This window comes from Girardinichthys multiradiatus, chromosome 24, assembly GCF_021462225.1.
Source record: "Girardinichthys multiradiatus isolate DD_20200921_A chromosome 24, DD_fGirMul_XY1, whole genome shotgun sequence".
Lineage (NCBI taxonomy): Eukaryota > Metazoa > Chordata > Actinopteri > Cyprinodontiformes > Goodeidae > Girardinichthys > Girardinichthys multiradiatus.
In genome coordinates, this window is record NC_061816.1 from 3,784,165 (window position 1) to 3,928,343 (window position 144,179).

Here is a 144,179-nt window from a genome sequence, read left to right on the forward strand (position 1 = left end):
AAGCTATCAGCTTCTTTTGTTAGCTCAACTGCTAACCGGTAAGAACACGTGCTTGCTACTAAAGAGTATTTAACAGAAATGTTACTCTTCAATCCAGTAAATAATAGTTCCCTAAACATCATTTACTAGATTTGATAACTAAATAAACAACATTAAGCCCCATTTCGCCAGAAAGATTTGGTTCTTTTCCAAAATACTCCCTTAATAATATTTCTTCAAATATTATTTCAATAAATTAAGGCAGCTAATTAGACACCATTGAGAAATGGTCATCCAGAAAGTTGGTTTTATTCAGCAGATCATTATTTAAAACATTATTTTATTAAAATAATATTTTACCTGATCTTGCTTTGTGAATGGTTGTCTAAACGTTTGCTGATTATTGTCTAAGTTGGTTCCAAGACTAACTTAACTTCATTTCCAGATCCTTCAAGATAATCCTTGGTTCTCAAACATAAACATTGCATGGTAATGTTGCATCACTCTTTTGGTCATGATTTCCAATCATCTTTAATCAACTTGTTTATATTGTACATAGCCCATTAGTCTTCATTATTCTTTCATTCTGCTTGGTAGTTTAGTTGGATTGTTTTAGCATAGTAAAGAGTTTGTTGATTGAAATGTTTGACTTTGAGTGGACTTATTTTTGTTAATAAATTCTTGTATTTTAAGAAATTGTGTGAATTCATTCCATGTGTGTGCAGAGTTTATGCTGTTCAATGATGTCAGAGCTCATCTCACACCTTTCTATTTTGTCCTAATACCACCGCCTTACTGGGCTGGTATTCACAGGACAACCCTTAACAGACCGAAATATTATTTGATAAAATATTAATATTAAATATTAATTAATATTCTCAGATTCATAATCCCAACATCTAGGAGAGAGAAAGGGTTAAACACTGAAAGACAGGGCCATGTGGGTCATCGGTAGAGGGTGAGCATCAAGTTGTTGCCAGCAGAAGCTCGGACGATGCCCCTCTCCAGAAAAGTGTCACAGGTAGACAGAGCCAGGCCAGGTGTAGCTTCTAGGAAGAGAAAAGAGAGAGAACAAGGTTAAAAGCTGAAATAACAACAAATAATGCAAAATTGGAGAGTAGTGTGAGAATGTAGCGAAGAGGGTGAAAGTGGTCTTTATGTCCTCCAGCAGCCTAAGCCTATATCAGCATAACTACAGAGATAGCTCAGGATAACCTAAGCCACTCTAACTATAAGCTTTATCAAAAAGGAAAGTTTTAAGCCTAGCCTTAAAAGTAGACAGTTTGTCCATCTAGATCCCACTGATGGCCATTGTTATACTAAAAACCACAACGATTGGGATACCTCTCTCTGTCAGATTGACCATAACCATTGGAAAAGAGAGGGGGTCATACAGGTAGCAGAAATGGAGGGTGTGTTTGCACCTCAACCATAACTGAGCCGGATTTGGATACAAAAAGATTTTCCAAGCTTTAAACATATCAAGGAGCACTGTGCAAACAATCATATTGAAATTGAAGGAGTATCAGACCACTGCAAATCTACCAAGACCCGGCCGTCCCTCTAAACTTTCATCTTGAACAAGGAGAAGACTGATCAGAGATGCAGCCAAGATGCCCATGATCACTCTGGATGAACTGCAGAGATCTACAGCTGAGGTGGGAGAGTCTGTTCATAGGACAACAATCAGTCGTACACTGCACTAATCGGGCCTTTATGGGAGAGTGGCAAGAAGAAAGCCATTTCCCAAAGATATCCATAAAAAGTCTTGTTTAAAGTTTGCTACAAGACACCTGGGAGACACACCAAACATGTGGAAGAAGGTGCTCTGGTCAGATGAAACCAAAATCGAACTGTTTGGCCACAATGCAAAACGATATGTTTGGTGTAAAAGCAACACAGCTCATCACCCTGAACACACCATCCCCACTGTCAAACATGGTGGTGGCAGCATCATGGTTTGGGCCTGCTTTTCGTCAGGAGGGACAGGGAAGATGGTCAAAATTGATGGGAAGATGGATGGGTCCAAATACAGGACCATTCTGGAAGAAAACCTGTTGGAGTCTGCAAGAGACCTGAGACTGGGACGGAGATTTATCTTCCAACAAGACAATGATCCAAAACATAAAGCCAAATCTACAATGGAATGGTTCACAGATAAACGTATCCAGGTGTTGGAATGGCCAAGTCAAAGTCCAGACCTGAATCCAATCGAGAATCTGTGGAAAGAGCTGAAGACTGCTGTTCACGAATGCTCTCCATCCAACCTCACTGAGCTCGAGCTGTTTTGCAAGGAAGAATGGGCAAGAATTTCAGTCTCTCGATGTGCAAAACTGATAGAGACAAACCCCAAGAGACTTGCAGCTGTAATTGCAGCAAAGGGTGGCGCTACAATGTATTAACGCAAGGGGGCCGAATAATATTGCACGCCCCACTTTCAGTTTTTTATTTGTTAAAGTTTGACACATCCAATAAATTTCATTCCACGTCACGATTGTGTCCCACTTGTTGTTGATTCTTCACAAAAACTTTGAATTTTATATCTTTATGTTTGAAGCCTGAAATCTGGCAAGAGGATGAAAAGTTCAAGGGGGGGCGAATACTTTCGCAAGGTACTGTATTTATCTTTTATGCGAGACCAACACAATGTTGATCTTAATTGTGAAGTGGAAGAAACATGATGCACGGATTGTTTTTTTCTAATTTTGTATAAATAATAATCTAAAAGACTGGCTGTCTGTGTACTTTAGAGTCCATTTTAAAGTCCTTCTGTTTGTTTTTAAAGCTTTACACCGCCTTGCTCCGCCTTATTTAACCGAGCTTCTCCACCTCTACATTCCCACTGGGTCACTTCGGTCCGCTGACCAGCTGGTTCTGGTCATTCCTGGTTCTGAGCAGAAGCTTAGAGGGGATAGAACCTTGTCTATTGGGGCCCTTAGGTTCTGGAATGCTTTACCTTCATTCAACTGGAACCTTTATGGTCCATTTTTAAAACTTGTTTAAAAACGTATTTTTACTCATTGGCCTTCAACACAACTGGGACTTTTCACTCAGATTTTATAGGTATTAAGTTTATTTGTTTTATTGTTTGGTTTTTACTATGTTTGTATTGAGTTTTTAAGTTATTTAAATTGTTGTTTGCTTACCTTTGTTATTTTATTTGATGCTCAACACTTTGTTTCAGCTGTGGCTGCTGTTAAAGCAATTTATAAATAAAGTTGATGATGATGATGATATAAAGTGTGGCATGAATTCACATTCAGCTTCCCTAAAGTTTATTGTCAAAGTGTGGACTTTGACTAGGCCATTCTAACACATAAACATGCATTGATGTAAACCATCCCCTGGTAGTTCTGGCTCTATGTTCAGGGTTGTTGTTCTGCTGGAAGGTGAACCTCCATCCCAGTCTCCAGTCTTCTGCAGCTTTAAAGAGGTTTTCTTCCAGGATTGTCCTGATTTATCTCCATCCATCTTCCATCAACTCTGACCTGCTTCCCAACAAACAAATGTTTCTTTGTTTTTCTTTCAGCAGAGAATGATGAAGATCCTGCATTTTTCCTGCTTGTCTGTTTGCTACCTCTGCAGGTCATTGCCTTCCAGTCCATGAATAAATCCTGGACGCCTGAACTCAGGTGAGATGAACTTAAACGATATTAGAAGTTTAAAAGACAGCAGGTAGATAAAAAAGGACTGAAGCAGTGATGAAACAGAAGAGCATCTACAACACTGACAACAGCTGCTAGAAGACAAACACCTTTATTCTTGATGCAAAGGAAGTCAGATCTGTCTGTGAGGGTCAAGGTGTTCATCATAATGATTTCATTTAACAGAAAAGTTCAGCGTTGTATGAAAAATAAAGAATGAAGCCAGGAAACCTAAGTATGAGGACAAGGGAAAACTTCTCACTAACAGAATCATTGTGAGTTACCAAGGAGGTTTACCTGAGCTCTATGAAACAGAGCATTGATAAACCAAGGTGCAGGAGCATAAACTAAATGTTATAAAGACTATAAATGTACAACTGGAACTGTTTACTGATTTACTTTTTATTTATATCAGAAACATAGTTATATGTTTGGTTAAATAAGAATGCATAAATAGCATAGATGCAAAGCTGATTTAAACAGAATATAATTAGTTTTTGTTTCATATGTAAACTCTTGGATTAAGTGATCAGTTCAACATGTTTAGTTTTTACCAGATGATGTGGGCGGGCATACGGGGAGAGGAGTGAGACTTCCAGACAGACAAGATGGAGAGTTGAACCCAACAGTCTTTTGACCTCCCTCTCTCTCTCTTTATGTCCTCTGTGTTTCATTAGTAACTCGTGGATAATCACTTCTCCCTTCTTTTTTTTTTACTGTACATGTTTGATTTATTTATTAAACAGTAAAACTTAAACCATCTCTGAGAGTTTATTATTCTTTTTTTTAATTTATTCTTCTATTGTATTTCTCTTCTTTCATCCATTGACGGCACTTGTTGTATTTAAATGAGCTCAAAAATAAATTAGATTATCTTTATCCAAGCTAAACTCCTGTTATTGAAACCTGTTGTCTGGATGCAGTTGCTGTGTTTGTCCACTAGATGGAGACATCTCACCAGGGTTCAGAGTGCAGTTCTCTGTTCAGCTGTCAGGGTCATTAAACCCAGAGAAGCTTCAGTCTGAAGGCTCAGAGAGTTTCTGGGGAAGGTTCATCTTTCTCGGGTTATTAATAATGAAACCATGTCAGAGCTGATCAGGGCGGAGCCATCCTAGTGGGAGGAGCCTAAATATGACACACCTGTTGTTTTTGTCCACATTCTGTCATTCTGTCCTGGATCAGACAGAGGACAGTCTGCTGTCTCTGATTGGACAAACCGGAGGACTTATTTGCTGTCTGGAGGACACAAACTCGAGGTTCTGGTTCTGGAGTGATCCATAATCTCTGCACTGCTTCAAAGGTTGGTGTCTGATCTCTGTCAGATTCTGCTGAGAATAAAACGTCGGATCAGCTTGTAAACAGCATCAGAAGTTTGGTTCCTAAATTAGTTTGGGTGAGATGAGATCCAGACCTTCATGGATCTTAATTTCTGAATAACGTCATTCAGCAGGTTAAACAGGAATATCTGAGTTATAGAGAAGCTGGTTGTTCTTCTTGTCAGCCTGATAGGTCCATGATCATCTTATAAGTTCTACAGCTCTGCACTGAAACTCCATGTTCTGCTTCAAGCTCTGCCACAGATTTATTTCACACCAGCCATTAATTCAGTGGAGATCAAAAATCAGGCTTAGAGTTTTTCATCCAACACAACTTAATTCCTGGCAAGGCAGCAGAAGGTAGAACATCAGCTGAGGATGGAGAACAGAGAGATCCAAGAGCTGCAGGAGCATCATTTCTACATTGTTGGAGGCAGTTTTAAAACACGTCAGTGATCCTGATTTCTGACAGAAAGATCACAACTTTCAGAAGTTCTGGAGGCAGACAGAGTTCATGACTTCCTCTGCTGCATCACCTCTTAGATGGAGATGGAAGAAGTTTTCTGCCAGAAATCTGTTTGCTCTCAGGAGGTTCTACACCTTAAAGATCACAGATATCTGGTCATAGACAGTCTGTCAGAGATATGTCTGTTACTGTCTTAGAAAGGTGAAGATCAAACAAGACAAACTGGTTCCGATCTTTTAGGAGGAAGATAAAAACAAAATGAGGTGAACTACATTTACAGTGGTGTAAAATGTGTTTTCCTCATCCCTGATTATCACACTTAAGTGTTTTTGATCATCCAACAAAATTTAAATATTAGTTGAAGACAAGGCAAGTAAACACAAAATGCAGGTTTAAAAAGAAGGTTTATATTATTAAGGAAGAAATAAAGTCCAAACCTACAAGGCCCTCTGTGAAAAGTGATTGCCCCCCCCACCACCATTAAAACATAACTGTAATTTATCTCAGCTGAATTCACTTTCTCTAGCCACACCCAGATCTGATTACTGCCACACCTGTTCTCAATTAAGAAATGACTTAAATATGACCTGCCTGAGAAATGGAAGTAGACCAAAAGATCCTCAAAAGCTAGATATCATGCTGAGATCCAAATAAATTCAGGAACAACTTAGAAATTAAGAGAGATCTATCAGTCTGAATCGGATCATAAAGTTATTTCTAAAGCTTTGGAACTCCAGCGAACCACAGTGAGAGTCATTATCCACAAATGGAGAAAACATGGAACAGTGGTGAACCTTCAGCCAATCCAAAATTACCCCAAGAGCGAAGCGACGACTCATCCAAGAGGTCACAGAAGATCACACAACAACGTCCAAAGAACTGCAGGCCTCACTTCCCTCAGTTAAGGTCAGAGTTCATGCCTCCACTATAAGGAAGAGAGTTCTAAGACAAAGACCACTGCTGAGCAAAAAGAACATTGAAGCTTGTTTCAATCCTTAAAACATCTTGATGATCCTCAAGACATCTGGGAAAACTTTATGGGCTTAACTTAACTTTGTGGAAGGTGTGTGTCTGACTAGATGTGGCATAAAAGTAACACCTCATTTCAGAAAAAGAACATCAGAATCAGAATCAGAAAAGCTTTATTGCCAAGTACGTTTTTGGACATACAAGGAATTTGTTTTGGCGTAGTCGGTGCAATACAGTACAAATTAAACAGTATAAACATATCTACAATATAATATAAATATATGTGCACAGTTTTAAGTGAGTGAGAGTAAATATAGAGCAGTATAAGATGCAAGAGCAATACAACAGTGCAGGTGATCATTGTGCAAGTAAAGCAGTGCAAGTAAAGCAGGAGTCCAAGCTGAGCGTTAATGTAACTCATAGAGTTACTAGTTACAAGTGTCCTGTCAGCAAAAACAGGGGGGTTGTGGGGGAAAGGGAGAGTGTCAGGGTGGTTTCCGGGCTTTGTTAACCAGGCTGGTGGCAGATGGGAAAAAACTGTTCTTGTGGCGTGAGGTTTTGGTCCGGATGGACCGCAGCCTCCTGCCAGAGGGGAGAGTTTCAAAGAGTCTGTGACCGGGGTGGGAGGGATCAGCCAGAATCTTCCCTGCCCGCTTCAGGGTCCTGGAGGTGTACAGTTCCTGGAGCGACAGTAGACTGCAGCCAATCACCTTCTCAGCAGACCGAATGACACGCTGCAGCCTGCCCTTATCCTTGGCTGTAGCAGCGGCGTACCAGATGGTGATGGAGGAGGTGAGGATGGACTCAATGATGGTTGTGTAGAAGTGCACCATCATAGTCTTTGGCAGGTTGAATTTCTTCAGCTGCCGCAGGAAGAACATCCTCTGCTGGGCTTTCTTGATGAGGGAGCTGATGTTTGGCTCCCACTTGAGATCCTGGGAGATGATGGTTCCCAGGAAGCGGAAAGATTCCACAGTGTCAATTGTGGAGTCACAGAGGGTGATGGGGGCAGGTGGGGCTGGGTTCTGCCTGAAGTTCACAACCATCTCCACTGTCTTTAGAGCGTTGAGCTCAAGGTTGTTCTGGCTGCACCAGTCCAACAGATGGTCCACCTCCCATCTGTACGCAGACTCGTCACCATCAGAGATGAGTCCGATCAGGGTGGTGTCGTCCGCAAACTTCAGAAGCTTGACAGACTGGTGACTGGAGGTGCAGCTGTTGGTGTACAGGGAGAAGAGCAGAGGAGAGAGAACACAGCCTTGGGGGGAACCGGTGCTGATGGTCAGGGAGTCAGAGACGTGCTTCCCCAGCCTCACGCGCTGCTTCCTGTCAGACAGGAAGTCAGTGATCCACCTGCAGGTGGAGTCGGGCACACTCAGCTGGGAGAGCTTCTCCTCCAACAGTAAAGTATGGTGGTGGTAGTGTGATTATCTGGGGCTGTTTTGCTGCTTCAGGAAGCCTGGAAGACTGGCTGTGATAAATGGAACCATGAATTCTGATGTCTACCAAAACATCCTGAAGGACAACATCCTGCAATCTGTTGGTGACATTAAGCTGAAATTAACTTGGGTTCTGCAGCAGGACCATGATCCAAAACACACCAGCAAGTCCACATCTGAATGACTGAAGGAAAACAAAATGAAGACTTTGCAATGGCGTAGTCAAAGTCCTTTCCTGAATCCTATTGAAAAGCTGTGACATGACCCTCAAAAGGTCATTCATACTTGGATACCCTCCAATGTGGCTGAATTACAACAATTTTGCAAAGATAAATGGGCCACAAATCCTCCGCAGCGCGGAAAAAAGACTCATTGCAAATTATTGCAAACGCTTGTTTGTAGTTGTAGCTGGTAAGGACCCAACCAGTTATTAGGTTTAGGTGGCATAATCAGGAAGGGGGCAAATACTTTTTCACAACACTGTACTTCCATCACATCTGAGTCTGAGATGTTTGTTCTTCTTTCAGTTCCTGTTCTTCAATCTTAAACTTTAACATGAAACCATGAAAGAGGATCTGGGAGTTTGGGTCATGTTCTCTATGATCTATATTATAAAACACTGATGGTCCAACAGAAAACAGCAGAACTTTAACAAACACCAGAGACACTGTCAGCTTTATAAAGACTCTGTTCTTCAGAGTCTGAATCCAGCTTCAGAAAGCACCAATGTTTCCAGTTAAAGGTTTCTTCAGCTGAATTAGTGGAACCTTCTCTTCACGGTTCCTCTGTTATTCTGTATTTGGACCCATGTAGCTCACAGCAGGATCATGCTGACGAAGTCGCTGATGGTGGTTCCCAGAGTTTGAGTTGGTCTCCCTCTTCAGCATCTTTTGATACCAGACCCGAATCACACAATAAACCAGAATATTTCCCACTTCTTCACTGAAGATGGTCTCAGTTTCATGTTCAGGAAAAATCTTTTTCTTTGGCTTCCAGTCAGAGATAATAATATAAATCCTGTAAAAATATGGCTCCAATAAATCAGGATTAGACATTTCTGCTCTGTCTCTCTGGAGTCGTTCCCTCACACTTTGTTAGCTTTAAAAGCAAACTGAGGTCGACCCAACTACTGAGCAAACATTGTTCTGTCAGCATCAGTCTGACCCAGGCTCAATAAAACCCAGTTCCAGCTGGAAACCATTAAAATGACTGAAAGAGCAGAACAGTATCTGACTGTGAGGTTGTCACACCTTCACAAAGTCTGAACTGATCAGATGCTGCATCAGCAGGTCTGATGATGTTCAGGAGGAAGTGATTCAGGAACAGAAAGTGTCTCAGCCTGGGTTAAACCACAGCTAGTCTGCCAGTCCAGTCCAGATGGTCTCACAGAGAACTGGGTTCAGTCCAGTTCATCAATCACATCATCTAAAACAATGAGTCATATCCAGGATGGAAGAACAGAGAGCAGATCAGAGGTTCTGGAATGAGGTGTTATTGGGTCAGGGTTAGAACATACTCAAGCAATTATAGGGCTTTCTAAGGTACATCATATATGTGCTCATTCTTGTTTATTATTTAGAATTTACATTTAAGTTATAAAAATCCAATAAAATGGTTCCTGAAGTTGGACTCTGAAGGTCAGAGGTCGCAACCAACCCTGAACTCCAGTTCAATATAAAACATTCATTCTGCAGTGTTGAAAGCTGCAGGAACAAACTGTTTATTTGTGCTTCTGATGGTTTGTATCATTTTGAACCAGTGGTGCAGACAGTACTGGACCATCTTTGACTATGAACATGTTCCTTTAGTGTTTGAATGCTTGAGATAGAAAGATATGCTTTATTCTTGGATTGATATTAATATTGTTTATCCTGTATTAAATGCAGACTGTTGGCATTTTATTCTCCCACAGAATTGAGGAACTGTCTCTTTCAGTGTTGCTCAAGTGCTGTAGTAATGAGTCTGCATCGTATTCATGCAGGAGCATGTAGCAATGGGTGGAGTAGGCTGGGGTCTTCTCACTGAAACGTAGCTTTAATGTTCTCCATCAACAGACATGTATGGAGATGCAGCGCTTAGAGGCAGCAACACTGTGACCATATAGAGCTGAAACAAACAGAGATGTGTCAATGTGAAAATCAATGTTTAGATGAAGGAATGAAGTGAAGCTGTCAGTGAAAGGTGTCACCTCCTCCTGTTCTCCTTTCACTGCTCCTCATCATCTCTAGCCAGGTTCTCTGTCTGAAAACTGAAAAGGAGCAGACCCACTTTTCACATGAATCCCAACTAGAACTTTATCAAAATAACTAAATATAAATAAAACTTTCTTTTAGGAAAGTTGGACTTTCTGCTCTTGTTTGAATTATGTTATAACAAAGAGAAAAACCTGCAGTCATTTAGTTTTATCTTTGTTTCTGTTCTGACCGTTTTCTCAGCAGCCAAATTCAAAGTACAAGTCCAAACAACAGAATCCTAAAGCCTCTTTGTCTCATTTATATAATTGTGAGTAAACTGAAGCTGAGTTTTCTTGTGCTTTTGGTCCAGTAGTCGTGTTTCTCTTGGAGTTCAAACATGGAGCCTTTCAGCATTTACAAGCCCAATTCCTAAAAAGTTGTGACGATGTATAAAATGCAAATAAAAATAGAATAGAATGATTTGCAAATCCTGTTTAGCCTGTATCCAGTTGAATCCACTACAAAGAGAAGATATTTAATCTTAAAACTGATAAACTGTATTGTTTTTTTTACTGCAAAGTTTCATTCATGTTGAATCCGTTGCTTGCAACACGTCCCAAAGAAGCTGAGACAGGGACATGTTTACCTCTGTGTTACATAACTTTTCTTTTTAACAACCCTCAATAGGTGAAGGAACTGAGGACACTAATAGTTGAAGCTTCGTAGCTGGAATTATGTCCCACTCTTGCTTGATGTACAACTTCAGTTGCTCAGTAATCTGGAGGTTTCTGTCGTCGTATTTTGCGCTTCATAAAACTCCACAACTTTTCAGTGGGAGACAGGTCTGGACTGCAGGCAGGCCAGTTTAGTACTTGTACTTTATTTGAAATATGGACTCATCAGACCACAGGACACTTTTCCGTCAGTCCACCTCGGATGAGCTCAGGTCCAGAGACGCTGACATCACTTCTGGGTGTTGTTGATATCTGGCTTTGACTTTTCATGGTAGAGTTTTAACCTGCACTTGTAGAGACAAACTGTGTTAGCTGACTGTGGTTTTCTGAAGTGTTTTTGAACCTACGTAGTAAAATCCATTACAGAATGATGTCAGTCTTTCATGCAGTGCCTCCTGAGGGGTCAAAGTTCAAGGGCAATCAATATTAGTTTCTTGCCTTGCCACTTACAGGTCCTTCTCAAAATATTAGCATATTGTGATAAAGTTCATTATTTTCCATAATGTAATGATGACAATTTAATATTCATATATTTTAGATTCATTGCACACTAACTGAAATATTTCAGGTCTTTTATTATCTTAATACAGATGATTTTGGCATACAGCTCATGAAAACCCAAAATTCCTATCTCACAAAATTAGCATATCATTAAAAGGGTCTCTAAACGAGCTATGAACCTAATCATCTGAATCAACGAGTTAACTCTAAACACCTGCAAAAGATTCCTGAGGCCTTTAAAACTCCCAGCCTGGTTCATCACTCAAAACCCCAATCATGGGTAAGACTGCCGACCTGACTGCTGTCCACAAGGCCACTATTGACACTCAAGCAAGAGGGTAAGACACAGAAAGAAATTTCTGAACGAATAGGCTGTTCCCAGAGTGCTGTATCAAGGCACCTCAGTGGGAAGTATGTGGGAAGGAAAAAGTGTGGCAGAAAACGCTGCACAACGAGAAGAGGTGACCGGACCCTGAGGAAGATTGTGGAGAAGGGCCGATTCCAGACCTTGGGGGACCTGCGGAAGCAGTGGACTGAGTCTGGAGTAGAAACATCCAGAGCCACCGTGCACAGGCGTGTGCAGGAAATGGGCTACAGGTGCCGCATTCCCCAGACCTGGGCTACAGAGAAGCAGCACTGGACTGTTGCTCAGTGGTCCAAAGTACTTTTTTCGGATGAAAGCAAATTCTGCATGTCATTCGGAAATCAAGGTGCCAGAGTCTGGAGGAAGACTGGGGAGAAGGAAATGCCAAAATGCCAGAAGTCCAGTGTCAAGTACCCACAGTCAGTGATGGTCTGGGGTGCCGTGTCAGCTGCTGGTGTTGGTCCACTGTGTTTTATCAAGGGCAGGGTCAATGCAGCTAGCTATCAGGAGATTTTGGAGCACTTCATGCTTCCATCTGCTGAAAAGCTTTATGGAGATGAAGATTTCATTTTTCAGCAGGACCTGGCACCTGCTCACAGTGCCAAAACCACTGGTAAATGGTTTACTGACCATGGTATCACTGTGCTCAATTGGCTTGCCAACTCTCCTGACCTGAACCCCATAGAGAATCTGTGGGATATTGTGAAGAGAACGTTGAGAGACTCAACACCCAACACTCTGGATGAGCTAAAGGCCGCTATCGAAGCATCCTGGGCCACCATAAGACCTCAGCAGTGCCATAGGCTGATTGCCTCCATGCCACGCCGCATTGAAGCAGTCATTTCTGCCAAAGGATTCCCGACCAAGTATTGAGTGCATAAATGTACATGATTATTTGAAGGTTGACGTTTTTTGTATTAAAAACAATTTTATTTTATTGGTCGGATGAAATATGCTAATTTTGTGAGATAGGAATTTTGGGTTTTCATGAGCTGTATGCCACAATCATCCGTATTAAGACAATAAAACACCTGAAATATTTCAGTTAGTGTGCAATGAATCTAAAATATATGAATGTTAAATTTTCATCATTACATTATGGAAAATAATGAACTTTATCACAATATGCTAATATTTTGAGAAGGACCTGTACATGTAGAGATTTCTCCAGATTCCTGGAATCAGGTAATAATATTATGGACTGTAGATAATAAAATCTCTAAATTCCTTCAATTGTACATTGAGAAATGTTCTTAAACTGTTGGACTATTTGCTCACTCAGTTGTTCACAAAGTAGTGAACCTCGTCCCCTCCTTGCTTGTGAACAACTGAGCCTTTCAGGGATGCTCCTTTTATACCCGATCATGACTCTCACCTGTTTCCAGTTAACCTGTTGACCTGTTTTTGAATGTTCCAAGCAGGTGTTTTTGAGCATTCCTTAACTTTTCCAGTCCTTTGCCAGTCCTATTTTGTGGAATATGTTGCAAGCATCAAATTCAACATATTGTCAGAATAAACAATGAAGTTTACCACTTGGAACATTAAATACCTTACTTTATGGTGTATTCAATTACATATCGGTTGAACAGGTTTTTCAAATCTACGTATTCTGTTTTTATTAATGTTTTGCACAATTTCCCAACGTCATTGGAATTTAGGTTGTAATATGATCCTTAATGTGGAAACTGAAACCTCAGTGGCAGCTGCTACAAGTCTTCCTGCAGGTGTTTTATGGTCAGATGAAGGTTTTGGACCAAATGTTCCTCAGGAATCTAGTGGCAGCTCTTGATAACGTCGTCTTTCTGCCACATCCAGGTCTCCAGCTGTAGCCACTGTTTCTGTGTTTTTCTTTCGATGTTTCCTGACCTGGTAGCTGCGGCATCAGAATGGGGGATAAAATGAGATGTTAGACAATCACCACCATAGTTACTGGTGTGTGGACACTAATGGTAACGAGATGAATCTGTTTCTCGGCTATATTTTCATAATCAAGCTGCTTGTGGGGAAGAAGTCTAACTGGGAGGAGGAGTGGTGGACTGGTCAGAACAAGATGGATTCTTTAAGTGTTCAGTAACAACAACAACAAGCATCACAATGACTAAAATCATTCAGGTTCTGCTTTACCAGCTGTGATAAGTCAATGTTCTGCTGGATTTCTCTAAATCTGGATTGAGGACCAACTTTTATTCTCCTCCTGCTGTGAATGAGCTGAAAGAACATTGAAAGGAGAGGTTGTTAGTATTCAGACCATAAACATCACCAATGCACCTGGTTACATAATTAATGATCCTCCTAATTCTTCCAGATCTTCCCTCAGGGTCAGAGATGATTAACTTCAAACTTGTGAACTTTGCTTCCAGCTGAATCTCCAGGAACATTCAGGGTCTCTGCTGTCTTCTTCTGTCCTTGTCCATGTTTATACTTCAGCAATGATCTAATGTTATGTATGTGCACGTATTTTAGTCTTTTTATATTCTTGAAGTTAGAATTGGGATTATTTTTCTTACACTTTAATGCTGAATGAAATTTTATTTTGAGAGCAAACTGGTCCATGAGTCTGAATGAAACATGATAGATTGTCATAAAATTTACATCTAAATTCTGATAAAACCATATTAGGAGGGCTGCACGGTGGTGCAGATGGTGGGACTGTTGCCTTGCAGCAAGAAGGTCCTGGGTACACCCGGCCGGTGTTTCTGCATGGAGTTTGCATGTTCTCCCTGTGCATGTGTGGGTTCTCACCAGGTACTCCAGCTTCTTCCCACAGTCCAGAAACATGACGGTTAGGTTAATTGGTCTTTCTAAATTGCCCTTAGGGGTGTGAATGAGTGTGTGGTTGTTTGTCCTGTATATCTCTGTGTTGCCCTGCGATGGATTGGCAACCTGTCCAGGGTGAACCCTGCCTCTCACCCATAGACTGCTGGAGATAGACACCAGCTCCCCCGTGACCCACTATGGAATAAGTGGTAAAGAAAATGACTCACTGACCATATTAGGATTTTATTTCTTCTGTTTAAATATGTTAACAGGAAATCTATTTTTGTTTTCCACAAAAGGGGTTAGTTGTTGAATTCCTTCTGCTCTGCTGCCTCAGAGTCTGTTTTGTTCAAATCTTCTTCTGTTCTCTGTCTTGCTTAAAGAAACCGTAAGTTTACTTTGTTTCATAGTTAAAGTTGATTTGAACTTTAATCATTTAACAGTGTGTTTCTGCTCTCTGGTGTTTGGAGAACATGTTCTCCTCTAATTTCAGAACCAAGTTTTAGTTTTACTGTATATGAAGGAACATCTACAGGATTATTAGATTATTGTCTGAAACAGTCAACACGATGAGCAGCTGATGTTAGTTTTTCACTAAACTAACAGCTTCGTTTTCAGGTCATTAAATCAAACTTTAATTTTCACCTTTAAAGTCACAGAACAGCTGCTTCCTGTCAATCCTTTCAAAATAAGATGACATCAACGTTGTTAAAATGTTTCATGTTATTAAATGGTGTGAAGCTTTAATGGAACATATAATCCATCTGTATAGTTTGATGACTGAGAAATCCAGCAGGTCCAGATGTTCAGAGTTTGTTCTGCTTCATTTTGTGGAGCTGCAGCAGAATAAGTTTGACTGATCAATATCTTCACATCATGCAGTGTTTCAGTCTGCAGCTCCTTCACTTTACAGTCAAACTGCAATAATTTCATTCATTGAAACAATCTTTTCATCTCTAACAAACGTCCAACAATCTGTTCTTTCTATTATTAATGTTAAATATGGTTTAGTGTCACAATCTTTGTTTCTGGAATAGAGGAACAACAACTACCTAGACTGTTCATTTGGAGTCCTGAAGGCGGGTCGCTGTGTTTGGAGCGAGAATCAAATCATATTTTTGATGGATTTGGAAAATTGTTGTTGAGTTTATTGAGCAGATCGATGCTGAAAGATTGTTTTTGGAAGTGGTGGTAAGAGGCATAAACTGGTATGTGAATGGTTCAGAATGGACACACAAGAGGACAATATGGACTTTAATGACTGGATTCCAGTAAGTAGTGGAAGAGGAAGAGGACGGGGAAGACGTAAAGCAGAAGAAGGAAAGATATTAGACAGCCAGAGAAGTAAAAGAGAGCTGGAAGAAAACAGTTCTGAAGAAGAGAGAGAAGTTAGGAGGAAAATTGGAAGGGAAGAATGTAAAATAATATTAAAACTAAGAAAAGATGAAGAAATGAGAACCTGAGCAACATCACATTATCTAGAGAAATAAAAAAAGGTAGGAGATGTTGACATGGTGAAGGTATTGAGAGACGGAAATTTACCGGTGACGTGTAAAACCGAAGAACAAAGAAGAAAGGCTTTACAAGTTGAAGACGTGCAAGAAAACGGTGACAGAGAGGAAGATTATAGAAGATAAATTGCTTAATCGCTAGTGGACAGGGATTTAAATGGTATATAGATGGAATTGATGAAAAACCAGAAATTATATGTCTACAGGAGACGTGGTTAAAGCCGAACCTAGATTTTGTGTTTAAAGGTACAATAGTATCAGAAGGGATAGACGAGGAGGATGTAGAATATTTATAAAAGAATGAATACAATATCAGATATTAGGAAAGTTTACAGAAGTGGAATACATAGTAGTTGAAAGTTTTGGAAAAAAGAAAAATGTAAGAAAATACATTTTTATAATCGGTGTAAAACATTATTACTCAATGTATAAGTTAGTGGTGTATTTAGAAGGAAAGATGTGGAGATTTTAATGCTATTTTTAATTACGGGGAAATGTAATGATAAAATGGACAAGTTATTGAAGAAATATTAGAAATGAGAAATTTGGTTTGTATAAATGATGGAAGAGGAACAAGAATTAATGTAAGAACGGGTACAGAGTCTGTGATTGATTTAACATTTATATCAAATTGTTTAGCTAATAACTGTGAGTGAGACATTGACAAAGATACAACAGTAGGTAGTGATCATTACCCCATTAAAATCCTAACAGGAATATTAAGAAATAACAGGAATACAGGATTATATAAAAGATGGAACTTTAATAAGGCTGATTGGGAAAAATTAAAATATTTAAGTAAAAATAAATTGGAAGAAATAGATGTGTTAATAGATCTAAATAGTTTAGATATAAATATCTGTAAAAAAAATCTTACAGGCTGCAGAAGAATCAATAAAATAAGGAAGAAGAAAGAACGATAAAAAAATTGTGCCATGGTGGACAAAAGAATGTAATGAAGTAATAAAACTATGAAATGAAGCATTTAAAGTACTAAAAAGTAAACCAGTTTCATCAGAATCTCATTGAGCACAAAAGAAAGCAGCAAATGTGAGAAAGATCATTAAGAATGCAAAAAGAGAATATTGGAGAAACCTTTGTAATATCGTAGGAAGAGAAACAAAAATTGATCAAATTTGGAAAACAATTAAAAGAATCAATGGAGATAAAAAATAATATGGATATCCTATATTAAAACTAGATTATACAACTATAACGGAAGATAAAGAAGAGGCTGAAATATTAGCTAAAACATTTAGTAAAATTCATAGTTCAAGTAATATTAGTGAAGAGGGAAGGAAGGGCAGGAAAATCACAAAGATGAAATATAAAGACTTAATATGAAATAATGTAGAAACAAATCATTTAATAAATAAGCCATTTACAAAAGGAGAATTGAACTTTGTAACCAGGAAAACAAAAAATACATCATCTGGAAAAGATCAAATTTACTCTGCAATGAAAGAACATCTCAATGAGAAAATATTATAATTATATAATAAAGTCTGGGAGGAGGGAGAGCTGCCACAGAGCTGCAAGGAAGCAATAATTATTCCAATAGTTAAACCAGGAAAAGACCAGAAAATTATAGACTGGTAGCATTAACATCAAATATATGTAAAATAATGGAAAAAATGACTAATAATAGATTAACATATTATTTAAATATTAATGGGTATATATCTAGATATCAAAATGGTTTTCGAAAAGGGAGAATCACAAATTACTCGGCATTATGTTTAGAATATGAAATTAGGAGAGCACAAATAAAGAAAATGTAGTAGCTGTATTTTTCGACATAGAAAAAGCTTATGACATGATGTGGGTTGAAGGATTATTAATTAAATTAAGTAAAATGGGTATTAATGGAAAATTTTTAACTGGATTAAAGATTTTTTATCAAATAGAAAAATACAAGTAAGAATTGGTCAAGAATTGTCCGATAAATATATAGCAGAAAATATTACTCCTCTATGAAGTATTATAAGTCCAAAATTGATTCCTATAATGATGATAAATGATGTATTTAAAAATATTGGTAAAGAAGTTGGTTGCTCACTATTTGCAGATGATGGAGTTATATGTAAAAGAGGTCGTAATATCAAACTTATTGAAAAGAAAATACAGAATGAGATTATTAAATTAGAACAATGGGCAAATCAATGGGGATTTAAATTCTCAGTGGAAAAAACAAAAGTAATGGTGTTTACACAGAAAATAAAAAGAGAAAATATAATACTAAAATTATACAATCAAGTTTTAGAACAAGTATTAAAAGAAAAAATAATATGGAAAGTACATATAAAGAAAGTCATAGATAAATACAGAAAAAATATTAAACATTATGAGATGTTTGGCTGGTATTTATACAGGATTAAATAGCTCAAATATTGATTATGGAAGTCTAATTTATGGATCAGCAGCAAACACACATCTTATTAAATTAGACAATATGCAACATCAAGCTTTAAGAATTAGTACAGGAGCAATCAGAACCGGTCCAATAGCAGAACTTCAGGTAGAGATGGAAGAGATGCCATTAGATCCACGAAGGAAACAGTTAGCAATAAAATACTGAATAAAAAACTAAATTAATAAATAGAATTTGATTACTGTAATAGTAAATAAGAAAATTTAAAACCATGAAGATCCACACAACATACCAGTCGGTGGCTGTAATGCACACCTCAGTTATTTACCAACCACCAAAAAAAATAAAACAACAACAAGAAGAAAAAGACTGTTCATTTGTAGCTACAGGTGTGTGTCAGTGAATGAAAATGTATCTTCATCATGTGTGTTCTTGGCTGCAGCTCCATGTGTGTGAGCTGATGTGAACTGAGCAGCATGGTTCAGTGTGAGGACAGAGAGGACAGAGTCCCTCCCTCTAAAACCACTCTGTGTGGAGAACATGAGGACCAGAGCAAAGTTCAGAGGTCAGATCACCATCTCTAACTGTCCAGGACTCTTCTCCATGTCAGAGCTCAGCTCTCACATCACCAAACCATCTTTATTCACAGGAAACGATCAGAACCAGAACCTGGACCTGAACCCAGCTGTGTGTCCTTGAAGAGCAACAGGTCAATGGGTAAACCTATTAAATTTAAATCAGCTCAACGTTCAGCTGCAAACAGGTGAGCTGTTTCTAAATGTTCAAACTAATTAGTTGAAACTAACTTCATTCCAACATATTAATGAGAAAACAACTCTTTCTCACACATGTCTGTGTTCACATGTGAAGCAGTGTGTGATGGATGCTAAATCATGGAAATAATCAAACCATTGTATTATTGTGATGATATGAAATGATCTTGTTAGATGATATTGGAGCTAAAATCAGTTGTTCTTCCATCCAGTTGAATCATTCTGTATCACCTTGTGTCACATTAGTTCATCAGAGTTGGTGCTTCTGCAGAGCTTAAGGTGACTGCACATGTAGGCAAGTCATGATGCTGATTCAAGGATTAGATGTCAACTAAATAATCCAAACTAAATCTGATGGAAAACATGATCTCTCACTGTTATCTGCAAACATCAGTGAAATCAACAACTTCTAAAGTACATTTGTGTTCATTCAAAATGATCATCAGTCTTATTATCAGCAAACTGCTCCACAGTCTCCTTCAGCAGCCACTAAATGTCATCAACAATACAAGATCATCTACGTGCTGCTGTGATGAAGTCTGATGATGAGAACAAGATCAATGTTTTAGAGGACATTTAGTGTGGATTACTTGATTTATGAAAGGTCCTTGAATGCACCACCATGGCCTGTATGACCATAAAAAGCTTTCCAGAAGCTCAGAAATGATGAGCTGAGAATAAAGCTGCTGCTCTAAAGGGGTTCCATCATCAGTTTAAGACTAGAACAAGTAAAACAAACGACAAGAAGATAAATGAACTTGTTTCTCCATCAGCAGTTCTGACTCTGATCCAAAGGAAGAAAGTTTGTCAGGATAGAAGATCAGAACACATCAAACACTGTTCTACAGAAAAACATTCTGATTATTGTTCAGTTCCTGCTACCAAACCAAACCATCATCCCTTATTAATGATCATCAGAGCTAATTATTAATCCATCATTAATATACGGTTTACAGTGAAACCAGGAATATTTGGATCCTCTTCAAACAAGAGCCACTGTGAGACACTTTAGAGTTCTGAGCTTCAGGGTTTAACTTTAAATACATTATTAGACTAAGTTTGAATTCAGTGTTTTTCCTTCAGGATCCAACAGACCCTCAAACCAGAACCAGAACCAGAACCCAGCTGTGTGTCCTTAAAGAGCGATGATTCATTTGGTCGTGTTATTGATTTTAAATCAGATCAATGTTCAGCAGCAAAGAGGTGAGCTCTGTCTAAATGTTTTAACTGTATGAAACTGAACTGATTCAGTTTGAAATGTTTTGATTCCACATTTTTCCACATTTTTATTTCCATTTATGAAACTGTTTGTTTTTGCTGGAAGCTTTTCCACAAATTCAGTCTCCAGTGAGTTCAGGGTAAACATTGTTGTAGGTGTTTCTAAGTGTCTGTAGTTCACCTGTTGGTCCAGTAGGGGTCAGGCTGATTCCAGCTGAAGACATAATTCAGGTTCACCATTTTAAAGAAATAATCAATGACAAAATAAGTGTGTTCCCAGTTCAGACTCTAGTGGATTGTTTTGTTCCTGAATTTGTGCTTCTGATGTTTTTCTCCCTCAGTTTTAATTCATATGTTGAATCAGACGACTTTTAAAATGAAGAACTAAAGGAGGGCAGATAATACAAGATAAATGACCAAATTAACAACCAACCCTTTTTATCTGATCATATTTAACTCGTAGGTTTAAGTGTGAGACTGTAAATAATTAGAAATGCACAAATGTTTAAAGCAAGATTTTTACTGGTGGTGAAGATATGGAGCAAAAACAAAATAATTCACCAGTAAAAACACCTGAACATTATTTACTAAAGTCGAGTTCTATAATATTGTCATTTAAAGCAAAGAAACGACTTGTTGCAGCCACCTTCTTACCTCACAGCAACATTATTTCTGGACATGAATCCTCCTGTTAGATCTCTGCAGATGTTGGACGATGTTCATCATGAAGCACACAGATTCATCTCAGGATGTAAACCTCTTACCTACCTTTGGACTTTGTTCTGTCTGATTAACTTGCCTTCATTGTTCTCACACAGACTGTTGCACTGGAATATTTTCATTTCCAGATCAGTTATTGGCTTAATAACTGTGTCTCCAGCTTACTGTCAGTCATTGAAACAAAGCAGCTGCAGCCTCTGATCACAGACTTGTATTAGATTTACTGTTCCTTCAGTAGGGTTAGGGATGCTAAAGGTTGGGAAAAACTCATTTTCTAACAAACTACAACAGGAGCTGGAGCTGTGCAGCTTAATGTAACTGAAGGATTTGAAACACATTTTAAGGACAATAGAAAAATCACTGAATGTATTTTCTTGTTTTTAATGTTTTATTTATATCTTCTGTTTATATTTGATATTTCAGTTAAACTATTGTATGTATTGTTAAACCTATTATATCTAATTGAATTAGTGTCATAATTATAATAATAATTAAAATGCATAATTGTATCCTGGTTCCTCCACAGAGTGGACCAGCAGAACTCAGAGGTTCCCAGTGGTCCGTCTGCCCAGCAGCATCAAACACAGCTGGACTCCATATTTATGGTCTGTACATGTACTACTTCTCTATCGGTTCTGTTCACAGTCATCTCCATGCTGCACCTTGTAGACCAGAGGACTGTCAGTCTGTCCAACATGGACCTGATGTTTGGCTCCATGATCTCAGTCTGATGTGTCCTTCATATATTGTTCTGTTCCAGCTGCTGGAGGACAACATTGTTACTTTTGTGAAGAACGAGCTGAAGAAGATCCAGAAGGTTCTGAGTCCAGATTACCCAGAAAGTTTAGAGAGTCAGTGGGAGGATGAGGAGGTGTTTGAAGGTGAGGATGAAGAGCAGAGGAGGAGAGGCAGAGAGGCTTTTGTGAAGATCACACTGAACTTCCTGAAGAAGATGAAGCAGGAGGAGCTGGCTGAACGTCTGCAGAGCAGTAAGAGGATTTCTCTACAGATTAAAGCTGGAGATACAATCATGTGCTTAGTGATATATTATGGATGCAGAATTACATAATTAATATCCTTTTCAATATTAATTTAAAATGTGTTTAACTTCTGTCTCAATACAGAACATGTTGCATCCATTTGTCAACATCAACTTAAATCTGGTCTGAAGAAGAGGTTCCAGTGTGTGTTTGAGGGGATCGCTAAAGCAGGAAGTCCAACCCTTCTGAACCAGATCTACACAGAGCTCTACATCACAGAGGGAGGGACTGGAGAGGTCAATGATGAACATGAGGTCAGACAGATTGAAACAGCATCCAGGAAACCACACAGACCAGAAACAACCATCAGACAAGAAGACATCTTTAAAGTCCCACCTGGAAGAGATCAACCAATCAGAACAGTGATGACAAAGGGAGTGGCTGGCATTGGGAAAACAGTCTTAACCCAGAAGTTCACTCTGGACTGGGCTGAAGACAAAGCCCACCAGAACATCCAGTTCATATTTCCATTCACCTTCAGAGAGCTGAATGTGCTGAAAGAGAAAAAGTTCAGCTTGGTGGACCTTGTTCATCACTTCTTTACTGAAACCAAAGAAATCTGCAGCTTTGAACACTTCCAGGTTCTGTTCATCTTTGATGGTCTGGATGAGAGTCGACTTCCTCTGGACTTCCACAACAAGGAGATCCTGACTGATGTTACAGAATCCACCTCAGTGGATGTTCTGCTGACAAACCTCATCAGGGGGAAACTGCTTCCCTCTGCTCTCCTCTGGATAACCACACGACCTGCAGCAGCCAATCAGATCCCTCCTGAGTGTGTTGGCATGGTGACAGAGGTCAGAGGGTTCACTGACCCCCAGAAGGAGGAGTACTTCAGGAAGAGATTTAGAGATGAGGAGCAGGCCAGCAGGATCATCTCCCACATGAAGACATCAAGAAGCCTCCACATCATGTGCCACATCCCAGTCTTCTGCTGGATCACTGCTACGGTTCTGGAGGATGTGTTGAAGACCAGAGAGGGAGGAGAGCTGCCCAACACCCTGATTGAGATGTTCATCCACTTCCTGGTGGTTCAGACCAAAGTGAAGAAGGTCAAGTATGATGGAGGATCTGAGACAGATCCACACTGGAGTCCAGAGAGCAGGAAGATGATTAAGTCTCTGGGAAAACTGGCTTTTGATCAGCTGAAGAAAGGAAACCTGATCTTCTATGAATCAGACCTGACAGAGTGTGGCATCGATATCAGAGCAGCCTCAGTGTACTCAGGAGTGTTCACACAGATCTTTAGAGAGGAGAGAAGGCTGTACCAGAACAAGGTGTTCTGCTTCGTCCATCTGAGTGTTCAGGAGTTTCTGGCTGCTCTTCATGCCCATCGGACCTTCGTCAACTCTGGTGTCAATCTGATGGAATACCAAAAAAACATTTATTCGTCTAACCACATTCTGTCTTGGTTGAAATTATTTTACGAGCAAAATCTAACAAGTTTCCATCAGAATGCTGTGAATGTGGCATTATCGAGTTCAAATGGACACCTGGACTTGTTCCTCCGCTTCCTCCTTGGTCTTTCAGTGGAGACCAATCAGACTCTCGTGCAAGGTCTGCTGACAAAGACAGGAAGTAGCTCACAGACCAATGAGGGAACAGTTCAGTACATCAAGGAGAAGATCAATGAGAATCTGTCTGCAGAGAAAAGCATCAACCTGTTCCACTGTCTGAATGAACTGAATGATCGTTCTCTGGTTCAGGAGATCCAACAGTCTCTGAGTTCAGGAAGTCTCTCCACAGATAAACTGTCTCCTGCTCAGTGGTCAGCTCTGGTCTAGCTCTGGTCTTCATCTTACTGTCATCAGGAGAAGATCTGGATGTGTTTGACCTGGAGAAATACTCTGCTTCAGAGGAGGCTCTTCTCAGGTTGCTGCCAGTGGTCAAAGCTTCAAACAAAGTTCTGTAAGTTCTGACAGAATTTGGGTTTTGACACCAGGAGCTAAAACCAGGAAAGAGTGACTATTATCCTGGGTGTTCTGCTCAACAACTAAGGATTTATTAGAAAGTATAAAAGTTCATGTTTGACTGTCAGTTCTCTCAAAATGTGTTTAATTAAAATAAAAATTTGTCAAGTTGCTTTAGAAACTATTTAACATTTTTATCCCACAAGACCCGACTGACACTTAGAATCTGGTACCAAAATGGTTCCTCTCATAAAAGTGGAATAAAAGTGGTTAAATTTAGTTATTTCTTTTTAACTTTTAACATAAATTATGTCAAACTTTTTTAGACCCCAACACTGTTTTAAACACTTTTTCTATGGTTTGTCATTAAAACCTCTGATTTATTTCAAAGTGAAAAACATGAAATATTCAATATCTTCCAGTGTTTTATATAATCAGCCTTTAAACTAAGATTAAAAAACTAAAATAATCCAAAATGGTCCAGTTTGGATCCATAGGTTCCTCAATGGTGAAACAGGCTGACATTATCATAGAACTGCTGGGGTTAAAGGTCACAGCACAACTTCCTGCTCCAGAGGCAACATTTTTCCTGAAAATAGTGACTAAAATTTAAAATAACAGAATATTGCAGCTTGGTTCTGATAATTAATAATCAGATTTCTGGTTGCTGTTCAGTTCTCTTAATGTTCTTCTCTTTAGTAATAACTTTCCTTCTATTTCCATCATGATTTTTATTTTACTGCTCGTCCCACAGTGTTTGAAGGAGGAGTAAATATGGATCAGAACATGTGGTCCAATCTGGAATAGTGTTATGTGGAAACATCATTTAGTTTTCCACAATTTGCAAATAGCTGCAGGATATTTTCACTAAAACAACAACAGGCCATGTTTGCAGCTCAATCTGTACAGATTAAAACATAATTCAAAGTTTAAGTGGGTCACAGAACATATAAATTTGTCTAGATCACATTTTGTTCTGTTTCAGGGTTCTGACATGGATTGCATTGCTTTAGAGTTTCTGAGTTCTTATTTCATGAAGCAATTTCATCTGTCTTGTTTAATACTATAAGATGTTTTTATTTAGTTTTATTCCATCAGAATTATTCTTATTCATTTTGATCTCTGTCTCTACAGATTGAAGAACTGTAACCTCTCAGAGAGAAGCTGTGAAGTTCTGGCCTCAGTTCTCAGCTCCCAGTCCTCTAATCTGAGAGAGATGGACCTGAGTAACAACAAGCTGCAGGATTCTGGAGTGGAGTTGTTGTCTTCTGGACTGAATAGTCCAAACTGTATACTGGAAACTCTCAGGTCAGAACAGCATTAATGACTTAATTACTCTGAACATCAATTAGTTTCTGATTCCAACAAAACTTTTTTTTCTACCTGAAAACATGCAGAATGTTTATGTGCAGAACTAAGTGTTCAATGCAATGTTCTGTAGGGTAACTTTAAAAAGTGACACCAAAACAAAAGATTGAGAACTGCCAGTTATAACTAAACTCTGCTATTTGTGGCAGAGTTCTGTCCCCTTTAAGGTTTTTCCTGCAGCTACAGTGGAAAAAGGACTGAATTAGAACTTTGTCAGTCTACCTATTTCAACAGCAATAAGGTTCATAGCTGCTCTGCACTGAACTGAATTCCTCTCCTTAAACATCAAGCTGAATGTAAACATCACTGGTTCTGGAGAAAAATCAGCTGAGGTCCAAATGGCTCCCTGTAGCATCCAATCAGCCCAAACTCTGTACATCTCATGAAATACAAGTTGGAGGAATCTCTGTCATTGACAATTTTACCAACATCTGTTCATGCTGCATTCAGGTACAGTTGGGATTCTGGGCTGTTAAAATAGCAAAACTCTGAAGTGATTTAAACCATTTAATTCTCAAATATGGGCCCAGTCATCAGAAATGTCAAACCCATTTCCAAGTGGTTCTAATCATATATAATCTATCCAGCCACTGACTATGCCTGCTTATACTACTTTATTCATTGAAACAAATCCAACTAAGTGTCCAGTCAATTCTACACTTTCTACTTTTTTTAGTTTTAGAACATAATGGGCTGCATGGTGGCGCATTTGGTAGCACTGTTGCCTTGCAGCAAGAAGGTCCTGGGTTTGATTCCCAACCATGGGTCTTTCTGCATGGAGTTTGCATGTTCTCCCCGTGCATGCGGGGGTTCTCACCGGGTACTCCGGCTTCCTCCCACAGTCCAAAAACATGCCTGTTAGGTTAATTGGTGAATCTAAGCTGCCCTTAGGTCTATGAATGAGTGTGTGCATGGTTGTTTGTGTGTTGCCCTGCGATGGACTGGCGACCTGTCCAGTGTGTACCCTGCCTCTCGCCCATAGACTGCTGGAGATAGGCACCAGCTCCCCTGCGACCCACTATGGAATAAGCGGTAGAAAATGACTGACTGACTGATGAAAATCTAATTTCAGAAATTAAAATAAGTTCTTCATTTACTGCTGATTGAAAAAAAAAAAAAAAAACTTTTTGTCTTATTTGAAGCAAACTGAAAACATACCAAACTGATTTTTGTTTAACGTCCCTCCCTTGATATAAATACTGAAATTTTATCATGACTTGTTCTGTAACAGATTGAACAAAGAACCTGAAATTTCAGCCGGACACAACAGGTGAATATTAAGAGGTTCATTGAAATCTGTCGTTGTCGTTCGGCAGAAAACCAGCAGCAGGATCAGGAACCTCTGAGGGCAGACAGGTCTATTAGTGGCTGGACAGAGAAGCAGAGCAGAGTAATCCAGGGGGTAAAAACAAGATCAAGATCAGGCAGACAGGGTAGGAAGAACGCTGGACATTTACTACATAAGGCTTTCAATAATCTGGCGCTGTTTGTCAGCCAGAGAGCAGCTTATAAAGCCAGGTAAACAGGTGGAGCAGGTGAGGCATGAATAGGGAGCTGGCCGGGGAGGAGCAGGTGAAAACAATCCTCTGAAATCCTTCAGCACAGCCGATGATCAGCAGGCAGACAGAGACGGTGCAGAGAAACAGACCAGAATCATAACATGTTCTGACTGCATAAAACAAGGTTGAGACAATTTCTTGGGTACAAATTATTTTGTTGCTACTGTTTGCTTTTGCCTTAATAAATAAATATGTTTAATTATTATAGCGGTATTTGTGCTTGTCGGGCTCTTGTGGCTTGCTGTGACAGTTTCATTAGGACTGTAATGATTTTTGAATATTTTTATCATCACTTTTATTGTTATCACAATAAATGCCACAAAATATTGTCACAAATTGTAAAGTCCATATTCCCCATGCATAGTGTTCACTACAGTAGCCTGCATGGGACACAAGTCTCTGCTCTTTTGCTCTCACTTTGAAGACTTTTGTTAAAATAATGTAGCACAGTTGGTGGTGTCATATTCCAGAACTTTCTCTTTTTATTCTTCCTTTACAGAAACACATCAGGCATCTCTCAGTAACTGAGAAATGTGTAGAATAGCTAAATGCTATTAGCTAGCAGTCAGCCCCATGTGATTGGCTGATTGTGGTCACATGGTACAGATGAAAGCTGGCTGTGGAGTAGAGGGTGACACGGGAGTGGATTTTCTCTCCTGTCCCATCCCGCTCCCACAGAAAAATGTCTTGTCCCATCCCAATCCCAGGCCAGCTTAACGAAAAAAATCCTGTCCCGTCCCACTCCTGGTAAATTGACTCCCGCTCCCATTCAGAACGACTCCCACTCCTGTGCCACTCCCATTTTTGTTTTCTTCATTTAGTCTTTTGGCAATTTCTTTCTTTAAAGGACCAGTTAGGTCCCTGTTTTAGCTGTAGTAAAGGCCAGTTAAAGTAAAAAGAATAATAATGAAGAAATAATAAAATATCAAACAAGGAAACGGATCTTAGTTGAATAAACAAAATGTACCTAGTTGTATTTTACTTATTTATTAAGTGATCGTTTCCTTTGAACAATGACATCACTTTTATGTTTCAAGTTGCTGGAACGAAAGAAAAATGCACCTAGTAAGAGAACTGTACTTGTTGAACAAAAGGGCAAAAAGGCATTACCTTCATAATTTAGAAACTGTACCTCAATGGTTCACAGCCCTGGTCCTCAGGGACCCCTTCCCTGCAGGTTTTAGATGTGTGTCTGCTCCAGAACACCTGATTCAAATTCTGACATGACCTCCTATACAGGCATCAAGAATGGAGGGTCAAACTGGACACAATTAATACAATAAAATCATCATGAAATAAATAAATGTTGTGAATGTCCCATAAGTGAAGTAAATGTAACATGAAAGAAATGTAACATTAAATGTGCCATTAAATTAAAGGTACCATTTATTTATTTAATACATCATTAGAAACAATAAATGTACCATTAGATCATGAAATGGACTATTATGCAATTAAATGTGCCAATGAATAATTAAGTATAATTTTAAAGACAACATGACGTAATTAGTGGTACACTTAATATTTAATGATGTATTAAATAAATTGTACATTTAATGGTACATTAAATTTTTTTCTATTTCACAACATATTTATTTAATATCTTCCCTTGATGAAGCCTTTCTACGGAGCCCGCAAGGGGACAAGGGGGGATTTTTTTCTTTTTTGTGTCCCCACGCAATAGTCTTTGCGTTATTTCGCAATACTTTGTGGGATAGTTTTTAAACCAGATAACTGCAAAAATGAAACACACAGTACACCCGTTTTGAGATTTATTGAGTTTTATTTTGAAATCAGCCTTAAATAAAATTATCTTCAATCAGACTAAAAGACAGTTTTTATCCACAAGCTGTCAAACAAACTACTGAACTCTGGACAATAATACTGCACAAAACCACATCTGTGACACTTTGTTTGCTTATTACTGCTGCATGATGTGGACTTTTTTGTGTCGTGGGTTGCCTTTAGAGCTTTTTTTTAGCTTGTTTTCATAGAGCTGGTTGCTTGTTTCTCTTGCAAGATTTGACAACATTGCTTAAAGCTTAAAATCGCGGTTGCAGCAATATTAAGATCACCAAAAACATTTACTGCTTTTTACTCTGCTTTTAACCAATAACAATATTAGTTAAATATTATTATTGTAATCCCTAGGTTATATATAACCCTTTTCTCTTACATACTTTGAGCATTTCCTTAAATATAATGCATTGTAGGCCTTTTTCCACCTTAGATTGTAATAATGACCTTTCTACTTAACATTGTTAGTGTATTACACTACATCTAGTAAAAATAAAATTTTTACTAGACATTTTTGTTGTTGTGCTGTAGATATCTGACAAGAGTTTGTCTGATGATAATAAAAGTAAAATAAGTGTTAATCAGTGTTTAGTAGTTATTGAGGTTGTAAAGCAACAACTCTGGCCTGGTGCAGGTTGGTATGAAATTAAACATAAACTAATGATTTAAACTTTTCCAACTTATGGATCCAGTAAAACTTAAGGATTAATGGAAGGTTTTAATTAACTGTGTAACTCTAAAGCTGCTCATCATCTTCTATCATTTATCAGTTGAAGCAAAAAATAAGTTATTAGCTAAAGATCTTTTAAAAATAGTAAAAGCCATCTGCTGGACTGAAGGTGTAGTGCAGTTTTATTTAAAGTCTAAAGTCTTTTGTTTCATTTTGTCTCTTAGACTTAGATCCTGTAACCTCTCAGGGAGAACTTGTGAAGTTCTGTCATCAGTTCTTAGCTCCCAGTCCTGCTGTCTGAGAGAAGTTGACCTGCAGAACAACAACCTACAATATTCAGGGGAGAAGTTGCCGTCTGGTTCAGACTGTACACTGGAAATATTCAGGTGAAGATTCATCAAACTGGTTCTTCTGGGTTTTAATGAGGAACAGTATTCTCTGTTTCATAAATTAAAATGGTTTAAATGCTAAGTTGATGATTTTCTGGTAAATTCTTCTGAGTCGTTAGTTTCTCAGCTGGAACAGACAGCAGTTAGTACATCATCTGTTTCATTGTCTTATTTAGAATCAAGTGGGACCAAGATCAAACGCTGTCCTGGTCCCTCTGACCCGACTCTGGTTTTATGGAACGTCTCTTTAAGTTCACTTTTCTAACCAAACACTTTAGTTCTGACTACTTACAGAACATTGACTCTTTTGGACCTTATAGAACCATCTACTCACCAATTCCTGGAGAGTCTGTAGACTCAAGATGGCCTCCAGAGATACACCTCACTTCAAAGAACAAAGCAGGAGAACACAAATAGTGACAAATTAAAGACAGGAGAATCTGCTGGAGTCAGAACCGGATCCATTGAACAAACACACCATGATTCAGTTCCCAGTGGATGATGGTTGCTGGTTCCCCAGTTTCTGGACATCAAACTGGATCATCTGTGTCCAGAGTAAAGTTACAGCAGAACATCAGAGATTTTAACCTTGTCTGTTTCTCTGAGACATGGAGAACCCCAGTAGTTCTGGACCTCACCATGATACGGTCCAATTGTTTTACTGTGCACTGGGTGGACAGAACAACAAAGGCAGGAACATCACCAGGTGGTGGAGTGTGTGTCATATCTAATAACAGATGGTTTGATGGTGAGAACATCAGGACTTTCCCATTCTGATTTAGCACATCTGGAGCATCTGTCCATCAGTTTATCTGCTCTGACCATCCTTCTGGATCAGAACGTTTCCATCAGTAACTAACACAGCTGTCTATATTCCACCTCAGGCAGATTAAGATCTAGCTTTGACTGCACTACATGATGAGCTCAGTGAAGATCAGAACAGTCACCTGGATGCTGCTCCTATCATAGCAGAGGACTTTAATAGTTCAAGTCTCAGACAGGTCAGGACTCTTTGATGAAGATCTTTGAGCAGATGAAGCTGCTGCAGCTCATCTTGTCCAGGAAGCAGAGCTGATAGATGCTGAAGAACCTGCTTGATTGTCTCTCATATCATCAATCAGCTTCAGTCTCAGTGTGGATGTTGGACTAAATAAACCTTGATGATGTGAGAGCTCTTCAAACTGGAGATGAAGAACCAGACTGGATGGTTACCTTCAGTAATGAGACAGGAAAAGCCAGCTTGGTTGATTTGGACTCTTTAATGTAAAAAGTAGGAAATGAAGAGAATTGGGTCCAGAGGCCCGGCTGACTGCAGCTTGGCTGACCCAGACATGAGCCAAGGTTCCTCAGTCATGAGCAGCTTTATACAGCATAGTTCATTGTTAGCAACTGACAGACAGTACAGGCTGCGTCATGTTGTCTTGGTTGATTCTGCTCTATCAGTCTGGTTCCTCCCACGATGGACCAGACAACGTATGCAGGAGGTCACTGAGTCCAAATGACCCAGATCCAGTTCTTCCAGCAGCATGTCAGAGTGGAATCTGATCTGATCTATTACAATGTCCATGTTTGCTGCTGAAAGAGACTGATGGTCTGACCCTCCTCCTCCTTTCAGGGAGCCTGATGGAGTCCGATGGTTGAAACCAGGTCTGAGGAAGTGTAAGTGTGTTTTTCATTTGATTCATGACAACAAAGCAGCTCACATTCAACCATCTTCAAACTGTCCATCACTCATTCAGGAGTCATCATCAAAGTGTCAATAAATGATCAATAACTGCAGCTGGATTGTGTTTGTTCTCTCCATCAGATTCCTGTCAGCTCACAATCGACACAAACACAGTGAACAGCTACCTCCAACTGTCTGAAGACAACTGGAAGGTGACATGTGTGGAGGAGCTTCAGTCATATCCTGATCATCCAGACAGATTTGATTACTATCCTCAGTTGTTGTGTAGTGATGGTCTGACTGGTCACTGTTACTGGGAGGTCGAGTGGAGAGGAAGAGTTTTTATATCAGTGAGTTACAGAAGAATCAGGAGGAAAGGATACAGTAATGACTGTTTGTTTGGATCTAATGATCAGTCCTGGAGTCTGAGATACGCTGATGATGGTTACTATGACTGTCACAATAACATAGTTACATCCTCCTCCCCCCCCCCTCCTCCTCCTCCTCCTCCTCCTCCATCTCTAACAGAGTAGCAGTGTATGTGGACTGTCCTGCTGGCATTCTGTCCTTCTACAGAGTCTCCTCTGACTCACTGATCCACCTCCACACCTTCAACACCACATTCACTGAACCTCTTTATCCTGGATTCTGGATCGGTTCTGGTTCCTCAGTGTTTCTGTGTTGAGTCTAAAGAGTCTCCTCCTGTCAGAGAAACACTCTCACTGTTGAACAGATAGTTCAGTCTCTACATGTCTGTCTCTTTCACTCAGAAACATTTTCACATTCAGTTGGTTTCTTTCTGAAACTCTTGGAAAAGATTCCTTGTAAACTTCGTCCTCTTCCAGTCCTTTAAAGATGGAAGCTGGGATTATTCCAGGATTCAAAGGTTTGGTTCTGTTTCCAGTTAAAGCTTCATTTAGGGGTTTTCCTCCAATGTGTTTCCAGTGCTATACCAAGACTGCTGCTGGAGTTGGTTCTTTACTGGTTCTTTACGTCTCTTCCAGTAAATGTTTGATCCTGGCTCTTAATATCACCATCAGAAGAAGTTTTAACATTTCTATCTCCAATCTTTTCTGTCATATTTCTTGTTTGTGTCACTAATGTAGTTTTTCTTCATTTGATCTGAACAGTTTTGTACTTTAGTCCCAGATAAACAGGCTGCCTCCTCAGGATCTGTGGGCTGTGAAGCTCAGGGTTTCTGGAACTGATTTGTGATGAAAAATGATGACGTGAGTGGAGCTGCTGTTTTAACTGCCCAGGTGGTTGTTCAGTTCCTCACTGTTAGTATCTGCTATGTTTTAATGAGCCAGATCAGTTCACAATATGACTTCTGATGAGACTGTTCCTCCATTTTCTTGGTCTCTTCGGGTTCCTGTTCTGGTTTATTGTTGAGAAACACGCCTGCAGTCCAGATCTATCTCCAACTGATGCTTGGACCATCCTGAAGAAACTAGAGAGAATACCATCCTGTTAGTGGATCACAAGAGAGACGATGATTGTCATCTGGAGTGATTTCAAAGTACATCACCCCACCCTGTTAGTGGAGGCTGCCTGGCCCCGCCCTATAAAAGGAAGTGGAAGCCTTCACTTCCTGTTTGACAGTCTGACCTTTCACCTGAGCTGGTTTGGATGGAGGAAGCACATGGAGCCAACATTTGGGTAACTGCACTTTGATATCAATCAGTGACTTTAAATCTGTAACTGTATTAATGTTACTGTGAATGTGGAGTTCAGATGGTGAGTGAACTGGAGAAGGTTTAGATGTTAGGAGACCTGAAAACTGCTGCTTTGGTTCTCCAACTTCTGGATGAGCTCAATGAGATTGGTTTAAATGTTGGATTCAAATGAAAGTTTGTTGCATTGAAACACTAACTGAGGTCATTTAGATCCAAGGTTCTTCTAGCTCAGCTTTGGAGTTTGATCTGTTTGCTGAAGAACTTTCACAACATGTTGGTGTTAGCATGTGGAGGAGAACATGCTAACTGGCTTGAACTGCTTGAAGATGTTTGACTGACTTCAGAGACTTGTGTTCAGTTGTGATGTTGAGTTTCTGAAGGTTGGTTGAACTTATTTCAGCAGTTTAGGTGAATTTAGCATGTTGTTCTCCAGATGCTGATGCTGAGATGTTTTGTAAGTTGCTGCTGAAACTCAGATCAGATGTTGGTGTTGAACCAATCTGGATGATCTGTTTTAGAGTCTCCATGTGAGAAAATTAGATTTGAATCCAGCTTTGAAGATATTTTGATTGCAAAGATCTAGAAGCTGAAGAAAGAAAGCAACAGCAGGTTCTACTCAGGTCCAAAGTTTTGCCTGTTGTTCTCCCAGTAGAATGAAAGTTATGAATGTAACTACGGTTCTATGAATCCCGGATGACCGCCAGAGGCGGTGCTTCAAGCACTGAATGATCATTCTTGCGCATGCGCAGGTCGAGAAATTAATAGCAACATGGTCACATGTGACCTACCAGTGGCTCACGTGAGTCAATATAGTCACATGACACCGGGAGCCCAGTCCCGACAATCTTCTCGCGAGCACACGGAGACCGAGGGACCGAGCGCCCTGGCGATCATCCGGGATTCATAGAACTGTAGTTACATTCGTAACTTTCGTTCTATTTTATCCCTACTGACCGCCAGAGGAGGTGCTTCAAGCACTGGATGACGCATACCAACTGGGTCCCGAGGGATCCCACGGAGACCCCAAGGAACACAGCAACATCTCAGTGGAACTCAGAAGGCGTGTGCTCCAGTATTCCCTGCAGGGGATGCGGCGTGGCGACGTTCACCCTGTAAAACCTGGCAAAGGTGCTTGGCGCCTTCCAGGAAGCAGCTTCACAAATGGCCTCCAGAGGCACCCCGGTCATGGCAGCCCACGACGTGGAGAGGCTCCTAGTGGAGTCTCATCGCACCCCGCCCTGCAGGGGCTAACCCTGCAAGGAGTAAGCCACATAGATCATCTCCACAATCCAACGTGCCAACCGCTGTCTATATTCTTCATGGAGGAACTTACACCCCTTGTCCAGTTTATTTGTTCATGAATTCACCACTGCGATTGTCTCCGCATCAGCGAATGAAAAGGCTGGCAAATTCAGCAACTTTGTTGAGAAAATAAGAGCCATTTTTCCTTATTATGTCTGAGACCCGCAAAAACAGAAGTGACCCAGCACCAGTAGACGCTACTTCCGGTTGTCGTGAAAAACGTCTCGATAATTTAACATTTCATAAATATTTTACTAACTTTCAAGTGGAAACTGTAAAGCTGCTTCTAATTCACACTTACTGAGAAAACATTGATTTCATGCTAAAGGAGGAAGAGGAGTTAGGAAATAAAAGTAGAAGCAGCAACAGATCAACAATGGCTTCATCAGCCAATCAGGAGCTAGAAACCAGTTAGCTGCTCAGTTAGACCCTCTGGTGGACACAGTGTGTAACTACAAGCAAAGTAAAGTTACACAGGTAATATATATAGTTAGCATTTCCTGTTAGTTATTTCAAAATAAATCACCGGTAACTGGATTTATCTGTATTATATATATTTGTATATTTACATTGGAAATTACATTTGTTGTATCAGAGAGAGTAAAAAAGTCTGAATGCTCTAATGACAAAAGATCTTCTCAGCCGCTCCATTCTTGAGTACAGCGAGCAGAGACTCCAACTATTGCTGCAGCTACTCTTCTAACCAGCCAGAAGGCTGAGAAGAGGGTTTCTGCTGTTGTCTATTATTGCTCTGAGAGTAAATTAGAACCAGAGATAATCACTACATATCAGCTGCTGTGTTAAACTCTGTATTAACAGGATGTAGTTTTGTTCAGACTGAATTAAACCCTGCAATGAATCTTATTCATGTTTAACAACATTAATTTAAGCTGATTTTATCTCACTTCATAAACGTTAAAATTATAACAAAGAAAGAAAAACAATCCATCCTGTTGAACAATAAATATGATGGATATCTGTAGTTACAACACATCACCACCAGAGGGCAGTGACTAGTTATATTGAAACAAAACGGTTAAACTTTATATTTTTCATTAAATACTTTCTGATTACATCTATTGATATAACCCTGTAAATAACAATCTACATATTTTATACATGTATGTTATTAGAGATGTACATTCATTAATAATCATAGAGACACATATAGAGATACACATAATAATAATTTATACTACTTTTGATAAAAACTAAATTGAAAAAAATCATTTTAAATTTACTTCAGCAAAAATCATCCCAGAAAGATTAACCATTGTTAATTCTGATAATTAAGGCCTGAAAAAACTACAAACATTATTATTATTTTTTTATACTGAAAAATAAATGCTGCAATCAGGGCATTACGCAGGGCAGAAACATCTAATTTATAAAAACAATAAAACATTTTCAGTAAAGTGCAAATATTACACAACTGCACTAAACAAAAATTAAGATTTTAATTATTTTAGCCCTAAACTCGGTCTTGATACTGCTCTCCTGTGGTCGCAGACGGTAATTACACACTACAATCCTTTACATTAGTTTAATAATGAATTTGATTGATGATAAAAATATGAGCGACTTTGAACTGAAAGACAGATGCTGCTGTTTAGCTAGTACTGTATTTACTCTCACTGCTTCTATATCATACTTCCTCAATTCTTGCTTTAATTTTTCTCTACTCATCCTATATTTTTCACACTGAATTACAACATGCTCTACTGTTTTCAAATCCATTCCACAATCACATCTGCCTGTTGGATGTTTACCCAAGATATGTAAAGTTTTATTTAATCGTGTATGTCCTAATCGTAATCTTGTTATGACTGCCTGTTCTTTTCGATATTCTCCAATTACTTCCATTTTACCTACCGATTTTTGTATTTGAAATAGATGTTGTCCTTTGGTTCCCTCATCCCAAAGCTGCTGCCATTCTTTGTTCTTAAACACAGATTTTATTTCAGATTTACTAAATGCAATTTCCATAATTCTATCTTGATTTAAAGACTGTTTGGCTAAACGATCTGCAACTTCATTACCTTCTATTTCTTTATGAGCAGGAACCCACATGAACTTAACTATTAAGTGAAATTGTGTAAGTCTAAATAAAATGTCATAAATTTCATATACTAAATCTATGTGGCTTTTGGATGAGAAACCCATAATCGACATCAAGGAGGACAGTGAATCTGAGAAGATAAGAAGTCTTTCTATTCTGTTTTGTTCTACCCATTGTAACGCCATCAGAATTGCAATCATTTCAACTGTAAAGACAGCTAAATGATCTGATGTTCTTTGCTTCAATGATATGTTTAGATCAGGAATAAAATATGCAAATCCTGTTTTACCTGACGCTGAATCCTTAGAACCATCTGTATATATTACAAAAAATGATCTGTATGTGTTCTCAAATCTATGATGTACTATATCTATCCAATTCCTCTTATCTTTATAAATCTGCATTTCTTTATGGATATCTAGATCAACATTAATGCCAGGAAACAACCAATAAGATGTAACTGAATAGGGTACAGCAATGCTATATCTCTTCCCTTGTAATCCCATTTGATTACCACATGTTTGCTGCCCAAGCAAAACAATCTACTTTTGCGCTTCGATTTTCCCATCACAGCTGTAAAGTTTTAACTGTTGGATGTCTTTCTGCCTTATGTCCTTGCAAATTTGCCCAATAATTCATCATAACTTGTGTAATGGAAAATTCTTTTAAAGTGCTCTGATATTCCCTTCACCTCTCTCATTTGTTTCTGTGTTGTATCACTCACAGGTGACCTTCCATCTACCTCTCACCTCTGACCTCTGTGTTTGATTAGTGTTCTGTTTTTTAGAGCAGATGGACTCTAAATTCAAATGCTGGAGAGTTTTATGGTTAACCCTTCCTGAAGTGTATATTTCAAGGGAAGGTAGATGGGTGGCCTCATAAATAACTTTGTTAACTCTGACCCGGGGAGGGTCTAGGGGCCATATTTCTAAAACTCCTTGAAGTTGAGATAACACCCTCATTTTTAGTATAAATACTGTTTGTGATTTCTGTTCGTTGCTCTGTTTAACTGACTTGCTTGGTGACAGAGTCATTCAAACGCTGAATGCCTTTGAATAAAACTTATTAAGACAAAGTCCGGATTTTCTCTTCTTGTGAGTCAACTTCTCTCCACTTTGATAAGAAATTCCACAACACTTGTTTATATCTTAGATGCAAAGGGAGCTCTCTTATTTCCACCTGTACAGCCAAATTTGGAGAGGTTCTCATAGCCCCACAACATAATCTCACTTGATTCTGAATTATCTCTAATTTATGAATCATTGTTTTTGCAGCCAGTTTATATACTACAGATCCATAATCCAATATTGATCTTATCAGAGCGATATATATCGTTCTTAGAACAGTTTTATCTGCCCCCCAATCTGATCCTGTTAAGCACCTCATCATATTCACAATTTTCTTACAACTGCTTTATCTACCTCATACATCATCGAATCCACACCTAATTATGTGTGATTCATCAGTGAAGTCTCCTTAACATATTATTAGCATGGTTGATTGATGGTATCAACTAAGCCATGCCCCCTCACAAAAATTACAACTTTATTTGGTGATTTTATCTCCTTTAATTCAATTCAATTCAGTTTATTTATATAGCGCCAATTCACAACACATGTCATCTCAAGGCATTTCACAAAAGTCAGGTACATCCATTCCAATTAATCCTAATCATTTAACAGTGCAGTCAGATTCAGTTATTTATTCAAATTGGATAAAAAGTTTTTCTGTCTAAGGAAACCCAGCAGATTGCATCGAGTCAGAGATTTGTGGCAGTCACTCCTCCTGGATGAGCATGTAGAGACAGTGGACAGTCACTGGCGTTAAGGAATCAAATTAGTTTTAAAAGTAATTAAGGAAAACAACTGGTATGTGTTTAAACAACCAGTCACAATACAAATCCTGGTTCACACGGCATGATTTTATGATGATTTTCACCCCGATCTTCCGACATGCCCGATCATCGTGCTGGCTATCAAGAAAATGTTTTGAGATAATCATGCCGTGTGTGGTGGGTTAAGAGTGATCTAGTCTGCTCGGAAGGATGTCAGGACTGCTCCGATCTCAAATCGGAGATATTCCACATGTTGGATCGTCTTGCCCAGATTTCCTACTCTGTGGGGTATTTCCCTGAGGACATACAAGCATGCAGCCTTGTTGAATGTGACGTGTAGCCAATCAGAAAGTGAGGTGAGGAAATTACTCTGAACTCACGTTTGATCTCAAGAGGGTTTGTGAAATTTCCAGTCTGAAATCTGAATACTTGTGAGTGAAATGTGTTCGTTAGTGGTGTGTTGTGCTTGGAATCACACGTTGTAGGACCGTACCTGTTATACCTACAATTTTGTATTGTCACATATGGGGTCTTCGGTTTTGAAAATCAGCTGATCATTTGAAAACCCTTCAGTGTGAACCAGGCATTACACATTATTTTAATAAAATGTTTTTTAAAGAATGAATTCTCAAATTAGAAAGCAACCAATTTGGACAACTGATTTTCAATGTTATACAATTCTTCCTCAGCACATGGTTAAACTACATTATTAACGCTTAAAATGGTGGTGCAAACCTTCATTTAAAAGTGCCAGGGGGCGCACGGCTAATGGACAAACAGGGAAATATGGTGGTACCACATCCGAGTTACCAAATCCTAACACAAAGAAAGTAGCTCATTCAACAGTTGTATAAGTTTTACCCATACGTTAATATTTGTACTAATGGTATTTAAGGTGTATACAAGCTCTGACGGCACGTTATCTAACAAGTATGGAGTGAATGAAGCAAGCTATGTTGTAAACAAAGCTGTCTACCGTGTAATATTAGCAGAGGTATTAGCATGTTAGCTGCTAGCAGAGACAGCCTTTAGCAGGTTTTAAGCAATATTCGAAAATATTTTTAGCAGGTTAGTTCAAAGAGATTAAGGAAAAGCAGAGATAAAAGCAAATGGAGCAAATTCCATTACTGAACCGCCAGTGTTTAAACATATAATTGAAATAAAGTTTGTCTCAGCTTTAAAACAACACAGAACAAATGAGACTAGCCTTAAGGATTAGAGGTATGTTCACATTAGTATCACAAGGTTGCCTTATACCACCACAAACAAAAGCTAAACACCATGAAATTAACAATATTTAGGTTGTTTTATCCTAAACTAATTTTCTCTGCCCAGACACAACCTCTTATGTGGACCATTCTGATGAACAGAAGCGAAGAAAGGTCTAAGTCCACGTTTCATCCCAAGCTGAGGCACAACAATGTGAGAGATGAGCAGCCAGAGGCGACAATATATCAAACAATATGTATATGATCCATAACAAACATAGATTTCTAGAATGAAACTCAATTCTATAATAATTCAACGAAATTCTAGAATAGTATGACACAAGATAGCAACTTATTACATGCCGAGTTTTGTTATTCTTTAGGATTTTTGACCTTGTTTTCTGGTTGATAATATTCTTGTGGACTTTAATGCAATGTATCACCATAACAAAGTCACAGTTGTTTACAAGGACAACTCAAAAGCTCAAACACCCAAACTGCGACCCAAAGAGCTAACAAGGAACCAGTGTCATTGCACCAAAGGAGGGGAGAGGGTTTGGTGGGGATGGGGAGTTTGTCAGGTGTTCGGGGATTTAATCCATCTTTTTCATCGACCACAATAGATGTATGATCTATAGCAAAAAAAGATCAACACACTTGAAGCACAACTAGGACCCAACCCAGAGCATTTTGGAATTAGCTAGATCCAAGATGGCGCTATACATGGCCGTCTCTGTACTTTTTTTTCCCCCCTGTATTTGTACTGTACTTTGCAGTTGTGCTACAGGTACTTCCAACCAGACAGCAACTCCTAAGAATCAGTCAGTCCTCTCTGAGTCAGTCCACCCATTCAGAGATTTTTTTGAAATCCTTGTTGGAAGTGCAGTTGCTCTTTGTGGGAAGTACTGGAGAACCAGACTGGGAAATGTGCAGGTATGCTTGTCAAGCTCTGACAGGACTGCAAGCTCTGCTTTCGTGTATCTACCTGGCGAATATCCGCTACTTGGCAAACTAAACGAGCGAGATGCTCTTCCTCAGCATAAGAAACTGGGATTTCCACAGATATGCCGCCCTTAACAGACTGACCTAATTACAGATGTGGAAGAACCAACACCAAGACTCCCCCATCATTGTTCTCCAATATTTTACAGCACAAACCTCACTTATGAACTTCCTAAATACAGAGAGCTCAACCAGAGATGCTAACACTCTTGACCACTGATACACAGTTTGAAAGGATACTTACTGCCCTGTGCCCTGAACAGCTTCAGGACTCTGAACACCATCTGCTTCAGCTCACTCAAACCAACAGAAATAAAGAACTTGTAAGCCTGCGGTAAGGACTATAAAAAAGTGGACAGAGGAATTAAAGCAGAAGGTACCGGCCTGCTTTGAATGCATCGATTGGAGTGTTTTTTTAAGCTGCAGCCACTGACCTCAACAAACTCATTGACACAATGACTTCATAAACCAGTTTTGGTGAGGACATTTGTGTGTCCACCAAGACATTTTGCACATACAACAACAGCAACCACACCTGTTCATACACACATTAACACACTGACAGTGGTAAGCTACATTGTAACCACAGCTGCCCTGGGGCAGACTAACAAAAGCGAGGCTGCCATACAATCGGCACCATTGAGCCCTCTGACCATCATCAATTTTTGTCTTCTGTAAATTCTAGTGTGTTGGTTTAGACCTGACATAAAAGGTAAAGTTTTTAGGTTTGACTCCTGTGTGGCTTCTCATGTGGTTGTTTAAATTTGACTTGGAGAAAAATGTTTTTCCACATGCATCACAACCAAAGGATTTCTCTCCTTTGTGGATTCTCCTGTGTTTGTTTAAATATGACTTTTGGTTAAATCTCTTTCCACATGCATCACAACCAAAGGATTTCTCCCATGTGTGAGTTTTTATATGGTGCTTTAAAGTTGTTTTTTGGTTGAATCTTTTCCCACAAACATCACATCCAAAGGGTTTGTTTGCTGTGTGGATTTCCATGTGTATGCTTAGTTTTTGTTTCCTGTTAAAAGTTTCCCCACACTCACCACAGTTAAAATTTTTACTACTCGTCTGGACTTTTGTCAGTGAATCCATTATATACAAATCTATGTTTTTCTTTTCTCTGAAACACGTCTCACTACCAGAACAATCTGAAGACGTTAATCTTGGATGACATGTCATGTGACTCTGAAGAGAGCGTCTGTTAGCAAATTTTCCCCCACACTCAGAGCAGCTCAAAGATTTGTTGACAGTGTTTCTGCCTGACCCTGGAGTCCTGCTCTCCTTCCAATCATCCTCACTGTCTTCAGTTTCAGAGTCTGATAAGTGTTTAAGCTCAGATTTATGATGGTTCACATCATCCTCTTCATCATCTTCACTGTCTTCAGTCTCTGAATAGTTGGAAGTGCCTCCATGAGTATTTAGGTCTGGGTTCCTGCTGGATTCTGTGGTTCCACAGTCCTCTACTTTAATTTCTGCTTTAATCTGGTCACCAGAACTGCTGCTTGGAAGATCTCTATCTTCTTTTTGCTGTTAATGACTCTGAGGGAGTGGAGGTTTCTCCTCATACTCTTCACACTTTATATGAACAACAGTTGATGGAAACCTGGTATCATCAGTCTCCTTCTTCACATTCAGTAGTTCTCCATCCTGCCTGGCCCAGATTCTTTCACTGTTCTCCTTTACATGGAGGAGCTGCAGCTCCTGCTGGTTCAAATCAGGACTCTGTTCTTCTTGAGCCTCTTCTTTAACATCTGCAGACATCATTGAAACACATGACATGTATTAGGAACAACTTTATCCTGACGATGTTACAAAGATGATAAAGATTAGAACTAAAAAAGAAAAACTTGAGTGTAAATATATTGTGTCATGGTATAAATACAACATTTTAATAATAAAAACAGAACAGTATACAATGATATAGTTGTTTTTCTTTAAAGCTAAAGAAGAACAGTTATTACATTGCTGGTTTAAAATAGAGTATATTTATTATTTTGTACACAATAGATAAAGCCTCTTTTGCTATTTTTAAAGATTTCCAATCATTTTTACCTTAAGTATGACCAAGATGGCACCGCAGATGGTCGCCTCGGCGTGTTGGTGCGCATTGTTTTGTTTTGTGCTTTAAAACGGTCTTCTGTGATGGTACCAGGAGCTCTCTCACCAGAGAAGAACTCTACTACACCAGAGGAGTTATTTCTGACTTTTCTGCCTACTGCTCTGGAATTTTTGGACATCCTGGTCAAAGGTGCGCTCACCTTTGTTCACGCGGTGAAACGCTGGGAGAGAGGGAAACAGGATGGGGTGCTGGTACGCCTTCGCCAGCGTGGACTACGAACACCGTTACCTGGAATATTTCTCTCTAACTCACTTCCCAACAAATTTGAGGAACTACAACTGCTGTTGGAGAAAAACAGGGACTTTTATTCATCGGCAGTTTTGTGCTTCACGGAGACGTGGCTCTGTGGATTAATACCGGACTCTGCGCTGCAGCTGGCAGGATTCCAGCTCTACAGAGCGGACAGAGACACGGAACTCTCCGGCAAAGCGAAAGGTGGAGGAATCTGTTTCTACCTCAACAGTGGTTGGTGCAACGACGTGACAGTGATTCAGCAGCACTGTTCTTCAGACCTGGAAGCCTTCATCATAAACTGTAAGCCTTTCTATTCCCCCCGTGAGTTCGCTTCGTTCATCCTGGTCGATGTTTACATCCTACCGCAAGCTAACGTGCAGGTCGCACAGCGCATGCTCGCCGACCAGGTACTGAATGTGGAGCGGACCAACCCGGACTCCTTAGTTATCGTCGTTGGCGACTTTAACAAAGGTAATCTCACCCACGAACTCCCCAAATATAGACAGTTTATTAAATGTCTGACCAGAGAAGACAACATTCTGGATCACTGTTACACCACCATCAGAGACGCTTATCACGCCGTCCCACGTGCTGCACTGGGCCAATCCGACCACATTATGGTCCACCTGATTCCTGCATACAGGCAGAAACTAAAGCTCTGCAAACCTGTTGTGAGGACGACAAGGAAGTGGAGCAGTGAGGCTGTGGAGAATCTCCAGGCGTGTTTAGGCTGTACAGACTGGGATGTGTTCAGGACTACTACCAACAGTCTGGACGAGTACACAGAGGCTGTGACTTCCTACATCAGTTTCTGTGAGGACAGCTGTGTACCATCATGCACCAGGGTGAAAGTTTAATGATTTATCATCGTCTCATTTCCAACAAGCCAACATAAAAACCTGGTATTTTAACAGCAGTGTGGAGACTTGAGGGTCACTGTAGAGGTCAGGTTTTTATTTTTATTAAACTAGATGTTTTGGACAAAACCTTGAGCTGAAACACTGGAGCCAAGTTTTTGTTTCTTTTAATTACGTAATTTAAAAACAAATTGTGTTCATTAATTTCACATTTTACTCAATATAAATAATGTAATTTATACTATAGTATTTATTTAAACACAGTGGATCCTTTCTCAGTTTCCTCTTTGATCCATTCTAAGACATGTTATTTTTCTGCTTTGTTAAGCAGCATTTCAGTTTATTTTGGTCTAATTAACTAGATTTAACATTAATCACTGGGAATGGGTTTAGAGATTGGGGTTTTCAGGGGGGAGGGGGATCTTTGGGTTGTAATCTGCTAATCGGCCACTAGATGCTGCTGCATCTTACTGTACTCACTGCATCTTTAAAGTATATTTTGTTTTTCACCAATATTTTTCTAACTAGACATGAACAAACTATGTTGTAGTGAAGACGTTACGCAGCAAATAAATCTCATTTATATCATATCTGTGAAATTATTTAAAAATAATGATTTTTACTGAACAGCAGCGTTATAATGGTACAAAAACTAAGATGTTTTTCTGGTTTCAACATGTTTGTCTCCAGGTTAAAGTTTATTCCAGATTGTTTGCTGGCAGATAAAAACCAAAGAGGCAGGTTAGATATAAATCACATTTCCCTTCACTCTGTAGGTGTGTGATGAGCACCAGCTTCTTATTTATAATGTTGTTTATTCCACAGGATCTTCATGTGTGTTTTATATTTAACCCCTTCACAACACTAGTGTTTGCTGAGGTTATTATTTACAGTTTTACCCACTTTGGGTCGACCTTGTCGAAAAACAGTAACAGAACATTTATGGAGAAACATTTGTTTTTTATACAGAACTGGATCTCTTTGGTTCTCAGCTGGTTGGTTGGTCATGTCATTTGAGGCGCTGTGCTCTGGACCCGATGATCCTGGGTTCAAACCCTACCACCTCCAGTCCTTCATAAACAAATTCAAACTCAGCATTTCAACTTTCAGCAAAAGAAAAACCAAAAGCCCAACAATTAGTGTCATGACAGATTGAGTAAGTACACCTATGATGCTACGGCAAGGGGGAGCCAGGACGACAGGTTAGGGAGGGGATGTATCATCATCCCCACCATTTTAGAGGACTTTAACCTTCAGGGCAGCTGACCTCAAAGATTACGACTGGACATAGGGTGACCACATCCTGCCCCAGCTGAATCTATGTACTAATGTGCTCTCTGTAAATAATAACGTGTGAAGGGTCTTGTGGTGGGGACTGTTCGCGACCGTAAGTCGCCAGTGGTGCAGCGTCTGGTTCAAATCTCCACCACAACTAGGCCTGGATCATCCTAAAAAGCTTAGCTGTTATATACTCTCTAATCCCTGAAAGATATAGAAAAAAACACATACATACATACTGTTTGTGCTTAACCCATTACATTGTAAATCATTCTCTCTAAAACAACTTAACATGCCCATATACCTAGATGTTGTTAGTATATGTTGTGAAAATGCAAGTAGTGTGTTCCTTCCACCACACCTAGTTGCAACTATTTTGCTGCTAGTTATCATCATCATCATCATCATCATCAATGTTTTCATAAATGTTTTCTCATTCTTTGTTGCTGCATTCCAGTTAGTAGACACATTGGTTGGTTGGTCAAAAGGTAGTTAACAGTAAGAGTCTGGGCCATAGTTTAGTTCACTTAAGTATGTACGTATGTATGTTAACTGTGTGTAATATATGCTAAACTATGTGTAGTGGTTGTTACATGCAGTATAAAGGTTCTTTCCTTTTATGTCCTGCTTCTCCAACATCTAGATGTGTTTTGAACATAGGACCTTGTCAACTCCTAACAGTTCTCTCTACCACTCTGAGCAGGACTAGATCTTCTCTCCAGGTTGTAGCTCAAGCAGGACTTGAACACAGGAACTCCACCACTGGCATCTTCTGGTCACAGACAGTTCCTCCACACCATCAGGTCTGCTCCTCTCTCATCTCTCTTCTCTTGGTGCTTTTCAACTTTTCACTTTCATCCCCGAACTTCTCAAAATACAGACTCTGAGGTTCTTCACAACAAATCAGATCCTAAATGGTTCCTGATGAGAAGTTGAACCCGGACTTTCATGAATCTCCACCCTACAGTCCAACATGTTGAGCTATTGACTCACACTGGTTCAACTCTTTGAAATGTTCTTCAAAGTTCTCTCAAATTGTTCAGTTTTGGTTTTTAAAAACATGGATCTTCTCAGTCTTGATCCAATGACCTCCATGTTGATGATCGCTGAGCAAACACCTTAAGCTATCCAACCAGACACTTTGCTATTGTACCCTAAAGCCTTTCAGTCATGACCTCTGACCTTTTGGCTCAATGTGATGGATGGAGCTGACAGCAGCTGGTTTATCAACTAATGTGAATTTTCTTTCAACTTTACTAACTAATGTCAAGTTGAACATTGTCTCAACATAATTTATGGTAAAGATCTATTAATATAAGCTCTTCGGTCAGTTGAGGACTTGAACTAGGACACTAGATGTTCTCAGTACTTTAGTCTATCACACTGAGCTGTTGGCTCATTCAGGTTTTCTCTCTTTTTCTGGACTTTTATCTTTTTATTTCCACAGTTGGACTGAAGTTAATGTCACCACAGACTTTGATCCCATGCTGTCTGAGCTTTATTCCCTCCCTTCCTCCCCTTCTATTATGTTCTCACACATTGAAATCATGCTGGGGTTTGGTTATCTGCTGGCTTTCAGCACAGGTGACATCCAGCTCAACAGTGTTTGGCTCCAGCTGGAAAACATGGTTGAACTTTCTGAAGGTAAATGTGAATTTGTATCCAGTAACAGATCATTTCTATATCAGCAGCCAAGGAATCATTTTATGTGTGTTTACTTTCATCTTGTTTTAGTCGTGTTAAATGTATTTGTCAGTGTTTGGTTTCTTTATCCTCCAATTCTTAATAAAATGAGTTATTGAGTCAGAAAGCTGGACGTTGCTTCTTAAAACTATTTGAAGGAAAACAAGGAAATAAAAACAGACATTTATTTTTTCAAAGATTTAACAAAGTAGTCAAATAACACTGAATGCAGTTATTTCATCTTTACGTTTGAAGCAGAACCTGTGGAAGTATCTGTGCTCCCTCTAGTGGACAGATTAGTTGTGGCAGAAGGTAACTGAGTTGGGACGCTGCACAGATATGATCATTCTTGATCAGTGTCTCCATGAATCAGATGTTTTCTGTGTTTCATACCCTGTCTGTCCTTCCTCCAGTTTGCTGCGTTTAAACCCTGACACAGTTGGTTTTAGATGAAGCCCATGCAGTTCATACTAACCAACACCTTGATCTACCAGGTCACACATGATACATGAAACATGGTTCAAACTTTCCACTCTGAGATCATCATCTCCAACAACAGGTCGACACTCTTGTGTCTCAAACTTTTTATGGATCCATTTCCTTGTCAGCTTGTTGGTCCTCAGGAACCTTCAGAGAACCGACCCTACAGACTACAGGAGATCCTCTAACAGACGGAGCTATTTGATCACAGCTAAAACACTTTCCAACTATGACCAGTCTTCGTTTTCACTAATGCTCTTCATCATGGAAGAGTTTTGAAGCAATCTGAGCTAATCTGCCAGATGATGTCTTTTATCCTAGAAATATTTAGCTTCAAACATTTAACAAGCTCAAAGTGTGAAGTAGCAGGGATGCCACATGTAGTGCACATTATTTTACACAGTTTATCAGGAAAAACATGAATGCATGATGCATGTTTATATCAGCAGACTCTGCAGCCTGGAGAGGAAAATAAAGAGTTGGTTTAAAGTTTAGAGACAAAACCAAATAAAAGGACAGTTAAAGTTGAATTAGTTCAACATGATTTAAATAAAGTTTTCTTTTTGACAATCACACTTCAAGAATCACAACAAAATGAAACATAAAACTGGAAAATACTGAGATCAACACAAAACTAAATCTTTCTCAGAGGAACAAAATAGCCACTGAGAAAAGTCATAATGCTGTGTGAACTGAAAGATAAAATGTCCCAACATACCGTAAGGTCCAGGTGGAGCAGCAGGTACAACATTAGGAGGATCTCTGTCATCAGTGTCGCCTGAAGCAGTAAAAACAACAACCATTAAACACAGACTGAATGTGGACAGATTAGTGTCACATATTGTCCTTGGTATTCTATTGAGATTTTCTATGTTTAGGTCTGACGTTTTCTATGTATTCACATAGAAATATCAAACACAATTAGACAATCTTTTGTTTTTTATAGTAAATGAACTCAAGTATGAGAGAGAGAACACAACAACTTCAAGTAACAATGTTCATGAATTACATCTGAACCTGACATACCTGCTTAGTAGGTGGAGCTCCAGACAATGTTGGTTCACAACCAGTTTCCTCCTCTAAGTGTTGCTGGTCAACTGTGGGAATACAAGGATGGTTTAAAATGACACACACACACACACACACACACACACACCTTGTTCTTCTGTCTTCACATTTGTCAACTGTTTTAATTGTGTGTGTCGTATTTCAGAAAGTTGTAACTGTAATTCAAACTCTCCATGCATAACCTACCATCCTGTATTGGGGGAGTGGACGGCTCATCATCTTCATCACCAGGCTGCTGGCTTGTGTGGACCTTTGTGCTGCTGCTGGTAGAAGCTGAAGAAGCTCTGAAGATCTTTGCTTCTCTTCATCTTCTCTTAATATCTCTGGAGGAAATGTAATTCAATCACTCAATCATGCAACCAATCAATCATTCAATCAACCAGTCAGTCAACTCACTTCGTGCAGCTAGAACTACAATATCAAGAGGAATCATTGAATTGAGTTTAAATCAGTGTACAAATTTAAGGTGTTTCTGGGGCTCTGGGACGCCTTAAATAACAACTTTGACTTCATTAAAAACGTTTAGAAAACAAGGACGTGTCAACAATCTGTATAATTATGTTCTTTTTACACTTAATAGCACAATCAACACATTGGATCTCTAACATTTGTGGCATTTGAATGCAGGTTGGTCTGCCTATTGTCTAAAATATGTGAGCTGTGAAAATGAAGCCTAGTCCTTAATCTCTAAGAGAAAAAAGTCTCTAAACAGCATTTAAAACACAGAGCAAATACAGCGCTGGAAAAAAGTGCTGAAACAACCTTAAATATGTTAAGAATGTATAACCAATCAATGTAGAGTTCAATGTTTTTCTTTAAGATCATTTAGTATTTTGGTTGTATTTCAAACTGCATGGTGTCCTGATTTATTTCCCCAGAACTGCAAATAAGCCCGTTTGTTGTTGACACGACTGTCACATTTCTTCCACTGCTTAGTGAAAAAATATGACATCAGCTTTAGATATTGAACACACACATCAGCAAAATAACCTCAGTCTTCAGTCTAGACCCGTTTCATCTTCAATTTATCTCATTAATAACAACAAAAAAGCAACTGAGGTTAAAACTAACTTGCTTTGCAGGCTGCTGCTACACTAGTTAACTTGTTCTTGTCTTTTAGCTGCTGCTACTTATATAAAGTTTGCTGAATAAAGTTTTTTTCTACACATTCAGAGCAAATTACGACTTAATAAAACATTAAATAAAATATAATAAAATATTACATATCTCTCAATTGTCTGAATCCGTTTTTATCCAGTTCCAATGGATGCTGTCTCTGTTGGAGCTCAGCTGCAGGCAGCACGCAGATGCAGCATGGCTCTACTGACCTCTGACCAGATGCAGCATGGCTCTACTGACCTCTGACCTGCAAGGTCACTCGAGAAAACCTCCGCTGATTAGAAATCCGTCACAGGGGTGGCCAATGAGATTTCAGGGGTGGTGCTGACCACCCTTGCCCCCCCCCCCCCCCTAAAATCGCCATTGAAGAAAAACAATCCATCCTGTTGAACAATAAATATGATAAATATCTGTAGTTACAACACATCACCACCAGAGGGCAGTGACTAGTTATAATGAAACAAAACTGTTAAACTGTTATTAGAGATGGACATACTAATAATTTCTACTACTTTTGATAAAACTAAATAAAAATATATATATTATAAATTATTATTTTATACTGAAAAAGAAATGCTGCATTACGCAGGGCAGAAACATTAATTTATAAAAATAATAAAAATGTTCATTAAAGTGCAAATATTACACAATTGCAGTAAACAGAAATTAAGATTTTAATCATTTTGTCCTAAACTCGGTCTTGATACCGCCCTCCTGTGGTCGCAGACGGTAATTACACACTACAATCCTTAACATTAGTTTAATAATGAATTTGATTGATGATAAAAATATGATTGACTGTAAACTGAAAGACAGATGCTGCTGTTCAACATCAGCTTGTAGATCTGCAGCTGCTGATGATCAGAGTTTGTGTTTAAAACAGGAAGCAGAAGTGAAGATCAGCTTCAGAGCTAAAAACCTCCTCCAAGGTGTCTCAACCTGCTGCTGGAGTCTGTTAGCATCGGTAGCTCCTCTCTGAGTCTCTGTGGAGCTGCTTCTAATTCACTCTAACAGAGAAAATGAGGATTTTATAGTTTTCTTTAAGTTGAAACTGTTTTCTCCCTGAAATATTAGACTTTTAGTCAGAAAACGATGAATTAAGTTCTTTGCTGAGGAGACTTTATGACAATACACTGAATTATAAAGCTAGCTGCCATATTTATATTAACAGGATGTTTCTGATGAGACTAAATTAAACCCTGCAGGGAATCTTATTCATGTTTAACATCAGTAATTTAAGCTGATTTAATGCAAGTGATAAAAGTTTAAATTACAACAAAGAAAGATAAACAAAACATTTGACTGAACAATTAACTGATTAAACAATTAATATGAACAATAGTGATTACAATATCTCACCACCAGTGGGAAATATGTATTTGTTATTATTATTATTGATAATTAAACATAGTTATCATGAATTATTACCTTTATGCCTATTAGTTTTCACCTCAATTAGTTAAAAATAAAATATAACACAAATCAGACATAATGTCCTTCTGATAGAAACTGCTGTAAAAACAATAAATAAAACTAAATGGACTGTATGAATTATCCTGAAAATAATAATCTACATATGTCAGACTCATATTTACAGTGAAGTTGATTAGAGACAGACAGGAATCTAATGGACCGATTACCTGATGTGCTTCATGTTCTGCATGACATTGCAACAGAAAATAGTGAGGAAAGATCTGTAGATGCTCGAGGTTTGCTGACTCAACTAGACTTGAGCTTCGTCAGTCTTCTTGTCACCTTTCGAAGCCTCCTTGGGGATGCAAACGTCCTGTCTGACCTGCTCCAATCACCTTCACTTGACCTTGCTATGGCTGTGGATTTAATAAGTGCACTCAAAGACTCTCTTCAGGAGTCCAGAAGTGAGACGTTTGTTGACCATCTGTGGGCAAGCATTGTGGAAACTGCCACAGAGAGCAGTATAGCCATTCAAAGTGCAGAGAAAAAGAGGTCTCAGAAAGTTAGTTCAAGACTTGGTGGGTCTGTAATAACTTCTACATGGGGTCAAATGCAACGATGGGGACGAGGATGCCTTTAGGAGGACAATCTTCTATCCCATTGTGGACACCATACTTGGAGAGTTAGACCGGCGCTTCTCAAAAGACAATTGTGACATCATGAGAGGAATACAAGCTTTGGACCCCAAAAGTAAAACTTTCCTTCAAGAGGCAGCAGTCTTTCGCTTGGGAGAAATTTATGCTTTTATTCTGAAGATCAGGGTCATGAACTCCACCAAACAAGAAGACTTTTGCAAAGGAAACAACAAAGTGGCCAAATGTGTCTGGTATTTTCCTAGAGCCTCATAAAGATGTTTTTCTGGAGCTTTTCCATCTGAGCAAGATAGCCATAGTCCTCCCAGGATGCAGTGCGGCGTGTGAACGGAGCTTCTCTGCTCTGAAACTCATCAACAACAATGACTGATGACAGATGGAGCAACCTGGATGTCCTCAGCATGGAGTCGAGAAGAGCAAAGTCACTTGACATGAACAAGTTTATTACAGTTTCTGTTACCAACCATCAAAACAGACGAATTCATCTGATGTAAGATGAAGAAACACAGAATTTAACATTTGTTCTAAAATGTTGTTTTGAGATTCGTTTAGTTTATGTTAGAACCATAATGTGCAATTTTCATCTCTTATATTATGAAGAAGCACCTTTACACTAAAGTTATATTTAGTTTTTCATTGCATAGAACTTGTTGTGAAGTGTTGTCTTATAGTTTTATACCAAACATATGATACAGGATTTAGTGGCAAGACAATGAGAAAAGTCTACAAATAGCTTCCTATTTTACACTTTGTTTAAAATATATTCTTAATTATATATAGTTTTTTTGTTTTGTTTGTTGCAGTCATAACAATTTCATTTAAATAAAGTTGTTTTATGCTGAATCAAAGTAAATGTTTCAATGTATGCTTTCATCAGGGCCATGAACATGAATACTGTTTGGATTGAAAACTACTTCTTGTACATATTCATACATCACAAGATATTGTATTATCATTTTTGTTTTTGTCTTTTTACAGATATGTTTTTATTTAACTAGGAATGATAAAGAACATTTAAAAAGCAATAGTCAATATGAATGATAACACACTAAACATGTAAAGATTAGTTTACCTTTTACAGAAAGTTTAAAGAAGGTTTATTCTTATGTATTTGTGGCCTGCATTGCAGTATTTTATTTAACCACCAGGTGGCGCCTCAATTGGTAAAGATAACTCAGGTAACAATACAAGAGACAGCTGACTGATTACTTTATAGAATGGGTTTCTCTCTCTGTCCCTCTACACACACACACAATATATATATATATATATATATGTGTGTGTGTGTTCCATGGCCACCCCAAACTAATTTTGTGTCCCATCCTGACCACCCCAGTAAAAATGTCCTGGATACGCCACTGGTCTCGTCATCAACCTTCAGAAACTCAACATCACAACTGAACACATGATGAAAATTTAACATTCATATATTTTAGATTCATTGCACACTAACTGAAATATTTCAGGTCTTTTATTGTCTTACTACAGATGATTTTGGCATACAGCTCATGAAAACCCAAAATTCCTATCTCACAAAATTAGCATATCATTAAAAGGGTCTCTAAACGAGCTATGAACCTAATCATCTGAATCAACGAGTTAACTCTAAACACCTGCAAAAGATTCCTGAGGCCTTTAAAACTCCCAGCCTGGTTCATCACTCAAAACCCCAATCATAGGTAAGACTGCCGACCTGACTGCTGTCCAGAAGGCCACTATTGACACCCTCAAGCAAGAGGGTAAGACACAGAAAGACATTTCTGAACGAATAGGCTGTTCCCAGAGTGCTGTATCAAGGCACATCAGTGGGAAGTCTGTGGGAAGGAAAAAGTGTGGCAGAAAACACTGCACAACGAGAAGAGGTGACCGGACCCAGAGGAAGATTGTGGAGAAGGGCCGATTCCAGACCTTGGGGGACCTGCGGAAGCAGTGGACTGAGTCTGGAGTAGAAACATCCAGAGCCTGGTAAACAACCAGTAAAGAACCAACTCCAGCAGCAGTCTTGGTATAGCACTGGAAGCACATTGGAGGAAAAAGCCTAAATGAAGCTTTGACTCGAAACAGAACCAAACCTTTGGATCCTGGAATAATCCCAGCTTCCATCTTTAAAGGACTGGAAGAGGACGAAGTTTACAAGGAATATTTTCCAAGAGTTTCAGAAAGAAACTGACTGAATGTGAAAATGTTTCTGAGTGAAAGAGACAGACATGTAGAGACTGAACTATCTGTTCAACAGTGAGAGTGTTTCTCTGACAGGAGGAGACTCTTTAGACTCAACACAGAAACATTGAGGAACCAGAACCGATGCAGAAACCAGGATAAAGAGGTTCAGTGAATGTGGTGTTGAAGGTGTGGAGGTGGATCAGTGAGTCAGAGGAGACTCTGTAGAAGGACAGAATGCCAGCAGGACAGTCCACATACACTGCTACTCTGTTAGAGATGGAGGAGGAGGAGGGGGGGGAGGATACTGATGTTTTCTTCTTATTGTGCCAGACAGAGTAACGACCAGAGCATCTCAGACTCCAGGACTGATCATTATATCCAAACAAACAGTCATTAATGTCTCCTTTCCTCCTGATTCTTCTGTAACTCACTGATATTTCAACTCTTCCTCTCCACTCGACCTCCCAGTAACAGCGACCAGTCAGACCATCACTACACAGTAGCTGAGACCAGAAATCAAATCTGTCTGGATGATCAGGATATGACTGAAGCTCCTCCACACGTGTCACCTTCCTGTTGTCTTCAGACAGTTGGAGGATTCTGTTCACTGTGTTTGTGTCGATTGTGAGCTGACAGGAATCTGATGGAGAGAACAAACACAATCCAGCTGCAGTTATTGATCATTTATTGACACTTTGATGATGACTCCTGAATGAGTGATGGACAGTTTGAAGATGGTTGAATGTGAGCTGCTTTGTTGTCATGAATCAAATGAAAAACACACTTACACTTCCTCAGACCTGGTTTCAACCATCGGACTCCATCAGGCTTCCTGAAAGGAGGAGGAGGGTCAGACCATCAGTCTCTTTCAGCAGCAAACATGGACATTGTAATAGATCAGATCAGATTCCACTCTGACATGCTGCTGGAAGAACTGGATCTGGGTCATTTGGACTCTGTGACCTGCTGCATACGTTGTCTGGTCCATTGTGGGAGGAACCAGACTGATAGAGCAGAATCAACCAAGACAACATGACGCAGCCTGTACTGTCTGTCAGTTGCTAACAATGAACTATGCTGTATAAAGCTGCTCATGACTGAGGAACCTTGGATCATGTCTGGGTCAGCCAAGCTGCAGTCAGCCGGACCTCTGGACCCAATTCTCTTCATTTCCTACTTTTTACATTAAAGAGTCCAAATCAACCAAGCTGGCTTTTCCTGTCTCATTACTGAAGGTTCTGCCACAGCAGACATTACATGGCTCGGTTCTTCTTCACTCAGAAGACAACTGTCCAACATTTGGACTCATCCATTTGAATGGACCGTCTCTAAAGTTCTGTCCTGTAGTTGTCATGTTTCAGCCCAGTTTGAACTCATTCTTTTCATTTAATCTTTTTGAATCAGGCAGGAGGAGGACACCATCCAGTCTGGTTCTTCATCTCCAGTTTGAAGAACACTCACATCATCAAGGTTTATTTAGTCCAACATCCACACTGAGACTGAAGCTGATTGATGATATGAGAGACAATCAAGCAGGTTCTTCAGCATCTATCAGCTCTGCTTCCTGGACAAGATGAGCTGCAGCAGCTTCATCTGCTCAAAGATCTTCATCAAAGGGTCCTGACCTGTCTGAGACTTGAACTATTAAAGTCCTCTGCTATGATAGGAGCAGCATCCAGGTGACTGTTCTGATCTTCACTGAGCTCATCATGTAGTGCAGTCAAAGCTAGATCTTTATCTGCCTGAGGTGGAATATAGACAGCTGTGTTAGTTATTGATGGAAACGTTCTGATCCAAAAGGATGGTCAGAGCAGGTCAACTGATGGACAGATGCTCCAGATGTGCTAAATCAGAATGGGAAAGTCCTGATGTTCTCACCATCAAACCATCTGTTATTAGATATGACACACACTCCACTACCTGGTGATGTTCCTGCCTTTGCTGTTCTGTCCACCCAGTGCAGGGTAAAACAATTGGACCGTATCATGGTGAGGTCCAGAACCACTGGGGTTCTCCATGTCTCAGAGAAGCAGACAAGGTTAAAATCTCTGATGTTCTGCTGTAACTTTACTCTGGACAAAGATGATCCAGTTTGATGTCCAGAAACTGGGGAACCAGCAACCATCATCCACTGGGAACTGGATCATGGTGTGTTTGTTCACTGGGTCCGGTTCTGCCTCCAGCAGGTTCTCCTGTCTTTGCTTTGTCACTATTTGTGTTCTCCTGCTTTGTTCTTTGAAGTGAGGTGTATCTCTGGAGGCCATCTTGAGTCTACAGACTTTCCAGGAATTGGTGAGTAGATGGTTCTCAAACAATTAGCATATTGTGATAAAGTTCATTATTTTCCATAATGTCATGATGAAAATTTAACATTCATATATTTTAGATTCATTGCACACTAACTGAAATATTTCAGGTATTTTATTGTCTTAATACGGATGATTTTGGCATACAGCTCATGAAAACCCAAAATTCCTATCTCACAAAATTACCATATTTTATCCGACCAATAAAAGAAAAGTGTTTTTAATACAAAAAACTTCAACCTTCAAATAATCATGTACAGTTATGCACTCAATACTTGGTCGGGAATCCTTTGGCAGAAATGACTGCTTCAATGCGGCGTGGCATGGAGGCAATCAGCCTGTGGCACTGCTGAGGTCTTATGGAGGCCCAGGATGCTTCGATAGTGGCCTTTAGCTCATCCAGAGTGTTGGGTCTTGAGTCTCTCAACGTTCTCTTCACAATATCCCACAGATTCTCTATGGGGTTCAGGTCAGGAGAGTTGGCAGGCCAATTGAGCACAGTCAGTAAACCATTTACCAATGGTTTTGGCACTGTGAGCAAGTGCCAGGTCCTGCTGAAAAATGAAATCTTCATCTCCATAAAGCTTTTCAGCAGATGGAAGCATGAAGTGCTCCAAAATCTCCTGATAGCTAGCTGCATTGACCCTGCCCTTGATAAAACACAGTGGACCAACACCAGCAGCTGACACGGCAACCCAGACCATCACTGACTGTGGGTACTTGACACTGGACCTCTGGCATTTTGGCATTTCCTTCTCCCCAGTCTTCCTCCAGACTCTGGCACCTTGATTTCCGAATGACATGCAGAATTTGCTTTAATCTGAAAAAAGTACTTTGGACCACTGAGCAACAGTCCAGTGCTGCTTCTCTGTAGCCCAGGTTTGGGCAATGCGGCACCTGTAGCCCATTTCCTGCACACGCCTGTGCACGGTGGCTCTGGATGTTTCTACTCCAGACTCAGTCCACTGCTTCCGCAGGTCCCCGAAGGTCTGGAATCGGCCCTTCTCCACAATCTTCCTCAGGGTCCGGTCACCTCTTCTCGTTGTGCAGCGTTTTCTGCCACACTTTTTTCTTCCCACAGACTTCCCACTGAGGTGCCTTGATACAGCACTCTGGGAACAGCCTATTTGTTCAGAAATTTATTTCTGTGTCTTACCCTCTTGCTTGAGGGTGTCAATAGTGGCCTTCTGGACAGCAGTCAGGTCGGCAGTCTTACCCATGATTGGGGTTTTGAGTGATGAACCAGGCTGGGAGTTTTAAAGGCCTCAGGAATCTTTTGCAGGTGTTTAGAGTTAACTCGTTGATTCAGATGATTAGATTCATAGCTCGTTTAGAGACCCTTTTAATGATATGCTAATTTTGTGAGATAGGAATTTTGGGTTTTCATGAGCTATATGCCAAAATCATCCGTATTAAGACAATAAAAGACCTGAAATATTTCAGTTAGTGTGCAATGAATCTAAAATATATGAATGTTAAATTTTCATCATGACATTATGGAAAATAATGAACTTTATCACAATATGCAAATTTTTTGAGAAGGACCTGTATTAGGTCCAAAAGAGTCAATGTTCTGTAAGTAGTCAGAACTAAAGTGTTTGGTTAGAAAAGTGAACTTAAAGAGACGTTCCATAAAACCAGAGTCGGGTCAGAGGGACCAGGACAGCGTTTGATCTTGGTCCCACATGATTCTAAATAAGACAATGAAACAGATGATGAACTAACTGCTGTCTGTTCCAGCTGAGAAACTAACGACTCAGAAGAATTTACCAGAAAACCATCAACTTAGCATTTAAACCATTTTAATTTGTGAAACAGAGAATACTGTTCCTCATTAAAACCCAGAAGAACCAGTTTGATGAATCTTCACCTGAATATTTCCAGTGTACAGTCTGAACCAGACGGCAACTTCTCCCCTGAATCTTGTAGGTTGTTGTTCTGCAGGTCAACTTCTCTCAGACAGCAGGACTGGGAGCTAAGAACTGATGACAGAACTTCACAAGTTCTCCCTGAGAGGTTACAGGATCTAAGTCTGAGAGACAAAATGAAACAAAAGACTTTAGACTTTAAATAAAACTGCACTACACCTTCAGTCCAGCAGATGGCTTTTACTATTTTTAAAAATTTTTTAACTAATAACTTATTTTTTGCTTCAACTGATAAATGATAGAAGATGATGAGCAGCTTTAGAGTTATACAGTTAATTAAAACCTTCCATTAATCCTTAGGTTTTACTGGATCCATAAGTTGGAAAGATTTAAATAATTAGTTTACATTTTATTTTATACCAACCTGCACCAGGCCAGAGTTGTTGCTTTACAACCTCAATAACTACTAAACACTGATTAACACTTATTTTACTTTTATCATCATCAGATAAACTCTTGTCAGATATCTACAGCACAACAAAAAAATATTTTGTAAAAATTTGATGTACTTCATTCCAGAAGTACAAGGAATTGATACCTTGACTGTCTAATTATAAGCCAATATTTATTTCAAAAAGATGCGTAGACAGTGAAGTAGATGATAGCAGGACAGAAGGGTGAAAGGGATCACAAAGCTTTTAGAAAGCTGCATCCAAACCTGAGCGTTACATTAACGCTCAGCTTGGACTCCTGCTTACTTGCACTGCTTTACTTGCACAATGATCATCTGCACTGTTGTATTGCTCTTGCATCTTATACTGCTCTATATTTACTCTCACTCACTTAAAACTGTGCACTTATATTTATATTATATTGTAGATATGTTTGTACTGTTTAATTTGTACTGTATTGCACCAACTATGCCAAAACAAATTCCTTGTATGTCCAAAAACGTACTTGGCAATAAAGCTTTTCTGATTCTGATTCTGATTCTGATTCTGATTCTGATTCTGATTCTGATCTGATTCTGAAACTGTGGTCTCCCCTCTTGCTGAGTTGTCTGCATAAAACTATGAAAATTATAAAATGTTCACACTAGACTAAGTACTTCCACAGGTTCTGCTTCAAACAAAGAGATGAAATAACTGCATTCAGTGTAATTTGACTACTTAGTCAAATCTTTGAAAAAAAGAAATGTCAGTCTGTTGTTTATTTTCTTGTTTTCCTTCAAATTGTTTAAAAAGCCAATTTGAAGGAATATTTTCTTACATGAAAAGACAATCTTACGTTATTGTGTATTTTTATGAACATGGAACATTTAAAGTGCTCTGTTAATTATTAATACATTTTCATACAGAACTGTGGCAAAACAGTTTACAATTAACTATTACATTATTTATGTCATCATCACCATCGAAAAATATTACATTATATATTCTGGTACTTGCAGTAATTCACCACCTACTAAACACTTTGTATTAATTTCAGTGGCAACAAACAGATAACAGGAAATCCCAGAGTGCCGTGAAAGTAAAACCCTGAGAAAGTGAAATTACCCAGGATAAATTGTCATCGAAACGCATCCTGGGCTTCCTAAACCCAGGGCTTTTAAAAAGTATTGTGGCCATTTATGTTGAATTTTGTAAATTATAAGTTCTGTTTACTTATAGATTGTTAGAATATATTTCAGTTTGTTTGGAACTATGATATGAAATTAATTGTTTGGAATTATTATGATTTCCTTGGTAACTTTTAAGCCCCTCCCAGTAATTTAAGAGATTAAGAAAACACTGTGGGGTCCTTGTTGGGGAAATGTCCGGTGTGATGACGGGAGGTTTTTTACAATTGTTTTTTTACCATTTTCGACCACTTTTTGTCCTTGTAAGATGAGTTTACGATGACTTTTGTTTACACTGTTGTAAGAATGTTTTGGTTATTATTTTGCCTATAATTTTGCAAGAAATAAAAGAATATTTTTCAAACAATAAAGTCGGAAGTGCGTTCAAGAAACTAGACCACCTGTTGCCACCGACAGCCTTTTTCTCGGAAATATTTTGGTTTGGAAACTGAAAGGCCATGACATTTAAGTCAAAAAATAATTGTGGATCCCCTCGGAAACGAAAAAGCTTGGAAGATTGGATTATTGGACTTGGATGGTTGGAATTACAAGGAATGGACTTGGAAAAGACGCACAAAATTCGTGAGTAAATGCGACACTTTGTTGGAATGAGCAGAGCTGCAATGTGAAACATTTGTACTGGACAATTATCTGTTGGACCTAGTGAAACACATTTCGTGTTAAAATGGAGGAACAGGATGAAGGAATCCAAAAGGAACGAGAACTCTTTAATTTGATGAAAAAGCACAGAGCCAAACTCAGCGTTTTGACAAGAAAAAGAAATGACATCCTTGTCCTAATTGATGCTGGAGGATCAGAATCAGAATCAGCTTTATTGCCAAGTTCATGCATACAAACAAGGAATTTGACTCCGGTACACTTTGCTCTTTTGTTTTGTTTTTGTATTACAGAATTTACAATGTACAATATACACAAATATAATAAAAAGGTGCATTTGCAACATCTGTATGCTGTTGTTTTGTACTGTATTGAATGTTCAACAGAGAAACCGCCTGGTGGAAGAAACTGTCTCTGTGGCGGCTGGTTTTAGTGAACAGTGCTCTGTAGCGGCCTGAAGGTAAAGCTCTGAACAGTTTTTGTGCAGGGTGTGTGGGGTCTGCAGAGATTTTAGCAGCTCTTTTCCTGACCCTAGACCTGTATAAGCCCTGGATGGAGGGAACGTTAGCCCTTATTATTCTCTCTGCAGTCCTGATTATTTGTTGCAGTCTGGACCTGTCCTGTTTTGTGGATGAACCAAACCACACTGAGATGGATGAAGACAGGACAGATTGAATGATGGCAGTGTAGAAGATGACCAACAGCTCCTGTGGAAGGTTGAACTTCTTGAGTTGCCTCAGGAAGTACAGTCTCTGCTGGGCCTTCTTTCGAACAGTGTCTATGTGTGAAGACCATCTCAGGTCCTCAGAGATGGTGGTTCCTAAGAACCTGAAGTGGTCCACGGCCGATACAGTGTTGTTGAGGATGGTGAGGGGGGTGTATGGGGGTGGTGTTCTCCGAAAGTCCACCACCATTTCCAGAGTCTTGAGTGGGTTCAGTTCAAGGTAGTTCTGACCGCACCAGTGGACCAGCCGATCCACCTGCTGTCTGTATGCAGACTCATCACCGTCCTGGATCAGTCCAATGACAGTGGTGTCATCTGCAAACTTAAGGAGTTTCACGGACGAGTCCGATGAGGTGCAGTCATTTGTATACAGAGAGAAGAGGAGTGGGGATAGAACACACCCCTGGGGGGCACCAGTACTTATTGATCTGGATCAGGAGAAGATGCTCCCCTTCTCACCTGCTGTTGTTGACAGGTGGAGGCTGGGATGTTGAGCTGTGTGAGCTTCTGGTAGAGGATGTCTGGTATGATGGTGTTGAAGGCCGAGCTGAAGTCTACAAACAGGATCCTGGCGTACGTCCCTGGGTGGTCGAGGTGTTGCAGGATGAAGTGTAGACCTAAGTTAACAGCATCATCTGCCAACCTGTTTGCACGGTCAGCAAATTGCAGGGGTTCCAGCAGGGGGCCTGTGATGTCTTTCAGGTGCTTCAACACCAGCTGTTCAAAGGATTTCATGACCACAGACGTCAGGGCTACAGGCCTGTAGTCATTTAATCCTAGGATGGTGGGTTTCTTAGGAACCGGGATGATGGTGGATCGTTTGAGGCAGGAGGGGACCTCACATTTCTCCAGTGACTTGTTGAAGATCCTTGTGAAGATCGGAGCGAGTTGATTTGCACAGGCTTTCAGGCATGATGGGGAGACGTTATCAGGTCCTCCAGCTTTCTTTGTTTTCATGCGCTGAAAGAGCCTGTTTACATCTGCCTCGGAGATCTTTAGTGCAGGCGGAGGATCTGAAGGTAGGGGGTTGGTTGTTTTACAGGTCAAATTTGTTCCTGAATGGGATGTGGAGGGGATGATTTGAGGTGTGAATGGCTTCTTGTCATGTCTGCAGAAGAAGCCATTCAGACGGTTGGCCAGGAGACGACTCTGTTCAGGATGGGTGGAGGGGCTCCTGTAGGCAGTCAGGTTTCCCAAACCAGTCCATACAGCCGAAGTGTCACCAGTAGAAAGGCTGTTCTTAAGCTTCTCACTGTAGCTTATCTCAGCTGCTTTGATCTCCTTTGTTAGTTTGTTCCTGGCCTGCCTGTACCGCGCCCAATCTCCACTGCTGTGAGCTTCATCCTTTTCCCTGCGCAGATTCCGGAGGTGTGGAGTAAACCATGGCTTGTTATTCCCAAAGGTGCAGAAGGTCTTGGTCTCCACACACATGTCCTCACAGAAACTGATGTATGATGTCACCACATCAGTTAGTTGAGCATATAAAAACGTTTAATAATTATTTGGGAGAGTTTATGGACTTACAATCTTCAGTTCAAAGACTGCTGAACAATGAAGAAAAGGAAATAGATCATGGTGATTGGTATGAGCCCAAACTGATCAGCTTTAAATAATTCTTGGATGAAATTGAAACTTGGATGAACGCTGACCCTGATGTGCAAACGGGTGGATTAAATTCACATCTGACGTAGCAAATGTGGCATCTCATGATCGTGACATTGAGCCAGATGACAGTGTCTCACAGACAGCGCATCAAACAATTAACAACGTTTCTGAAAGACTATCTGGGACCGCAGCTAAACCTCTTTGCAAGACTGCTAGTGAAGCGCCCAGTAAAGCTTCTAGTGCACGGAGTAAAATCTCCCGCGCAGCTTCAGTGGCGCTGATAGAAGCTGAGGTGGAAAGAGCTGCTCTGAAAGCGGAAGTGGACGCGATGCAAGAAAAACATGCGCTCGAATTGGAAGAGGTCCAATTAAAAGCAAGGAAAGAAGCACTGGCTTTAAGAACTAAGTTGATGAAAGCTGATGCAAAAATGCAAATTTACACCTTTACACAGGATCAGCAAAGTCATTATTCCAAGGATACAGCACGTTCCGCAACATCCACTGCATTCATACCTGCTGCTACAGTTCAAAAGACTCAAAGAACCCAAAAACCGTTTTCACTTCCTTCACCTGTGTCAATGGCCCTAGATACACCTACTAATGTAACATCAACAGTTAAACTAGAAGGAGAAAGCCCAAGGCAAATCCCTTCTCAAGCTGATGTCCATAGCCATAGTAGCACTTTAACAGAGATCATGAAAAGGCAGAAGGAAATTACAGAGATGCTTATAAAGCAACAGAGGCAGTCACTCCTTCCATCTATAGAGATACCTGTTTTTAGTGGTGACACTTTGCATTTTAGATCCTTTCTTCAATTCAATTCAGTTTTATTTATATAGCGCCAATTCACAACACATGTTGTCTCGAGGCACTTCACAAAAGTCAGGTACATACATTCCAATTAGTCCTAACCATTGAACAGTGCAGTTAGAGTTAGTTATATATTCAAATTGAATAAAAAGTTTTTCTGTCTAAGGAAACCCAGCAGATTGCATCCAGTCAGTGACTTGCAGCATTCACTCCTCCCAGATGAGCATGTAGAGACAGTGGACAGTCACTGGCGTTGGCTTTGCAGAAATCCCTCATACTGAGCATGCATGTAGCGACAGTGGAGAGGAAAAACTCCCTTTTAACAGGAAGAAACCTCCAGCAGAACCAGGCTCAGTGTGAGTGGCCATCTGCCACGACCGACTGGGGGTTTGAGAGAACAGAGCAGAGACACAAAGAAGCACTGATCCAGGAGTACTTTCTATGGGAAGGAAAAGTAAATGTTAATGGATGTAGCTCCTTTAGTCGTTTCACCTAGAAAGAAAGAACAGATAAACTCTGAGCCAGTTTTCAAGGTTAGAGTCTGAAAAAGAGCACATATAGTTAGTCACAGTAGAAGCTCAGTCAATTTCCATGTCTAGGAGAGAGAAAGGGTTAAACACTGAAAGACAGGGCTATGTGGATCATCGGTAGAGGGTGAGCATTACATTGTTGCCAGCAGAAGCTCGTACGATGTCCCTCTCCAGAAAGGTGTCACAGGTAGACACAGAGTCAGGCCAGGTGTAGCTTCTAGGAAGAGAAAAGAGAGAGAACAAAGTTAAAAGCTGAAATAACAGCAAATAATGCAAAATTGGAGAGTAGTGTGAGAATGTAGCAAAGAGGGTGAAAGTGGTCATTATGTCCTTCAGCAGCCTAAGCCTATAGCAGCATAACTACACAGATAGTTTCAGTTCAGATTATTTAGTTAAACGGCGCTTATTTACAACAATGTCATCCCAAGGCAACCCACAAAGGGTCCCACTGATGGTCATTGTTATACTAAAAGGCATTTAGTATTAAGGCATTTGAGCTAGGAATAGAAACTAAAACAGACAACATGCAGGACAGGCTTTATTATTTAGAGCAGTTCACCACAGGACAGCCCAGAATCTTAGTTAGAAGTTGTATGCACATGAGTCCCCAAACTGCTTATGTGGAAGCAAAAAGGCACCTTGAGTGGAACTTTGGTAACAGAGCCTAAATAACTTCTGCTTTTATAGATAAAGCTCTGAATTGGTCAGTTTTGAAGTCCGATGATGCTGAAGCTTTACGAGCTTACACATTCTTTTTAAGAAGCTGCTTTAACACAATGGATGAAGCTGGGTTTATTGACGAGCTGGAAAACTCAATCAATATGAAGATTCTTGTTTCAAAGTTACCTTTTAGACTTCGTGATGAATGGCGAATAGTTGTTGTTGACATGGCAGAGAAGTGCAATCGTAGAGGTAAGTTTAAAGATCTTCTTGATTTTCTTGAAAAGCAAACAAGAGCTGCATTAGATCCTGTTTTTGGGGAAAGTCAAAACGCAAAAGAAAAGATTATCATTAATTTACTCAGGTTGTCGAAATATAACCAAATCAGAAGATGACACAGATTCGATGCACAGAATTAGATTGAAATGAGGTTTTATTGTTCCAACTTAGGTAGACCTTGATTAGAGTTGTTAGAAGCCAGAGGATGAGGAAGCCCCAAGGATCCGAGCAGAGAGAGAGTGTTCTGGCGGTGGAAATATTTACAGTGCAGATTTCCTGAAGAAGAGTTCCATATGGCGACAGGCAGGCAGACAGATGGGCAGATCGACAGGAAGGCAGGACAACAAGCGATCAGGCAGGCTGACAGAAGTCCACATAACAGAGACTATGTTCCAGCAACAGACTGTGTCAGCAGCTGTCTTAAAAAGCCATGAGCTCATTAGCTGGATGAGTTGCAGCTGAGAACAATGAAGTGCCAGAACCAGCCAGCAGAGATCTCACAGTACCCTCCCCTCAACGATTGCCTCCAGGCAATCCCGAACGTTTCTCCGGATGACGTCTGTAAAAAGATGTAATGAGAGCAGGGTCCAGGATAAGAGAACGAGGTACCCAGGTTCTTTCTTCAGGTCCATATCCAGCCCAATCCACAAGGTACTGAAAACCACGCCCCCTACGTCGAACATCCAGGATACGATTGACCGTGTAAGCTGGATGGTCATCAATGAGACGAACAGGGGGAGGGAGCTTGGTGGGTGGATTCAGGGGACTTTCCGAGACTGGCTTGATCTGTGAAACATGAAAGGTAGGATGAATGTGCATAGAAGCTGGCAACTTGAGTCTCACCGCAGAAGGGTTGATGATCCTTTCTATGACAAAAGGACCGATGAAACGGGGGGCCAACTTTCGAGTAGTATCCTTTAATTTAATATTCTTGGTGGAGAGCCAGACCTTCTGATCAATGCAGTAGACCGGTGCGGTGGAACGGTGACGGTCAGCAAACCTTTTATTCTGTTCCAAAGTGCGTAGAAGTGTCCTCCTGGTCTGACGGCAGATCTTACGACACCTGGAGATATAATGCTGAACAGAGGGGACAACAGTGTCAGATTCAATACTGGGGAATAATGGAGGTAGATGGCCCAGAGAAATCTCAAAGGGAGATAAACCAGTAGCAGAGGAAGTATGAATATTATGGGCATATTCTATCCAAGTGAGATGTCTACACCAGGAAGAAGGGTTGTCATTAATCACACATCTCAATGCTACTTCCAGTTCCTGATTGCATCTCTCAGTCTGCCCATTAGACTGAGGGTGGTAAGCAGATGAAAGGCTTACGGTAGCACCAATAGCCCTACAGAACTCCTTCCAGACTTGTGAAATGAACTGCGGGCCTCGGTCAGAGACAATATCCAAGGGCATGCCATGAATACGGAAGACATGAAGAACCAGAAGTTGAGCAGTCTCCAATGCAGACGGAAGCTTAGTTAAGGGAATAAAATGAACAGTCTTAGAGAATCTATCAACAACGGTAAAGATGACTGTGTTTCCATCAGATGGCGGGAGACCAGTGACGAAGTCAATAGAGATGTGGGACCATGGGCGACTGGGGGTAGACAGAGGTTGAAGAAGACCGGCAGGAGGTTGATTTGAGTTCTTGTTACGGGCACATGTGGAACAAGCTGCGACAAACTCTCCAATGTCGGGATTCATAGTGGGCCACCAGAAATACCTCTTGGTAAAAGTGATCATACGATTAATCCCCGGATGACAGGTAAGTTTATTATTATGAACCCAATCCAGAACTTTATTGATGACAGAGTTCGGAACGAACAGTTTGCCTACAGGACCAGTACCTGGGTCTGGTTCAGATTGTTGTGCCTCCCTGATGTCCTTTTCAATGGCCCAGGTGAGGGCGCCCACAATGCAGGATTCCGGTAAGATGGAAGCTTCAGTCTTGGATTGCTCAGAATGAGAAAATTGGCGAGAGAGAGCGTCGGGCTTGATGTTCTTGGAGCCGGGTCTGTAAGAGATAGAAAAATTAAAACGAGCAAAAAACAGGGACCTACGGGCTTGTCTGGAGTTAAGTCTCTTGGCATTTTGGATGTAAGAGAGGTTTTTATGGTCAGTCCAAATGAGAAAAGGGACTTCCGCCCCCTCTAACCAATGCCGCCACTCCTCAAGCGCCAACTTGATAGCCAGAAGCTCTCAATTTCCCACATCGTAATTCTGCTCTGCTGACGACAAACGACGAGAAAAATAAGCACAAGGATGCACCTTGTTGTCTATAGGAGAACGTTGAGACAAGATGGCCCCTACTCCAATGTCAGAAGCATCAACCTCCACAACGAATTGCGCACTAGGATCAGGATGAGTCAGAATGGGTGCAGAAGAAAATAAAGTTTTCAATTTGCAAAAAGCTTTCTCTGCCTCAGGGGACCAATGGAATGTCTTCAGAGAGGAGGTAAGTTGAGTGAGAGGCACAGTGACCTGACTGTAGTTCTTTATGAACCTTTTATAAAAATTTGCAAAACCTAAGAACCTTTGGAGTTGCCTGCGATCCGTTGGAGTAGGCCACTCTGCCACTGCCTTGGTCTTCTCAGGATCCGTTCTGTACCTGCCTGCTTCAAAAATAAAACCCAAGAAGGTCACAGAAGAAACACCGAATTCACATTTTTCGGCTTTTACAAAGAGTTGGTTTTCATAAAGCCTCTGGAGTATGGTCCTGACATGCTGGTGATGCTGATCAATGTTCTGAGAGAAAATCAAAATATCATCCAGATAAACAAACACAAAGAGGTTGAGGAAATCACGGAGAATATCATTTATAAGAGCCTGAAAAACAGCGGGTGCGTTAGTCAATCCAAAAGGCATCACCAAATATTCAAAATGTCCCAGGGGAGTCTTGAAAGCTGTCTTCCACTCGTCACCCTCTCGGATCCGAACCAGATGATACGCATTGCGCAGGTCGAGCTTGGTAAAAATCTTGGCAGTGTGTAATTGGTCATGTATAGAATCAATGAGTGGTAAGGGGTACTTATTTTTGATTGTGATTTGATTCAACCCCCTATAATCAATGCAGGGTCTTAACGTGCCATCTTTCTTCCCCACAAAGAAGAAGCCGGCGCCAACGGGGGAGGTAGATGGCCGAATGATCCCGGATGCTAAGGAATCCTCAATGTACTCCTTCATGACTCTTCTCTCCGGTCCAGAGAGATTGTATAGTCTGCTGGATGGTAACGGAGCACCTGGAAGGAGATCAATAGCACAGTCATAGGGGCGATGCATGGGTAAAGAAAGAGCCCCCTGTTTACTAAAAACAGATGCAAGATTGTGGTATTCAGGAGGAATCTTAGACAGATCAACAGGCTCAGGTGGTTCAATTTGTTTGCTAGAGTGAGAGACAGCAGTCTTTAGACAATTCTGGAGACAGTAATCACTCCACTTCTCCACTCTGCCCTCCACCCAATTAATTGCGGGATTATGTCTCTGCAACCACGGAAATCCTAGAACCAATTGTGGGGAGATAGAGGAGACAACAAAGAACTCACCCCATTCATGGTGGTTACCTGAGGTAATGAAGGTGGGGCACTTTAAACTTCACCTGAGATATGGTTTGACCAGTGATGCCCGAAACAGAAAGGGGGTGGTTGAGAGACTGAGAAGGTATCTTAAGTTTGTCAACTAGATCCAAGGAAATAAGATTCTGTTCCGCACCAGAATCAATAAAAGCATCCACTGGACACTTTTCTTGGCCAATAATAATAGTGACTGGAAAACACAGACGAGATATAGGGGAAAAATGGGACATGCTCATCAAAGTCCCCTGACCTATTGACGAGCCCCCTCTTTTCCCTTCTTAGGGCATCTTGCAACATAATGTCCACCTTGTCCACAATACAAACAAAGACCAGCCCCAAAACGACGTTGTCGCTCTTCAGGAGAGAGACGAGTGTGACCAACCTGCATAGGCTCAGGTTCCACAGATACCTCCGAAGAGGAAGTGGGTGTATCAAGGTAAGCGGTCCGAGGTGCCATAAAGTGCTGCCACTCTGACTTATGATTCCTCTCTGCTTGTCTCTCTCTTAGGCGGTTGTCAATACGGATTGACAGTTTGATTAAATCATCCAGTCTCACAGGTTGATCTCTTAAAACCAACTGGTCCTTTATCTGATCTGTAAGGGAATTCACAAAAATACCCTTGAGTGCCGCTTCATCCCAACCCACCTCCTGTGCTGCCACCCGGAAGTCGATGGCGAACTCCGCCAATGCCCTCTTTCCCTGTTTGAGGGTAAGTAACTTCTTAGCAGCTGTCTCCTGTTGGAGTGGTTGATCAAAGACTTCCTTGAAGTGACTGAAAAAAACAGCATAACTCAGAGACTCAATAGGGTTAGTTGTGAGAAAAGCGTGCGCCCAGCGTAAAGCAGATCCTTTTAGGGAGGTAACAATAAAAGTGATCTTGGAAGCAGCAGTCGGAAACAGAGAGGGGGAACGACTAAAAGCCAACTCACATTGGAGAGAAAACCCACCAAAATTATTAGGGTTGCCATCAAAAAGTTCAGACGGACGGAAATCAGGTTCTCGGATTCCGGATGAGTGGGTTGTGGGTGGCTGAGGATTCTCAGAACGAACTGGAGGATTGGAAGGAGCGGGTGAGAGTTTGGTTAATATTTCACTTAAGGCATGTACCATACCACCAAGTTCCGTGAGATGGGCATCTGTCGTCCTTTGTTGTTGTAGCAACTGTTGAAGCATGGTCTCAGTGGATTGGAGGCGTTCCCTCCAGGAGGTCTGTTCATCTTCATCTGATTTGTTTTTCGACATGTCTGCTGGCTGGAACATACTATCATTAATTTACTCAGGTTGTCGAAATATAACCAAATCAGAAGATGACACAGATTCGATGCACAGAATTAGATTGAAAAGAGGTTTTATTGTTCCAACTTAGGTAGACCTTGATTAGAGTTGTTAGAAGCCAGAGGATGAGGAAGCCCCAAGGATCCGAGCAGAGAGAGAGTGTTCTGGCGGTGGAAATATTTACAGTGCAGATTTCCTGAAGAAGAGTTCCATATGGCGACAGGCAGGCAGACAGATGGGCAGATCGACAGGAAGGCAGGACAACAAGCGATCAGGCAGGCTGACAGAAGTCCACATAACAGAGACTATGTTCCAGCAACAGACTGTGTCAGCAGCTGTCTTAAAAAGCCATGAGCTCATTAGCTGGATGAGTTGCAGCTGAGAACAATGAAGTGCCAGAACCAGCCAGCAGAGATCTCACAAAGATGGGTTTAAAACCATCAAAAGTACCCTTTAAACCCAAAAGCAGCAATTTTGCTACTTCTGTTGCTGTAGTTTCTAAACAGAACAATGACAAGCAGAGATTGGATCAGGTTCAGTTAAGTGATGAAGGTAAAAAGGTGGTTCAAACTCAGTGTTTGTTTTGTGACAGAAATGATCCTATGGAGAAATCCTATGGAAAAAGCAAAATGATGCTAAACACTTTTACCATAAAAATAACTTATATTATTTGAATAACTTATACTTTTAAACTCTAATCAAAAGAAAAGTGCATTTTTCATATGTTTCAGTAAAGTGACAGTTTAAGCTTTGTTTAAAAGAAAAGACACACATGAGTGATTTTTTAGTAAAGTCATCTAGTTGGGTTTAAGACTCTGCTTCCTTGTGTGACATCATTAAAAAATCCAAACAAGTCAGCCCAGATTTCAGGAAGTGAATTCTGGACCTAATCTGTTTTAACCTTGGATAAAACTTCCAGATTTCTGAATCTGTTCAAACAACTGCAGGTCCAACAACACCATCCTAATGTTGAAGCTGTCCCCACTCCTGAAGGCCTCTTCCATATCCAGTCTTAACCTTCTGAGTTTGGCTGTGAACCAGGGTTTATCATTGTTGTAACTCACCCTGGTGCATGATGGTACACAGCTGTCCTCACAGAAGCTGATGTAGGAAGTCACAGCCTCTGTGTACTCGTCCAGACTGTTGGTAGTAGTCCTGAACACATCCCAGTCTGTACAGCCTAAACACGCCTGGAGATTCTCCACAGCCTCACTGCTCCACTTCCTTGTCGTCCTCACAACAAGTTTGCAGAGCTTTAGTTTCTGCCTGTATGCAGGAATCAGGTGGACCATGATGTGGTCGGATTGGCCCAGTGCAGCACGTGGGATGGCGTGATAAGCGTCTCTGATGGTGGTGTAACAGTGATCCAGAATGTTGTCCTCTCTGGTCGGACATTTAATAAAATGTCTATATTTGGGGATTTCGTGGGTGAGATTACCTTTGTTAAAGTCGCCAACGACAATAACTAAGGAGTCCGGGTTGGTCCACTCCACACTCAGTATCTGGTTGCCGAGCATGCGCTGTGCGACCTGCACGTTAGCTTGCGACGGGATGTAAACACCGACCAGGATGAACAAAGCGAACTCACGGGGGGAATAGAAAGGCTTACAGTTTATGATGAAGGCTTCCAGGTCTGGAGAACAGTGCTGCTGAATCACTGTCACGTTGTTGCACCAACCACTGTTGAGGTAGAAGCAGATTCCTCCACCTTTCGCTTTGCCGGAGAGTTCCGTGTCTCTGTCCGCTCTGTAGAGCTGGAATCCTGCCAGCTGCAGCGCAGAGTCCGGTATTAATCCACACAGCCACGTCTCCGTGAAGCACAAAACTGCCGATGAATAAAAGTCCCTGTTTTTCCCCAACAGCAGTTGTAGTTCCTCAATTTTGTTGGGAAGTGAGTGCTCGTTAGGGAGAAATATTCCAGGTAACATTGTTCATATTCCACGCCGGCGAAGACGTACCAGCACCCCAGCCCGTTTACCTCTCTTCCAGCGTTTCACCGCGTGAACAAAGGTGAGCCCACCTTTGACCAGAATGTCCAAAAATTCCAGAGCAGTAGGTAGAAAAGTGGGAAATAACTCTGAACAATACATTGTACAATATATGTTGTACTTACCAAGGGCAATGAGTCATGGACTTGGCGGCAGGTTGTGTATTCCTTCAAGATCTGCAGCTGTAGCACACCTCTGTAAAAGTGAAGTCACAACATATGATTACCCACAACAAAAACGTGATGTGAATGTAGACAAAATAGTAAAAGTTCTTTTGCACTTTTTAAATGGACAGGTTACACCTTTACCTTCCTTCAAATGAGTTTTTAAATGTGAAAGAAAGCTGATTAGGTCATCACAATGCACAGTGTAATATTCAACATGACAGGTTAAATCATTGGTGTAGATTGGAGCCATAGCTGCAGGTTGCTGCTTATGATATCGGCATGTGTGTGATTTGAAAGCACTGAAGTTCTTGAACACCATGCTGCAGTTTGTCATTCCACATCGAAAAATGACATTTAGCAAATTCCTGTGAAATTTCATGTGCCTCACCTAGGCAAAAAGAGTTTCAGTTTTATGTGGGCAAAACTGACAAGAAATCATCTTGATCCTGAACTTATACAAGTTATTTTAGTCCAGAGTGCAGACTCAAACAGTTCAGCAGTAAAAATGATCTGGATTGTCTACAACCACTACAAAAAAATTAAAAATAAATAAACTAACTGTGAATAGTAGGGATATTTTTAATATATGTGAGCGCTCATTCAAGCTGCCAGTAAAGTGTAATAAAAAAAACTCACAGTGGAGGCACCGTGCCTGAAAGGCGGGAGGGAAAAAAGGGAGCGAATCTATTGTTTTTTTTCCACAGCTAAATGTTAGTTGTCATATAAACAAGAAAAAAATAAAAATAATTAATCTGCTGATTGTACTATTATAACGGAGAACCTACAGGTTCTTCTCAAAATATTAGCATATTCTGATAAAGTTCATTATTTTCCATAATGTAATAATGAAAATTTAACATTCATATATTTTAGATTCATTGCACACTAACTGAAATATTTCAGGTCTTTTATTGTCTTAATACGGATGATTTTGGCATACAACTCATGAAAACCCAAAATTCCTATCTCACAAAATTAGCATATTTCATCCGACCAATAAAAGAAAAGTGTTTTTAATACAAAAAACGTCAACCTTCAAATAATCATGTACAGTTATGCACTCAATACTTGGTCGGGAATCCTTTGGCAGAAATGACTGCTTCAATGCGGCGTGGCATGGAGGCAATCAGCCTGTGGCATTGCTGAGGTCTTATGGAGGCCCAGGATGCTTCGATAGCGGCCTTTAGCTCATCCAGAGTGTTGGGTCTTGAGTCTCTCAACGTTCTCTTCACAATATCCCACAGATTCTCTATGGGGTTCAGGTCAGGAGAGTTGGCAGGCCAATTGAGCACAGTCATACCATGGTCAGTAAACCATTTACCAGTGGTTTTGGCACTGTGAGCAGGTGCCAGGTCATGCTGAAAAATGAAATCTTCATCTCCATAAAGCTTTTCAGCAGATGGAAGCATGAAGTGCTCCAAAATCTCCTGATAACTAGCTGCATTGACCCTGCCCTTGATAAAACACAGTGGACTAACACCAGCAGCTGACACAGCACCCCAGACCATCACTGACTGTGGGTACTTGACACTGGACTTCTGGCATTTTGGCATTTCCTTCTCCCCAGTCTTCCTCCAGACTCTGGCACCTTGATTTCCGAATGACATGCAGAATTTGCTTTCATCTGAAAAAAGTACTTTGGACCACTGAGCAACAGTCCAGTGCTGCTTCTCTGTAGCCCAGGTCAGCTTCTGCTGCTGTTTCTGGTTCAAAAGTGGCTTGACCTGGGGAATGCGGCACCTGTAGCCCATTTCCTGCACACGCCTGTACACGGTGGCTCTGGATGTTTCTACTCCAGACTCAGTCCACTGCTTCCGCAGGTCCCCCAAGGTCTGGAATCGGCCCTTCTCCACAATCTTCCTCAGGGTCCAGTCACCTCTTCTCGTTGTGAAGCGTTTTCTGCCACACTTTTTCCTTCCCACAGACTTCCCACTGAGGTGCCTTGATACAGCACTCTGGGAACAGCCTATTTGTTCAGAAATTTCTTTCTGTGTCTTACCCTCTTGCTTGAGGGTGTCAATAGTGGCCTTCTGGACAGCAGTCAGGTCGGCAGTCTTACCCATGATTGGGGTTTTGAGTGATGAACCAGTCTGGGAGTTTTAAAAGCCTCAGGAATCTTTTGCAGGTGTTTAGAGTTAACTCGTTGATTCAGATGATTAGGTTCATAGCTCGTTTAGAGACCCTTTTAATGATATGCTAATTTTGTGAGATAGGAATTTTGGGTTTTCATGAGCTCTATGCCAAAATCATCCGTATTAAGACAATAAAAGACCTGAAATATTTCAGTTAGTGTGCAATGAATCTAAAATATACGAATGTTAAATTTTCATCATGACATTATGGAAAATAATGAACTTTATCACAATATGCTAATATTTTGAGAAGGACCTGTATATCTTTGTGTGGCACAACTTAAAATCCAATAATGTAGCCGTAACCCATTACTGAATGTAAGAACAGGACAAGAAAACAAAATATTTTTTTTAATTTAAGCAACAGCTCAGTATCACTTCAGTGAGAGGCAGCCTAAACTCTGACATCAAATCATTGGAGTGAGATGCGCTTACTCTGACCACAGTTTTAAGTGTAGGATGGGTGCACAGCAGAATAAACTTTATGATTAAATGCATTTGTTAAGTACAGCAAAGTACAATTGTTTTTCATTGGTGGAGTTTGCGCATGGCAACTACATTGATTGAGTGTGATCGCAGTGACAGGATGTCTGGTCCGCAATTATAAAATACAACACTGAACACAAGTGTAAAATGCAAATTATTTTTGGGAAGAATAATTACAGTTTAACCAGACAAAGCAGCTATTAACACACAACTGTCTGGATTATGCTCACTTACAAACCACTGTAAAGTCGCCTGAGACTGTATGCCAGAGTTGGGATCAGAACATGCCAGTTTATGGCTGCCACTGGACATAACAGAAAAAAATAAAGGATTTACCCCGAAGTCACTGCCAATATTAGTGTTAACTAATAATGTAACCACCGGCAATTCTGGATGAAAAACAAACGTTAAAACGGAACCAAACAGCACTTGTGTTGCACATGAAGCTAGCTTAGAAATAACCGAAGTTAGCTTTAGCAGACAACCTGATAGACGCGCGAGAGAAGCTAGCTCAATATAACCATATAAAATACGTTTTTGTCCACTAACAGACACAAAATGCAATGAAAATGTTTGATTAAAAAGGTACCTACCCGGTGAAAGTCACTTTTGGCCCCGCTTTCTGGCCCGCGAAAAGTCGCCTTCTGCCGGTCGGTTAATATCCCACAATGCAATTGTATGTTTAAAATTTACAGTACAGCGTTGCACGTGATCCAGCAGTCCAATTAAATCTCATATTCTTTCCATCCACATCTCTGTTCACAGCAAAAAGCTGTATTTTAAAAACACAGCCAGCTTACTGTGAAATCATGATGTAGTTTTTACAGCAATTTGTTACAGTGTACCATGTGACCACAATCAGCCAATCACATGAGGCTGACTGCTAGCTAATAGCGTTTAGCTATTCTACACATTTCTCAGTTACGGAGAGATGCCTGACGTGTTTCTGTAAAGGAAGAATAAAAAGAGAAACTCTGGAATATGACACCACCAACTGTGCTACACTATTTTAACAAAAGTCTTCAAAGTGAGAGCAAAAGAGTAGAGACTTGTGTCCCATGCAGGCTACTGTAGTGGACACTAGGCATGGGGAATATGGACGTTACAATTTGTGACAATATTTTGTGGCATTTATTGTGATAACAATAAAAGTGATGATAAAAATATTCAAAAATCATCACAGTCCTAATGAAACTGTCACAGCAAGCCACAAGAGCCCGACAAGCACAAATATCGCTCTAATAATTAAACATATTTATTTATTTATTAAGTCAACAACAAACAGTAGCAACAAAATAATTTGTACCCAAGAAATTGTCTCAACCTTGTTTTATGCACTCAGAACATGTTATGATTCTGGTCTGTTTCTCTGCACCGTCTCTGTCTGCCTGCTGATCATCGCTGTGCTGAAGGATTTCAGAGGATTGTTTTCACATGCTCCTCCCTGGCCAGCTCCCTATTCATGCCTCACCTGCTCCACCTGTTTACCTGGCTTTATAAGCTGCTCTCTGGCTGACATTCAGCTTGATGTTTCAGGAGAGGAATTCAGTTCAGTGCAGAGCAGCTATGAACCTTATTGCTGTTGAAATAGGTAGACTGACAAAGTTCTAATTCAGTCCTTTTTCCACTGTAGCTGCAGGAGAAACCTTAAAGGGGATAGAACTCTGCTACAAATAGCCGAGTTTAGTTATAACTAGCAGTTTTCACTCCTTTGTTTTGGTGTCACTTTTTAATGTTACCCTACAGAACATTGCATTGAGCACTTAGTTCTGCACGTAAACATTCTTCATGTTTTCAGGTAGAAAAAAAGTTTTGTTGGAATCAGAAACTAAATGATGTTCACAGTAATTAAGTCATTAATGCTGTTCAGACCTGAGAGTTTCCAGTTTACAGTTTGGACTCTTCAGTCCAGAAGACAGCAGCTTCACTCCAGAATCCTGCAGCTTGTTGTTACTCAGGTCCATCTCTCTCAGATTAGAGGACTGGGAGCTGAGAACTGAGGCCAGAACTTCACAGCTTCTCTCTGAGAGGTTACAGTTCTTCAATCTGAAAAGACAGAGATCAAAATGAATAAGAACAATTCTGATGGAATAAAACTAAATAAAAACATAGTTATGTTGGAATCAGAAACTAGATGATGTTCACAGTAATTAAGTCATTAATGCTGTTCAGACCTGAGAGTTTCCAGTTTACAGTTTGGACTCTTCAGTCCAGAAGACAGCAGCTCCACTCCAGAATCCTGCAGCTTGTTGTTACTCAGGTCCATCTTTCTCAGATTAGAGGACTGGGAGCTGAGAACTGAGGCCAGAACTTTACAGCTTCTCTCTGAGAGGTTACAGTTCTTCAATCTGAAGAGACACAGATCAAAATTAATAAGAACAATTCTGATGGAATAAAACTAAATAAAAACATTTTATAGTATTAAACAAGACAGATGAGACTGCTTCATGAAATAAGAACTCAGAAACTCTAAAGCAATGCAATGCATGTCAGAACCCTGAAACAGAACAAAATGTGATTTAGACAAATTTCTATGTTCTGTGACCCACTTAAACTTTGAATGATGTTTTAATCTGAACAGATTGAGCTGCAAACACGACCTGTTGTTGTTTTAGTGAAAATATCCTGCAGCAGTTTGCAAACAGTGGAAAACTAAATGATGTTTCCACATAACACTATTCCAGATTGGACCACATGTTCTGATCCATATTTACTCCTCTTTCAAACACTGTGGGACGAGCAGTAAAAACAAAATCCTGATGGAAATAGAAGGAAAGTTATTACTAAAGAGAAGAACATTAAGAGAACAGAACAGCAACCAGAAATCTGATTATTAATTATCAGAACCAAATATTCTGTTATTTTAAATTCTAGTCACTATTTTCAGGAAACATGTTGCCTCTGGAGCAGGAAGTTGGTGCTGTGACCTTTAACCCCAGCAGTTCTATGATAATATCAGCCTGTTCAACACCTGAGGGACTTTTGGACCCAAACTGGACCATTTCAGATTATTTTAGTTTTTTAATCTTAATTTAAAGGCTGATTATATAAAACACTGGAAGATATTGAATATTTCATGTTTTTCACTTTGAAATAAATCAGAGGATCTCATGAGAAAACATGGAAAAAGTCTTTAAAACAGTGTTTGGGTTTGGGAATTTATGTTAAAAGTAAAAAAGAAATAACTAAATTTAACACTTTTATTCCACTTTTATGAGAGGAACCATTTTGGTACCAGATTCTAAGTGTCAGTTGGGTTTTGTGGAATAAAAATGTTAAATAGTTTCTAAAACAACTTGAAAAGTGTTTATTTTTACTAAACACATTTTGAATGAACTGACAGTCAAACATTAACTTTTATACTATCTAATAAATCCTTAGTTGTTGAGCAGAACATCCAGGATAATAGTCACTCATTCCTGGTTTTAGCTCCTGGTGTCAAAACCCAAATTCTGTCAGAACTTACAGAACTTTGTTTGAAGCTTTGACCACTGGCAGCAGCCTGAGAAGAGCCTCCTCTGAAGCAGAGTATTTCTCCAGGTCAAACACATCCAGATCTTCTCCTGATGACAGTAAGATGAAGACCAGAGCTGACCACTGAGCAGGAGACAGTTTATCTGTGGAGAGACCTCCTGAACTCAGAGACTGTTGGATCTCCTGGACCAGAGAACGATCATTCAATTCATTCAGACAGTAGAACAGGCTGATGGTTTTCTCTGCAGACAGGTTCTCATTGATCTTCTTCTTGATGTACTGAACTGTTCCCTCATTGGTCTGTGAGCTACTTCCTGTCTTTGTCAGCAAACCTTGCAGGAGAGTCTGATTGGTCTCTACTGAAAGACACAGGAGGAAGCGGAGGAACAAGTCCAGGTGTCCATTTGGACTCTGTAAGGCCTCGTCCACAGCTCTCTGATGGAGATATTTTAGTTTTGGTTTCTTAGATAATTTAGACCAAACAGAAATATTTTTCTGGTCTTCCATCAGATTAACTCCATCCTTGATGAAGGTATGATGGACATGAAGAGCAGCCAGAAACTCCTGAACACTCAGATGGACGAAGCAGAACACCTTGTCCTGGTACAGTCCTCTCTCCTCTCTAAAGATCTGTGTGAACACTCCTGAGTACACTGAGGCTGCTCTGATATCGATGCCACACTCTGTCAGGTCTGATTCATAGAAGATCAGGTTTCCTTTCTGCAGCTGATCAAAAGCCAGTTTTCCCAGAGACTCAATCATCGTCCTGCTCTCTGGACTCCAGAGTGGATCTGTCTCAGATCCTCCATCATACTTGACCTTCTTCACTTTGGTCTGAACCACCAGGAAGTGGATTAACATCTCAGTCAGGGTGTTGGGCAACTCTCCTCCCTCTCTGGTCTCCAACACATCCTCCAGAACCATAGCAGTGATCCAGCAGAAGACTGGGATGTGGTACATGATGTGGAGGCTTCTTGACGTCTTCATGTGGGAGATGATCCTGCTGGCCTGCTCCTCATCTCTGAATCTCTTCCTGAAGTACTCCTCCTTCTGTGGGTCAGTGAACCCTCTGACCTCTGTCACCATGCCAACACACTCAGGAGGGATCTGATTGGCGGCTGCAGGTCGTGTGGTTATCCAGAGGAGAGCAGAGGGAAGCAGTTTACCACTGATGAGGTTTGTCAGCAGAACATCCACTGAGGTGGACTCTGTAACATCAGTCAGGATCTCCTTGTTGTGGAAGTCCAGAGGAAGTCGACTCTCATCCAGACCATCAAAGATGAACAGAACCTGGAAGTGTTCAAAGCTGCAGATTTCTTTGGTTTCAGTAAAGAAGTGATGAACAAGGTCCACCAAGCTGAACTTTTTCTCTTTCAGCACATTCAGCTCTCTGAAGGTGAATGGAAATATGAACTGGATGTTCTGGTGGGCTTTGTCTTCAGCCCAGTCCAGAGTGAACTTCTGGGTTAAGACTGTTTTCCCAATGCCAGCCACTCCCTTTGTCATCACTGTTCTGATTGGTTGATCTCTTCCAGGTGGGACTTTAAAGATGTCTTCTTGTCTGATGGTTGTTTCTGGTCTGTGTGGTTTCCTGGATGCTGTTTCAATCTGTCTGACCTCATGTTCATCATTGACCTCTCCAGTCCCTCCCTCTGTGATGTAGAGCTCTGTGTAGATCTGGTTCAGAAGTGGTTGACTTCCTGCTTTAGCGATCCCCTCAAACACACACTGGAACCTCTTCTTCAGACCAGATTTTAGTTCATGTTTGCAAACTGAGGAAAAAAGTCCTGAAGGAAGACAAAATATTATTAGCAATGAAACAAATTCCTCTAAACAGAGCATTTAAATATCTGTTTTTTCTGCTCTTGAAACTGAAATAAATTCAGCATTTGTCCTGCAGATTAAATCTGTAGAGAAATCCTCTTACTGCTCTGCAGATGTTCAGCCAGCTCCTCCTGCTTCATCTTCTTCAGGAAGTTCAGTGTGATCTTCACAAAAGCCTCTCTGTTGCTCCTCCTCTTCTCTTCATCCTCACCTTCCAACACCTCCTCATCCCCCCACTGACTCTCTAAGCCTTCTGGGTAATCTGGACTCAGAACCTTCTGGATCTTCTTCAGCTCGTTCTTCACAAAAGTAACAATGTTGTCCTCCAGCAGCTGGAACAGAACAATATATGAAGGACACATCAGACTGAGATCATGGAGCCAAACATCAGGTCCATGTTGGACAGACTGACAGTCCTCTGGTCTACAAAGTGCAGCATGGAGATGACTGTGAACAGAACCGATGGAGAAGTAGTTGTTGTACATGTACAGACCATAAATATGGAGTACAGCTGTGTTTGATGCTGCTGGGCAGACGGACCACTGGGAACCTCTGAGTTCTGCTGGTCCACTCTGTGGAGGAACCAGGAAGCATTAGCTCACATTCTGTAGAACAACAAACAGACAAAGACGAAGGTCCATGTGGTGTCCTGCTCCAAAAGCTACGTGTCTTTTCCCATTCAGGGACAGCTGTCCCCAGAGGGGAAGTTCCTACCTGAGCAGAGTCTGAGTTGTCATGGTAACTGTGATGAAACATGGCTGATTTCTCAGAGCTCTAAATGCTCAGTTGTTCCACTTGCTGATTACAAGAACTTTAAACTGAACATCCATAGGAACATGAAGCAGATTGTGGACCAGTGGTTCAGTTGTGGACATTTGAATTTCATTTCAATAAATGTTCTTGATCGGCTTCATTTTAAAATATTTTAGTAGATGTAGAATATTTGAACAGTTGTTTTCTTTATTAAATTATTGAAGTCTTATGACAAACATTGTTTTTACTTTTGGTTTTAGATTATTTATTTTTATTCAGATTTTTATTCCACTTTTATTCATATAGATAAATCTAATAGTGACACTGAGTGTCATTTTCAAGAAACATGTTTTAAACAAACATATCAAATATTAATAATTATAATGATAAAATCAATTCAAATAAAAACAAAGATATAAATAAAACATTAAAAACAGGAAAATACATTCAGTGATTTTTCTAATGTTCTTAAATGTGTTTAAAATCCTTCAGTTACATTAAGCTGCACAGCTCCAGCTCCTGTTGTAGTTTGTTAGAAAATGAGTTTTTCCAACCTTTAGCATCCCTAACCCTAACCCTACTGAAGGAACAGTAAATCTAATACAAGTCTGTGATCAGAGGCTGCAGCTGCTCTGTTTCAATGACTGACAGGAAGCTGGAGACACAGTTATTAAGCCAAGAACTGATCTGGAAATGAAAATATTCCAGTGCAACAGTCTGTGTGAGAACAATGAAGGCAAGTTAATCAGACAGAACAAAGTCCAAAGGTAGGTAAGAGGTTAACATCCTGAGATGAATCTGTGTGCTTCATGATGAAAATCATCCAACATCTGCAGAGAGCTAACAGGAGGATTCATGTCCAGAAATAATGTTGCTGTGAGGTAAGAAGGTGGCTGCAACAACTCATTTATTTACTTTAAATGAAAATATTATAGAACTCGACTTTAGTCAATAAAGTTCAGGTATTTCTAAAGGTGATTTATTTTATTGTTGCTCCATATCTTCACCAGCAGTAAAAAACTTGCCTTAAACATTTGTGCATTTATATTTATTTACGGTCTCACACTTAAACCTACGAGTTAAATATGATCAGATAAAAAGGGTTGGTTGTTAATTTGGTCATTTATCTTGTATTATCTGCCCTCCTTTAGTTCTTCACTTTAAAAGTCGTCTGATTCAACATATGAATTAAAACTGAGGGAGAAAAACATCAGAGGCACAAATTCAGGAACAAAATAATCCACTAGAGTCTGAACTGGGAACACACTTATTTTGTCATTGATTATTTCTTTAAAATGGTGAACCTGAATTATGTCTTCAGCTGGAATCAGCCTGACCCCTGCTGGACCAACAGGTGAACTACAGACACTTAGAAACACCTCCAACAATGTTTACCCTGAACTCACTGGAGACTGAATTTGTGGAAAAGCTTCCAGCAAAAACAAACAGTTTCATAAATAGGAATAAAAATTTGGAAAATTGTGGAATCAAAACATTTCAAACTGAATCAGTTCAGTTTCATACAGTTAAAACATTTAGACAGAGCTCACCTCTTTGCAGCTGAAGGTTGATCTGATTTAAAATTAAAACCAAGATCCTTTGAATCATCGCTCTTTAAGGACACACAGCTGGGTTCTGGTTCTGGTTCTGGTTTGAGGGTCTGTTGGATCCTGAAGGTAAAACACTGAATTCAAACTTAGTCTAATAATGTATTTAAAGTTAAACCCTGAAGCTCAGAACTCTAAAGTGTCTCACAGTGGCTCTTGTTTGAAGAGGATCCAAATATTCCTGGTTTCACTGTAAACCGTATATTAATGATGGATTAATAATTAGCACTGATGATCATTAATAAGGGATGATGTTTTGGTTTGGTAGCAGGAACTGAACAATAATCAGAAAGTTTTTCTGTAGAACAGTGTTTGATGTGTTCTGATCTTCTATCCTGACAAACTTTCTTCCTTTGGATCAGAGTCAGAACTGCTGATGGAGAAACAAGTTCATTTATCTTCTTGTCGTTTGTTTTACTTGTTCTAGTCTTAAACTGATGATGGAACCCCTTTAGAGCAGCAGCTTTATTCTCAGCTCATCATTTCTGAGCTTCTGGAAAGCTTTTTATGGTCATACAGGCCATGGTGGTGCATTCAAGGACCTTTCATAAATCAAGTAATCCACACTAAATGTCCTCTAAAACATTGATCTTGTTCTCATCATCAGACTTCATCACAGCAGCACGTAGATGATCTTGTATTGTTGATAACATTTAGTGGCTGCTGAAGGAGACTGTGGAGCAGTTTGCTGATAATAAGACTGATGATCATTTTGAATGAACACAAATGTACTTTAGAAGCTGTTGATTTCACTGATGTTTGCAGATAACAGTGAGAGATCATGTTTTCCATCAGATTTAGTTTGGATTATTTAGTTGACATCTAATCCTTGAATCAGCATCATGACTTGCCTACATGTGCAGTCACCTTAAGCTCTGCAGAAGCACCAACTCTGATGAACTAATGTGACACAAGGTGATACAGAATGATTCAACTGGATGGAAGAACAACTGATTTTAGCTCCAATATCATCTAACAAGATCATTTCATATCATCACAATAATACAATGGTTTGATTATTTCCATGATTTAGCATCCATCACACACTGCTTCACATGTGAACACAGACATGTGTGAGAAAGAGTTGTGTTCTCATTAATATGTTGGAATTAAGTTAGTTTCAACTAATTAGTTTGAACATTTAGAAACAGCTCACCTGTTTACAGCTGAATGTTGATCTGATTTAAAATCAATACCCATATCCTTTGACCTGTTGCTCTTTAAGGACACACAGCTGGGTCCAGGTCCAGGTTCTGGTTCTGATCGTTTCCTGTGAATAAAGATGGTTTGGTGATGTGAGAGCTGAGCTCTGACATGGAGAAGAGTCCTGGACAGTTAGAGATGGTGATCTGACCTCTGAACTTTGCTCTGGTCCTCATGTTCTCCACACAGAGTGGTTTTAGAGGGAGGGACTCTGTCCTCTCTGTCCTCACACTGATCCATGCTGCTCAGTTCACATCAGCTCACACACATGGAGCTGCAGCCAAGAACACACATGATGAAGATACATTTTCATTCACTGATTGACTTTAACTAGAAGCTTCGGTTCCTTCAGTCACTCAGTTTAACACATGGAAACATTTCAGCTGATAGACGATGCAGCAAAGGATCATCTTCACACCATCAGACTGATCATTACTGGTTCACTTTCAGAGGACTTTAGAACAGAAATGAACACAAAAACTGAGATATAAATCTCAACAGGTGGGAGACAGATTGATCAGTGAATAAAAATAAGTAGTTGTTGTCCCTCTGATTTACTTTAATTCAGTTAAATCAAATAATGTACAAAGCTAGAAGTAACACCTCAGTGATGTCCAGTATTTTAAGGTTATGTCAAGGAGGGTCCATACAGTCTGGGGGCATAAAACACATTAAAGTACAACAGTAAGGCCCACCAGGAGAACTTTCTATGGTTCTGTTTCTGGGGTCAAATTTAGGATTGGATTGAATGTGCATCTGCAGCAAAGTTCAAACATTCAGCAGTATGATTATATATATATATATATATATATATATATATATATTGTCAAATAATGACTCATTTGATCAATACTTGATGTCTTTACATAAACTATATAGATGGTGTTAGTCCTAGAACTAAGCTGCTAAAAACTGATTTTACAGAGAAACACGAAATCAACCTTCATCAGCTGTAATGATACCATCTAGTCGCTCTGACCCCGGTCATCATGAAGTGCTTTGAAAGGATCATCCTTTCCTTTACATCAGCAGCTTCCTCACCACCAGGCCCCAGGTGGTGAGGATAGGGAAAATCACATCTGCCCCACTGATCCTCAACACCGGCAAGCCACAAGGTTGTACTCTCAGCCCCGCCCTCTTCACCCTATTCACACACGACTGCTCTGCTATTCACAATATATGCTCCTCATATCTAACAATGATGAGACCCACTACAGACAGGAGGTCATCAGTCTGACTCAGTGGTGCTCCAGGAACAACCTAATCCTGAACACCAGCAAAGACCAAGGAAGTCATAGTGGATTACAGGAAGTCCAGGAGGACTGAACACGCTCCTCTCTACATACAGGGGGAGGTGGTGGAGCGTGTGGACAGCATAAAGTTCCTGGACATTCATATTTCCACTGACCTCTCCTGGACTGAGAACACCTCCCACCTGGTAAAAAGGTCCAACAACGGCTCTTCTTTGTCAGGAAGCTGAAACGGACTGGACTCTCTACTCAGCTGCTCACAAACCTTTACAGGACCACAGCTGAAAGCATCCTGTGCCTCAGTGTGATGGTGTGGTATGGGAGCTGCACGGCACAGGAGAGAAAGGACTGATCATGAGTGGTGAGGACAGCACAGGGGATTGTGGGATGTTGTCTACCAGATCTGGACTTGATTTATGCAGCACGAGTCCAGAAAAGAGCCAGAAACATTGCTGGAGACCACACCCACCCAGGCAATGTACTGTTTGTCCCACTTCCTTCGGGAAAACGATTCAGGAACATCACAGCAAGAACAAATAGACTCAGAAATAGTTTCTTTGATGAAGCAGTGAAGGTAATTGTCCTCCTGCAGGCAGACATTAAACATCCCTGCTGACAATGAAACAAACCACCAGGCCATCTTAGACTGTTTCAGCACAAGCTACACTTCATGTAAATACTAAATACTACATGCCACATTCAATGCACATATGTTCACTTTTCCTATAAGTGTTTTCTGAAAGAGTTGTTTAATTTCTGGTTAAATTCTGCAAGTGTTTTTAATTATGTCTGTGAAATTCATGTGAGTCTGGGGAGCCGAGCCTCAACAAAATGTCATTATGGTGAAATAATGAAATAATGAGAATAAAGAATCATGAATCTCTTGAATCTTGAATCACTTACTGCAGATGGAGGTTTCCACTGAGAAAACGAACTGGGCCTAAACATCCAGGTTCTCCTTCATGAAGCAGGTTTTCATTGGGAGGAGCTGAAATTCACTTTGGATTCAGCTGCTGAGAAAAAGGTCAGAATGGAAACAAAGAAAAACCTAAATGATTTCAGGTTTTCCTCTTTGTGATAACATACTTCTAACAAGAACAGTGAGTCCAACTTCCTTAGAAAACTGGTCTTTATATTTAGTTATTTTGATAAAGTTTTGTCTAGTTGGGATTCATGTGAAAAGTGGGTCTGCTCCTTTTCAGTTCACAGGCAGAGAACCCGGCTACAGATGATGAGGAGCAGTGAGAGGAGCAGGAGGAGGTGACACCTTTCACTGACAGCTTCACTTTATTCCTTCATCTAAGCATTGATTTTCACATTGATAGAGTTCTAGTTGTTTCAGTCATAAATGGTCGCAGAAGTTGTTCATCACCTTGAGAAAGTTGTGCATTTTAGAACAGCAGCACACATGACAAACTGCTCACAAAACAAACAGCACTGATATGGTTTTGATATGATTTATTTATCATATGTAGGTTAACACACAGTCAACGATGCAATGAAATGCTTGGGATAAGAAGAGCCGTTCAACTCGATATAAAAACAAAAGCACTGATGGTTTGCAATAAAAAAGTTTACATCGTGCAGCAGCAATAAGCTGATAAAGTTTCACAAATGTGGTTTAGTTCACTATTATTGTCCAGAGTTCAGTAGTCTGACAGCTTGTGGATTAAAACTGTCTTTAAGTCTGACTGAATATCCTTTTATTTAAGGCCGATTTCAAAATAAAACTCAATAAATCTCAAAAACGGGTTTTAGTGTTTGTTCCATTGTTGCTGTTGTCTGGTTTGGAAACTGTCCCACAAAGTATTGCGAGATAACGGAAAGACTATTGCTTGAGAGCGCAAAAATGTTGCGTGGGGACGCAAAAGAAAAAAATCCCCCCAAGTTCCAACAAATGAACTCGGGGAACAAAACACATGAAAATATCTGGATGCATAAAACGAAACATGAAGCAGTTTAACTGGTTTAACTTACATGACTTGTTGTGGACTTTCTACCGCATTTATCACCAGCTTTTATTGCGCGATCTTTGTATGATTCTTGGAGCTCCTCTGGGCTTTGAAGCGAACTGGACTGGACTGGACCAGAACAGATCCAGAATGTGTATCCCTGCGTCGGGAGCACGCATTCATCTGTCAACAACAAGTAAAAGAAGATTGTCGTTACTTTATCGTTCAGTTAGTGGTTAAAACTGAAAGTTTCACACTGATTGTCACGTGGTATCGTGATAATCACGTCTGTTTAAACTCATTGATCACTCAATATAAACTCATTGATCACTCAATATAAACTCATCGATCACTCAATATAAACTCATCGATCACTCAATATAAACTCATCGATCACTCAATATAAACTCATCGATCACTCAATATAAAGCACTGGTGAACACAGGCTTAACCTGGGAGACATGAAAAGTGGGGTGGATGCGAAGACTAGGAGGCAGCCGAAGACAAACTGATGTGGGACTGACAATGGAGTCAATCACATAGGGTCCAATAAAACGAGGAGAAAGTTTCTTAGAAATAGATTTAAGGGGAATGTCTCGGGAGGATAACCAGACTCGTTGCCCCAGGCGGTAAACAGGAGCCGGCCGGCGTTTTCGGTCAGCAAACCGTTTATTGAGCTCAGCAGTCCGCTGAAGGGCCCGGACGGTGGAGTTCCAGATGGCCCTGTAACGGCGAATATGATGTCGAACAGAGGAGACAGAAACCTCACCTTGGTTGGCAGGAAAAATGGGAGGCTGATAACCAATTGAAACCTCAAAAGGAGAAAAGCCAGTAGCAGAGGACTTGTGAGCATTAATCGCATACTCAACCCAAGGTAAGTGTTTACACCAGTCAGCAGGATTGGAGGACGAAAGGCAACGGAGAGTGGATTCGAGTTGTTGATTCATTCGTTCCACCTGGCCATTGGACTGGGGATGAAATCCAGAAGTCAAGGAAACCTTAGCTCCAAGGGCTAAAGCAAACTGTTTCCAAACTTGGGAAGTGAACTGAGGACCTCGATCGGACAGAATGTCCTGAGGAATGCCATGGAGCCGGAAGACATGTTTGATCAACAGCTGGGCGGTCTGAAAAGCAGTAGGCAATTTCTTCAGTGGGATCAGATGGCAGGCTTTGGAGAATCGGTCCACAATAGTCAAAATGGTAGTCATTCCTTGAGAGGTAGGGAGGCCAGTAACAAAGTCTAAGGCAAGATGAGACCAAGGACGACCAGGGATGCTTAGGGGCTGTAAAAGGCCAGCAGGTGGTTGGTTACAATGTTTATTTCAAGCGCAGACAATACAGGCGTGAACGTACTCCTTCACGTCCTTGTGGACAGTAGGCCACCAGAACCTTCTAGAAATAAGGGCCACAGTTCAACTAGTACCAGGATGGGCAGAAAATTTAGCAGAATGGTGCCAATGGATGACACGAGAACGGGCAATAGTGGGAACAAAAATCTTGTCTTGTGGACCAATGCCTGGATCAGGTTCCTCCCGCTGAGCGCGGGTAACAAAGTCCTCAATCTCCCACCTAAGAGAACCCACCATCCAACTAGGAGGCAGAATGGAGACAGGTCTCTGTTCAGCTTCATCAGCAGAAAACTGACGGGACAGAGCGTCAGGTTTAGTATTCTTAGAACCGGGGCGATAGGAAATGGCCAGATTGAAGCGGGAGAAGAATAAGGACCAGCGGGACTGGCGGGGATTTAGTCGCTTAGCAGATTGTAAGTAGGCTAGATTCTTATGATCAGTCCACACAATGACAGGAAGACAGGTTCCCTCAAGCCAATGACGCCACTCCTCCAGAGCCAATTTAATGGCTAAAAGTTCCTTGTCTCCTACATCATAATTGCGCTCCGCATCATTTAGTCTACGGGAAAAAAAAGCGCAAGGATGTAATTTTCCATCAGAAGCAGAGATCTGGGACAGAACTGCTCCAACCCCTAAATCAGAAGCATCAACCTCCATGGTAAACTGTCTGGTAGTGTCAGGGTAGATAAGGATTGGTGCTTGGGAAAACTTCATCTTTAGAGCCTGAAAAGCTGAATCTGCCTCTGGGGTCCTGGTGTAGAGCAATTTAGTGGAGGTCAAAGCAGTCAGAGGTGCTGCGGTCTGGCTGTAATTCCGTATAAACCTCCTGTAAAAATTAGCAAACCCCAGGAAGCGTTGAAGTTGTCTTCTTGTCTAGGGAATCGGCCACTCAAGGACTGCCTTGATCTTATCAGGATCAGAACGAACCTGTCCACCCTCTAAGATGAGACCCAGGAAGGTAACAGAGGACTGGTGAAACTCACATTTCTCAGCCTTAATAAATAATCGGTTCTCCAGCAGCCGTTGAAGGACTAGTCGAACGTGATGATGGTGTTCTTCAAGGTCTCTGGAGTAGATCAGAATATCGTCGAGGTACACAAAAACAAAGATGTTCAAAATATCTCTTAACACATCATTAATCAGCGACTGGAAGACTGCTGGGGCGTTGCAAAGTCCAAAAGGCATGACTAAATACTCAAAATGACCCAAAGGAGTCTGAAAAGCTGTCTTCCACTCGTCCCCCTGGTGGATTCTAACTAGATGATAAGCACTCCTAAGGTCAAGCTTGGTAAAGACAGTAGATCCCTGAACTGGTTTGAACGCAGAGGAAAGTAAAGGAAGTGGGTACCTATTCTTAACTGTAATCTGGTTCAAACCCCGATAATCAATACAAGGACGAAGGGAACCATCCTTCTTCCCAACAAAAAAAACCCCAGCACCCACAGGGGAGGAAGAGGGACGAATAATACCAGCAGCCAGGGAGTCATTAATGTACTCCTCCAAGGCCTGTCGTTCAGGTCCAGAGATGGGATACAATCTACTAATGGGGAGTGGAGCCCCAGGAAGGAAGTCAATGGCACAGTCATAGGGCCTATGGGGAGGCAAAGTAAGAGCCCTACTCTTGCTGAAGGCTAGTCCTAAATCATGGTACACTGCAGGGACCCTGGACAGGTCAGGAATGTCATCACTAAGAGGACTAGGCTCAGTGGAGTTCCTAACAGGTAAGGCCGACTGAAGGCAATTGGAATGACAATAATTAGACCAGGCCTCAATGCGGAGTTCGGACCAGTTTAAATGAGGGTTGTGTCTTTGCAGCCAAGGATAACCAAGAACTAAAGAAGACTGAGAAACCGGAAATACATAAAAATAAATCATCTCCCTATGATTTCAGGAGAGAACTGGTTCAATAGGTATGGTCTTGTGAGTAATTCTCTGCAACCTCCGTCCATCTAAGGCAGAAACTAATCGTGGCGTATCCAGAAGCTCAATCTCAATCTGGGCCAGTTCTACCAACTTGCTATCGATAAAATTCTGCTCACAGCCGGAATCAATGAGTGCTAAAAGATTCCTAGTCTGCTGACTACCAATCAAGGTGGCTGGTAGGGAAAATCTAGGGGCTTCAAAATCATTAAACTGGTCCGTTAGCTCCCCCGAAAAAACTATCGGACCCTGTCTTTTGGCCGGGTAGGACAGGTTGGACAAGCTGCAATAAGGTGATTGGATGAGCCACAGTAAAAACACTGGTTCCCCTGTCTACGCCGTTGTCTCTCTTCAGGGGTAAGATGAGTGCGGCCTACCTGCATGGGTTCAGGTTCAAGCAGGACTACTAGAGGGAGAGATCTAGCATTGGGTTGTGAGTCTGCAGGAAGTGAAGAACGAACCATGAAACGCTCAGAACGAGCTCTCCTTCTCTCAGGCATACGACTGTCAATCCGTGTGGCTAACAATATTAGCCCATTAAGGGTCTTAGGTTCATCAATCAAAGCTAACTCATCCTTCAAAGGCTCATCTAGGGACTGGAAAAAAGCTGTTCTAAGAGCACTATCATTCCAACCAGAGGCAGCTGCAAGAGTACGAAATTCTAAGGCTAATTCAGAGACAGGTCTGTTCCTCTGATTCAAAGCCCATAACTGGCGAGAGACGCTAGTCTGGTCAGTCTCAGAGGAGAAAGTCAGCTTGAATTCAAGAATGAAATCATCAAAAGAGCAATCAAACTGATTACAGTCAGAAAAACGAGCCTCAGCCCAACGTAAGGCCCTTCCAGTAAGTAATCCAAGTATATAAGAAATCTTAGCATCATCATGGGGAAAACTATCAGGAGAACGGTTAAAGATGAGAGTACATTGCAACAAAAACCCCTTACAGTGATCAATGTCACCAGAAAACTTCTCCGGAATAGGGGAAGTGACGTCGCAAGAGTGTGAAAGACGTTGAGAAGTAGAAGCTGCTACAGCGCCCTCAGAGGACTCGGAGGTCTTAAGATTTAAAGAATGCTGGAGTAAAGACACAATATGATCTAGTTGCTGATTATTCTGTTGGATCTGTTCAGAAAGTGAACGGAGAGCTGAATCGTGTGAGTGAATCTGGTGAGAATGTTCAGACAGAGTTCTACTGAGACTTTCTGCTGGGTCTGTTTGGCCTGAGTGTTCTGACATCATTTTTGACACTGATCTGACCCACATACAGAAAGAACACAAGCAGAGATAATCTCACGGTGAAAATAAGTTTATTATTTCCTAAATCCTACAAGGAAGTGACAGAAGTCTGGTCTCTCCAATAGAGAGAGAACGGAATCCGCCAGGGGAGACGGAGTTAAGAAACTAATGTAGAGTTCACAGCACTCGTACTCTCCATGGGAAGTGAGCGGAGGGTGAAGCTGGAGTTACGTTGGAGGGTGAACAGGTCTGCAGGAGGAGTATCCTTGTCGTAGTGTAGCATAGGTCCAGCAGAAGATGAAGAATGCTCGGTCGTGGAGTGTATGCAGAATCCAGACAGGTAATCCAAAAAGGCTCCAAGCGCTAGAGGAACGATGATAGGATCGTCGCACACACAGGTTACAGTTTCCACATAGGCTCAACACTCAGGCGACGAGTAGCAGGCAGCCACGGCTTAAGTAGCGTACACAGCAATCAAAAGATGGAAAACACCTGTCCATGTTCCTCCTGTAGCTTCGACACCCTCTGCTGGACGAATAAGGTTAGCAGAAAGCAAAAAACAGACAGGCTCCCAGATCCCGACAGGTATTTGGACATTTGTCTTTGGATCAGTCATGCAGGCTGGAAGTATCCAACCATCACCATCTTTTCTACCATCAGGTTTCATATTTTATTTTGTCCTTGGATTATGATTTGTGGTCTTTGTGTTTTTAAGTCTTTCTGTCCTAATCTTAATCAAAGTCTGCCAACAAATTTCCACATTTCTTTAAGGGAAACAGACTCCATCATGCTGAGCCTGCCTGGATTTTTATTCTCCTTCCAGAAAAGGACTAACAATGTCCCACATTCTTGATTTGTCAGATCAGAAACAGTTCTTACAATGACAACTACTCCTGCAATTTTGGAGCTGGTAGCTCTTTAAACAGTAAAGTTACAGGTGGATACCAAAAGTATCAGGATGACACTGATCAGTTTTCCACATTCTTGATTTTTCTGCCTAACAATATTTCTCACCATGATTTTCTACTCTAGAAACTTTGGATCGTGTTCCTCCCAGCAAGACCAAGCAGAGGAAAAAGACTCATTCTCGCTTGGCAGCAAAGGAACATAAAAGTACTTTCTCCACGTTATAACTTTATTTTTCTACAAAAATACATACATTTCAATGACGCTGCCAAGTTGAAGGAACCAATGACCTGTTTTTTAGGCTAGCAGCCTGAATGTAGATCTGTCAAAGAATACTCAGTTTTAACGGGGTCATGTTTTTTGGCAGGTCAGCCTGATATTTTTGGTTTCCTCCTCTAACTTTATTGTATAAAGATCTAACAGCTCCGACATTTTGAGGACATTGTGCTGATTTAGTGATTTTCTTCTGTACTGTAAGTCTCTACTGTGTTGGTTTGATGGTGTGATCTATAGTTTCTGTTTCTCCTCTGAAAGATCTTAGATCCTGTTTGGTATCCCGGTCCATCCTGTGCTTGGTGTTCTGTATAGTTCTGCTTACTGGGTCTCCAGTTCTACTGTCAGGAACCTTCTAAGTGGCCATTTGGTTTTGAAAGTAGATTTGTGGTTCTCAAACAGTTTTAGATCTTAGCAGAACCACAAAGCTTCACTTTCTTCAGGAACCTCAGTTCTCAAAGGGCTGAAAACATCTAAATCAGTGAGTCGTTTAGATTTAGAGTGGATCTCTATATCAGACCAACAGTTCAGAGAAGATCTTATAAACATCCTCAAGTTTATCTTTTTTCATTTTCCACTACAGGTCATGGTGCTTTTACTGTCAGAACTGAGGAGAGATGTTTGATCCTCTCTGCTTTGCTAAGAACAGCTTGTAACAGATTAAACACAAGTCACTGAGGGCCAGACTTTTCTATTTAAAGCTCTAGAAGTGAAACTGAACTATGGATGAAACCGGAGACAACAGGTCAGCTGCTACCAAGCAGTAAACATCTCAGACTGACAGAGAAACCATGCAGATGTTCAGTCAAGTCTCTCTTCACCATTAAAACTGGTTCTCCTCAACAAGTCAGTGATCACTGAAAGTCCTAGACGAAGGCAGGAAGGACTCAGTGAGAGGAGAGACACCTTAAAGTTTCTTAAGTTTCTTTCTAAAAAAATGACAGATTCTGTGTTGGAGATAAGATTCTTCACATCCTGTCTTTGTTTGGAGACTGGATATTAATGAGACTTTGGTCCTCCTAAACCATCTGAGAGGAAACCATCTGAAATGAAGCAATCATCAACACAAGAACAATAAATGCAGGCATTATTTCCATTATGGTAAAACGTCTCTACATTTGTCTCCTCTGTTCAAAGGACATTCTTCCAGATATCTGCTATTATTCCAGTCCCTAAGAAAGTACACCTCAGATAAACAATGATTTTAGACCAGTGGCTCTCATGCCCAACATGATGAAATAGAACCACAGCTTTAAAATCAAACCAGAAACAGTGAAACATGAACAGAACATCTTCAGACTTTAAGATCCATGAAGGTGTGGATATCATCTCACCCAAACTAATTTAACTGCTCTGCTGTTTTATTCTCAGTAGAATCAGACAGAGATCAGACACTGACCTTTGAAGCAGTGCAGAGATTATGGATCACTCCAGAACCAGAACCCCGAGCTTGTGTCCTCCAGACTGCTGAGAAGCAAACAAGTCTTCCAGTTTGTCCAATCAGAGACAGGAGAATGTGCTCTGTCTGATCCAGGACAGAATGACAGAATGTGGACAAAAACAACAGGTGTGTCATATTTAGGCTCCTCCCACTAGGATGGCTCCGCCCTGATCAGCTCTGACATGGTTTCATTATTAATAACCCGAGAAAGATGAACCTTCCCCAGCAACTCTCTGAGCCTTCAGACTGAAGCTTCTCTGGGTTTAATGACCCTGACAGCTGAACAGAGAACTGCACTCTGAACCCTGGTGAGACGTCTCCATCTAGTGGACAAACACAGTAACTGCATCCTCTCTAAAAAAGACAACATATTTCAATAACAGGAGTTTAGCTTGGATCAAGATAATCTGATTTATTTATGAGCTCATTTAAATACAAGTTTCGTCTATGGATAAAAGAAGAAGAATGAAATAGAATGGAACTAAACACAGAAGAAAAACAGTCCAGAACCAATAAAAAAACAATAAAATCACAAATTAAGATTCACACTATTAGAGCCATATTTGGTTTTTTTTGTGTATTTTGTTTTTTTCTTGTTTGGTGTAATACCTGAAAATCACAGTGGGTGGCTTCATGTGTTTAAATGGAGTCACAGGTATCCGTGCAGCAGGTGTGCTGATCGGCGGAAACATACAGTTTTTGACCGTCGTCGTTGTCTGTTGTTGATCACTGCGTTGCAGCAAAATGTAAAATCCATTGGTTGTAAGTTGAAGTGTAAAACATTAAAATTTGCATCTTGTTTGAGAGCGAATGATCAATAAATGATCTACAATTATAGAACCTCAAGTGTTCATTCATTGGATCCAGGAGGACGACGCGTCAACTAAGTTCCACTCAGCAGCCTTTCAGTGGCTGAGGTTCGTTTTGCTTTTTTGATTAAGAACAAGTTAGTACACACATGTAAAACTACCTGAAAACAAAACAAAACAAACAAAAAAAATTTAAATTGATTCTAAAATAAACCCGAGCCAGTAAAAAGAAGGTAAATCAGGCCTGATGATGAACAAGTGAAACTTCAGCCTGATGCTCCTATAACCTCCAGCATAATTCTTATCCAAAGAATAAACATTTCTCGGACAAGGCTTGAGTTTTACTGTTTAATAAATAAATCAAACATGTACAATAAAAAAGAAGAAGGGAGAGTGATTATCCACGAGTTACTAATGAAACATAGAGGACATAAAGAGAGAGAGAGGGAGGTCAAAAGACTGTTGGGCTCAACTCTCCATCTTGTCTGTCTGGAAGTCTCACTCCTCTCCCCGTATGCCCGCCCACATCATCTGGTAAAAACTAAACATGTTGATCTGATCACTTAATCCAAGAGTTTACATATGAAACAAAAACTAATTATATTGTGTCTTTTAAACGTTTAAGTGCATCTCACCTGAGTTCAGGTGTCCAGGATTTATTCATGGACTGGAAGACAATGACCTGCAGAGGCAGCAAACAGACAAGCAGGAAAAATGCAGGATCTTCATCATTCTCTGCTGAAAGAAAAACAAAGAAACATTTGTTTGTTGGGAAGCAGGTCAGAGTTGATGGAAGATGGATGGAGATAAATCAGGACAATCCTGGAAGAAAACCTATTTAAAGCTGCAGAAGACTGGAGACTGGGATGGAGGTTCACCTTCCAGCAGGACAACAACCCTAAACATAGAGCCAGAACTACCAGGGGATGGTTTACATCAAAGCATGTTTATGTGTTAGAATGGTCTAGTCAAAGTCCAGACTTCGACAATAAACTTTATTGAAAATCTGTGGCAATATTTGAAAATTGCTCTTCACAGCTGCTCTCCATCCAATCTGACTGAGCTTGACCTCCTTTGCAAAGAAGAATGAGCAATAAATCCAGTTTCAGGTGTAACTGCAGTGAAATGTGGTTCTGCTAAGTATTGAGTTAGAGAAGCTGAATGTGAATTCATGCCACACTTTTTATCATCGTTATCATCATCATCAACTTTATTTGTAACTTGCTTTAACAGCAGCCACAGCTGAAACAAAGTGCTGAGCATCAAATAAAATAACAAAGGTAAGCAAACAACAATTTAAATAACTTAAAAACTCAATACAAACATAATAAAAACCAAACAATAAAACAAATAAAATTAATACCTATAAAATCTGAGTGAAAAGTCCCAGTTGTGTTGAAGGCCAATGAGTAAAAATACGTTTTTAAACGAGTTTTAAAAATGGACCTTAAAGGTTCCAGTTGAATGAAGGTAAAGCATTCCAGAACCTAAGGGCCCCAATAGAGAAGGTTCTATCCCCTTTAAGCTTCTGCTCAGAACCAGGAATGACCAGAACCAGCTGGTCAGCAGACCGAAGTGACCCAGTGGGAATGTAGTGGTGGAGAAGCTCGGTTAAATAAGGCAGAGCAAGGCGGTGTAAAGCTTTAAAAACAAACAGAAGGACTTTAAAATGGACTCTAAAGTACACAGACAGCCAGTCTTTTAGATTATTATTTATACAAAATTAGAAAAAACAATCCATGCATCATGTTTCTTCCACTTCACAATTAAGATCAACATTGTGTTGGTCTCACATAAAAGATAAATACAGTGCCTTGCGAAAGTATTCGCCCCCCCTTGAACTTTTCAACCTCTTGCCAGATTTCAGGCTTCAAACATAAAGAGATCAAATTCAAATTTTTTGTGAAGAATCAACAACAAGTGGGACACAATCGTGAAGTGGAATGAAATTTATTGGATGTGTCAAACTTTAACAAATAAAAAACTGAAAAGTGGGGCGTGCAATATTATTCGGCCCCCTTGCGTTAATACTTTGTAGCGCCACCCTTTGCTGCAATTACAGCTGCAAGTTGCTTGGGGTTTGTCTCTATCAGTTTTCACATCAAGAGACTGAAATTCTTGCCCATTCTTCCTTGCCAAACACCTCAGTGAGGTTGGATGGAGAGCGTTCATGAACAGCAGTCTTCAGCTCTTTCCACAGATTCTCGATTGGATTCAGGTCTGGACTTTGACTTGGCCATTCCAACACCTGGATATGTTTATTTGTGAACCATTCCATTGTAGATTTGGCTTTATGTTTTGGATCATTGTCTTGTTGGAAGATAAATCTCCGTCCCAGTCTCAGGTCTCTTGCAGACTCCAACAGGTTTTCTTCCAGAATGGTCCTGTATTTGGCCCCATCCATCTTCCCATCAATTTTGACCATCTTCCCTGTCCCTGCTGATGAAAAGCAGGCCCAAACCATGATGCTGCCACCACCATGTTTGACAGTGGGGATGGTGTTTTCAGGGTGATGAGCTGTGTTGCTTTTACGCCAAACATATCGTTTTGCATTGTGGCCAAACAGTTCGATTTTGGTTTCATCTGACCAGACCACCTTCTTCCACATGTTTGGTGTGTCTCCCAGGTGGCTTGTGGCAAACTTTAAACGAGACTTTTTATGGATATCTTTGAGAAATGGCTTTCTTCTTGCCACTCTTCCATAAAGGCCAGATTTGTGCAGTGTACGACTGATTGTTGTCCTATGAACAGACTCTCCCACCTCAGCTGTAGATCTCTGCAGTTTATCCAGAGTGATCATGGGCCTCTTGGCTGCATCTCTGATCAGTCTTCTCCTTGTTCCAGATGAAAGTTTAGAGGGACGGCTGGGTCTTGGTAGATTTGCAGTGGTCTGATACTCCTTCCATTTCAATATGATTGCTTGCACAGCGCTCCATGGGATGTTTAAAGCTTGGAAAATCTTTTTGTATCCAAATCCGGCTCAGTTATGGTTAAGGTGCAAACACACTCTCCATTTCTGCTACCTGTATGACCCCTTCTCTTTTCCAATGGTTATGGTCAATCTGACAGAGAGAGGTATCCCAATCGTTGTGGTTTTTAGTATAACAATGACCATCAGTGGGCTCTAGTTGGACAAACTGTCTACTTTTAAGGCTAGGCTTAAAACTTTCCTTTTTGATAAAGCTTCTGATTCTGATTATAGTTAGAGTGGCTTAGGTTATCCTGAGCTATCTCTGTAGTTATGCTGATATAGGTTTAGGCTGCTGGAGGACATAATGACCACTTTCACCCTCTTCGCTACATTCTCACACTACTCTCCAATTTTGCATTATTTGCTGTTATTTCAGCTTTTAACTTTGTTCTCTCTTTTCTCTTCCTAGAAGCTACACCTGGCCTGACTCTGTGTCTACCTGTGACACCTTTCTGGAGAGGGGAATCGTCCGAGCTTCTGCTGGCAACAACTTAATGCTCACCCTCTACCGATGACCCACATGGCCCTGTCTTTTAGTGTTTAACCCTTTTTCTCTCCTAGATGTTGTAATTATGAATCTGAATATTATTTAATATTTAATATTAATATTTTAATATTTTATCAAATAATATTTCGGTCTGTTAAGGGTTGTCCTGTGAATACCAGCCCAGTAAGGCCCAGTAAAAACAGCCGTAAAATTCAAACGCAACTTTGACACCGTTAATCTCTGCATACCCATCAACAGAATATGGGCCGATTTTCTTTTCACCCCTATTTAATGCATGCACGATAAATATGGTTCTGCTGTCTGCAATCCAGCCGAGCCATTGAATGGACGCGCTGGAGAACGTTTTACTGCTACGTCTGTAGTCCAGAGGTGAGGGAATAGCTAAGGTGTTAGAAGGAAGGAAATTGGTTACAAAAACCTTCATACACGCTGATGCTATCATGATGCATTTAAACGGATCCACACTTGTCTCCTTAAAGAACTTGTCTCTGAATTTTAAGCAGCCTTGAGAAAGAATTTCAACGTCATTTTTACAATAACGAAGAGCTTCTTTCTTAAAATCAAAGACCTCTTTGCTCACTTCTCTGTACCAGCTGTTAAACACCTGTTGTTCTTGAAGACTCATGTGTTCTACAGCATAGCAGGATGAAGCAGGAAAAGGCCCCACATACTGGAGATGTTGTTCAGAGGAGAATAGGTGGGGGAAAAAACCCTTGCTTTGATCGGTAAAGCCTAACGCTTTCGGCATGGCACTAAGCTTCATACACATGAAGGACAGGCTATCAATGTATTTTAACCTGTAATCAGGGTCGGTTAAACAGAGAACTTTACTTCCTATCATGATGAGATGAGGTTTAATACCTAACTGCAGCATAGCTGTGAGAATCAGGTAGCTGTCATACCCACGCGCGTTGTGCGCTATTAAGGTGAAGTCTATGTACATCGGTCTCCTGAAATGTAGAAGAAATTTTTTGGTGCAGTCTAGCCCATAAGCATGCCATTATTGTAAATATGAATCTGAGAATATTATTTAATATTAATATTAATATTTTAATATTTTATCAAATAATATTTGGGTCTGTTAAGGATTGTCCTGTGAATACCAGCCCCATTAAGGTGATTGTATTAGGACAAAATAGAAAGGTGTGAGACGAGCTCTGGCATTATTGAACAGCATAAACTCTGCACACATATGGAATGAATTCACACAATTTCTTAAAATACAAGAATTTATTAACAAAAATAAGTCAACTCAAAGTCAAACATATTTCAATCAACAAACTCTTTACTTTGCTAAAACAATCCAACTAAACTACCAAGCAGAATTAAAGAATAACGAAGACTAATGGGCTATGTACAATATAAACAAGTTGATTAAAGATGATTGGAAATCATGACCAAAAGAGTGATGCAACATTACCATGCAATGTTTATGTTTGAGAACCAAGGATTATCTTGAAGGATCTGGAAATGAAGTTAAGTTAGTCTTGGAACCAACTTAGGAAATAATTAGCAAACGTTTAGACAACCATTCACAATGTAAGATCAGATAAAATATTATTTTAATAAAATAATGTTTTAAATAATGATCTGCTGAATAAAACCAACCTTCTGGATGACCATTTCTCAACGGTGTCTAATTAGCTGCTGTTGGAGTTTGTTACCTAGAACTTCTGCGTGCTCGTTTGTTTTGGTAAAGCTAAGTCCTGCTATACTGTTTTAGTAAAACTAAATAATAACAGAAAATAAAAAGACTGTGCAGTCAAGTTATTCTGGCCGGCCAGGAGAAACGCTGCAGCCCCGTTGCTGCTCACCATGAACGCTTCTGCCTTTTTCCCCAGCTTCAGCAGTTTTGATTTATTTATTGAAATAATATTTGAAGAAATATTATTAAGGGAGTATTTTGAAAAAGAGCCAAATCTTTCTGGTGAAATGGGGTTTAATGGTGTTTACTCAGTTATCAAATCTAGTAAATGATGTTTAGGGACTATTATTTACTGGATTGAAGACTAACAACCTTTCTGTTAAATACTCTTTAGTAGCAAGCACGTGTTCTTACCGGTTAGCAGTTGAGCTAACAAAGAAGCGGATAGCTTAGCACCAGAATCAACACATACCTTTAAAATACCAGGGTTAATAAAAGGGTTAAAATGCATAAGCACGGATGGCGCGTTATGATAAATATTCTGTTTAAAATCACCCTTTAAATAAAGTTTGTCTTAACTTTAAAAACCACAAAGAACACAACCTGAGCACGTGTGCTTCAGATAGCCTGCTAGCACAAAGATAGCTGAGTTCAACACAAACACAACCAAACTTCATAAAATGAAAAATGTTTAGATCATTTCAATCTAAATATCTCTCTATTACTCTGCCAAAAACACTTAACCTCATGAACTGTGGTGAGGAATGTTGTCCAAGCGACAATGAAGTTTGAAGAAGGTATCCACAGTGAACAATGGTTAGCTACAGCTAACCTCCTTAGCTTTGGGGGGTTGAAAGTGCTCTGTGAACAAAAGGGTTAGCTTTCTGATAACGTCCAGCTGTGGATGAAAGACGGCCCGTTCTGTCCGCCAATCACACTGCACATTACCGTAACTACGGTGATGGGGTCTCTGCTGTCTTCCTTCCAGACTGGGAGACCACTCCTCTCGGCTTCATAGAGACCGCGCGTCTCTGTAGGGAACTTCTCTGGGACAGTTTGCTTCTGCAGGCCTCAGAGAGAAAGTAAGCAACTCTTACACCTTAATTTCTCCGTTCATGAATGAAAATACCAGATACACAGACAGTATTTTATTCGTACTTATCTTTGCATATGATTGATGATCATATGACATCCTTGGATCCAGTTGAAGAGTTTATGTCTGTTTGCCAGCAGAGACATCAGCGCGCTTTGTTCCCCTCCTATCCCGATGAAAACCGGCTTGGAAGAGGTCGGCTTGTTGGAGAGGGGGTGCTCTTATTCAGACAGAGGCATCATGGGAAGTCCACTGTTACCCCCCTTTCCTCAGTTAATGGAAGTCAGGTAAATGCAATTTATTTTGAAAGTTCCAAAAAAGTCCGTACCGGAGTTTAATGTTGAAATCCATGGCTGGGTCTAAACATAGATATGGCTAGTGACTGAGCTTTTACAGTAACTAATTATATGTGCTCTCTTTCAGACTAACCTTGAAAACTGGCTCAGAGTTTATCTGTTCTTTCTTTCTAGGTGAAACGACTAAAGGAGCTACATCCATTAACGTTTACTTTTCCTTCCCATAGAAAGTACTCCTGGATCAGTGTTTCTTTGTTCTCTTTGTGTCTCTGTTCTGTTCTCTCAAACCCCCAGTCGGTCGTGGCAGATGTCCGCTCACACTGAGCCTGGTTCTGCTGGAGGTTTCTTCCTGTTAAAAGGGAGTTTTTCCTCTCCGCTGTCGCTACATGCATGCTCAGTATGAGGGATTGCTGCAAAGTCAACACCAGTGACTGTCCACTGTCTCTACATGCTCATCCGGGAGGAGGCAATGCTGCAAGTCACTGACTGGATGCAATCTGCTGGGTTTCCTTAGACAGAAAGGCTTTTTATCCAATTTGAATAAATAACTAACTCTGACTGCACTGTTCAATGGTTAGGATTAATTGGAATGTATGTACCTGACTTTGTGAAGTGCCTTGAGACAACATGTGTTGTGAATTGGCGCTATATAAATAAATTGAATTGAATAGATATGAGCAAATTGTTTTTCGTTATGTATTAACCCCCTTCCACAGGAAACAATGTGATAGATGGTAGTTTTTCAATATGGTCATTGGCTAAAGGAATGCTGCTTTAAAGAAGGCCACAAAATTATTTTTGCTAAAGAGGCTTCATGTTTTTGTAATCATAATTGAGATGTTTTTATGAATGTGATTCTTTTGATTATGCCACTATGTGGCCTATTTTGCTGCTCATAATGTTAGGGGTTAACCGACTAGCAGGCTGTAACTGGGTTGATTAGAATGCAGCAGCAAACTTAGATTAAGGAGGGACACAAGCTACTACACTATTGCATAATCAGAGACATCGGTAGTCAGGGCCACAGAAGCCATAGGGGACGAGTGGGTGAACAGCGCAGCATTAGCCAGGGCTCTTTTGGTATTATTGAATGACTGTAGCCTGTCGGGGCTCCACTCTATTTGCTGGTCACCTTTTTTACCTTTAAGTGCTTCGTACATGGATGCATAAGGTGAGCAGCCCGTGGAATGAAACGGTTATAAAAGTACACCATCCCCAAAATCTCCTGCAGGGGCTTCACAGAGGGGGGACGAGGAAAAACCGAAACTGTTTCAACTTTGGCAGGCTGGGGAACTGCCCCCTGAGGCGACACCTTGTGTCCTAGGAACTCAACAGCAGGCAGACTGAACTTGCATTTAGCCAGGTTCACAATCACGCCATGCTCACTGAGCTGCACAAGCAGCTCCTGGAGATGCACCATGCGGTCCTCCGCAGAAGGACTAGCCACCAGGATATCATCCAAATAGAAAACAAAAACAGCATGCCCTGCAGTACCAAGTCCATGATTCGCTGGAACGTCTGTGCAGCAACTTTATGACCGAACGGCATCCGTAAAAACTCAAAAAAACCGAAAGGAGCAATTTTCACTTCTGTTAACGGCTGCTCATTACCTATTTTACAACTGTCAATTGGTATATGGGTTAGGTTGATTTTAGTGGCTTGGCACGAGCCCCAAGGGCATTGTTTTAACAAGTTTGGCTTAAGGCAACCTATAAAAACCTCCTAAAATCATTTGGAATCAGGCAACAAGACTTTTTACCACCAACGAAAAACCCAAAAATAAGGTGACTCAAATAATTCACCACAATAAATTATTGTCCACAATAAATCTAGAATTGTATATGTTTTATTTAATTTTGCAGGTGTCAGTAACAGATTAACAATCAGCAAAACTTAAAAAAAATGTAATAATAGAAATAAATCAATCAACTTAACCTATCTTTCCCTATTGCTGAAACTGGTAAGGCTGAAGAGACTTTGGAGACGGAGGTTCACCATGGATCCGACTGGAATGATTTCTTCAATAGGCCACAAGTGATTGTTTTCTTGGATGAGAGGCAAATCTTCAGTTTTCTTCCTCTAAGTGGACAGGCGCTGATGCTCGGGGTTTCGATGGTAAAGAGCCTGAATAGTTGAAGGAAACCTTTGAGGTGTAATTGAGGTTGGTTCAGGATTTCCAGAAGCCTGAAACTTGGAGCAATCAGTTGTTCACTGCAGTTGTCTTGGTAAAAATGCAACAGATGAAATTCAGATTCTCAATTCTGAGTTGCAGCTCTTCTCAGGGCACACGGGTTGATCCTCTCTATAATGCAGAGTCAGCGGGGCTGCTTCTCCGGTCTTCTGATTCATCTGGAGCTTCTTTCTTCATCCAATCTTGTTCACTGGTCTTCTGCGAGGAAACGACCCCGTTTCTTTCTTTGGCAGAGTTTTTATAGTGCAGATAGCCTCACTGCTCATCCCCTGTTGCCGGGCAAGCTATCCCATCGAGTTACATGGTTGTTGCTGTGACTTTTTGGTGCTGTCTCTTGGCCTCCGTAGACAGAGTCATAAACAGCCCCCAGCTGGCTCCCTGTGTTATAACTTTTGCCTGTTTTTTGACCTTCATGACTCCCACTCCTATCCTGGTCCGATGACTTTTGCATGTTTTTCGAACTTCAGACTGATGAAAAACAGCATAAAACTGGCTTCTCGTTTCTCGCTCTCATGCTTGTTATGACTTGAGCTTGCTCGTTGACCTTCCATCCATGCCCAGTTCCCGTGAGCTGGCTCTGCCCCTCCCGTCCTAATATTATGTCTCTGCCGCCTCTGGCTCCCAAGCCATGGTGCCCTCCTTATCTGCTCAGCCTCAAGCTTTCTAACACAGTATTTCTCTGCTTCTTGCTCTCATACCAGTTACAGCTAAAAAAAAAACATCACTTCATTTTTATGTATACATCACAATTGATTAACATTACCACTCATTACATTTAATAATTGTAGAAAAATAGAAAATCATCATACATGTTGTTTTGATTATACTTGTAGTTTTCTACTTCTGAAAAATATAAGACAGTTAAGACTTCTGAAAAAGATAAGACAGTCACAGTTAATGTGTGACTTTAAAACTGTATTATAATCTTAACTGAGAAAAAGCATGTTCATGCTCGAAAAACCTCCAACGTGACAGAATTACAACAATTCTGCAAAGATGAGTGGACCAAAATTCCTCCACAGGGCAGTAAAAGACTCATTGCATGTTATAGCAAACGTTTTATTGCAGTTGTTGCTGTTGAGGGTTAGCCCAACCAGTTATTAGGTTTAGGTGGCAAACACTTTTTCACCACTATCTATCTGGTGAATAGCCACTCCCAGGCAAACTAAATAAGCGAGCTGCTGCTGCTTTTCAGCACAAGCAATTGGGACTTCCATGAATCTGCCACTATTGGCTAGCTAAACTGATAACAGACGTGGAAAAACATTATTTCCTGGGACCTACGCAATATGGTGTAAAGAGGGTCTTAAATTATGCTTAAATCTTTTCCACAATCATAACCAGCAAAGGGTTTATCTTTTATGTAAATTCTAGTGTGTTGGTTTGGATTTCACTTAAGTTTTACCACATTTATTACATCCCAAATATTTCTCTCCAGTTTGGATTCTTGTGTGTATGTTTAAAGATGACTTGAAGGCAAAGAAGTTGCCACAAGCATCTGAACCAAATGTTTTTTCTCTCCTGTGTGGATTTGTCATGTGTTTGTATAAATATGATTTTGAAGCACAACTTTTCCACATGCATCACAAGCAAAGGTTAGTCGCTTGTGTGGATTCGCATGTGTGTGTTTAATTTTGACTTGGAGACAAATCTTTTTCCACATGCATCACAACTAAAGGTTTATCTCCTGTGTGAATTCTTATGTGCGTGTTTAATTGTGACTTGACTGCAAATCGTTTTCCACATTCATCACAACCAAAGGGTTTGTCTCCTGTGTGGATTCTCATGTGTTTATCTAAAGTAGACTTCTGCACAAATCTTTTTCCACATACATCACAACTAAAAGGTTTATCTCCTGTGTGAATTCTCATGTGTTTGTCTAAAGTTGACTTCTGAACAAATCTTTTTCCACATACATCACAACTAAAAGGTTTGTCTCCTGTGTGGATTCTTATGTGTGCGTTTAATTTTGACTTGGAGACAAATCGTTTTCCACATGCATCACAACCAAAAGGTTTATCTCCTGTGTGAATTCTCATGTGTATGTTTAAATCTGACTTGTAGGCAAATCTTTTTCCACATAAATCACAACCAAAAGGTTTATCTCCTGTATGGATTATCATGTGTGTGTTTAATTTTGACTTGGAGAGAAATTTTTTCCCACATGCATCACAACCAAAGGGTTTGTCTCCTTTGTGAATTCTAATGTGCTTGTTTAAAACTGAATTGGAGACAAATCGTTTTCCACATGCATCACAACCAAAAGGTTTATCTCCTGTATGGATTCTCATATGTATGTTTAAATCTGACTTGTAGGCAAATCTTTTTCCACATGCATCACAACCAAAAGGTTTATCTCCTGTATGGATTCTCATGTGTATGTTTAAATCTGACTTGTAGGCAAATCTTTTTCCACATGCATCACAACCAAAGGGTTTGTCTCCTTTGTGAATTCTCATGTGCTTCTTTAAACCCGACTTGTAGGCAAATCTTTTTCCACATGCATCACAGATAAAGGGTTTCTCCCCAGTGTGGACTTTTGTGTGTTGTTTTAAATCATATTTCCTGGTAAAACCTTTGGTCAGTAAATCTATAATTTTCTTTTCTCTGAAACACGTCTCATTACCGGAACAAACTGAAGACGTTAATCTTGGATGACATGTCATGTGACTCTGAAGAGAGCGTCTGGTAGCAAATTTTCCCCCACACTCAGAGCAGCTCAAAGATTTGTTGACAGTGTTTCGGCCTGATCCTGGAGCCCTGCTCTCCTTCCAATCATCCTCACTGTCTTCAGTTTCAGAGTCTGACAAGCGTTTAAGCTCAGATTCATGATGCTTCACATCATCATCCTCACCGTCTTCAGTCAGTGAATAGTTGGAAGAGCCTCCATGAGTATTTAGATCTGGGTTCATGCTGGTTTCTGCTGTTCCACAGTCCTCTACTTTAATTTCTGCTTTTATCTGGTCATTTGAGATGCTGCTTGGAAGATTTCTGTCTTCTGTCTGGTGTTGATGAAGCTGAGAGAGCACAGGTTTCTCTTCATCCTCTTCACTCTTCATATGAACAACAGTTACTGGAAACCTGGTATCATCAGTCTCCTTCTTCACATTCAGTTGTTCTTCATCCGGGCTGGCCCAGATTCTTTCACTTTCCTCCTTTACGTGGAGGAGCTCCAGCTTCAGCTGGTCCATATCAGGACTCTGTTCTTCAGGAGCCTCTTCTTTAACATCTGCAGACATCATTGAAACACATTACTTGCATTATGAACAACTTTATCTTTACAATGTTACAAAGATGATAAAGATTAGAACTAGATAAACAATTTGATATACACTCACCGGCCACTTTATTAGGTACACCTGTCCACAGCTGCTCTTTAACACAAATTTCTAATCAGCCAATCACATGGCAGAAACTCAATGCATTTAGGCATGTAGACATAGTCAATATAATCTGCTGCAGTTCAAACCGAGCATCAGAATGGGTAAGAAATGTGATTTAAGTGACTTTGAACATGGCATGGTTGTTGGTACCAGACAGGCTGGTTTGAGTATTTTAGAAACTGCTGATCTACTGGGATTTTCATGCACTACCATCTCTAGAGTTTACAGAGAATGGTCCGAAAAAGAGAAAATATCCAGTGAGCAGCAGTTCTGTGGGCGCAAATGCCTTGTTGAAGCCAGGGGTCAGAGGAGAATGGCCAGACTGGTTCGAGCCGATAGAAAGGAAACAGTAACTCAAATAACCACTCGTTACAACCAAGGCATGCAGAAGAGCATCTATGAACCCAAAACACATCGAACCTTAAGGCGGATGGGCTACAGCAGCATAAGACCACACCAGGTGCCACTCATGTCAGTTAAGAACAGGAAACTGAGGCTACAATTGGCACAGGTTCACCAAAATTGGACAATAGAAGATTGGAAAAACGCTTCCTGGTCTGATGAGTCTCGATTTCTGCTGCGACATTCAGATGGTAAGGTCAGTCTCTGGTGTCAACAAGATGAAAGCATGGATCCATCCTGCCTTGTATCAACGGTTCAGGCTGGTGGTGGTGGTGTGGGGGATATTTTCTTGGCACACTTTGGGCCCCTTAGTACCAGTTGAGCATCATGTCAATGCCACAGCCTACCTGAGTATTGTTGATGACCATGTCCATCCCTTTATAACCACAGTGTACCCGTCTTCTTGTGGTTACTTCCAGCAGGATAAGGCGCCATGTCATAAAGTACGAATCATCTCAGACTGGTTTCTTGAACATGACAATGAGTTCACTGTACTCAAATGACCTCCACAGTCACCAGACCTCAATCCAATAGAGCATCTTTGGGATGTGGTGGAACAGGAGATTCGCATCATGGATGCAGGCGACAAATCTGCAGCATCTGTGTGATGCTGTCATGTCAATATGGACCAAACTCTTTGAGGAATGTTTCCAGTACCTTGTTGAATCTACGCCACCAAGGATTAAGACAGTTCTGAAGCCAAAAGGGGGTCCAACCCGGAAGTAGCAAGGTGTACCTAATAAAGTGGCCAGTGAGTGTATGTCAAAACATGCGACTCAGATGTTAGAGATGTGCTACTACTTCTAGCGTCACTGTGAGTAACCATGTTCACAAGAAAAATGAAACACTGATTTTAGTTTTGTCAAAGTGCTCTTACTGTTCATACTTCACATAGAAAATTCAAATTTTTTTTACAACAATTTGTCCTCTAATATTTACTGTGACCTCCAAGATTTTGTTCCCTACAGACATTCAATTACATCCCTCAAAATCTATAAAATGTTGGTCATTGTTTTTCGTCCCTTGAGTAAATATCTTGTAAGATGTTTGTTGTTGTAGAGCAGTTGTGTCCACATTTGTGACACATGGAAAAACAATGAGCATGTAATTGTCCCGGTGAATCTTGTGTGCACAGCAGCCCTGCAACTATTGTCATTGGCCTTACGTATTTTGTATAATAAGGTCAGGTCAGAGGGCATGTTTTAACCTCACATAATGAACCCTGGACGCTGTTTCAGGGACACATGAACACCTTTTTGGTCATAACAATGGTACAATCACACAGAAATTTACAGTTTTGTAAAGCTTTTCAAGGTTCTACCCTGACACAAGCTGAGCCTAACCCAGCCACAGAACCTTTGGCTCTAGAGGCAGGTCCTTTCTAAATTTCTTCAGAAGTGTTCTAGTTTTAATTATTATGTATTTTATAACTTTTATGTTCATACTTCAGAGTATGATACTACTTTGTAACACACTTTAAAACAACCACAGCTGAAACAAAGTAGAAGTAAGGATCAAGGATCAAGAATCTTTATTGTCATTATGTCACCATAATGAAATTCTTGTTGAGGCTCAGCTCCAAAGACATACATGAATTGCACACACTTAATTGCAAAAACGCATACAAAAATTAAGGAAATTATGCAAGATATAAAACACCTTGAACACACTTGTTTAACACTTGTAGAATTCTCCAACTTTCTCATTAAGAGGCGGGGTACACCCTGGACAGGTCGCCAGTCCATCACAAGACAACAAACAACCATGCACACACCTATTCACAATTCAGAGTCCAATTAACCTAACAGTCATTTTCTTGGACTGTACGAGGAAGCCGGAGTACGGGGGAGGTGGGGGTACACCCTGGACAGGCCGCCAGTCCATCGCAGGGCAACACACAAACAACCATGCACACACTCATTCACACACCGAATTGGGGAAATTTAGAGAAACCAAATGTCTTTGGACTGTGGGAGCAAGCCGGAGTACCCAGAGAGAACACATGCATGCATGGGGAGGACATGTAAACTCCATGCAGAAAGAACCCTGGCTGGGAGTTGAACTCAGGACCTTCTTGCTGCAAGGCAACAGTGCTATTAACCAAGCAGCCTACAAAGTTCAACAAATAAAATTAATTTTAAAATTAAATGAAATACTGTAAGAAACAAAAAGAAAGTGAGTGAGGTTTAATTATTCAACTTGTTGGCCAGTGTGGTGGAACAAAAATGATTCAACAAAGTAAGAGATTGCTGATCATCACTTCCTCAGCTTTATTAATTTAGCCTTGCAAAGGAGAAGCTGTCTTCCACCATCAGCCATGTGCCTAGGAGCCGTGCTGTAACTAGTCTGATCAGACAAAGGAAAAGCTTCACTTTATCACGGCATTTTAAGGTCAAAACCCTCTCGGATCCTAGGTCCCCTTAGGAGAGGCTGAGGTGGGAACTTTTGTAATTCTTCACTCAGACATGTTGGTTACTCTGCATCAAGTTCCTCCTTTAATCTTGTATGTCATAGACCCAGAATCATTGGCATAACTAAAACTAGGCCAGAGTGCGATTCTAGCTTCCTCTTGCCATATGTCGAAGTGCCCCTGGGCAAGGCATTTAACCTCAAATTGCCTACCGATCTGCATGTTGGTGTATGAATGTTTGAGTACACATTGGGTGAATGTGGCTCTAGTGTCAAGCGCTTTGAGTGGTCTGTATGACTGGGAAGGCGCTATATAGGTTCAGTCCATTTGCCCTGAACCCTGACATAAATAATACAACATGGAGGACCAGCACTACGGTTTCCAGGCTTTCAGATGTTCAGAGCAGACCGCATCACTGACATCATACATCAGCTTCTGGGAGGACATGTGTGTGCAGACCAAGACCTTCTACACTTACAATAACAGCAAACCTCGGGTCCCTTCAGATCTGATGAAACTGCACACGGAAAAGGAAGCATCTCACAGCAGTGGAGACCAAGCCCTATGGACGTCATGACGCATTGCACTCTGGGATTGTTGCCATCATTTTGTCGGTGGAATCACCGGCGTCGCTGACAGAAGCTACCTGTGACATCAATGGATCGTGAGCAGAGCAAGTCACGGATTCCGTACCAAAACAATCTAAACAGCATTTCAAGACAGCAATACCTCAAAAAGAAATCTGGTCAGTTAACAGGTTCGACCCATACAAACACAGTGAGTGGACCAGCGACTTAAATGAACTTCCAGAAGTAAAGTTACCCAACGTGTTTGGTTGCCTTGTATGTGGAGTGAGTGCAGTTCCGAAATTACATGTCCCTGGAAGCTCAACTGCAGTTTACCAACTGAAGGGTGCAGGATCTTCAGATTTACTGAGTAAGTCACCTCAACACTGTTGTTCTCACTAAGGTACATGCAGATAACATGTACACAAAAACATGTCTCCCAAACAACGTTTCTTAGCCCACTACACGCTTGGTGCCAGTGCAATGCTGAACAGTCATGTTAAGTGTTGTTTCTGTTGATCCATGTTAGCAATCTGAACAGTTACCTCCATGGAGGCAGTAGTGGCAGAGTTTTCCTCCCTGGTAACTGTTTAGACGTATGAAGCTTAGCAGCTTATGTGCAGCTTTTTAGCTAAGAAAAATGATTTAAATATTACTACATGAAACTTACCTGAGTGGAAACGCAGAGAACACACCAACATGTGTCTTGTAATGTTGGTGAAGGTGATGTTAGGTCACCTAATAGCTGCCACCCCTGAACAAAATTCTCACCTTGCTGATCAGCTGAATAGTTTTTACTGCAGGTTTGAAAAGCACCAGTTCACACTTATCACGCGCCATTCAGACAAATTCTTGCGATACACCAACCAACCCCCTACCTCCAGACCCCCTGCCTGCAGTAACGACCTCAGAGAAAGATGCAAAGATTATCTGTAGGAGCCACAAAATGAGAAAAGCCACATGACCCAATGAAATTTCCCCAACATGTTTGAGAATCTGCGCTGATTAATTGGCACCCATCTTCGCTGAGATCTTCAACAAGTCACTGAAGCTGTGTGAGGTTCCCTCCTGCTTCAAACGCTCCATCATTCTAGCACCCAAGAAACCTACCATCACAAGATTAAATGACTACGGGCCAGTCGCCCTGACATCTGTGGTCATGAAATCCTTTGAGCTACTGGTGTTGAAGCACCTGAAGGACCCCTGCCGGACCCCTCACAGTTTGCCTACCGGGCAAACAGGTCAGCAGGTGATGCAGTCAACATGGGACTATATTTCATCCCTCAACACCTCGACCACACAGGGATGTAAGCCAGGATCCTGTTTGTGGGCTTCAGCTCGGCGTTCAACACTATCAACCCAGACATCCTCCACCAGAACATCACCCAGCTTAAAGTTCCAGCCCCTGCCTGTCAGTGGATCACCAGATTCCTGAAGGACCAGCAACAGGTGAGGCTGGGGAACATCTTCTTGTGCACAAAAACCATCAGGACCCCCGCCCCCCAGGGGTGTGTTCTGTCCCCACTCTTCTTCTCAATCTACATGAATGACTGCACCTCAGCAGACCCGCCTGTGAAACTCTTGAGGTTTGCAGATGACACCACTGTTATTGGCCTAATCAAGGATGATGACGAGTCTGCATACAGACAGGAGGTAGACCAACTGGCACACTGGTGTGGTCAGAACCACCTACAACTTAATCCACCCAAAGCTGTAGAGATGTTAGTGGACTTTTGCAGATCATCCCCCCCAGACTGCAACTAGCAATCAGGTCTGCAGAGAGGATCATCAGGGCTGACCTTCCCTCCATCCAGGACTTATACAGGTCTAGGGTCAAGAAAGAGCTACTAACATTTCTGCAGATTCAACTCACCCTGCAAATAAACTGTTTAGACTTTTACCATCAGGTGGCGCTACAGAGCACTGCCTGCTGAAACCAGCCACCACAGACAGTTTCTTTCCCCAGGCTGTTGCTCTGATGAACACTGGAAAGGCAGAGTCACAGAAAAAACAAATTTCACCCATACTGTTTAACCGAAGTCAAACTCCTTGTTAGTCACACAAACAAGTCCCAAACTATCATCGAGCTTTGGATCCACTGACTAATAGATCCTGTTCCCCTTTGCTTTTAGCCTGGGACAAGGATCAAAAAACAGATTCTGAGCAGCACTTTGGTAACAATATCACAAACTAATCCTAATATCTGCTGGGAGCCAGAGTGAAGAATATAAAACCGGTGCAATTTGACTTCATTAACATGATTTTCTGCAGACACCAAAACAGGACCATCGACACCGGGCCATAACTCCTCCCACTGCAGCAGAGGTTTCCTTTAGCTGCTGAATGTAGGAGAGAGGTCTTCCCCATGGATGTAATGTTATTATCAGCAGCAATAAAACTAGAATCAATAATCCTGCCACACCTGCAATTTGTGACTTTTATAGACTTAATACAAACTCCACGTAGAGGTGAAACTTTAACAGATTCTAAGGACGTTTGTCAAGGTGGAGTTCAGTGTTTTGTTGCTTCAAGGCAAAGAAAAGGCGAGACAGCTCCTGGTTGGATTAAAACCCATGTTTGAAGCATAAATGTTCACTTTAAAACTGTATTAAAATCTTAACTGAGAAAAGGCTTGTTCATGTTAAAAAAAACCTCCAATTGGCAGAATTACAACAATTCAGCAAAGATGAGTGGACCAAAATTCATCCACAGGGTAGTAAAAGACTCATTGCATGTTATCACAAACGCTTTATTGCAGTTGTTGCTGTTGAGGGTTAGTCCAACCAGTTATTAGGTTTAGGAGAAGATCACTTTTTCACACCACTATCTACCTGGTGGATATCCGCTCCTTGGGGAACTAAACAAGCGAGCTGCTCCTCCTAAGCATGAGAAACTGGGACTTCCATGACTCTGCCACCATTAGCTAGCTAACCTGATAACAGACGTGGAAGAACAAACACCAAGACTCCCTCATCATTGTTTTCTGGGACTATAACAGCAGAGGGCGGATGGATGTTTGGGTAAATGTTACCGATCATTTGTTGTCACCGAGGTGAACTGCTAGGCCATATCACTCAGCCCTACGCTATATGATGTAAGAGTCTTAAATTATGCTTAGGTTTTTTCCACAATCATAACCAGTAGGTGCTTTTCTTTGTGTGTTGGTTTAGATTTGAATTAGATTTTTATCACATTTATCACATCCAAAACGTTTCTCTCAAGTTCGGATTCTTGTGTGTTGAAGGCAAACATGTTACCACCAGTATCTCAACCAAAGGATTTTTCTCTCCAGTGTGGATTCGTCATGTGTTTGTATGAATATGATTTTAAAGAAAAACTTTTTCCACATACATTACAAGCATATTATTAGTCTTCTGTGTGGATTCTCATGTGTATTTTTAATTGTGACTTCCAGGCAAATCTTTTTCCACATGCATCACAGTTAAAGGGTTTGTCTCCTGTGTGGACTCTCATGAGTTTAACTAAAATTGACTTGTGGCCAAAATATTTTTCCACATGCATCACAGCCAAAGGAAATTGGACTGTTTATCTCCAGCTCCATCTTCATCACAGTAGAGATCAGCCTATATAAACTCTCCACACCTGCCAATAAGGGTGGCTGTGATTTAGTCTGAGCAGCTCGCGTCGTTGTTGGGTGTCTCGTGCAACTGTCTAACCTTGACTTTGGCTGGTTTGTTTGTTTGGGAAGCTGGTTGGCTTTGCTGTTAGTATTGCCTAGCTTGCAACTAGGAGTTTTGTTTAGCGACCTGTCTGGTGTGTCTTTAAAGGCTTTTGTGAGCTTCTGAAGGCAGGCCCAGAAGCTTCACTTTAGGAAGTTAAAACTTTTATTCAAAAACCAACTACACCCAGCTTAATGTCGCTTCCCCTTTCCCTGGCTGAGCTGGGTCACAACATTTAATGGGGGCTCGTCCTGGATCTTAATGTAATCCTGGTGACTGAACCAAAAAAAGTAAAAAATATGCAAACGGCCACCGGCCGTAACAACGCAGCTCCTGTCTTGGGATGAACGAGACAAGTTTAACTCCCTTAACAGACCTGTTGTTACTAAATCATTTCAAGGCAGGAGGAAGCATAAAGCTTTGATTATGAAAAAACAACTAATGGTTTTTCTAAATCCCCTTTATTACATTAATAACACAAACATATCTTGGTGCCACTACCAGCCACTAGGGGACAGTATTCTTCCCAAACCAAACAAGGAGAACTAGTTGATTGTGGAGGTGTTATGGTGTAGTTAGTTTTGTTGCTTGAGGTGGGTGCAGATGAGAGTTAAAATCTGGTAATTCGGCAGATACACTGACTGACGATCAGGCCCCCAAGCACTAACTGCTATTTTTTAAAAAATAGTGTTGGCATGAAGAAGGAAACATCCAAACCTAATCTGGGCTGGAAAACATCATCCATCATCTGGTGTCTCTTCCTCTGCTGCGTCCTGCCGCTGTTTGAGCTCCTGCTTCCCTCCAGTTTCTTTGACCAGATGTTCCTCAAGCTGCTGGACTTCTTTCCAGAGTTCATCAACTGCTGCTGCTGCAGCTCTCTTACAGCTTTATCAACACTCCCGCTTCTGACGAACAGGGAACAAAGGATGAAGAACCCGGAAGAGATCCACGTGTTTGGGAGAGGGGGCGGGGCCAGCGGAACCGGAAATCATGACTAAATGTATTATTGTTTTCCATACCTCAAGGAGAATAAAGTAGTGTCTGTACTTCCACTTAGAAAACGCAATCTTCCCTCCAGACCCGCCATTGTTGCAGCTTATATCTGCTAGTTTACCTGAGCAGGGCTGCTGGGGGCGTTTCTGTGTAAACTGTACTCTGCCTCTGATTGGCTTACCTTGAAAGCCTCCTCTACCTTCTTCTTCTTTTATATTGGCGGTTGGCAAACAACTGAAGGAGGCATTACCGCCACCAACTGGTAAGGAGTGTGGACCACATGACATCTGTACATACTTATACATACCCCTACATACACTAAATCCTACAACTTACACTGTTTTAAAAAATAAAACATTAGCTGCTTCTATTATAGCATTACATATAGAAGGATTAAATTCATCAATACTACAATTTATTTCCACTTTTTGTAGTTTTATTTCACTATTATTCCTAAAAGTTTGCCAATCTGCAGATCTAAAGCACCATTTCTTCAGCCCATTTATACAATATTTCTCTATATGTAGTTTTACTTCAGTCATAATAGGGAAGTGATCAATTCCTATAGTTGTTTTATTGATTACTTTCCATTAACACCTGCTAGAGAATCTGAAACTAATGTTAAATCAATTTCTGACACTGTATTTTCTCTCAAATTAATTCTTGTTCCACTCCCATCGTTCAAAACTACCAAATATTTCACATCCATTATTTCTTCAATTACATCCCCATTTTGATCATTATGATCACTCCATAGTGAGCTATGCCCATTAAAATCTCCACAAATCACTTTATCCTCTAAATACTTCCCAAATTCCTCCATTTGAGCTAAAGAAAGTCTTTTACATGGATTATAAAAATTTATTATTTTAACTTTCCCAATTTTTGTCCAGATGTCAACAATAATATATTCTAACTCTTTTCCTTTAGCTCAAACTCTAAATTGAATCCAACGTCCAGCTTTCTGACTCAATAACTCATTTTATTAAGAATTGGAGGATAAAGAAACCAAACACTGACAAACACATTTAACACGACTAAAACAAGATGAAATGCTGAAGGAAAGAACTCAGTGTGTCTTACATGGAGACTCTAAAACAGATCATCCAGATTGGTTCAACACCAACATCTGATCTGAGTTTCAGCAGCAACTTACAAAACATCTCAGCATCAGCATCTGGAGAACAACATGCTAAATTCAGCTAAACTGCTAAAAGAAGTTCAACCAACCTTCAGAAACTCAACATCACAACTGAACACAAGTCTCTGAAGACAGTCAAACATCTTCAAGCAGTTCAAACCAGTTAGCATGTTCTCCTCCACATGCTAACACCAACATGTTGTGAAAGTTCTTCAGCAAACAGATCAAACTCCAAAGCTGAGCTAGAATTACCTTGGATCTAAATGACCTCAGTTAGTGTTTCAATGCAACAAACTTTCATTTGAATCCAACATTTAAACCAATCTCATTGAGCTCATCCAGAAGTTGGAGAACCAAAGCAGCAGTTTCAGGTCTCCTCACATCTAAACCTTCTCCTCTTCACTCACCATCAGAACTCCACATTCAGTCACATTAATACAGTTACAGATTTAAAGTCACTGATTGATATCAAAGTGCAGTTACCCAAATGTTGGCACCATGTGTTTCCTCCATCCAAACCAGCTCAGGTGAAAGGTCAGACTGTCAAACAGGAAGTGAAGGCTTCCACTTCCTTTTATAGGGCGGGGCCAGGCAGCTTCCACTAACAGGGTGGGGTGATGTACTTTGAAATCACTCCAGATGACAATCACCGTCTCTCTTGTGATCCACTAACAGGATGGTATTCTCTCTAGTTTCTTCAGGATGGTCCAAGCATCAGTTGGAGATAGATCTGGACTGCAGGCGTGTTTCTCAACAACAAATCAGAACAGGAACCCAAAGAGACCCAGAAAATGGTTCCTCTGTCTTCCTGTCCATCAGATATGTGTCTCCTTCTGATACCTTTAAAAGTCAGATGTTAATCTGCTGACAGAAGAACCTGGAGGAACAAAGTTATCTTGATGTTTTGAGCTTTTTTTCCATTTATTTATTCCAATAATTCCTGCTGGAGGACAGCCTCCCCTACCCACTGCAGTGGGACTGGTTTCTGCTGATCCAGGTTCTGATGCAGGCAGGACTTGAATTAATAGAACCTGAACAACAAACTTGACATCATTTTATAAAGTTGGTCCAGTTGACCCAATCAGAACCTAGACTTTGGTGAGGTAGATCCAACCCTGACTCTGTGATGGACTGGTGACCTGTCCAGTGTGTCCTCAGCCTGTAGTCCATTAATGACTGCTGGGACAGACACCCCCTCCTCCTCTCTTAGGACTAAAGGTCAAATGAGTATTTGCAGGAGACTGAGACTGGCTGAGTCCATCACTGTTTTAACCTTTTAGACATATTTGATGTTCTGTAAAATAACAGTCAGAAAACTGGTAGCAAATACTGTTTTATTCTCCAATATTTACATTTCCATCATCTGCAGTTCAGCCACAGATAGTCTGGAATGATTCTTCTTTTAGGAACAGTCTCATCAGAAGTCATATTGTGAACTGATCTGGTTCATTAAAACATAGCAGATACTAACAATGAGGAACTGAACAACCACCTGGGCAGTTAAAACAGCAGCTCCACTCACGTCATAATTTTTCATCACAAATCAGTTCCAGAAACCCTGAGCTTCACAGCCCACAGATCCTGAGGAGGCAGCTTGTTTATCTGGGACTAAAGAACAAAACTGTTCAGATCAGATGAAGAAAAACTACATTAGTGACACAAACAAGAAACATAACAGAAAAGATTGGAGATAGAAATGTTAAAACGTCTTCTGATGGTGATATTAAGAGCCAGGATCAACATTTACTGGAAGAGACGTAAAGAACCAGTGAAGAACCAGTAAAGAACCAACTCCAGCAGCAGTCTTGGTATAGCACTGGAAGCACATTGGAGGAAAAACCCTAAATGAAGCTTCGACTGGAAACAGAACCAAACCTTTGGATCCTGGAATAATCCCAGCTTCCATCTTTAAAGGACTGGAAGAGGACGAAGTTTACAAGGAATCTTTTCCAAGAGTTTCAGAAAGAAACTGACTGAATGTGAAAATGTTTCTGAGTGAAAGAGACAGACATGTAGAGACTGAACTATCTGTTCAACAGTGAGAGTGTTTCTCTGACAGGAGGAGACTCTTTAGACTCAACACAGAAACACTGAGGAACCAGAACTGATCAAGAATCCAGGATAAAGAGGTTCAGTGAATGTGGTGTTGAAGGTGTGGAGGTGGATCAGTGAGTCAGAGGAGACTCTGTAGAAGGACAGAATGCCAGCAGGACAGTCCACATACACTGCTACTCTGTTAGAGATGGAGGAGGAGGAGGAGGAAGAGGAGGAGGAGGAGGAGGAAGACTTATTGTGCCAGACAGAGTAACCACCATCAGAGCATCTCAGACTCCAGGACTGATCATTCCATCCAAACAAAGTCATTTCTGTATCCTTTCCTCCTGATTCTTCTGTAACTCACTGATATTAAAACATATCCTCTCCACTCGACCTCCCAGTAACAGCGACCAGTCAGACCATCACTACACAGCAGCTGAGGATCATCAAATCTGTCTGGATGATCAGGATATGACTGAAGCTCCTCCACACGTGTCACCTTCCTGTTGTCTTCAGACAGTTGGAGTTGTCTGTTCACTGTGTTTGTGTCGATTGAGAGCTGACAGGAATCTGATGGAGAGAACAAACACAATCCAGCTGCAGTTATTGATCATTTATTGACACTTTGATGATGACTCCTGAATGAGTGATGGACAGTTTGAAGATGGTTGAATGTGAGCTGCTTTGTTGTCATGAATCAAATGAAAAACACACTTACACTTCCTCAGACCTGGTTTCAACCATCGGATTCCAGCAGGCTTCCTGAAAGGAGGAGGAGGGTCAGACCATCAGTCTCTTTCAGCAGCAAACATGGGCATTGTGATGGAAATTCTTGCAGTAAGCATTCCACAGTGTATGACCTTTGGTTTACCTCACTCCAGTGAACATCTGTGTTAGAGGAGGAAGCTGTAAAAGCCATTATCAGAAGTTTAATGGTTAAGGGCATTTGTTAGGGTGATGCCTCAGGGAGAGTAGATGGTTGTTCCTAGGTAACCTAGTCACCTCTGAACCCGAGAAGGGTCTGGGGTCATAAAACACAGACTCTTTGAAGTGTTGAGATAACACTGTCATGTTCTGGTATAAATACTGTGTGTAAATGTTGATCGGGGCTCTGTTTCACTGACTAACCTCAGTGTCAGGTTCTTCAAACGCTGAATGCCTTTGAATAAAACTTATAAGACAAAGTCCGGATTTTCTCTTGTTATGAGTCAACTTCTACCCACTTTGATAAGAAAATTCCACAACAATTTTAGCGTCACGAACAGGATCTGATGTGCCAGAGGAGACCGCAGGAGGGGGACACAGACGCCTGGCCAGCCTGGAGACGTTGTCCTCAGTCCACCTCCATATTACGGTAGTGGAGTCCGGGTGTCCACCTGCGGCTTCTGGCTGATTAGATCCGATCAATTTGTCGTCAAATATATCTGGGTGAGAAGTTGCTCTGTATGATATAATGTATATTATTATTTTTATTACACATTAACCATCATCTCCTAAGTAATTAATTAGGTTCCAGAGTTGCGAGAGGGAGGACATCAGCTGAGGGCCCAGTTACCCTGCAAAGGAATAGCAGGGAGGTTCTCATTTGTAACAATGGGATAAAGCAAAACACAGGGTTTTGCGGGTGGTTTTTAGCAATTTTCTACACCTCATAAAGGAGAAAAGCCAGTGGGCAGACGTGCCGCTGAACGGGTAAAAAAAAATGGTTCCGGAACCTTGAGGCATCAGGGGTGTCTCCTTCTTCATACTCTGATTTATAAAATAATGAAAGGAAAAAGTGGGGATGATTGTGTTAAATGTGCTTTAATTTGGAAGATAAGTTTGGTTTTTCACAGCGTGGAAGTTTGAGTGTAAATAAGTTAAATAGTTTAAATAGTTTCAAGTAAAACAGTTGATGGAAAAATAAATAAAAAAACATAAGAAAAGATTAAAAAGCACAGAGTGCATCAATTAAGGGGTTAAAGAGTTAAAACTTTCCTGAAGGAAGTTTTGTTTGTCTTAAATATTGCGATCAGTCGGGAAAGAAGGTAAAAGTGAAAAGGGACATTAGAGATGCGAAAAGAAAGTTGTTTTAGAAAGGATTATAGTGCATGTTGTGGAAGGAAGTGACAGGCAGGTGGACAACTGACTGACTGACTGATAATATTTCTTTGTGCAAAATCTGAACCTATACTAAACTTTTCTTCTGCCTCTCTCACACACACATATACACATATATGGGATTTGAGTTCAACATCTGCATTTTTGAGTCTGGATTTTAGAAACCTGCCCTTCTCCATGGCTACTATACCAGAGACGCTTCTCCAGCACGGCCTGAAAGAGAGAGATCTGCCTTCCTGTCTGCCTGCTTGTTGCAAATCGCAGTGTGAATTTCCACAAAAAAACGAAACTCAGAAGAAGTCTGGCCCGAACCCACTGAGATGGACAAAGATCCATGCTGTTTGCAAGAGCCAGAAGAGTGATACACTGGATTTATATTGAAAGCATCTTATGCGGGCAGAAGAGAAACTGGAACAAAGTTTCTTCTTTCTCCCTCCTGGAGAAGTTAAAGTGGACAAAGAATGATTCAATGTCTCACCAACAGACCTGGAAAGGGCCTGGTTGTTTTTTTGGACTGATAGAGGACTGTGTGCCATGACAGTCTGACTCTGGAGCGATTAAGAAACTGATGGGGGTAACGTACAAACACACACACATTTGCATAAATCTTTTCCTATTTTCTGCAATGAAGAACGCTTATTAACCGCTGCTCATGTGATGCTTGCTTGATGTGGACAGATATAGCGGGTTAAAATATTATTTTAGGGTTAGAAAAGTATCTTTAAAAGGGTGATAACTTAACTCATTTGATACTTTCCGGTTAATTCTTTCAGAGAAGCAAGTTCTCTTTTGTCGTGGAATATTCAGGGTCAATTATTATAGTTATTAAAAGTTATTAAAAGCAGAGGAAGTTACAACATCTCCAAAACTCAGCACTAACCAAGTGTTTCTATGTTATTCTCAGGACAGATCTCATGAAGGAGCATTTTTAAAACCCAGCGCATGCGTAAAACCTGATGGGTTTCTCCTTCAGGCATTTTCTGTTGTCAGAGTTTGTATCCCATAAATCTAATGGGTAGAGACCTCATTAAAACAGGCTTAGTTCTACTGCAGATGGTCTTCATACAGTTTCTGACACAGTACTTACAGTTTGGTGCAGTTTTGTCCACAAGTGTTTACTGACGCTTATGGAAAGTACAAATTCATTGTTTTTCACAGCAGCTGCTGGAAAGAGGTTATAATAGTGTTGTTTTTTTTTTCTTCCCTCTTCTGATTCATGCAGCGTGTTGATTTACACTGTACCTTATATCAGGTCCTGACAAAAACTATGAAAGGCTTGGTTCTGCAGGTGCAGGTTCTTTTTTCTCCCTTTGGAGAAGGAAAGGACACCTGATCAGTTCTGTGTTGCATAGCAATATTAAAACACTTGTTGTTTTCTAAGATATCACCAGCTAAAACTTTTAAAACTTTTGAGAGTAATTGGTTTTGTTAAACACATTTTCCTTGGTAAAACAAACCTTTAAAATGAGTATGAAAAAATTGGGTTATTTAGAAAGAATCTGATTGGACAGTGGTACCACACAAAAATTAAACTAATCTCATGTTTCCTAAAAGACTCTGCATGAAAAGGCCTTCAGAACCGTGGAGTTATTTTCCACCACAGTAACACGTTTTTTAAGCATGCTTTTTCTTTATTTTAAAACAGATCTGGTTTTTGTTTTGTTTTTGTTTTTTTAGCATAATGTTTGTCTGAAGCTTCTTATGAACTGGGTTAGAAGCAAATATGATCTGAGGTAAATTAGGAGCTGTGAACTAATAATTTTAAATCTGATTATTGTCCAAGCAAAAATAATATATTTAGCCAATCCTTCAATCTCTGCAGAAAGTTAACACCATTGTTCAATGCAGTAGTACTCAACTTGTGGTTCCTGGACTCCTGAAGCCTGTAAGCCATAGATTTTGGGTCCATGAAATTATAATACTTAATTAAAGGTAGGCTGATTACTTATTAAAATAGATCTAAGCCAATGATGAGTTCCAGTCATTTTGGTGACTTTGAAATGCAATAATACTCAAAATTTCTACTCTGGGGACCACAGATTGGGGTTGAAGAGTTTAGTTTTGGAACCAAGGTTAGGATTTTTATAACAGAATCAAGACAAGTAAAATCCTTCATTTTAGGAAAAGAAAAGAAATAAAGGCCCTCTTAACAGTAAGAGGATGGTCGGCTCAAACTCAAGTCTCCTCGTTTGATTTCTTAGGGTTTAAAGATTAAAGGAATACATAGGAATACAAAGGTACACAAGGTGATTTCAGATTACTAAGAGATAAAATATTGGAACATTTATCACCATTTGGATTGTAAAAGAGGGGTTCTAGTAATAAGTTCTCCCCAACTCTCAAAATTTAAATAGCCAAATTAAAGAAAATGATGTTTGTTCTTTTTTGAAACATTATGTGGGGAAAAGTCCAGTTTAGAGACAAGCTTCTTATCTTAATTTCTGATTAAGTCAAACACTGTAGTTTTGTTTAGTTTGGGTATAACATGAAAATGTCAACGCTGACTTTTCTAATTTCCCCTCGGGGATCAATAAAGTATCTTTGAATTTGAATTGAATTAAATTAAAAATACTTCTTTGCATTTAACTTGAAATTCTGCAATGCAGCTGCGATCAAATTGAGCCAAACAAAAAGAGAACTATAACAATAACTCTCAGGATTGTAGTTATTATTATTACAGAGTTACAGTACAAAGAATTAGCAAAATGTTTCAGCATCAGTAAATTTGGATTAATTTAAGAGAAAACTGTTGCTGTGCTTCTAAATACTTTGAGATTTTTTGGACTATGTGCACTCATTTAAAAAAAAAAAAAAAAGGATCCTGACGATTATCATAACAACATTGATCAATTATAGCATTAAAAGATATGGCTGAGAAAACATATTCTGAAAAGAGATTGTTAAAAATTTCTTTGAATTCTTGAAGCTTCAAATTTGGCCATTTGTCTGTCTTTGATGTTTTGTCTTTGTTTTGTTGGACTGAATGTTTGTTTATATGTTGCATGAAACAATAATCCATGTTTAGAATAATGTTTCTAAATCCCAGATTGATTAAACTTTGAGTTTTCAGGAGAGTTAAGAAGCAGCTTGTTTCTGAGGTAGGTGCATGTTAATAGCTTTGCAGTTTAAGTTACACTAATGTGGGATGGGATGAAGAAACTGTGGGTCCGCCCATAGGCTGTCAATCAGAGGTTAGTTCTGCCTGACTCCGCCCACCTACTAGGTTGGTTCATGCCTTTGTTGTCATGGTAACGCTCAGCACATCCCTTCCTGAGTTTTAACACTGTTTAAGAGACAATAGAATCAAAATGCTTGTAGTGATTGTTGCCTTAATAACATGTTTTTTTTGTATAATGATTAAGGATGTAGCATGACTTTTAGATTTATGTGTTTTATTATTAAAAGGTTAATGAAATAGTTTAAACTAGTTTGAAGAATTAGTTTTGCATGCAGAATCATTGGTGATTTATTAGATTGAAAGTTTCCCTGGTGCCATTACGCTAACTGACAGTTCAAGATGTGCCAAAAGTAAGGAATATATTTTTGATAAAGAATCTGAGTCATGACTTTATACTTGGTGGGAATTATTTATTAGATTCAATTTGTAGGGTTTATTCATCCAAATTACATTGGATGTCCATTAATCTAATACTCATCTTTGTACAAGACAAATTAGGATGATATGTGACTAATTTCTAAGTGAGACATTGATGACCTGAATAATTACAGTTTGTGTTTGGTTGTTAATGGAACTGAATTACAGTTAAAAACATCTGGATTTTCTTTATGTTGCTTTCGTTAAATTCATAGTGACACATAGTTATGTCAGAATTCATTTCTTTGGTTCTAGGTTATGTGATCTTGGTTACTAAAACATTTTTGTACAAACTTTTTGCTGGATTGTCGCATGGGTTGGACCCTGCGCCGGAAGAGGGGAATGTCAGAATAAAGTAACATGGGGTTCCAAACGTTTTAGCACTCATGGGAAAAAGGGTAGCTCATACCTCCAGTGAGGACTTAGTGACAATGCGAGAGAAACGTTGTACTTTGTTTATATAAATGGTGCATAGCTCCCTAAGACCACATTATGAAAACCTCTCTGAAATTATGGTGTTGATTCTTTTGTGAAATTTTTTATCTCCACTGATTAGACCATTTTTGAAATTCTTTTTGGGTATTCTGAAACTATGAAATATTGACCTGTAATCAGACCTTCCACAAACATCATGTCACATTTTTGATATTCAGAATATTTAGCTGATGGTCACTGCTAGTATATCAGGTGAAGTCAGAAGATCAATTCTTTGGATTTTGTTGGATGTTTTGATGAAGTTCATGTAGTTAAGCACTTAGGTTTGAGAATGGGACTTTGAATTGAAAATTAGCCAAGTGTTGTGAAGGCCCTACCTATTGTTCTCACTTATATGAGATTGAGACAAAGGACATAGGCAAATCTCAGTCCTTTTGAAGTGCTGTGTGGCAGGTCTCCTAATTTGGACATGGGGATATTGCCAAGATAATATTCTTCCACATCTTTGTGTGAAGATAGGATGTTGTTTTACTGTCAAAACCTGTCCACTGTGTTTTCTCAAGTTTCACAGATGGTGAAGGCTGCATTACCAGAAACAGCCACTTCCACCCTCCAGTCCTTTATTCCTGGCGACTGGATTCTGGTCAGAGAATTTAGGAGAAAACACAGGAAGTCCAGGTGCTGGAATGGCCCATATCAGATCCTACTAGACACCCAGGAAAGCTGCAGGAAAGCTCCAGCTCATCCAGCTTCATCTGGCTTCCAGGACACAAGTCATCTTCTAACTGGATCATCCACGGCTGAAAGGTGTGAGGACAGCGGACCACCACAAGACAAAGAACTGTAAGCTGATCACTGGCGAGTGATTGAACAGGTGGTTGAAGAACACTGTTCTTACAAGGGAACAATAATCCCTTGGTCAGTGCAACGTTATTTCAGAATCTACTTAAGGCCATCGCATTGCCTGAAAGTTAGAAATCATAAGGTCATTTGCCTCACTGCACACACACCACAGTGAGAGATTCTTTCCTCCCACTTTGACAGCGAGACTGACTCTGATGAGGAAATCTCAGATGCTTTTATCTAACTTTTATGTTTATTGCTTGATATTTATCATTATGGTATTATTACAAATTTGAATGTGTTCATTTCCACCGTTGTTTAGTTGGACTATGGAAGCCTAACTTCCAGCAGGTTAGAGTTCCTGTTTCTAAATATATTTCTAGAGGAGCTTCCTACGACCGCCCACCTGTACCAGACTGGTAACAGGGCAGCTTGAAGCCACTCAGGAGAGTCAGCAGGATTTTTAGTTTTTTTTGTTTTTTAAGTTGTGTTTATAATTTGTTAATTTTCCTTTAGTTGTGATTATCTTTGGTTTACCTCACTCCAGTGAACATCTGTGTTAGAGGAGGAAGCTGTAAAAGCCATTATCAGAAGTTTAATGGTTAAGGGCATTTGTTAGGGTGATGCCTCAGGGAGAGTAGATGGTTGTTCCTAGGTAACCTAGTCACCTCTGAACCCGAGAAGGGTCTGGGGTCATAAAACACAGACTCTTTGAAGTGTTGAGATAACACTGTCATGTTCTGGTATAAATACTGTGTGTAAATGTTGATCGGGGCTCTGTTTCACTGACTAACCTTAGTGTCAGGGTCTTCAAACGCTGAATGCCTTTGAATAAAACTTATAAGACAAAGTCCGGATTTTCTCTTGTTATGAGTCAACTTCTACCCACTTTGATAAGAAAATTCCACAACAACATTGTAATAGATCAGATCAGATTCCCCTCTGACATGCTGTTGGAATAACTGGATCTGGGTCATTTGGACTCTATGACCTGCTGCATACGTTGTCTGGTCCATTGTGGGAGGAACCAGACTGATAGAGCAGAATCAACCAAGACAACATGATGCAGCCTGTACTGTCTGTCAGTTGCTAACAATGAACTATGCTGTATAAAGCTGCTCATGACTGAGGAACCTTGGCTAATGTCTGGGTCAGCCAAGCTGCAGTCAGCCGGGCCTCTGGACCCAATTCTCTTCATTTCCTACTTTTTACATAAAAGAGTCCAAATCAACCAACCTGGCTTTTCCTGTCTCATTACTGAAGGTTTTGCCACAGCAGACATTACATGGCTCGGTTCTTCTTCACTCAGAAGACAACTGTCCAACATTTGGACTTATCCATTTGAATGGAGCGTCTCTAAAGTTCTGTCCTGTAGTTGTCATGTTTCAGCCCAGTTTGAACTCATTCTTTTCATTTCATCTTTTTGAATCAGGCAGGAGGAGGACACCATCCAGTCTGGTTCTTCATCTACAGTTTGAAGAACACTCACATCATCAAGGTTTATTTAGTCCAACATCCACACTGAGACTGAAGCTGATTGATGATATGAGAGACAATCAAGCAGGTACTTCGGCATCTATCAGCTCTGCTTCCTGGACAAGATGAGCTGCAGCAGCTTCATCTGCTCAAAGATCTTCATCAAAGAGTCCTGACCTGTCTGAGACTTGAACTATTAAAGTCCTCTGCTATGATAGGAGCAGCATCCAGGAGACTGTTCTGATCTTCACTGAGCTCATCATGTAGTGCAGTCAAAGCTAGATCTTTATCTGCCTGAGGTGGAATATAGACAGCTGTGTTAGTTACTGATGGAAACGTTCTGATCCAGAAGGATGGTCAGAGCAGGTAAACTAATGGACAGATGCTCCAGATGTGCTAAATCAGAATGGGAAAGTCCTGATGTTCTCACCATCAAACCATCTGTTATTAGATATGACACACACTCCACCACCTGGAGAAGCAGACAAGGTTAAAATCTCTGATGTTCTGCTGTAACTTTACTCTGGACACAGATGATCCAGTTTGACGTCCAGAAATTGGGGAACCAACAACCATCATCCACTGGAAACTGGATCATGGTGTGTTCGTTCAATGGGTCCGGTTCTGACTCCAGCAGGTTCTCTTGTCTTTGCTTTGTCACCATCTGTGTCCTCCTGCTTTGTTCTTTGAAGTGAGGTGTATCTCTGGAGGCCATCTTGAGTCTACAGACTTTCCAGGAATTGGTGAGTAGATGGTTCTATAAGGTCCAAAAGAGTCAATGTTCTGTAAGTAGTCAGAACTAAAGTGTTTGGTTAGAAAAGTGAACTTAAAGAGACGTTCCATAAAACCAGAGTCGGGTCAGAGGGACCAGGACAGCGTTTTATCTTGGTCCCACATGATTCTAAATAAGACAATGAAACAGATGATGAACTAACTGCTGTCTGTTCCAGCTGAGAAACTAACGACTCAGAAGGATTTACCAGAAAATCATCAACTTAGCATTTAAACCATTTTAATTTGTGAAACAGAGAATACTGTTCCTCATTAAAACCCAGAAGAACCAGTTTGATGAATCTTCACCTGAATATTTCCAGTATACAGTCTGAACCAGACGGCAACTTCTCCTCTGAATCTTGTAGGTTGTTGTTCTGCAGGTCAACTTCTCTCAGACAGCAGGACTGGGAGCTAAGAACTGATGACAGAACTTCACAAGTTCTCCTTGAGAGGTTACAGGATCTAAGTCTGAGAGACAAAATGAAACAAAAGACTTTAGACTTTAAATAAAACTGCACTACACCTTCAGTCCAGCAGATGGCTTTTACTATTTTTAAAAGATTTTTAGCTAATGACTTATTTTTTGCTTCAACTGATAAATGATAGTAGATGGTGAGCAGCTTTAGAGTTATACACTTAATTAAAACCTTCCATTAATCCTTAAGTTTTACTGGAAAAGTTTAAAATATTAGTTCACATTTAATTTTATACCAACCTGCACCAGGCCAGAGTTGTTGCTTTACAACCTTAATAACTACTAAACACTGATTAACACTTATTTTACTTTTATTATCATCAGACAAACTCTTGTCAGATATCTACATTACAACAAGAAAAATATCTAGTAAAAATGTGATTTTTACTAGATCAGTGTGCCGTGAAAGTAAAGCCCTGAGAAAGTGAAATTACCCAGGATAAATTTACATTGAAACGCATTCTGGGCTTCCTAAACCAGGGCTTTTAAAAAGATTGAGGCTTCTTAAAATCCATAGAAACAGCAATGGGTCTAAACTGCATTTTTCTGAAAGCAACATAATTTACAGCGAGCGTAGTGGTGAGTGTGTTAGGAACGAGATGTAATGCTACATTTGACAATATTGTCTTTCTAAGCTAGCTTAATACTAACGTTAGCCCAATGTTAAAGTGATGATTATGTCAGTTTTTAGTTTCGGTGTTAGCATGAGTGTCAGCCTGTATTGAGGCAATTAGCTGCTGTCTGCTTAATAAAGTAACTTACAGATTCAAAACGGTTCCTTTTAATTTTGCTGGGTGACTAGATACACTTATGGCATATCTTAGCAAACTTTTCAAAGAATATTATTCTATAATAATGTAACCCCTGTTGACTGTTCCCCTATGAACAGCATCCAGATTCTCTGACCTACACTCTATTGAATCCTACACACCTGTGCCCTGTGCTGCTCTCTGGCTGACAAACAGCGCCAGATTATGGAAAGCCTTGTGTGGTAAATGTCCAGCATTTTTCCTAGCCTGTCTGCCTGATCTTGATCTTGTTTTTGCCCCCATGGATTTCTGTGCTCTGCTTTGCACTCGTTGAATATCTCCCTGGCTTCTGATCTCTGGACATCGACCTTGTTTCTGCCTCCTGACTGTCACCCTCTGCCTTACCCCCGGATCCGTCAGCCCAGTACTGGATCTGATCATAACGTCAGACCAAAGATTCCCGTTCACAGCCTCTCTGACTCACTGTGACATCACCCTGGAGCCGGAAATCAGCATCCTCGCTCTCCCACGGGTTCTGAGAAGGTCAGTGGCTTTTTCTCTGAGCTTAATGTTATTCTCAGTTCTCTGTTCAGCCACTAACCGATCTGTCTGCCCTCAGAGGTTCCTGATCCTGCTGCTGGTTTTCTGACGAACGACAACGACAGATTTCAATGAACCTCTTAATATTCACCTGTTGTTTCCAGCTGAAATTTCAGGTCCTTTGTTCAACCTGTTACGAAACAAGTCATGGTTAAAGTTGCAGTATTTATATTAAGGGAGGGATGGTAAACAAAAATCAATTTGGTATGTTTTCAGTTTGCTTCACAAAAAGGTTTTGTTGTTTTCAGTCAGCAGTAAAAAAAGAATCTATTTCAATTTCTGAAATTATATTTTATTATGTTCTAAAACTAAAAAAGTAGAAAGTATAGAATTGACTGGACACTTAGTTGGATTTGTTTCAATGAATAAAGTAGTATAAGCAGGCATATCCAGTGGCTGGATAGATTATACATAATCAGAAACACTTGGAAATGGGTTCAACATTTCTAAAGACTGGGCCCATATTTGAGAATTAAAAAGTTTCAATCACTTTAGAGTTTTGATATTTCAACAGCCCAGAATCCCAGCTGTACCTGAATGCAGCATGATCAAATGTTTGTAAAATTCTCAATGACAGAGATTCCTCCAACTTGTATTTTATGATATGAACAGAGTTTGGGCTGATTGGATGCTACAGGGAGCTATTTGGACTTCAGATGATTTTTTCTCCAGAACCAGTGATGTTTACATTCAGCTTGATGTTTCAGGAGAGGAATTCAGTTCAGTGCAGAGCAGCTATGAACCTTATTGCTGTTGAAATAGGTAGACTGACAAAGTTCTAATTCAGTCCTTTTTCCACTGTAGCTGCAGGAGAAACCTTAAAGGGGACAGAACTCTGGCAGTTCTCACTCTTTTGTTTTGGTGTCACTTTTTAAAGTTACCCTACAGAACATTGCATTGAGCACCTAGTTCTGCACATAAACATTCTTCATGTTTTCAGGTAGAAAAAAAAGTTGTGTTAGAATCAGAAACTAAATGATGTTCACAGTAATTAAGTCATTAATGCTGTTCAGACCTGAGAGTTTCCAGTTTGCAGTTTGGACTCTTCAGTCCAGAAGACAGCAGCTCCAATCCAGAATCCTGCAGCTTGTTGTTACTCAGGTCCATCTCTCTCAGATTAGAGGACTGGGAGCTGAGAACTGAGGCCAGAACTTCACAGCTTCTCTCTGAGAGGTTACAGTTCTTCAATCTGAAGAGACAGAGATCAAAATGAATAAGAACAATTCTGATGGAATAAAATTAAATAAAAACATCTTATAGTATTAAACAAGACAGATGAAACTGCTTCATGAAATAAGAATCAGAAACTCTAAAGCAATGCAATGCATGTCAGAACCCTGAAACAGAACAAAATTTGATTTAGACAAATTTCTATGTTTTGTATTCCACCATGAGTGTCTAGCAGTCCAACTTGAAGTTCACCTGAGTCTGAGCTCAGGTGTTCAAACACAGTGAAACACGCACAGCTTACAAGCGCGGCAGCTTTCGGAGTCCAACAGCAACCAAAGTTTCAATAAGACATTTCATGCACATTTAACTTGGAACACATTGGACTATAGGTGGTGATTCTAAATCGCCCTAAAATCCTACTCTATCCTGCCCAAGCTATTTCTAATAGAACTAAAACAAAATTAGATTACTTGGTGTCATCTTCTCTGGAGCAGGGGAAGAGGGAAGGGGGGTTTGTTATGTGTCAGTAACAAACTCAAAGACAGCCGGCCTTCTTCCTTTGGCAAAATGGGAAAATATGATGGACCGTCAGCAGTCGACTGGAACAAAAACAAAGAGGAAAATTTCGTCTATTGGGAAAACCTCTGTGGGTTTTTCTTGGGTTACAAGTTAAATCCACGCCTTCGATCGATAAAGTAAAGTCTACTGGTCTTCTTATTTCAGAAAACTCTTCTCACGGGTTTGGCCAGTGGGGAGAATTAATGAAAACCCATGTGCGGTTTCTTCTCCATAATGATGCGCCTCTGTTGCATGGTAACCGCGTCTCGGTTTCCAGCGGGAGAAAAAGCAAAGGTGGGGCATCTCCCATGTCCTTATATAGCCCACTGCGACATCAGAGCAGCGACACCCCTTCTTATCAGCTACAATTCCTTCTGGGAGTTGTGGTTGCAGACCATCCTTTGGTATATAGTAGCAGATGACACTGGGAGGTATAGTAGCGAACAACTGGTCCAACAGCAGATAGAGAATAAAATTAAAACAATGAAGTTTGTGAAGTCTCTGTTTAACACAAACTGTAGGTGTGTGTCTGCCTGGAGCATTGTTGGTTAAAACATGGTCGTTCTCCACCTAGTGACATAGCTAGAGGTGAGGAGATTAACCAGAAATCTAATGCCTGGTTCACACGGCAAGATAATTAGGCCTATATTTGACCCGATCTTTCCCTTCAAAAATTTTAAGGACATCCCGATTATTATAATGGATTTTAAACATACAGGTCCTTCTCAAAATATTAGCATATTGTGATAAAGTTCATTATTTTCCATAATGTCATGATGAAAATTTAACATTCATATATTTTAGATTCATTGCACACTAACTGAAATATTTCAGGTCTTTTATTGTCTTAATACGGATGCTTTTGGCATACAGCTCATGAAAACCCAAAATTCCTATCTCACAAAATTAGCGTATTTCATCCAACCAATAAAAGAAAAGTGTTTTTAATACAAAAAATGTCAGCCTTCAAATAATCATGTACAGTTATGCACTCAATACTTGGTCAGGAATCCTTTTGCAGAAATGACTGCTTCAATACAGCGTGGCATGGAGGCAATCAGCCTGTGGCACTGCTGAGGTCTTATGGAGGCCCAGGATGCTTCGATAGCAGCCTTTAGCTCATCCAGAGTGTTGGGTCTTGAGTCTCTCAACGTTCTCTTTACAATATCCCACAGATTCTCTATGGGGTTCAGGTCAGGAGAGTTGGCAGGCCAATTGAGTGATACCATGGTCAGTAAACCATTTACCAGTGGTTTTGGCACTGTGAGCAGGTGCCAGGTCATGCTGAAAAATAAAATCTTCATCTCCATAAAGCTTTTCAGCAGATGGAAGCATGAAGTGCTCCAAAATCTCCTGATAGCTAGCTGCATTGACCCTGCCCTTGATAAAACACAGTGGACCAACACCAGCAGCTGACACGGCACCCCAGACCATCACTGACTGTGGGTACTTGACACTGGACTTCTGGCATTTTGGCAATTCCTTCTCCCCAGTCTTTCTCCAGACTCTGGCACCTTGATTTCCGAATGACATGCAGAATTTGCTTTCATCCGAAAAAAGTACTTTGGACCACTGAGCAACAGTCCAGTGCTGCTTCTCTGTAGCCCAGGTCAGGCGCTTCTGCCGCTGTTTCTGGTTCAAAAGTGGCTTGACCTGGGGAATGCGGCACCTGTAGCCCATTTCCTGCACACGCCTGTGCATGGTGGCTCTGGATGTTTCTACTCCAGACTCAGTCCACTGCTTCCGCAGGTCCCCCAAGGTCTGGAATTGGCCCTTCTGCACAATCTTCCTCAGGGTCCGGTCACCTCTTCTCGTTGTGCAGCGTTTTCTGCCACACTTTTTCCTTCCCACAGACTTCCCACTGAGGTGCCTTGATACAGCACTCTGGGAACAGCCTATTCGTTCAGAAATTTCATTCTGTGTCTTACCCTCTTGCTTGAGGGTGTCAATAGTGGCCTTCTGGACAGCAGTCAGGTCGGCAGTCTTACCCATGATTGGGGTTTTGAGTGATGAACCAGGCTGGGAGTTTTAAAGGCCTCAGGAATCTTTTGCAGGTGTTTAGAGTTAACTCGTTGATTCAGATGATTAGGTTCATAGCTCGTTTAGAGACCCTTTTAATGATATGCTAATTTTGTGAGATAGGAATTTTGGGTTTTCATGAGCTGTATGCCAAAATCATCCGTATTAAGACAATAAAACACCTGAAATATTTCAGTTAGTGTGCAATGAATATAAAATATATGAATGTTAAATTTTCATCATGATATTATGGAAAATAATGAACTTTATCACAATATGCTAATATTTTGAGAAGGACCTGTAATCTTATGAGACATTCCTGCTATGTGTGATGACTTAACAGTGATCTAGTCTGTGAGGAAGGACGTCGGAACAGTTCGGACTTTAAATCAAAGATATTCAACATGTTGGATTGTGTGGGGTGTTCCTTGAGGACAACGAGCACGCAGCTTGATGAATGTGACATGCAGTCAATCAAACATCAAGGAGATGGAAATACAGAGAAGATTAGAAAAAAAAGAAGAAAAAACAACTGACATGATGCACCAGAAATTTGGTGGATGTCAGATATAGAGGACCAACTCATCAACATGTGGCAACAACCCAAAGGTTTGTTCAATGTTTAAGATAACTGCAAGACAAGGAGTAAAACAAAAACTTGGTCTGACCTAAGATTTTCCAGTTTGCAGTGCGGACTCCTCAGTGCAGGAACCACTAGCTTGAGTCCTGAATCTTGCAGATTATTGTTACTCAGGTCCAGCTCTCTCACGTGACATGATGGTGACATGAGAACTGAAGACAGGGGTTTAAAACTGTCTCCTGAGAGGTTACAGTTACTTAGTCTGAAAATGTGTAAAAGAAAAACAAGTGAAAAAATTTATTTCCAAATGTGATAACCTGAGGGTGACTTAAAACAAATGTCAGGGCCTCCAGTGCAGCTGAAGGACAGTTTGCTAACAATAAGCAGGTGACCGGAGTGACTGGCCTGAGGATTTCCAGTCTACAGTGTGGACTGGTAAGCCCAAAGGACAGAAGCTTCACTCCAGAATTCTGGAGGATGTTTTCTCTCAGGTCCAGCTCTCTCACTTGACATGATGGTGAGCTGAGAACTGAAAATAAAGCTTCACAGCTTTTCTCTGAAAGGTTACAGCCTCCTAGTCTGAATAGAGAAAGGTGAGACAACTGCAGTAAATTATTAAATAAATTTGTCCTAATGGAGTATACTTACAGAACTTTGTTTGAAGCTTTGACCACTGGCAGCAGCCTGAGAAGAGCCTCCTCTTAAGCAGAGTATTTCTCCAGCTCAAACACATCCAGATCTTCTCCTGATGACAGTAAGATGAAGACCAGAGCTGACCACTGAGCAGGAGACAGTTTATCTGAGGAGAGACTTCCTGAACTCAGAGACTGTTGGATCTCCTGGACCAGAGAACAATCATTCAGTTCATTCAGACAGTGGAACAGGTTGATGCTTTTCTCTGCAGACAGGTTCTCATTGATCTTCTCATTGAGCTTTGAAAAGCCTCTCAGGAGAGTCTGATTGGTGTGCAGTGAAAGACCCAGAAGAAAGTGGAGGAACAAGTCCAGGTGTCCATCCGGGCTCTGTAACACCTTGTCCACAGCAATTTGATAGAAAAGTTTAAATTTTTTGTATCACACTTTTGTAGCAAATTAACTCCATCCTTGATGAAGGTCAGATGGACATGAAGAGCAGCCAGAAACTCCTGAACAGTCAGATGGACGAAGCAGAACACCTTGTTCTGGTACAGTCCTCTCTCCTCTCTAAAGATCTGTGTGAACACTCCTGAGTACACTGAGGCTGCTCTGATATCGATGCCACACTCTGTCAGGTCTGATTCATAGAAGATCAGGTTTCCTTTCTGCAGCTGATCAAAAGCCAGTTTTCCCAGAGACTCAATCATCTTCCTGCTCTCTGGACTCCAGGGTGGATCTGTCTCAGATCCTCCATCATATTTGACCTTCTTCACTTTGGTCTGAACCACCAGGAAGTGGATGAACATCTCAGTCAAGGTGCTGGGCAGCTCTCCTCCCTCTCTGGTCTCCAACACATCCTCCAGAACCGTAGCAGTGATCCAGCAGAAGACTGGGATGTGGCACATGATGTGGAGGCTTCTTGATGTGTTCATGTGGGAGAAGATCCTGCTTGCCTGCTCCTCATCTCTGAATCTCTTCCTGAAGTACTCCTCCTTCTGTGGGTCAGTGAACCCTCTGACCTCTGTCACCATGCCAACACACTCAGGAGGGATCTGATTGGCTGCTGCAGGTCGTGTGGTTATCCAGAGGAGAGCAGAGGGAAGCAGTTTCCCCCTGATGAGGTTTGTCAGCAGAACATCCACTGAGGTGGACTCTGTAACATCAGTCAGGATCTCCTTGTTGTGGAAGTCCAGAGGAAGTCGACTCTCATTCAGACCATCAAAGATGAACAGAACCTGGAAGTGTTCAAAGCTGCAGATTTCTTTGGTTTCAGTAAAGAAGTGATGAACAAGGTCCACCAAGCTGAACCTTTTCTCTTTCAGCACATTCAGCTCTCTGAGGGTGAATAGAAATATGAACTGGATGTTCTGGTGGGCTTTGTCTTCAGCCCAGTCCAGAGTGAACTTCTGGGTTAAGACTGTTTTCCCAATGCCAGCCACTCCCTTTGTCATCACTGTTCTGATTGGTTGATCTCTTCCAGGTGGGACTTTAAAGATGTCTTCTTGTCTGATGCTTGTTTCTGGTCTGTGTGGTTTCCTGGATGCTGCTTCAATCTGTCTGACCTCATGTTCACCATTGACCTCTCCAGTCCCTCCCTCTGTGATGTAGAGCTCTGTGTAGATCTGGTTCAGAAGGGTTGGACTTCCTGCTTTAGCAATCCCCTCAAACACACACTGGAACCTCTTCTTCAGATCAGATTTAAGTTTCCGTTGGCAAACCGAAGCTGACGTTTCTGAAACCGTAATGAGAAGCCTCAGTGTTTTAGTCTCCAGGTCTTTATTTTTTACTCACCAAAATTACTCTGAAAAATGTTTTGGGTTCCTTTGCTAAAAGATTTTAATATCAGAATCAGCTTTATTGCCAAGTTTGTACATGCAAACAAGGAATTTGACTCCGATACACTTTGCTCTTTGGTTTTGTTTTTGCATTACAGAATATACATATTTACAATGTACAAATATACACATATATAAATAAAAAGGTGCATTTGCAGCAGCTGTATGCTGTTGTTTTGTACTCTACTGAATGTTCAACAGAGAAACAGCCTGGGGGAAGAAACTGTCTCTGTGGCGGCTGGTTTTAGTGAACAGTGCTCTGTAGAGACAGCCTAATATATCGTGTTTGTTATGTGCTCCGGGCACATTATTACTATTATTTTTATTATTATTGTTTAGATTTGTTCTTTTGTATTTTTGGCTTAAGTCTTAGTGTTTTTGTTTAGTGTTGGTTAAATAATTTTTTGCGTGCTTTCTAAGTATGGCGTTTGTCTTCGCCATCCTATAAATAGGGTGGACTTTGAGCGCTCTGTCTGTCCCTTTCTCTCTCATTTGCGTTCTCGCTTCTGCTGCTGGGGCGCGCCTCGCGTGTGCACACTCCCAGCTGGTTGTCAGTACTGCAGGCCGCAGCAGCATCTTGCCATGTGGTAGCTTTTGTTGGTAGCTTTAGCCTTTTGTTCTGATTTTGGCCTGATGGGACCGGTTGTCCTGTTTTTGCTTTTTTTTTCCTTTTGGGATTTCTTTTTTTTCTTAGTTCGGTGTTGGTAGTGGCTTTGACGGTCCTGTATAGGGTTGGCCCGCTGCCGCACCTGCTTTGTGATAGTCTCAGGGTCTGTTCAAAGCGCAGAGAGCATCATGAAGACCAAGGAACACACCAGGCAGGTCCGAGATACTGTTGTGGAGAAGTTTAAAGCTGGATTTGGATACAAAAAGATTTCCCAAGTTTTAAACATCCCAAAGAGCACTGTGCAAGCCATCATACTGAAATGGAAGGAGTATCAGACCAGTGCAAATCTACCAAGACCTGGCTGTCCCTCTAAACTTTCATCTCTAACAAGGAGAAGACTGATCAGAGATGCAGCCAAGAGGCCCATGATAACTCTAGATGAACTGCAGAGATCTACAGCTGAGGTGGGAGAGTCTGTCCATAGGACAACAATCAGTTGTACACTGCACAAATCTGGCGTTTATGGAAGAGTGGCAAGAAGAAAGCCATTTCTCAAAGATATCCGTAAAGTCTCATTTAAAGTTTGCCACAAGCCACCTGGGAGACACACCACACATGTGGAAGAAGGTGGTCTGGTCAGATGAAACCAAAATCGACTGTTTGGCCACAATGCAAAATGATATGTTTGGCGTAAAAGCAACACAGCTCATCACCCTGAACACACCATCCCCACTGTCAAACATGGTGGTGGCAGCATCATGGTTTGGCCTGCTTTTCGTCAGCAGGGACATGGAAGATGGTCAAAATTGATGGGAAGATGGATGGGGCCAAATACAGGACCATTCTGGAAGAAAACCTGTTGGAGTCTGCAAGAGACCTGAGACTGGGACGGAGATTTATCTTCCAACAAGACAATGATCCAAAACATAAAGCCAAATCTACAATGGAATGGTTCACAAATAAACGTATCCAGGTGTTGGAATGGCCAAGTCAAAGTCCAGATCTGAATCCAATCGAGAATCTTTTGGAAAGAGCTGAAGACTGCTGTTCACAAACGCTCTCCATCCAATCACACTGAGCTCGAGCTGTTTTGCAAGGAAGAATGGGCAAGAATTTCAGTCTCTCGATGTGCAAAACTGATAGAGACAAACCCCAAGCGACTTGCAGCAACAATGTATTAACGCAAGGGGGCCGAATAATATTGCACGCCCCACTTTTCAGTTTTTTATTTGTTAAAAAGGTTTGACACATCCAATAAATTGCATTCCACTTCACGATTGTGTCCAACTTGTTGTTGATTCTTCACAAACAATTAGAAGTTTATATCTTTATGTTTGAAGCCTGAAATGTGGCAAGAGGTTGAAAAGTTCAAGGGGGCCGAATACTTTCGCAAGGCACTGTAGACAGGGTGTCTGCCTCACGGACTAAAGCTGGGAGCTGGTTCCACAGGGGAGGAGCCTGATAACTAAACATCTTATACATCTTTATCAACACTCCCGCTTCTGGGCTGCTGACGAACAGGGAACAAAGGATGAAGAACCCAGAAGAGATCCACGTGTTTGGGAAGAGGGAGCGGGGCCAGCGGAACCGGAAATAAATGTATTGTTGTTATTATGTATTACTGTTGCCCTACAGAATGAAAAACATTTGAACATTACAACAAACTTCCATAGAAACACAAATATTTCTAGTTCTACCTGCCATCTTCTTCCAACAGGTTTGGATATCATTTACATTTAGGTCAGAATCCTTGTAGACTGCAATAAAGGGGGTTTTAGTCTAGAAAAGTTGCATTTGTACAAAATAATAATGGATTAGTGATTAATTCTCAAAATGTCTGATCATATTTAGGGACATAAAATTTTCAAATATCAGAAAAACAAACATTACCCACCTTCTCCAGGATAAATCAGGAAATGTATCCTTACAAACCTTTTTGATTTCCGAGCAACACAGAGAACGATGAGGTTCACAGAGCTGTGGGTTATATCAGCATCTTTACATCACTGGAGGAAATGTTTTAGTTAAATCTGTGTCAAATTTGAAGAAATACTCCGGATTGTTTATTAGTTATGACCCTAACCTTCCTCCAACGCCTGGGCATGCTCCTGATGAGACGGTGGATGGTCTCCTGAGGGATCTCCTCCCAGACCTGGACTAAAGCATCCGCCAACTCCTGGACAGTCTGTGGTGCAACGTGACGTTGGTGGATGGAGCGAGACATGATGTCCCAGATGTGCTCGATCGGATTCAAGTCTGGGGAACGGGCGGGCCAGTCCATAGATTCAATGTCTTCATCTTGCAGGAGCTGCAGACACACTCCAGCCACATGAGGTCTAGGTCTAGGATCTCATCTCGGTACCTAATGGCGATCAGGCTTCCTCTGGCGAGCACATGGAGGACCATGCGACCCTCCAAAGAAATGCCACCCCACACCATTACTGACCCACTCGCCAGTCGCCAGTGGCGAATTTGCCAATCCTGGTGTTCTCTGGCAAATGCCAAGCGTCCTGCACGGTGTTGGGCTGTGAGCACAACGCCCATTTGTGGACGTCGGGCCCTCATACCATCCTCATGGAGTCGGTTTCTAACCGTTTGTGCAGACACATGCACATTTGTGGCCTGTTCCTCCTTGCACAAAGGCGGAGGTAGCGGTGCTGCTGCTGGGTTGTTGCCCTCCTACGGCCTCCTCCACGTCTCCTGGTAGCGCCTCCAGGCTCTGGACACTACGCTGACAGACACAGCAAACCTTCTTGCCACAGCTCACATTGATGTGCCATCCTGGATGAGCTGCACTACATGAGCCACTTGTGTGGGTTGTAGAGTCCGTCTCATGCTACCACAAGTGTGAAAGCTCCACTAACATTCAAAAGTGACGAAAATATCAGCCAGAAAGCATAGGTACTGAGAAGTGGTCTGTGGTCCCCACCTGCAGAACTACTCCTTTATTGAGTGTGTCTTGCTAATCGCCAAAGATTTCCCACTGTTGTCTATTCCATTTGCACAACAGCTGTGAAATTGATTGTCAATCAGTGTTGCTTCCTAAGTGGACAGTTTGATTTCACAGAAGTTTGATTTACTTGGAGTCATATTGTGTTGTTTAAGTGTTCCCTTTATTTTTTTGAGCAGTGTGTAAATTCATATATATATATATATATATATATATATATATATATATATGTAAAAGAAGCAAAAGCACAAGCAGAAGTCGGTTTCAGAACTTAAAGGAAAGTGCTGATTAATGAGAAAGTAAAAGGGATCATGTTGTACCATGGATACTGTTACACAAAGAGGTCAGGGTGGACTGAGAAAATGGTCATTCATAAAGAAATCATACTGATGCTGCAGAACTATGAAGATCAGAACAGGTGGAGGTCAGGTTCTTTGTAGACTGGAAGCTGCTGATTATAAAGCAAGTAAAACTGACACTGCAGCACCATGGACAGTGGCACAAGAGGATGTCATGTTCAAAGTGGACGGGAAAACTGCTCCTCAATAAGAAAATCAACCTAATGCTGCAGCAGCATCAACAGCGGCATGAGCTGCGGTCAGATGCTGGTTAGTTTACTGATTAATAATAAAGGGCTGGTCGGGGGAGAACAAGGTGAGGGTCAATGCAAGACAAGTCAAGTTTATTTGTATGGCAAATTTGAGCAACAAGACAATTCAAAGTGCTTTACATGATGAAAAAAGTACACTCTTCACCAACATAGAAGACAACACAACGATGGGGTCTGTAGATGTGCGTTGATGGACCTTGGAGGCATGGAGAAGCACCTGGTAGACAAACAACCATACAGAGTCAAACACACTCATACCTAAACACCGTTTTAGAGTGTTGCATATTCAGTTCAGTTTATTTATACAGCACCAATTCACAACTAGTCTCATCTCAAAGAACTTTCCACACAAACCTGTCAAATTAATTTCCAATTAGACAAGAAATCAGAATAAACTAGATTCATATGAAGATAATTCAATCATGAAGAGATCAGTTTCAATAATGATCCAACCTGATCCTCAATGGAGCCTAGCCAACCGCATCAAGACCTTGACTTTGTTATGTGTTAACTGATCAAATATGTTTTTCTAATCAATGTTTGAAAAACAAAAAACAAAAAAAAACTACTCACTTTTTTAGTCAGATACTGGTTAAGTATCAATGGTTCTCTACCAGGCCAGTGTTCACCCAGTCACTTCATTGTCCACTCGGTCATCTCCAGGTTTTATGAAACTAACTATTTTCATAGGTTAAAAATCCTGTGATTTATTTACAAGAAAACTGCTCTCAAATACTTTTAGTTGGAAGATTAAATATATTCAGAGTCAGATTGTATATAGAAAAGAAGGTGGAACTATTGGATATATTAAAGAAGGAATAATTGTTTGCAGTTATTTCATCATTATAAAAAAAAAAAAAACTTTTTCCATTATTCAACACATATGGTAAGAAGGGGGAAAATAACAGGGTGGACATATCTTATTTGCTTGTATATTATCTGAATCATTGAAAGTGAATCATTGAAAAAAGGAGCTGAAGATCTACTTAATAGAATCAATATGGAATTAAACAGACATTTGGAAGTCTAAACGCCACTTTACTGTGATATTAATTGCTGCGTAGGTGCCAAGAAGAAGCCCAACAGATTTATTTTCACAAGTGGAGCAGGCACAAGACATGCTGCACCGCCCCATCCACCCAACCGCAGCCCAGAAAAGTTAAAGTTCCTTAAAACATTAATTCATATAGAATTTATTGATCTTCCGCTTAATTCAATTCAAGCTTGCTTTTATAGCTCCTTTTAAAACCAAGACATAAACACAAAGATACTGCAGTAAGACTAATTAATAAAGGAGTCAGGAAACATTAAAACAATTTATTTTAAAGGAAGACTAATTTGCTAAGAAAATATAAAACAACAATAATTAAAGTAAAAAATAGGACAAAAAGTTAAAAACTGAAAAATAAGGTACATTGATTTTTTTTCAGCTACTAACCAACAGTCTTTACTTATTAATAATGAAAAGGTACGACTTCATGGCAGAGCTTTGTCATTAATGAAGCAGGTAGGGTAAAGAGAGCTCTATAAACTATAACCAATAATCATGTCACATCTGCCATTTGTGACTTTTATAGACTTAATACAAACTCCATGTAGAGGTGCAACTTTAACAGTTTTAAAGAAGTTTGTCAAAGTGGAGTTCAGTGTTTTGTTGCTTCTGAGGCAAAAGAAGGGAAAAGACAGCTTCTGGTTGGATTAAAACCCTCGTTTTGAACAATAAACTTTCACTTTAAAACTGTATTATAATCTTTACTGAGGAAAGCTTGGGATATTCACAGATAATCATAAAACAAGTCTGAAAAACATCCAACACAGAGCAGCAACATAAATTAAATGGAGTAAACAGGTCAAATATTACATTGAATGAAGGATTTACTCCATGTTTCATCACAGATTGCTGTAAACAGACACTGATGATATGAAATTTATTACAGCTAAAGCTAACAGAATGTTTTGATATAACTGCATGGTTAACAAATGTTGTTGTGCAATAATATACTGATGTTATTTTATATTTAATTAAATAATCAGCCTTTCAAGTATTGTCCTGTGAATACCAGCTGAATATGGTGGTGATATTAGAACAATAGATAAAAGAGTGATTCGAGCACTGGCATTACTGAACAGCAAACTCTGCATACATATGGAATCAATTCACCGCACCTTAACTTCAAAATGTAAGAATTTAACAAAACAAAAAAAACAACTAAGTTAAAATATGTCAATTAAAAAATACTAGACTACAACTACTCGTACTCGTCGTCTTCCGCTTATCCGGGACCGGGTCGCAGGGGCAGCAGACTCAACAGAGACGCCCAGACGTCCCTCTCTCCAGACACCTCCTCCAGTTCCTCCAGGGGGAGCCCAAGGCGTTCCCAGGCCAGCCGAGAGACATAGTCCCTCCAGCGTGTCCTGGGCCGTCCCCTGGGCCTCCTCCCGGTGGGACGTGCCTGGAACACCTCCCGAGGAAGGCGTCCAGGAGGCATCCGGTATAGATGCCCGAGCCACCTCAACTGGCTCCTCTCGATGTGGAGGAGCAGCGGCTCTACTCCGAGCCCCTCCGATGCCGAGCTCCTCTCCCTATCTCTAAGGGAGCGCCCGGCCACCCTACGGAGGAAGCTCATTTCAGCCGCTTGTATCCGGGATCTCATTCTTTCGGTCATGACCCAAAGTTCATGGCCATAGGTGAGGGTAGGAACGTAGACCGACCAGTAAATTGAGAGCTTTGCTTTTCGGCTCAGCTCTCTCTTCACCATAACGGACCGGCACTGCGCCCCCATTACTGTGGCAGCCGCACCGATCCGTCTGTCGATCTACAACTATTCAACTAAAATTACCAAACAAAATAAAGGAATACAGAAACTAATTAAACAATATACAAATAAAAGATAAAAGGGGACCAATAAAATTGATGCAATGATGTCATAGTTCAGTGTTGATATTTAGGTTTAAGGACCAGGATTTATTTTGAGGAATCTGGAAATGAGGTCAAATTAGTTTTAAAAGTAATTAAGAGCAACAACTGGTATATGTTCAAAACACCAGTCACAACACAAAACAGAAGGTAAGTAAAACATTATTTTAATAAAATAATTTTCAAAAGAATAACTTCCCAAATAAGAAATCTATAACCTTTTGGGACAATTGATTTTCAATGGTATGTAATTATTCTTCAGCACATGGCTGAACAGAGTTATTACCGCTTAAAATGGAAGTGAGAAACTTTATTTGAAGACGCCAGGGGGCGAACCGCCAATGGACGGATGGAGAGATGTGGTGATTCACATCTAGGTCACCAGCTGCTAAGACAAAGAAAATACCTTATTCAATAATTGTATACGTTATTTTAAATACCATACAATACAAATATTAATGTGTATACAAGCATTGATGGTGCGTTATCCAACGATTACAGAGCGAATGAGACAAGCTCTGCTGTAAACAAAGCTGTATACCATGTTTATAAGCAAGGCTATTAGCCTGTTAGCCGCTAGCAAAGACAACCTTTAGCATGATTTAAGCAGTACTGGAACACATTTTTAGCAGGTTAGTTCAAAGCGATTATACAAAAACACAGATAAAATGGAGCAAACTCCCATTACTGGACCGTCACTGTTTAAAACATCTCATTGAAGTAACATTTGTTTCAACTTTAAAACACAGAACAAATAAAACTAGCCTTAAGGCTTAGAGGTCTGTTCAGATTAGCTTCACCAGGTAGCCTCATACCACCACAAACAAAAGCTAAACACAATGAAATTAACAATATTTAGGTTGTTTTATCCTAAACTAATTTTCTTTAACAAGACACTGCCTCTTAAGTGGACTGTTCTGATGAACAGAAGTCAAGGACATTCTAAGGGCGTTAAGTTGCCCTGTCAGCCCATGAGTTTCACCTTAGATGGCAGTCCAGAACCATGCACAGGTACTTCTAGCATTAGTCTCAATTTGATCTCCATCGATGATGGTTGGAGAGAATGACTGAAGCTTCCTGAACTCAATAGCAACTTGGATTGTTTGCACCAATTAGTGAAAAGGCCTGAACTAGTCCATGCTCCTCTCCTTTGTAGTCTAAAAGGACCATGTTGTCGGCATATTTAATTAAATGTCTATTAGGGAAAGTGCTTTCGCAGGAGTTTGTGTACGAGGTGAATAACAATGAAGATAAAACACATCCCTGAGGAGAGCTTGTGCTGGTAATTGTTTTGTCAGAGAGTGTTGAACCTGCTGGACTCTACCTATTAAAAAGTCTGTAATCCATAAAACCAACCTATGTGCGATGAAACATAAATGAAACTCATTGAAATCTGTTAAAACCCTAGGCTGAATGGAGGCCCTGGCAAACATAACTAGCAATGGGTTTGTCTTTTCTGTAAATTCTATCATCCTGGTTTAGATTTGACTTGAAGGTAAAGTTTTTACCACATTCATCACAACCAAAAGGTTTCTCTCCAGTTTGGATTCTTGCATTTGTTTTATTGTGACTTGAAACCAAAACAGTCCACACAAAGATCTTAACCAAAGGGTTTATTTCCAGTGTGAATTCTCTTGTGCGTGTTTAATAGTGACTTGGTGATTAATCTTTTTCCACAAGCATCGCAACTAAAAGGTTTGTCTCCTGTGTGGATTCTCATGTGTCTGTTTAATTGTGACTTGCAGGCAAATTTTTTTCCACATGCATCACAACTAAAGGGTTTGTATTCTGTCTGAATACTGATGTGTT

The 144,179-nt window shown here is 40.5% G+C and overlaps 4 protein-coding genes, 1 long non-coding RNA gene and 2 pseudogenes across 7 annotated transcripts; 3 read left to right on the plus strand and 4 right to left on the minus strand.

Annotated features, from left to right (window-relative positions):
* Positions 1 to 14,663: 14,663 nt before the first annotated feature.
* Positions 14,664 to 23,760, plus strand: LOC124861155 (protein NLRC3-like). The gene is made up of 7 exons (XM_047354676.1): positions 14,664 to 14,731; positions 18,668 to 18,790; positions 18,875 to 18,988; positions 20,082 to 20,201; positions 21,463 to 21,541; positions 21,697 to 21,925; positions 22,061 to 23,760. Exons 2-7 carry the CDS (start codon positions 18,702 to 18,704, stop codon positions 23,758 to 23,760), a joined length of 2,331 nt encoding a protein of 776 aa, XP_047210632.1. The 5' UTR covers positions 14,664 to 14,731; positions 18,668 to 18,701.
* Positions 23,761 to 23,763: 3 nt separating this feature from the next.
* On the plus strand, positions 23,764 to 32,682 carry LOC124861489 (stonustoxin subunit alpha-like). Its single transcript, XM_047355285.1, has 5 exons — positions 23,764 to 23,884; positions 25,021 to 25,194; positions 29,505 to 29,666; positions 31,285 to 31,328; positions 31,477 to 32,682. The coding sequence occupies exons 2-5, from the start codon at positions 25,103 to 25,105 to the stop codon at positions 31,866 to 31,868; spliced, it is 690 nt and encodes a 229-aa protein (XP_047211241.1). The 5' UTR covers positions 23,764 to 23,884; positions 25,021 to 25,102; the 3' UTR covers positions 31,869 to 32,682.
* Positions 32,683 to 46,764: 14,082 nt separating this feature from the next.
* LOC124861521 lies at positions 46,765 to 49,444 on the minus strand. Of its 2 annotated transcripts, XR_007036643.1 has the most exons (5): positions 49,365 to 49,444; positions 48,328 to 48,464; positions 48,100 to 48,170; positions 47,792 to 47,851; positions 46,765 to 47,532 (listed from the first exon to the last, which is right to left on the minus strand). It is a non-coding gene; the product is annotated as an uncharacterized LOC124861521 (long non-coding RNA). The 2 variants fall into 2 exon arrangements; XR_007036642.1 differs by having other exon boundaries at positions 48,328 to 49,416.
* Positions 49,445 to 53,187: 3,743 nt separating this feature from the next.
* Positions 53,188 to 93,397, minus strand: LOC124861396 (protein NLRC3-like). 2 transcript variants are annotated; one of them, XM_047355122.1, is made up of 14 exons: positions 93,276 to 93,397; positions 83,143 to 83,265; positions 82,945 to 83,058; positions 81,732 to 81,851; positions 79,922 to 80,000; positions 79,532 to 79,760; positions 77,597 to 79,391; positions 76,305 to 76,478; positions 76,003 to 76,176; positions 71,471 to 71,540; positions 64,414 to 64,505; positions 57,666 to 57,827; positions 54,278 to 54,321; positions 53,188 to 54,129 (listed from the first exon to the last, which is right to left on the minus strand). In XM_047355122.1, the coding sequence occupies exons 2-14, from the start codon at positions 83,229 to 83,231 to the stop codon at positions 53,600 to 53,602; spliced, it is 3,672 nt and encodes a 1,223-aa protein (XP_047211078.1). In that variant the 5' UTR covers positions 83,232 to 83,265; positions 93,276 to 93,397; the 3' UTR covers positions 53,188 to 53,599. The 2 variants fall into 2 exon arrangements, with proteins under 2 accessions (XP_047211078.1, XP_047211079.1); XM_047355123.1 differs by lacking the exon at positions 93,276 to 93,397 and adding an exon at positions 85,145 to 85,222.
* A 10,478-nt stretch (positions 93,398 to 103,875) lies between these two features.
* On the minus strand, positions 103,876 to 106,051 carry LOC124861462 (gastrula zinc finger protein XlCGF57.1-like). Its single transcript, XM_047355257.1, has one exon. The coding sequence runs from the start codon at positions 106,019 to 106,021 to the stop codon at positions 104,459 to 104,461; it is 1,563 nt and encodes a 520-aa protein (XP_047211213.1). The 5' UTR covers positions 106,022 to 106,051; the 3' UTR covers positions 103,876 to 104,458.
* A 10,983-nt stretch (positions 106,052 to 117,034) lies between these two features.
* Positions 117,035 to 144,179, minus strand: part of LOC124861156 — a 27,797-nt pseudogene continuing 652 nt past the window's right edge.
* The window catches only part of LOC124861450, a 700,723-nt pseudogene continuing 683,114 nt past the window's right edge, over positions 126,571 to 144,179 (plus strand).

Excerpts from the sequence above, each read along its gene's own strand:
- LOC124861155 (XM_047354676.1), top strand. The coding sequence starts at position 18,702 with ATGGTTCAGTGTGAGGACAGAGAGGACAGAGTCCCTCCCTCTAAAACC. Across the intron at positions 18,989-20,081 it reads CAACGTTCAGCTGCAAACAG|GATCCAACAGACCCTCAAAC; the intron begins GTGAGCTGTTTC and ends TTTTTCCTTCAG. Across the intron at positions 21,926-22,060 it reads GGCTGAACGTCTGCAGAGCA|AACATGTTGCATCCATTTGT; the intron begins GTAAGAGGATTT and ends GTCTCAATACAG.
- LOC124861489 (XM_047355285.1), top strand. The coding sequence starts at position 25,103 with ATGGACCTGAGTAACAACAAGCTGCAGGATTCTGGAGTGGAGTTGTTG. Across the intron at positions 29,667-31,284 it reads TGTACACTGGAAATATTCAG|GGAGCCTGATGGAGTCCGAT; the intron begins GTGAAGATTCAT and ends TCCTCCTTTCAG. Across the intron at positions 31,329-31,476 it reads GAAACCAGGTCTGAGGAAGT|ATTCCTGTCAGCTCACAATC; the intron begins GTAAGTGTGTTT and ends TCTCTCCATCAG.
- LOC124861396 (XM_047355122.1), bottom strand. The coding sequence starts at position 83,231 with ATGGATCAGTGTGAGGACAGAGAGGACAGAGTCCCTCCCTCTAAAACC. Across the intron at positions 79,392-79,531 it reads GGCTGAACATCTGCAGAGCA|GACTTTTTTCCTCAGTTTGC; the intron begins GTAAGAGGATTT and ends GTCTTCCTTCAG. Across the intron at positions 54,130-54,277 it reads GAAACCAGGTCTGAGGAAGT|ATTCCTGTCAGCTCACAATC; the intron begins GTAAGTGTGTTT and ends TCTCTCCATCAG.
- LOC124861462 (XM_047355257.1), bottom strand. The coding sequence starts at position 106,021 with ATGGACCAGCTGAAGCTGGAGCTCCTCCACGTAAAGGAGGAAAGTGAA.